This window comes from Xiphophorus hellerii, chromosome 18 (assembly GCF_003331165.1).
Source record: "Xiphophorus hellerii strain 12219 chromosome 18, Xiphophorus_hellerii-4.1, whole genome shotgun sequence".
Classification (NCBI taxonomy): domain Eukaryota; kingdom Metazoa; phylum Chordata; class Actinopteri; order Cyprinodontiformes; family Poeciliidae; genus Xiphophorus; species Xiphophorus hellerii.
The window spans coordinates 377,277-520,579 of NC_045689.1; the positions used below are offsets into that span (position 1 = coordinate 377,277).

General features: G+C 46.0%; 3 protein-coding genes and 1 long non-coding RNA gene across 10 annotated transcripts; 1 reads left to right on the forward strand and 3 right to left on the reverse strand.

Moving 5' to 3' along the window:
• Positions 1-14,920: 14,920 nt before the first annotated feature.
• Positions 14,921-98,087, forward strand: LOC116737390 (leucine-rich repeat and fibronectin type III domain-containing protein 1-like protein). 4 transcript variants are annotated; one of them, XM_032590505.1, is made up of 12 exons: positions 14,950-15,971; positions 55,308-55,447; positions 73,734-73,980; positions 76,509-76,709; positions 77,341-77,507; positions 78,390-78,630; positions 79,632-79,844; positions 79,927-80,237; positions 85,130-85,313; positions 86,364-86,583; positions 86,651-86,872; positions 97,469-98,087. In XM_032590505.1, exons 1-11 carry the CDS (start codon positions 15,963-15,965, stop codon positions 86,755-86,757), a joined length of 2,040 nt encoding a protein of 679 aa, XP_032446396.1. In that variant the 5' UTR covers positions 14,950-15,962; the 3' UTR covers positions 86,758-86,872; positions 97,469-98,087. The 4 variants fall into 4 exon arrangements, with proteins under 4 accessions (XP_032446397.1, XP_032446398.1, XP_032446399.1 ...); XM_032590506.1 differs by lacking the exons at positions 85,130-85,313; positions 86,364-86,583; positions 86,651-86,872; positions 97,469-98,087 and adding exons at positions 83,789-84,010; positions 84,098-84,546 and having other exon boundaries at positions 14,921-15,971; XM_032590507.1 differs by lacking the exons at positions 85,130-85,313; positions 86,364-86,583; positions 86,651-86,872; positions 97,469-98,087 and adding exons at positions 83,789-84,010; positions 84,101-84,546 and having other exon boundaries at positions 14,921-15,971.
• Positions 47,729-48,322, reverse strand: LOC116737407 (uncharacterized). The gene is made up of 2 exons (XR_004342801.1): positions 48,190-48,322; positions 47,729-48,086 (listed from the first exon to the last, which is right to left on the reverse strand). It is a non-coding gene; the product is annotated as an uncharacterized LOC116737407 (long non-coding RNA).
• An 849-nt stretch (positions 98,088-98,936) lies between the features above and the next one.
• On the reverse strand, positions 98,937-103,408 carry LOC116737393 (zinc finger protein OZF-like). Of its 2 annotated transcripts, none has more exons than XM_032590513.1 (2): positions 100,488-101,628; positions 98,937-100,373 (listed from the first exon to the last, which is right to left on the reverse strand). In XM_032590513.1, exons 1-2 carry the CDS (start codon positions 100,510-100,512, stop codon positions 99,049-99,051), a joined length of 1,350 nt encoding a protein of 449 aa, XP_032446404.1. In that variant the 5' UTR covers positions 100,513-101,628; the 3' UTR covers positions 98,937-99,048. The 2 variants fall into 2 exon arrangements, with proteins under 2 accessions (XP_032446404.1, XP_032446403.1); XM_032590512.1 differs by lacking the exon at positions 100,488-101,628 and adding an exon at positions 103,204-103,408 and having other exon boundaries at positions 98,938-100,373.
• A 1,084-nt stretch (positions 103,409-104,492) lies between these two features.
• On the reverse strand, positions 104,493-119,453 carry LOC116737391 (gastrula zinc finger protein XlCGF57.1-like). Of its 3 annotated transcripts, XM_032590511.1 has the most exons (3): positions 119,125-119,453; positions 118,008-118,528; positions 104,666-108,380 (listed from the first exon to the last, which is right to left on the reverse strand). In XM_032590511.1, the coding sequence occupies exons 1-3, from the start codon at positions 119,225-119,227 to the stop codon at positions 107,469-107,471; spliced, it is 1,536 nt and encodes a 511-aa protein (XP_032446402.1). In that variant the 5' UTR covers positions 119,228-119,453; the 3' UTR covers positions 104,666-107,468. The 3 variants fall into 3 exon arrangements, with proteins under 3 accessions (XP_032446401.1, XP_032446400.1, XP_032446402.1); XM_032590510.1 differs by lacking the exons at positions 118,008-118,528; positions 119,125-119,453 and adding an exon at positions 111,236-111,646 and having other exon boundaries at positions 104,493-108,901; XM_032590509.1 differs by lacking the exons at positions 118,008-118,528; positions 119,125-119,453 and adding an exon at positions 111,236-111,646 and having other exon boundaries at positions 104,493-108,913.
• Positions 119,454-143,303: the final 23,850 nt, after the last annotated feature.

The window sequence follows — 143,303 nt, forward strand, 5'->3', positions numbered from 1 at the left end:
TGAGGCTTTCTTTATTAAATCAAATAATTCAATAAACACTGAAAGGAAAAGGATGGAGATGAGCTTCCTTTTAACACAAACCCATTCATCATTACAAGAGCACCGCCTAAAAAGTGAGCAGCATCCATCAGCTTATCGCCAAGCGTCTAATGAGCATCAGGACACTTCATCAGCTTCAACACAATCTGCCCTCTCATTCATCTCAGAGCTGAAGGCCTGTCTGTTAAAGTCAAAGCAAATGCACAAGAAAGCCTCTGACAGCGGGGTTGTGTTAGTTACCCACATAACTCAGCAGAAAGTCACCAAGCAAATTAAACACAGTGTGTGATAAATATACACACTAATTAGAAGTGAAGCTTGTTAAAATATTCTCTAGAAAAAAACGACAAACTCCATGACCCTACACCTGAAGTCGTTTCATTTTCAAGGTTGCTTCTTTTTAATCACTACCTAGCTCTGTTTGACCACTGGGTGTCACTCTGGAGCAGATCAACGTCAATGAAGAACAAATCAGGAAAGAAGAGAAACACGTGAAGTGACTGGCTGGATTTTCTATCAGAGTAAAGCTGTTTACTCTCTCCAAGAGTTTCTTAGAAGACTTCAGGAGAAAAATGTCGACGGAGGGGAAGACACCAGAGGGGAAGACACCAGAGGGGAAGACGGCGGAGGGGAAGATGGCGGAGGGGACGACGGCGGAGGGGACGACGGCGGAGGGGACGACGGCGAAGGGGAAGACGACGGAGGGGAGACTTGGACTTCTTATAATGTCTTCTTATTTACAGAACAAGCTCCACCTCTGTAGAGAGGATATCTTGGGTTTGTTCCTGAACATTTGCCCTTTGACCCGACCTCAAATAGCTAGAAAACCATGTGAGCACATGAAGCACCTCCAAAAATCTGTCATCATCCTGTCAGGAACAGTGATGCATTTATTTTTATTTATGTCATCAGAGAACCAAGGTTTGATGTCTTCCAGCTTGAACCAGTTGGGATGGACAGCGTGGTGATGGATCTGCTTGGTTCTGATGTAAGGCAACATTTCGGTCCAATAGCTCACCGTCTCGTTTGTTTTACTTCAAGAGTGTCAACAAAGGAACCATCGATTGGGTGTTGTCGGTATCAGTGTAGAGTCTTGGTTAAGATGTAACTACAGGTGTTATGTGTTTATGGCTTAGCTGTTAATAATTGGGCTGAAACTTTCTATCTGGTTTGTTTCTGGTAAAAACGCCTCTGACTGGTTCTGGTCAGGTTCGCATTGCCTTTCTGTCTCAGGCAGATTAAGCCGTGAGTCATTCCGTCCAATAAAGTCGTTTCTGCTCAAGCTCCGCCTACATCTCATCCCTCTCTCCGTCTCCTCTTCAGCCTGTGTCTACTCTGTGATTTATTCATCTTTCTCTCTAAGTCATCCATTATCCCCTCTAAGAGTCTCTGATGCTACAGATGAAGAAGCAACCTTGTTGCCAAGTTGCCTCCTAAATGTCACTCGGCATCTTTAACTCTTGGCTGCCCATTACACATGTGACCCTCCTCACAGGACCCGTTCCTAACATCTATGGTGACTTTGGGACTTTCAGTTTGTCTGCTGCAGAAGTTCATCATGCTGCTGCAGCTAAAGGTAAAAACTAGCGACTCTGGACGAAGAAAACTGTTTTATAACTGGGCTACTATTTAAGAAGTCAGTTTTGTAACACCACCAATATTTAAATGGGTTTAGGTATTGGTGTGTTGAGAAGTAGTTCTTATAAAAGCTGTGTTATTACAAATGTATCCGATCTTACTGAAAAAAAGGTCCATGAGGGCCAACGATCAGCTGACTGTAGAAACATCATCTCAGTTTTCAAATGACCTGTTTTTCTCCGTGACCTGGAAGCTTAGCAGCTTTTATTTAGCGCATCGTTCTGGAAAAATGGAGTTGATTTTTTTCCAGTTTGAGTTTTCCCTGTTCCTTGGTCTTTTATTTGATTGGTCAGATTCTGACTGTTTCATTTCCCTTCATCCTCTGTGAAATAAACTCTGCAGCAATCAAACTGGTGCAAGAATAAAAGGGCCAAAGGTCAACCAGCTCTGAGCTCTGCTACCTTCGCTTTAATTGGAGCTTTCAGGAATCAGACTGCTGATTTCCCCACAGACGGTGGAAGCAAAAACACAAATTAACTGTTTTCATAGAAGCGAATCAGGGTTCTGTTAGGTCAAAGGTCAGGGTTGGGGTTCAGAGTGTGTTCCAGTAGAAGCTGTGATGGCTCCTACACTCATCATATGACCTGAAGATGTTAAGCAGGATCTTAGCATCATCTTCAGCCACATCTTATACTTTTTAAATTTCGTTGTTCTTGTGACAATGACAATAAAGATTTATCTTATCTTATCTTGCTCTGAACTCCCAACAACCAAAATGTCCAGGAAGTTCCAGGAACGTTTTCTAGAAAAGGAGTTTCTCTAGTCCAACGTCACAATCAGTGGGCACTGCCCCGTTACCTAGCAACTGCAGCTGGAGCATGATTGGTCAGCTGGTTGAATGAGCTGTCCAATGGCTGCTGGAGAAAACCAGTCTAGCTACCTACTCGCCGTCCAGAAGCCGCTGCTGCGTCCAGGTCAGGTTTCAGGTCAGAGGTCACCGCTGTGCTTCTGTTTGAGGCAGAAAGCATAGAGGTCAGGTTGGGGGCGTGGCCACAAGCAACTTATTTGCATAAAAGTGAGGAAGCCCTCAAACGGCTCAGAGAGGAGGATGTGATGAATATAGATTCATATCAGGGAAGATTTATAAACCATGGATGGACCAATCAGAGGCCTGAGCTGCCGATTCTGATTGAAAGCTAAAAACATTAAACAAAGTGCTGAAGTTTCCTGAGAAATGAAGGGATTAGCAGCTAATCTGAACGGATTACAGCATTAATCTCCAAACTTTAATCAGAAAATACATCACAGAATATTCTGCTTGTCACGTTTATAACCCAAAGAAATGGGCTTTTAATATTTAATTCATTTTTATCATTTACCAAAAGATTAGCTGAACTAACAGATTGAGTTTTGTTCCCGACGCAAATTTACGTCTGAAATATTCCATCATTTTATTCTGCGACCTGCTGAGCGGCTCGGAGCGGCACCAACAAGTTGCTGCTGCAACTGAAGTTGCTCTGATTTCCTGAGGGGATGCAACCTGCAGCTCTGACACTGCAGCGCAGAGGATCAACGTCCGACCTCCACCTGACCTCCATCTGACCTCCATCTGACTGCATGTTTCCTCTGAGAAACCAGCAGGAAGGGGGCAGAAACAGGTGGGGGAGGGGCAGGGAGTAATCCTTGATGCTCCAGACTGAGTACTGCTTTCCTGACCCAGAACTTCTCAGGATCAAATATTTCCTCTTGAACTTTAATCAGCTTCACTTCCTGCTCTCAGTGAAGCAACTTCCTCTCTGACCTTTGACCTGTGCTGTGTTTTCTGGATTCTCTCTCGTCCTCTGAACTGTAGATCCTGGATCAGCTCAACTGCTCTGAACCAAGTGGATCCAGTTTGATCTGATCAGACTGGTCAAAGCAGCAACGGATGGCCTGATGATGGGGCCCGTTTGGGCCCCATCACTGTGGCGATCAGGGTCAGAGTTCACTGACTGACTTACACGCACCGTTTTTGAAACAAAGTGAAGTTTCTCGGATTTAGTCCTTTAATCTGGAATATTGCAAGAATGATCAGCCTCCCTTCCAGCAGTGATAATCTATAATCTAATCCATGAATCAATTCCTTCAGGCTGAACTCACCATCAAGAAAAATAAAGTTAAAATCCTTCAGCTGAGCCAAACGCTGCAGCAGAGTTCTGATCAGATTTCTCCCAGATAATCCAGGTTATAATCTCAGATTCTCAGCTGTAAATCTCAGAATGATCAGCTCCTTCACTGGAGCAGACCGCTCTCAGGAGCCACCTGGACTTGTTTTGCTACAGATTGAACCAATCAGCGTTGCCATGGTGACAGGAGGAGGCGTGAAACGGGCTCTGATGAGACGAACCAAATTAGGATTATTTCCTCCTCAGTTTGGGAGCCAAAGCTGCTTCCTGGTGGAGCCTGAAGGATTCATCCTGTTACGGTTTCATCAGGAAAAGATGAGCGGATCGTTTTTATGCTGAAGTTTCTAGTAGAAATCAACAGGAAATATAGTAAATTCTTACAAATACGCTAAAGATATATATTTTTTTGTCAAACTTCTTATCTCAGTTTTTTTTCTTCTGGCTTTGATATAACTGATGAAAAATGTTTAAAAAGTTTTTCTGCCTCATTCTGATGTTTACAAAAGAGAAATAAGTGGAGAAACTAAAGAGTTTTTTGTGTTTCATTCTGGTTTCAAAGATCTACGATGCTGAAAGTGTAAGGAGCATTTCCGCTCTTACAAAAGATGTTCGACACTCGTGTCTGTCCTTCAGCTTTGTTACGGCCCTGGGCCTGAAGCGCTGGGCTGCAGCTGTTGCTTTTGTCTGTCTTTAGGCTCCTCCCCTTTGCAGGTGTTTTTGACCCGTTGACTTGGAGCCCAGAGTACTTGAACCTGGCCGTCTCCACCTTCTGGGTCGCCTTCGCCGTCCGCTCTGCCGCTTGTGGTGCTCTGTTGCCACCTCAGCTCCCCTCCTTCTGCACATTTGAGTTGGTCTTTGTTTTTGCACTTCAACACTTCCATATCTACTCATCCACCACATCCAAGCATTTGCATTACACCACTGATACTGACATCCACAATCCATTGTTGTTTTTGTTAATAAATATTCCTTTTTATGCACTTTAACCCCGCCATGGTCTCCCATTTGGTTATGACTTTGAGCCAAGGTTGCCAAGGTAACAAGGTTGACATGAAGGACATGTCCAACCTGGGACAGACATGCAGGCGTCTCAGCTCAGTGCTGTCATCAGCATGTTGGACGCATCGGTCTGAAGAACCACGTCAGTCTGGACAGGATCCAGAACAATAGAAACTGATGCACAAAGTCTTTTTCCTGTAGAGTGGAGGTCCAGTAAAGAATCTGACAGTGAGCAGAACCTTATTATCTCACATTGAAATAAACTTTAATATTTGGTCAGGGTAAAATATGAGGATATCATTGCTCTGTGAATACGGAGCCATAGTTTCAACTCTGACCTCATCGGCTGCAGAAATCATTTATTTCTATTATCAATAGGATGAAAAAATCTGGAACCAAAATCAGATCAAACAGGAAGACAGGAAGTGTCTCCGTCTTCTGTTGTGTCCAAAATCAGAGACATCATCACTAAGACGTGGTGCTGATCAGAGGGACGAGGACAGAACAGCATTCAGACTGCAGCAGCTGCTGCAGCAGAGCTGAGACGGGACTGGTGGCAACGGCAACCTGATCCAGAGACCTGAAGGAAAACCTGCAGATGGATCAGAAGGAGGGCGATCCAAGCTGAAGGACCGGGTGGAGCTTTAGGTGGAGCTTCGGGCGGAGCTTTGGGTGGAGCTTCGGGCGGAGCTTCGGGTGGAGCTTCGGGTGGAGCTTCGGGTGGAGCTTCGGGCGGAGCTTTGGGTGGAGCTTCGGGCGGAGCTTCGGGCGGAGCTTCGGGTGGAGCTTCAGGTGGAGCTTCGGGTGGAGCTTCGGGTGGAGCTTCGGGTGGAGCTTTAGGTGGAGCTTCGGGTGGAGCTTCTGGTGGAGCTTCGGGTGGAGCTTTAGGTGGAGCTTCGGGTGGAGCTTCAGGTGGAGCTTCGGGTGGAGCTTCGGGTGGAGCTTTGGGTGGAGCTTTAGGTGGAGCTTCGGGTGGAGCTTCTGGTGGAGCTTCGGGTGGAGCTTCAGGTGGAGCTTCGGGTGGAGATTCCAGGGTCTTCCTTGCTTTCTAAAACGTTCACAGATAAAACTGCAGCCGTTTCCAGCTTCAGCAGTCAGTGTGCATTAAGGTGTTAGCCATTAGCGGCTAGATATTAACTGTTAGCTTTTAGCCATTAGCTTTTAACTCTTTTGCCATTAGCTGTTAGCCATTAGTTAGTTGCTAATGGCTGTTAGCAACTAACAGTTAACAGCCATTAGCTGTTAGTTGCTAGTTGTTAGCTGCTAGCCGTTACTTGTTAGTTGCTAACTGTCTTTCTGAAATGTGAAGAACAGCTCCAGCGTTTCTGGTCTAATCGTTTTCTGTCCATTTCTGGTAATATCACTTTGTTGCTTGACTCTGCTTCGTTGCTCTAACCAGTTGCTCAACTCTGAGCAGCATTCACTAGTCAGAAGACTTTGAGTAGACCATCAGGAGGGACAGTTTAGCTGCTTTTCCTGGTTTTCAGACTGTAAATGTTTAATATTTAACATTTAATATTGTTTTAATATTAAAAGCCTGATGAAAGATGTTCCACATCACATGACCCAAATTCCTGTCCAGGTTCTGGACATCAGACGGACCGCCATGTTCCCCAGCAGGACCCAACAGGTCAAAGGTCAGAGAGAACCAATGGATGAACAGCAGAGAGAGATGTGAGTGAAGGGTGTGTAGAGCAGGGGGCCCCAAGTGGGTCCCTGAGGGCCGGCATCCTGCATGGTTTAGTCTCTCCCTGGTTTAACTCACCTGGATCCAGTGATGATCATTACGGACAAAGAAGAACTTGGACCTGCTGAAAGGTTGTTACTAAAACCAGGGACAGAATAAAACGTGCAGGATGCTGGGAATCAGGGGCCACTTTGGGCTCCACTGGTGTAGAGTGATCAGAGTGTGTGTGCTGCGGCTGCAGCGTGTGTGTTTCAGTCGAGTCCTCATGATGATCAAGGCAGAGGAAGAAAAAACCAATCACAGCTGGCGAGGAGAGAGAAACCGCTCTGCCCTGGAGAAAGTCACTCTGCAAAACACACACACACAGAGACACACACAGACAATGCTCATCCTGAAGAACCTTCACATGCGGGTCAGTCTCTTCCTCTCGGTTCTGGTCGCCTGCTGCCAGTGAAAAGCTGAATCTGTCGTCTGATTGGCTGCTGCCTGGTTTCCTGTCTGTCCACTGCAGTTTGCAGAAATCCAGCGGTTCTGTTTATCACTCCATAAAGAGCTGCAGCCTCCGGTGGGATTGATGCGCTGCTGCAGCTCTATTTACTGAACCAAGAGCTTGTTGGTGTGTGTAGGGGTGGGCGTGTGTGTGTGTGTGTGGGGGGGGGGGTGGCTGCTTCACACTTTGCTCTGCTTCGTCTTCATCTGCTGAAGTCATCGGCTCTGATGTCAGATGAACTGCTTCCTTCAGGGAAACAGGAAGAGACCAGCAGAGCGACCAAATGTTTCAAATAACTGCTGGATGGATCCCAGAGAAGCTGAAAACAAAAACCTGGAAACATATTTTGTTACCTAAAAATCAAAGTTTGTGTTGAGGGAATTTAAACGTCCTGATGAAGCACGAAGTTGAAGTCATTAAACCCAGGAGGATTTTACAGAAACTGAGTTCAGATGCTGCAGCTCAGATGGAACATGGGTCAGAACAGAACCGCAGTTCTGCTCTCACTGGACCAAACCGTCCACTCAGCAACAGAACCTGCACATCAGAATGTCCTGATCTGAACTACGGTGTTCCACAAGGCTCAATATTAAGCCCTTCTCTTTTTAAACCTCATATTCTGCTGTTGGATGATGATCTGGTGACGCACAGCTGGACAGAACCAGAACCAGGCCTGGGCTACATTTGGACCAGTCTTCAGGTTTGCCTGCAGCTGAAATCTGAAGCCTCATTTCATTTTGTTGGAATGAAGCAGAGAAGCTGAACATGCAGAGGAACCGAACCGAACCGAACCGAACTGGACTTCATGGATTCTCTGTTCAAACACACATGAACCTGAGCGCCTGGTTTCACTGCAGCTCCTCCACCAGCTCGGTGTGTCGCTCTGCTGCTTCGTCTCAGTGATAAGGAGACATTTTCCTCCTGAAGACAGAGATACTATCAGTGGGTGGTGGACCAGATTAGCCCGGCGCCGAGGTAACATGGCGGCCATGATGGCCGTAGCTAAGAGGGGAACTAATAGGTGATCCTCCTGCCGCCAGTACAGGTTTAACTGAACACACATTCACCCACACACCCACCCACACACACACACACACACACACCTTGTCTTCAGGAGCAGTTCCTCTCAGCAGGAAGGTCACTGAGCCGTTAGCGGTTAGCCGGTTCATCACGGTTCGTATCAGTGGCGCAAAAAGTGGGTTTGCACTGTATGCAACGCATCGGGGCGCAAAAACGATGTGGGGAATTTTTTTCTAGTCAGCATTTTATGACTTAACAACTGTTTGTGTATGAAATGATCAATAACAGAGGAACAGCACCGATTAGCCGCCCTTCCCCTCCCCTCCCATACAGGCAGCTTGGGCAGCTTCCAGAACGCCCTGAGGCGCGATTTGTTTTGTTTTTTTTCTTTTAAATTTGTAGTAATGCCTCGACAACAGGGAGCTAAAGATGGGCGGCAGGAAAAATTCCGGGGCACAAAACAGAAAACGGAAGAGAGGAAGGAGAAAGATGTTGGCGAGACGAAGAAAAGCTTTTCAAAGTGGCTGAAAGACAGAAGGTAAGAAATGTCAGAGCATCAACTAGAGAGTTGTAAATATTCAGGTTAGCTTAAGCTAGGCTACAATGACAGGCTGTTGTTGTTGTTCAATGCGGGACGCGATTTATTCCGTATTGCTATAATGTCTGATAGACGCACCTATCACACACATCTCAACAATAAGTGTAATAATAATGACCAAAACAAAACACAGGAAATATTAAGGTCAGCTAAATTGTCGTTGCGGGACCTAAATAGGACCCCCCCACGAACTGACGCTGTTGTCACGGTTACCTAGAGACGGTTGCTACGCAGTGAGCTGCTATCAACCCGCGTCTTTTCAAAATGTCCACCGATAAAACACCGAACTTAAAGTCAAACACAGAAGAAACAGGCTAAACAACCACAGTGACGTTTAATAGGAGCATTAAAAATGTGTATCGATATTCAGTGGGTTGTTTGATATCAGACAGAATGGATCAGGAGAGGAACCGCAGACCCGTCAGAACCTAAAGAACCAGACATCAGTCTCTTCATCCCTCAATCATTTCCTGAGACCGAAAACAATATAGATGGCAATTTAAAGAACAAATCACACAAATAGATTAATAGTAAATAAATAAATATTGTGAAGAGAAACAGTTTATTTTTTCAACATTAAAAACGTTTGTTAGGATTGTGTAGGAAAAATGTTGATATCTTTTATAATTCAGTGTTTTGTGGTCAATATTATTTCACCATTTTATTAATGTGGGTTGCCAGTTTGGTAACCCACCTTCCAATAACATGTTTGCATAAATCTCATGTAGTTGTGTTTCTGGTTCATATCTGTTGGTGGATTATTGTAAACTGGAGACGAGCTCAGCTTTTATTCCCCAGGAGTTAAAAGGTTGCTAACATCTGGAAGCAGCTGGATGTGTGTGGGTGTGTGTGTGTGTGGGGGTGCGTGGGTGTGTGTGTGTGTGTGTGTGGGTGTGGGTGGGTGTGTGTGTGTGTGGGTGTGAAGCAGAGACAGAGAAACGTCCCACAGAGTGCCACTCTCAGATAAACGACCCCTGGCGCTCCTCACAGCAGATGTAACATGACCTCACTTCCTGTCAGGCTTCTGTAGTTTATTGGGATTTTAAATCTGTGCATCGCGACTCGGTTCTTTGCTCCTGTGGTTCTGTTCTGTGGTTCTTCTCACATTAAGCGGTTTGGGTTGAGGTGAATCCAGCAGGTTCTGGTCTGAAGGTCCAGGTTGACCTTATGATCCTTAATTCCTAATTTAGGAATTCACCTCTCTGCTGAAAATGAAAAATCTCTGATTCAGTTGAAAATATAAACCGACAGCAGTTTTATTTAGTAGCGTCTGCTTCAGCTCCCACCTAAAACTCTGGACTCCATGCAGAGATCAGAACATGATCTCTGCTGGGTTCCTTCAGACTGGAGAATATGTTTTATATTTATAGTTGAAGACGTTTGGTTTAATGTTGCCTTAGCATTCTGCTGTTGTTGGCTCTGAGGTGTCGGCCATGTTGAAGGTTCAGCTGCCGAGTCTGGACTGGATCCTTCATCCCAGCTGCCAGAACCGGCCGTTTGTTTCCAATCTGCCTCTTGTTTCTGGGTGATGTGAGCCGGCAGCTTCAGCAGAGCGTGATCTGCGATTCATTCGTTTTCCTCAGTGCTCTTTGAATTTCAGAGCAAGTGATGAAATCATGACTCAATGCGGTCCCAGCAGCTTTGCTAACTACGTCTATGAAGAGAAAATCAAGTTTGCTGACTCTGCTGGGCAGAACCGCTTTCAAAGACAGAATCTTCTGGAGCTTAGATCTGACTTTTCCTCTGTTGGAAAACAACAAAGGGTTAGGGTTGCCATTGGCAAATCTGCAACAGACATTTAATCCCTTTATTGTTTGATGTTAATTAAAGAACCAGAAATATCAATTATTGGCCTTTTTACAAGCAGTAATCAACCGTGTGTGTCCAACTGAGATTTGTCAGATAATAAAAATCCTCCATGAAGTCGTCACAGCAGCAGCAACAAACTCCAAGGTTCCTCTATTGCTGGTTCCTTTGTTGCTGGTTCTTCTGTTGCCGGTTCTTCTGTTGCCCTAACCTTTAAGGTTGCAGCTGGGTTTTTCATGAATTGCTGAGGTCAGCATGTTGTCATCAGCTGAGTTGCTTCCAGAAACTTTCATGAGTCTGAAACAAGTTGAGTTTTCCTCTCTGGCTTCAGGACCGGCTGGGCCCCCTGAGTTACAGTCTGGGGCCGGCTGGGCCCCCTGAGTTGCTCTAGATGTTGCCCTATCCACTCGCTGCTTCCTGCTGTTCAGATTTAATTTATTTCCACTAAAGACTGAAGAACAAAATCTGATTTTACTCCCATGAAATGTTTAAGGCCCCAAACTTTCTGAGGGGTTTGGGGCCACAGTGTGTCAGTGTCTGATTTTTCATTGATGAACATGAAGACAAGTTGATTTAGTCAGAAACTCGGTTCTGAAATCGATCGGGTCCCTCAGTGATGAAGACGAGTCTTCAGCTTGTAGAGGAACGAGATATTCACAGGCAGTGATGATGGATGGATGGAAGATGGATGATGGATGGATGGAAGATGGATGATGGATGGATGGATGATGGATGATGGTTGGATGGATGATGGTTGGATGATGGATGGATGATGGATGAATGATGGTTGGATGATGGATGGATGATGGTTGGATGATGGATGGATGATGGATGGATGATGGTTGGATGATGGATGGATGATGGATGAATGATGGTTGGATGATGGATGGATGATGGTTGGATGTTGGTTGGATGGATGATGGTTGGATGATGGATGGATGATGGTTGGATGATGGTTGGATGGATGATGGTTGGATGATGGATGAATGATGGTTGGATGATGGTTGGATGGATGATGGATGGATGACGGTTGGATGATGGTTGGATGGATGATGGTTGGATGATGGTTGGATGGATGATGGTTGAGATGATGGATGGATGATGGATGAATGATGGTTGGATGATGGATGGATGATGGTTGGATGATGGATGGATGATGGATGGATGATGGTTGGATGATGGATGGATGATGGATGAATGATGGTTGGATGATGGATGGATGATGGTTGGATGTTGGTTGGATGGATGATGGTTGGATGATGGATGGATGATGGTTGGATGATGGTTGGATGGATGATGGTTGGATGATGGATGAATGATGGTTGGATGATGGTTGGATGGATGATGGTTGGATGATGGTTGGATGGATGATGGTTGGATGATGGATGGACGATGGATGGATGATGGTTGGATGATGGTTGGATGGATGATGGATGGATGATGGTTGGATGATGGTTGGATGGATGATGGATGGATGATGGTTGGATGATGGTTGGATGATGGTTGGGTGCTGCTCAGACCAGAGCAGTAGAAGCAGAAAGTGTCTCAGATTTCTTGATCATGTTTGTTTCCTGATCCAAAGAGAGAACAGAGGGGAGATATTGTAGTTTATTGTAGGTTATTGTAGGTTATTGCAGGTTATTGTAGGTTATTGCAGGGTTATTGTAGTTTATTGTAGGTTATTGCAGGTTATTGTAGGTTATTGCAGGGTTATTGTAGGTTATTGTAGGTTATTCAATCAATCAATCAACTTTTATTTGTATAGCACATTTCAGCAGCAAGGCATTTCAAAGTGCTTTACATCATTACAAACACAGAAACACAATGCAACATAGAATCAATAATCAAAACACAGCATTAAGTCAAGTTCCATCAATAAATTTGTAATTGATTACATTTCAAATACAATCCTAAACAGGTGGGTTTTTAGTGGAGATTTAAAGGAAGTCAGTGTTTCAGCTGTTTTACAGTTTTCTGGAAGTTTGTTCCAAATTTGTGGTGCATAGATGCTGAAAGCTGCTTCTCCTCGTTTGGTTCTGGTTCTGGGGATGCAGAGCAGAACCAGAACCGGAACCTGAGAGGTCTGGAAGGTTGATACAACAACAGCAGATCTTTAATGTATTGTGGTGCTAAGCCGTTCAGTGATTTATAAACTAACAACAGTATTTTAAAGTCTATTCTTTGAGCTACAGGGAGCCAGTGGAGGGACTTTAAAACTGGTGTTATGTGCTCTATCTTCCTGGTTTTAGTCAGAATGCCAGCAGCGAGGTTATTGTAGGTTATTGCAGGGTTATTGTAGGTTATTGTAGGTTATTGCAGGGTTATTGTAGGTTATTGTAGTTTATTGTAGGTTATTGTAGGTTATTGTAGGGTTAGGGGTGTTAGGGGTGAAGGTAGGGTTTCCTCCTGTGGCCTGGATGGAATATTTTATTTTAGAGCCTTTAATTGTCTCTGCTGAGTCTGATCCAGGTAGAAATGACAAAATGAGTTGAATTGTTGTGGATCAGATCAGGAAAACCGTCAGGATGCCATGAAGATTTGTAGAGAAGCTGCAGGCCGGATCCACTGAGGGTCAGCGCCTGCTGACCCGGGGTGACTCCACCCCCTTTCTGTTTCTTCTACATTGTTTCTAGAGATGGGAGGAGCTTCAGGAGGTTTTCCTGGCAGAGAGGCCACATCTAACAGAACCTCAGATTTCCATTTTTAGAGTTTCTCAGACTGAATCGCTGAAGGCAGAGAACGATGCTCTGGTTCCAGAGCGCCTCTCTGCTGCTGCCAGGAGAGATGGGGGCGCGGTCCTCTGATGGGTCCATAGTTGGACAGAAGGTCAGTTAAACCCCAGCAGAGAAGAAATTCTTTATCCAGTCAGTGAAGTCCAGTGCTGCTGACCCAGTGTCAGCCAGAAGCTTTTATCCTGCAGGCTGATTCCAGGAGCTGCAGTCCAGACCCAAACCTTCTGACCCGGTTCTGTTCATGACAGCAGGGCTTCACTGCTGCTGGCTCCAGTCCAGAACCATCAGAACCGCCTCAGAGGAAGCTTTAGGTTCTGCTTCGCTGAAGCAACTGAAGGGAGTTGAAGCGGCGCCGAAAGAGACCAGGGATCCTTCACGTTCTGACCGGGTTCTGACTGGACTGAAAAGCTGAGAGCGTTTTGATCATCGCCGCTCGGCGCTCTGCATACATATTGGTTCTTCTTCTCCATAATTCATGAGCTGCTTAAATGACGTCCAGATTCACCCGGCTCTAAAATGAAGCAGCTCTTAAACTTTGAAGCTCAAAGCGAATCGGATCCTGGTGGTTCTGTTGGCCTGGCATGGCCGCTGTGTTCATGTTGCTGCTTTCTGCAGGGCGTTTATTCTATCGGTTATCATTAATCATGATAGATTTCTAATCATAATAATAATTTTCACTTGTTGTTGTAACTGAAAATGATTTTTTAAATTCCCCCAAACTGTTTAGACTATTTTCCCAACTGATTGTTCAATGTGTGAATCAATGAATATGATGAATAAGTGATTAATGGTGTCACTGTGAGCAGCTAGTGATGCTAACTTCCTGTGCCTGTCGTCCTAAAGACGCAGATCAGAGAGATTCTGAGGAGCCGTGTTTGGCTGGGGGGCCTTGGGGGCCCGGTGCCCCCACAGCCCCTCTGTGGTGAAGAGCAGCCACTGGTCCCAGCTCCCTCCCAGTTGAACACCTTGTAAGGTCGGCTGTGTAAACAGGAAGTGACGTTAAGCCCCGCCTTCATCAGAACCAGGTGGTTCTGCTGCGACCCGGACTGGCCCGGCTGTGAGCGGTTCTGGTCGGTCTCTGAAGCTGCTCTTTATTTTTCTCACTTTCTCCTTTGTGGCTGGTTGTTCTGCGTCTCTTGCTTTAACTAGGTCAGTGCTGCTGCTGTTTGGGTTTCACTGTTGCTGTTTTCTCTGCTATTTGGGTCGTGCTGGATGTGTTCTGGTTCCTCCTGGTTCTGATCAGTCACCAGTAATCTTGAATCCACTGGTTCTGTCCTTCTATGTTGGGCCTTCCTGTGATCGGTCAGAAAGAAACCCTTCATGGTTTTTAATTAGCTTTTTTATTAAAAATCCCTCCTGACTGTGATTTGCTGACTGCGCTTTGACCCGGTTCTGACCCGACCTGCTGCTGCCAGGAGTTCTGGAGGCTACTCTGGGTTTTACTGTAAACTGACCTTTAGCTCAATAAATCAGGATAATTCTGGAAGAAAAGCTGTCAAACACTTGAGGCTCCTTTCAGCAGGACCAGCACCCTGATGGTAGAATGGCCTAGTCAAAGTCCAGACCTATGTCCAGCTGAGAATGGGTGGAGAACTGATGTTCATGGAGGCAGTCTGAGCTTTTAGCAAAGAAGGATGTGAAACATGTTCATTCTGTAGATGTTGACTGCAGAAGCCCGCCACACTTTTCAGATGTTCTGTTGGAATCGGAGCTGCGCTGTGGCTGACTGCAGTAACCCGCCGCACTTTTCAGATGTTCTGTTGGAATCGGAGCTGCGCTGTGGCTGACTGCAGTAACCCGCCGCACTTTTCAGATGTTCTGTTGGAATCGGAGCTGCGCTGTGGCTGACTGCAGATCAGTCCTCATCTCCCGCGGAGGAGCTGGTCCCTCCTCCCGGACAGATGGAGCTGAATGGGTGTGTCCTTCCCTCCGCCGCCCGCAGCCGCCTCCATCCGGCGGGAACAGCGCAGGATTCCAGGCTCAGATTCTAACTTTGGATGTCCGTGGAAAAGCCCGCGTGGGAGGAAGGCTGGATATTACTGCGTGGATGGTGGAGTGATGGGAGTGTGACGCCGCGGAGCTCGGAGCCGGATCATCCCGGGCTGTGACGGCGCGGCGGCTCCGCCGAGCCGGGGCTGCGTCTCTGGCTGCGGGGGAAAGTTGCTGCAGCTTCGCTGCATCAGCTGCAGCCACTGCAGCGCGGAGCGGAGCGGATTAACGGGACTGGATCCGAAAAGCTGCGGAGCGGGGAGCCGGACACCGCCCGAACCGGAGGAGCCGCTTCCCGTCCCTGTGGAGCAGCGCGCACCGAGCCAGGACCGAAGTCCTGCGGAGCTCCAGAACCTGGTTCTGGTTCTGGGTTTGTCTTCACAGCGGGCCGGTGGGTCTGCAGGGAGACCCGGGCAGCGGAGAGCGGCTCGGCTCAAGGACACTCCCCGGGATTCAGCTGCTGGAGCCCGGCTCCACCGCCGTGGATCTGTCCTCGGGGACTCGGCGTTTCCACGCGTGGAGGAGGGCGGGGGGGGTGGCCTAACTGGGAAGAGCCGTTTGGAATTTTCCACGCATTCTTTTGTCCGTGGATCAGTGGGAATGCCTTCCTCTGACCTGAACAGCTGCACCTGATCTCCGAGGTTCCTTTCTTAGCAGTGCACGTCACACACGCACGCGCTTCTGCCTTTTCATTCCTAGAACATCAGCCGAGGAATCTGTCCTCTGTGGACGTGGACGTGGAAGTGGGGGGAGAGGGGGGAGTTGGAAAAGCTTCTGATCTGCGGGGGCGCCGGCTTGTCATTCAACTCTCATCAGTTCATCCGGGAGGAAAAGGAGGAGGAAGAGGAGCTGGACATCCATGACGGTGAGGTTGTTATTAATGCAGTGTGTGTGTGTGTGTGTGTGTGTGTGTGTGTGTGTGTGTGTGTGTGTGTGTGTGTGTGTGGGTGGGGGGGGGTTGTTTCCGGCTGTGGGGCCAACAGTTTTAATTTGGATCCCAGGAAATGTATCATTGTAATCTGATGAGGCTGAGGAGCCTTCACCGCTCAGGACTGGGCTGCTCGCTCTGCGCATGCGCAGTTTCTCTGGGTCCAAATGGTTCTGGTCAGATCCGCAGCGGTTCGGCTGACTGACATCTCTTCACTGGTTCGGTGTTCTGATTGGTTGTAGTGGAGGTGTAGTAGTCATCGGGGAATGTGTCCGCAGTGCATGTGCGCGTGCACGCAGCCGTCCGTTCGCGCGCAGCAGGAGGAGGAAGAGGAGGAGTTGATGAAGAGTTTCAGCAGGAATGAAAGCTTTCATCCCGAACCCGAACCCTTTCATTCCGTGTTAAGAATAAAAATCAAACAGATTCAGAAAAGGCAGAACAAAAGCAAACATCTTTAGAGAACCGACCGGATGTTACGTCACTGCAGGCCGCTGGACCCGCGGGCTGCACACCGACCACCTGATCCGGGTTCTGGGTTCAGACTCTGGCGGCCACAGAGGAACCAGCTCTGGTTAGTCAGGCCACAGATTTAGAACTAATTTCATGTTTTCTTCATTTGTTGCAGCTTCTAGAAAACAATTTCTAAATGAAACAGGAAGAAAGAAGGGATCAGATTCTAGATTAGGACTTTCAGTTGTTAACATAACAGACTGTGCATTTCTCTCTCCCTCCTCCTGCTCTCTCTCACACACACACACACAGAAATCCCCTCAGACACACACTGCCTCATCAGCTCTAATCTCAGAAACCCATCTGGGAGGATATTTCTCCTCGGTAATAAATGTCCTGACTCCACTGCTGGTTCTGTTCGGTACCACAGGAAGCTGGATAAAATGCAGACATGCTTCAAACATGAACAAGGTGAAGAGCTGAAGCTGCATCACAGCAAAATGAATTTAAAACATTTTCATGAACATTTCTCCTCCAACTTTCTCCTGATCTGCAGATCTTGTGTTTGTAGCTCTATGATTGTCCAGAAGCAGAAAGTTTCTGTTCACCAGGCTGATGGAGTCGGTGCTGCGCTCAACCTCCACTCTGCTTCCATGTTGAATTCAGATGTGTGTGTGTGTGTGTGGGCGTGTGTGTGGTCCGAACAGCTGGTTGGGTTCTGACTGACTGCATGTTGGTGGATCTGGTTCTGTTGGTTCTGATCGTATAGAAAGTCAGGTGGAAACTCAGCTTCCTGTCTCTAAGAAGAATTAATCTGATGTTTAATCTCCCACATGGTTCTGCTCTGGTCCATCTGTCCATGCAGGCTCCGCCCCCCGACCCCGCCTCACCTCACTAAGTATGGCTGCTGCTCTCTATCGGAGCCGATTCTTTGCTGCATTGTCCTTAGCAAACATAATGACAGACCCAAACCCGGCCTGTAATCGGAACCAAGGCCCAGATTCCGAATTATTGAATTGATTTTACAGCAAGAAGACAAAGTATGGAAGAACAAAACAAACGTACTTGCTGCTGGCGCCCCTCCTAAACCATCAGAAAGCGCTGTTGTCTGCAGAACCTGTTGCTTCCGGTTGGACCCGATCAGACCCGGTTCTGAGTGATTGGATGGAGCTGCAGTGACATGACGGCTTAAAGCGGCAGCAGAAATTTTCTGCTTCGCTGCAATGAAAGCTGCTTCAGTACTGATGGAGGCCATTCTAGAACCACATTCTAGAACCACATTCTAGAACCACATTCTAGAACCACATTCTAGAACCACATTCTAGATGGACTGAGCAAACAACCACAAGAATCCAGAATAATTAGTGGATTATTGAGAATAATTAGTGGATTATCCAGAATAATTAGTGGATTATTGAGAATAATTAGTGGATTATCCAGAATAATTAGTGGATTATCCAGAATAATTAGTGGATTATCCAGAATAATTAGTGGATTATTGAGAATAATTAGTGGATTATCCAGAATAATTAGTGGATTATCCAGAATAATTAGTGGATTATTGAGAATAATTAGTGGATTATCCAGAATAATTAGTGGATTATTGAGAATAATTAGTGGATTATCCAGAATAATTAGTGGATTATTGAGAATAATTAGTGGATTATTGAGAATAATTAGTGGATTATCCAGAATAATTAGTGGATTATCCAGAATAATTAGTGGATTATCCAGAATAATTAGTGGATTATTGAGAATAATTAGTGGATTATCCAGAATAATTAGTGGATTATCCATAATAATTAGTGGATTATTGAGAATAATTAGTGAATAATTAGTGGATTATTGAGAATAAGTAGTGGATTATCCAGAATAATTAGTGGATTATCCAGAATAATTAGTGGATTATTGAGAATAATTAGTGAATAATTAGTGGATTATTGAGAATAAGTAGTGGATTATCCAGAATAATTAGTGGATTATTGAGAATAATTAGTGGATTATTGAGAATAATTAGTGGATTATCCAGAATAATTAGTGGATTATTGAGAATAATTAGTGGATTATTGAGAATAATTAGTGGATTATTGAGAATAATTAGTGGATTATTGAGAATTATTAGTGGATTATCCAGTCTTGCTGATCAGCTGATGAACTGACCAGCAGCCTGTTTTGCCCCAGCCTGTGGCAGCTTCAGGGGCAGTAAGGGGTGGGGGGGCAGTAAGTGGGGCGACCCCCACCCTGGAGAAGCTTCTGGTTCAGTAAAACATGAAATATGTTGGTGCAGTGAGTTTCTCTTTACACAAGGGTTGTTCCCAGTGTTCCCAGTGTTCATTATGACCATCATGTCCCATCAGTGGGTTAGACTCTCAGGTTGAGTTATTATTATTACTATTATTAGGAAGAGGAGGAGACGATGAAGAGCATCAGAAACTCGTCTGCTGGACGATCCCAGGAGACGATGGAGAAACTTCACTATGGAGAGATGGAGAGGTTGTTTAGTGGGCTGATCACACACACACACACACCCACACACACACACATATATCCTACTCCTCAAAGTCTGAATGTCATGTTTGCTATAATGAACTGTGTCTCTCTGTGTGTGTCTCTCTCTCGGGGTGTGTGTGTGTGTGTGTGTGTGTGTGTGTGGGTGTGTGTGTGTGTGTGTTAGTCCGGGTCATTAGACGGTGCGATCAAATCTAATCTGCTGTCCACTGACAGCAACAATTCCTCTGGAGTTACAGAATGGAAATGTTTAGGAAAACTCTTCCTCTTCCTGTTGGTCTCCATGGTGACGAGTCGATGTATCAGACCGGCTTCATGGTGGTTTTATTGGACTCTGTGCTGTCCAGCCTGAGGGACAGCCGGTGGTCATAATGTTGTGCCTGATCAGTGTCTGGTTGCTGGTTGCATTGAGTTTCCATCCAGCCGTTTATTTCTGGTTCTGGACGATTTAAACTTGGTTGGGCTAAATGTTTCCCACAATGCTTCAGGACAGACAGCGCTCTGATGGTGCTGCGTTCAAATGCAGCTCCGATATTCTGGTGATTATCAGTCCAGGATGGCTGGTTCTGGTTGTGGTTCTAAGGTGAAGTTGCCTCCCAGGTGATTGAGGCTCTGATGTCTCTGGAGACAGAATGAAATCACCTGCAGGACGGTCAGTTTGTCCATTAAAACCTTTTTTTACCTGCAGAGTTTCTGGTGACTCATTTTAACATTTGAATGATGAATAATCAGGATGTTATGATCCAGCTCTCTGACCCCGACTCTTTTTCATTTTAAAACCTTTGGTTGCTGCACTAAAACCTCTCACATTGATCAATAATCTATTTTTACTTTGGAAGTTATTTTGTGCTGCTCAGTGTCGCAGGTCTCTGTGTGTCTGTTGCTGTCGGTCCAGTGGAAACCAGCTTTGTTGTTTGTGCTGCAGAGGGTTCCTGTGTGAACGGCTCAGTGCAGCGTTCTCTGGATGTGGCCTAGTTAAATCCTGATTCAGTCAGAGCTGATGTCGGTTTGCTGCTGAATGAATCCGATCATCCAGAGTTTATGATGCTGCATTTAAACTTGTAACGACTTTCCTCTCAGCCTATCGCCACGGTGACGGTGATAGGCACCTGGACAGAGTCTGCAGTGCAGGGAGACGGATCACAAGAGGTCACAGCTGCTCTCAGGGTCAAGGGGTCACAGGGTCACATCGGTCGGTGTTTCAGCGGCTCTTCAGAGGATCCGTTGTGCTCTGGTCTGATGAACCAGAACTGGAACCAGAGGGAGCTGTAGAGGCATGAAACACGGTGGTGGCAGCATCATGCTGCTTTGCTGCAGCAGCTTCATGGAGTCCATCGCTGCTGGAAACGGTTCTGACCTTCATCAGCTCAGGCTGTAGACCAGAACAGAAACCATGGCAACCGCTCCGTCAGCACCATCTACAGGAAGAACGTCCTGACGGTCGGCCTTCATCGCCAAGCGCTGCTTTCTCGCTCCTCCATGAGAGGTGATGATGATGAAGATGATGATGATGATGAAGCCTGGCAGCCACCAGGCTGATTGTTGTTTATCTATTCAAGATTTTCTTTTGTCTTTGCATTTTGTCAGACTTTATTTTTGGTGCTCAGGTATTGATCTTAAAAAACAAAATGATCAAAAGATATTTTCACATTTCCTGAAAACTTTAAACATTTTCTAACTCAGAAACACGGCGAGTCGCCGCGCGCCACAAACACGACTTCTGGGGAAACCTGGGATTCCTGCTGCAGCATCAGGCAGGCTGTAGCATCAACAGCATCAGGGGAGCCACTGCAGCCAGCTGACCTTTGACCTCTGCTGAAACCAGCACCATGGTGGCTGGAAGGAGACAGGAAGAGCGATGGACGCTGAAGTGAAGCCTGACCTGAGGACATGGAGGACAGCAGAAAATCAGTTTGGAATAAAAAGATGAAGCAAAAATCAGGAGCAGAGAGCAGACAGAACGGGCCGATCTGGATCAGAGGCAGGACCGATCTTGGCCCGGTTCTGCTGACAGATGGACCAAACAGATGCTGCAGAATCAGGTTCTAGACCCGGACTCATCTTCACACATCCTTCGTCATTAGCCTTGGAACCGAGAGAGTCCTGGACGGTTAAACATCGACAGATGGTGTGGGCGTGGCTTCAACGGGGGCGTGGCATCGACAGTGGGCGTGGCCTTGGTACTGGTCAGTTTATTTACGGTTCAGTGACTGTGTGAATTCTTTTGTCATGACTGGTTTTGATAACTTTGATAAAAACTTTCTATATTTTTACGCCAGTTATTTTGGGATGAATGTCTGAACTATTTCAGTCACAAGACAAGGAGCCATTTAACGCTGCTGAACTCTGAACTCTTGACCTGTTCTGGACTCTTTGCTCCGGACTCTTTCTGTTTTCTGTGTTTGTGTAGGAAATGGAGCACAAACTGAGGGAGCCGTCAGCTGCTGACGCTGCCTCCAAACGCCTTCGGAGCAGTTTAGTGCCGTCCTTTTAGCTAAGATTGAACGCTCATGTAAGCTTTCATCACGCTGCACGATTCTCTGCTGAGTCTCCATCTGCTGAGTTCTGTCCATCACAGAACCAAACATTTCCTCCAAATCTGACAGATGATGGTCCTGGAGACGCTCAGCTGGTGAATCCTGGCTGGAAGGAGGAAGGAGCAGAACGAAGGTTGGCTTCTGGTTCTGGCTCCTTCTGGAGGATTCTTCCAAGAGGAATCTGTGACTCGATGTTTACCCATCCTGATTGGTCCATCAGTGATCCATCCAATCCATCCAGCGGTTCTGGATCGGTCTTGATGGAGGATCCACCTTCATGATCCATGAAAAGTTGATAAAAATGGAGAAGCAGAACTTCAGGCCAAAGCTTAAAAAGGGAAATAAGACATTAGTACCGGAGGTCAGTCTGCAGACACAGAACATGCTACATTCACTGATGATGACGATGATGATGCAGTGATGTTTGTGGGGAGAGGAAGAGCAGGGGGCCTTGGAGGCTGCATGAGTGGAAGATTAGAAACGCTCCGTTAATCTCCTCAGATGAATTCCGGCAAGTTTTCCTCCTGTCCGTTTCCACTGTGTTCCAGTTTAATGACTGGAGAATTTTTCATCACAGAAAATGTTCCATGATGGTTTAAGCATCACAGAGCGTTTAAAGCGACGGCTGCAGGGAGGCCAGCGGCCGACGTGGAGATGTTCTGTTCCTGCCTACTTCACTCCGCTGGACAGGAGCACCTTCCCACCTTCCCGCCTTCCTACCTTCCTGCCTTCCCTCCTTCCCACCTTCCCGCCTTCCTACCTTCCCTCCTTCCCACCTTCCTATCTTCCTGCCTTCCCTCCTTCCCACCTTCCCGCCTTCCCTCCTTCCCTCCTTCCCACCTTCCCGCCTTCCTACCTTCCCTCCTTCCCGCCTTCCTACCTTCCCTCCTTCCCACCTTCCTGCCTTCCCGCCTCTGCAACAACACAGATGTTTTAGAAGCGCTGAAGAGGCTTCATGCTTCCAGCCTTTACTTCAGAAAGCTGGAGCCTGGAGCGGAGGCTGGCAGCTGCTGGACGACCTGTTGACCTTTACTTTCAGTAAATTCACATTTTGTCTTAGGAAAAAGTTTTAGAAATCTGTTTAGATTTCTTATCATATTCCCTCATGAATTTCCTTCCAGCTGTCTCATATCTTCTGTCGTTCAGATGGTGGTCTGAAATATTAATGCCTGGATGGAAATAAAAACCTTTATTCTTAATTTCTCTGAAAATAATGAGAAGCGATCGTCACCTGAGCCTCAGAGTGAATTTCAGCGCTAATTACTTTAGTTTAGTTGTTTTTCTCTAACCTCTAGTTTTAAACGAACCAATTCTTCTCTCTTGAATCTGATTGGATGAATTTCTGAATGTTTAAGGGAGCGTTAGTCAAAGCGTCACGTCCGATTGGCCGACTGTTGCTGCAGCCAATCAAAAGGCTCAAAATGTAAATCAGGATTTCTCTGCTCTTCTACCTTATGAAGACATTCAGTTTATTTACATAGCGCCAATTTACAACTAATGTCTCAAAACACTTTGCAAAAAATCATTTCCATTTTTTGCTCTGGTAATTATTCAAAGTAGATAAAAAGTTTCTACTTGAGGAAAACCAGCAGCAAAACTCCAGATGTTCTAAAGGTGTTCAGATGTTTTAGAGAATCCAGTGAAAACTTTCAGACGTTTGTTCCTGCAGTCGGCTCGGCTAGCAAACTCTTCTGTCTGTGACATCACAACGTTTCCACGGCCTCATGGACATTTTCTGTGAAAAGCTTTTCAATCTGCTGCTGATCAAAGGTTCCCTTAAAATGAGGCGGAGATGTTGCCGAGTCAGCAGAAGCCGGTTGCCTGAGTGAGAGCTGAGAGGTTTTTAGCTGCAGCAACAGGTTGCTCAGTGCTGGGAAGGTGTGAGATCGATAGCAGACGATCAGCCATCAGTCAGCCGGGTCTCAGTAAAACATCGGCGGCGGCCCGGCTGTTAGCGCCGCGCTGGCGTCCCCAACACACCATCAGCTGTTTACAGCCTGGAGGATCGATGGCAGCTTCAGAGGCCCGAGGCGTCAGCCTGCGCAATGAGGAGGGCGGGGCTAAAGACTCAGGAGGGCGGGGCTAATGGCGCCTCCTGACTATCTGGTTCTGGCTGCTGTTCCTCCACATCAGAGGAATCCAAACTGCATTAAACTCAGAATTTTTTGAAAAGCCTATTTAGGAATAAATGATCCGTTCAGTGAGCTGCTGTAGTTGTTGTTCAGTATTTTCTCTGGAAATGTCCCTCTGATCTAGATTACGTTTCATTAGTTTAATAGTCAAACATCGGAGAAATTAAATAGAAGATCACTTCCTTCATCTGAATATCCTACCTGTTTAAAATGAAAAGCTATTGCAGATGTATGCACTAATCCTTTTATTAGAATATTCTACATTTTTAAAAATATTTTAATTCCAAAGGTGTTTGTAAGAACAAAACTGGGGAGACAAGTTTTTATTGGAATTAAATTAAACAGACAACAGATCATTGCGACTCTTTTCTGCTCATTAATCCGTTGTGTGCCAGTCTTTGTGTCACTGAACTGCACAGGTCACTGAAACGATATATGATTAATATTACACGGCTATTACAGCTTCAGTCCCACATAGAATCGCTACCAACATCTATTTAGTGAGGTTAATAAAAAAAATGATTGTAATTAAACTGACATTTTAAAATATAGGGACAAAATAGCCACAAAACAACGTATTTTGTCCTGATTAGCAATGACTTGTTTACAGTAACAACTTTGCAGACAGCAAACTAAATTAATTTACAAGCTGCTGTCATGTAAACTAAAACCAGGAAGTAATACAGCAGCTTAATGAAAGCCCGGTATAAAATAAATGAAATAAAACTTACCGTAATCTTCAATGAACTGAAACACATGAAACAAAACTTCCACAGGTAGGACGTATTTATAAGAAATCTGCTGAGTCAGCAGTATGTGACGTAGCATCGATGTGAGCTTCACCACAAGGTAGGACAGATTGATGGGTAGCACAGATGAACAGAACACCGGCCGGGACATTATTGGTGTTGCGCAGCGCTCTCACTTCCGCCTGTGACCAATGCTGGGTCAAGTTCAGTCTGGGGAGATTTCATTGATAGAGGTTTTGTTCTTCGGGGACCAATATGCCTCCTTAAAATGCCGGGAACAACACAGCCTGTTCCTGCAGAGCCGCTGCCTGCTGTCGGCTCAGGTGAGCGGTAGGTGGGTCTGTACAGGTGGGGCGGATAGACGGAGCACAGCGGGCGGCTGTAGCTGATGCCAAGTGTAGCTTTACAGAGAAAACGTAAAATAAAGGTACCTTCATCCCGGTGAGGACACATGGAGGCGGATGTCTCTGTGGCGGAGGAATCAAATCCTGATGCTAACATGAAAAACAAAAACTATAAATATCTGGGCAAAGTGAGAGTTCATCTACTAAACTGACTGAAGATGAAAACATAAGATAAAGATGGGAGACACTTTCTGCTTTATTAAGTTTAATATAATTTCAGATCTTTGTTACTTTTGTCCAGGTGAACTTAAAAAGTGAACTATTATTGTTACACGTTAATTTTCTAAACTGCAGAAAATTGTTAGGAATGAGCAAATAGAACAAATTGAGCGGATGTTGATATTGTTATGGAGGGGATGAATGGAGAAGAGCTGGCCGGTTCCGCGCTCTAACGCCGATGCAGACGAACTTTGACCAGAGTCAGCGAGCATCAAGAACACAGAACCGCTGCATGTAGACTTCCCTCCACCAGGTGGCTCACAGTAACCAGCTTCCACTCAGATGCAAGTACACCTCGCTGCAGCAAACAGAATGGGGCGGGGTCGGACAACTGTCAGTCTCATACCTTATATGGAAATGGTGGGGACGGACCACTGTCCGTCTCATACCTTATATGGAAATGGGACTATTTCATTCCGGAAATGAAGGGGGCGCTAGTGACACTATTTCCTGTACCGATCGTGTTATAATAATTATACTAATAATAACGTATTTTATTTGACAACGCCTTTTAAAACACCCAAGAACACTTTCAACATTAAAAATACAAATTAAATAGTAAAAAAATGGCTACAAAACGTGATATGTCACGTGGTATGTCTGTCACGTGGTAAGTCACTTTTTTATTTCCAAATCTTTATTAAATCTTTATTTAAAATTATATTAGTAACAAACAATCTAGAATAAGCAATAAGGAAACATTATGGAGATGTATTTATGTATCCTTACACCCAATCTATCTCAAACAAAAGTAATAAAACATAAATCAAATCAATATTTTGGAGACAAATGTACATTACATTAAGAGCACATTTATCCATCCATTAATTATCATGAATTATCCCTATAGTGGGTCATGAGGGCTGCTGACCCTGGACAGATCGCCTGTCCATCGCAGATTAAGAAAACAGATATAAACAAATGAAGTTCAAATAATATATTTTGATGTTGTGAATGGTACTCTTAAAATAAATAAGTTACAATCTAAAATATAATAGCCTCTGGCTTATTAAATAAGAACTAGATGGTAAAGAGGTTTGGTCTGTAAAACATTTAGTCAACAATTTTGGCCAACTTAGTACGTCCATTCACAGAGCACTTTTGTTGTTTATTTGCCAAATATTTTTCTTATTATTCACATTGTGAATATAATTTACAAACAAACCAAAGGACTTCTGAACTTCTAACAAGTGCCATTCAGAAAACTAGAATATTTTTGGTAGCAGGTGACCTGGCTCAACTGTTATCATTGTTTACCATAATGTCTCATTGGAAACTTTTGCTATAAGGACTCCAGTTCAACCAGTAAACTGATTGGTGTCCCACTATTCCATTTAGAAATTCCATATCAATTCTACCAATTGCAATCGATTCATAAAATAAAGCCCTTAAATATCCAATTGTTGCAAAACCCAAAGAGATTAATTAAAACTTTAAATGTAGCTTCAATCTGGAAAGACTCACACAGAGAGAAAGTTTATTTGACAAGAAATAATCTTTGGGGCTCGGACCCCGGCAGTAGACACTGCACTGGTAGCTGCCAGAGAGAATGATCTTTGTTCTATATGAAAACCTTTTTGAATAAAGTCACTGGTTACATAAATTAAACCAGTGTGTAAATTCTAACTATAACTGTCTTCATCTCAGCTGCTCAGCCAATCACCTGATCATGTGTCTCCATCCCAGCCTAACGGCGCCGGGCTCATCTCCTCCACCCTTCATAAAGTCCGGCTTGATGTGTGCAACTGCTCCTCATCTGAGCTTCCATCACCTCCACCCCGACTACACCTTCGCTCTGCTCGTTTAATCTTGTTTGTAACCGAACAATATGTTTCTGTATGTGCTTGCTTTATTACAAAAAAAACCCAAGTTGATTCTGACTGTTAAAACATAAACAACTTGGCTGTATGTCAGGTTTGTAAAAAAATTTGTATTGATTCCAGTCATTGTTCAAAATGTATAGGAAACATTGTATTTACACATATAAAATATGACAAGTTATTAGCTTTGCTTGCATTTAAAATTTTTAAAACAAGGTTATCCTATTGTTAAATAACGCTGTTACAATATATTTACAACTACTTTATTGGTTCTACTCTCTCCAACAAATTACAGCCACAAAGTAACTTTGTGTGGAAACGGCACCATTTCTGTGAAAACTAAATAATGTAAATCAACTGAGCTACAACAAAAGGAACATTCAAAAATGTAAATAATATTGAAAGAACACATTATTAAAAAGGATGACTGCACAAGTCAAAAGGCAAATATTATTTAGCAGAAATGATTTAAAATGGCATGTCACAAAAAAAACTAACAATGTGTGACAACTGAAATGTGTGAAAGACTGTGGAAAGCAACTAATATTCTCCTTGCATTCAGTATTGACAGTCAGTGCAGTGTCCAGGTCGGCCATCACAGTAGTAACCAGGGTACTCTCCTCGTCTTCCATTGCCGGTGAAGCCCACAGTCTTTATATTACCGGTGGCAGGAAAAACACGTTACAACTGCAAAAGGAATCCGGTTTTCTGCCTTGAATGTTTTTGAAAATTTGCCCCAGTTGATCTCACCTGTTAATGAAAAATCGATTTCATGTAGTTGAAATCTAATTTCACATGTTTTAGGTGAAAAAAGTCAAAGGTCCTTACCATCCAGCCAAGCAAAGTGAGTCTTCTTCCTGAAAACTGGCTCAGACACAACGGCTTCAAAGCACCTGCAGGTCAATGCCAAGGTGAGGTAAGCTGAGTCTCCCTGAGCTAGCGCCACCTCCTGGAGAACAGCTTCAAGAACATTCAGAGGCATCTGAAAATAACAAAAAACCAAACAAAATAAAAAATCACATTGCACATTATGATCAGTAAAACAGTAGTTAATAATAGCCATTTCACCAAATACTTTGTTACTCTTACTTGTGTAGTTTATTGCAGTTACTTACTAAAACTATATTGAAGTTGTGCTACTCGTCATTAGAGTATCACATCTGGGTACTACACCCAACTATAATGGCTGCTGTTAGTTTATAAAATATATTAGACTTTCCAGAAATTTAACATTGGTGTACAAAACATATTTAAAAAAGATCAACCTTTAAAAATAAAAGAGAAACACTAGAAAACTGGTAAGTATGTAAAAAATATTTTATATTTTTCAAGTGTAGTTTTACATACCGTTATGTTGAACCATAGCAGTTTGTGCTAAATGGTTCTGTAGCTTGTATTAGCAAAGGGAACAGAAATATTTATGTTCATGTTGCAAATAGATACGTGGATCTGTATAATGAAAATAAAAAATAAAGTTTGAGCATAAAATACATTTCTCAATTATACATGTTATCTACTTTTCTATTTTTATCTAATGGTGCCCTGCGGGATAATAATTAGCTATGCTACATGCTAAAACTAGCCTTCCCCTGTATGAATTACGAATTTCACTAGTTTACAGCTCTTAATTATATTTTCAACCTAATCTAGAAAAGCGTATTGATTTACTATGTGAAAAAATTTAAGAAGGTAAAAATACCTTTTGTTGACTTTGTGAGTTTTGCATTGTTGATCGTGAGCCGAACACCAGAGGAAGAACCTCTCAAACTTCTTTCTTTCTTCTTCTGTTCCTCTTAACTCCGCGTCTTAAGGTATTTATACTAGTGATTATGAAAATAGCGCCCCCTTCATTTCCGGAATGCAATAGTCCCATTTCCAAATAAGGTATGGGACTGACGGAAAGGTCCGTCCCCGCCCCTTTCTGTTTGCTGCAGCGAGGTCCTTCTCCTCAGATGGGCCTAGCTAGCATGGGACACCATGGAGGCATAAGATAAGATTTATTGTCATTGTCATCAACAGATTACAACGAGATTGAGATTTGCTCGACTCGAGTTAAGATGCAGGTTATGTGTATTTAAGCACATGAATACAAGTACTACATTAATACAACTGTTATGGCAGTTTTTACCCATATTTTATTTATCAATTTTTTTATGAGATTACTTGATTAATTGACAGAATAATTGATATATTAATCATTTACAGCAGCTCTGCTTTTATCAGATAGAAAATGTTCCATAGATCAGAACACAGGTTGGTTTAAATAAAAACCTTCTCAGTAGATAAATGACATGAAACATTTTGTCGTGAAAAGTGTAATTTCTCAAAAATATTTGTGATCCACACTGCGTGTGTGTGTGTATAAAAACTCAATAATCAGAAGCAACAGGCAGCTGCATGAAGAACTAACCTGCATTAATCCGATGTAATCCCGGCTGGTCGGGAATCTGAGTCAGGCTGAAACACAATGGAGCAGCAAGAGCGACAATCCGGCTGCGACGTTTAATAATTCAATTTTCAGCAGCAGAGATTAGTGGCATTACATTACAGCAACACCAAACCTGCAGCTCTGCCTCCTGGTCTCTGCTCCCTCACATCCTTTTCTCCTTGACCTTTGCTCTGCTGCAGGAGCACGGCGCTCCTCCAGCACAACCAGTGAGGCGTGTTGTTGTTAGTCCTGCCAGACGGAGCCAGATGGCTGACACAGATCGATAGTTTTGAGCAGAGCAGTTCCATGTTGAGCTCTTTTGCTCCAGAGGAGCCGCCGGATGTGGGACGCGTTTCTGAAGCCAACGCCTCCACCAGGACCGAACGGGAAGTGAGCATCCAGGATGAAATCTGATGAAACACAACAATGTTTCTGGTTTTCTCCCATCAATCAGGTCCCAGTTTAAATTATATATATGTAATTAAGTTGAATTAATTATGTGGATTTGAATGTGCCAAGATTTGCTTTAAGTGGAACCTTTGTTTTTTGCGCCTTTCTGATACGCACAGCTACATCAGCTAACTTTAGCAACTAGCGACTTCTCGGCTAATTTCTAAACAATTTGATGCTGGAAAAGACTGTTGTGCTAAAAGCAGTTAGCCTGTCAGTGAAGCCATGCTAGCCTAAAACAGCATCTTGATGCTATTCATGTAGCAGCTAACGCTAACGTCAACACCACAGTAAGAAGCTCCATGAATGATGGAGGTTTTCTGCTTCCAGATGTTTCCAGTCCTTCAGCATCTGATGTCGTCATCATCATCATCATCATCATCATCCGTGAGAAAATATTTCACAGAAATGTTGAAAACGTCATTTTTATTCTGAAGCTTTTCAGTTAAATGTGGATTGGGTGAAGTCAGAACATTTCCTCTGTCAGCTTGTTCCAGGATACATGACGACTATTTTACTGAACATTTGTCTATAGATCTATATTTAATAGAGCTGCAAAATATTTAGCAGCAACATGTTTCATTCATGAAGAACTGAGCTGAAACGTCTGACTGTCTTCAGCTTCATTAGATCACTGACGGGAATCTGCATGTAATCTGATCCTGGATCATCTGGACCCAGAGTGGGGGACACAGAGGGACATGCTGTTCTTCACTGCAGCTGCAGACTGTCTCTTAGAGGACTTTTGTCCGTCTGGTTGAAAACCTGCAGCAGCTGGAAAACAGAAAAGTTTCCACAGCAACTCAGACTGCTGGACATTGGAGTTTAATGGCAGTAATTTAGTGAACCTCTGGGCGTGTGTGTGTGTGTGTGTGTGTGTCGGGATGTGTGTGTGTGTCTGTGGTGCTGAGCAGCATCTGTATGCGACCTTGAATAATTCAGCTCTGGAAGTGAAGAAATGATTCATGCTGAATATTTTCATGGTGAAGCCCTGAATGGCATCGTGTTGCCAGGAAACGCCGCCATGACAGAAATGATCCTTAAAGCTCAAAGGTCATCCTGACAGGGTCAAAGGTGAGCCCAGCTCTCCAGCTGACTACATGTCAGTCTACTGAAGACCAGCAGATTGCAGCAATCCCCTCTGCGGGCAACCAGCAGGTTGCAGCAATGGACGATTGACCAGAGGAGAGAAAAATCCATCATCCCTCCAATCCAGGAGTCGACCTTTGACCCCTGACCTGAACCAGAGTTTTGCAGAACACTGACTGTTGACAAACAGAACCAACTGTCCTCTTGTCCCTCTGAAGCAACTTGAAGTTGGAAAGAGACTCTGAGATGTTTAATGAGGAAGACTTCTCTGCCTCTTCATCTCTTTATCCTCACACTCCTTCACCTTCTCTCGCCCTCCAGGTGAACTCTCTCTCTTGCCCCCCCTGTAATGCAGTAAATGGAGGTGGGTTCTGGTTCTGGTTCTGGTTTTCCTGCAGAAGGGAATCGTCCTGAAACTCCAACCTTTCCTCCACTTCCTGTGATTTCTGACCGTCAGGATTCATGCAGATCATTAACCTGCAGTTATGGATGATAGGAGACATAAAGGACTCACCCAGCTTTTATTTTGGTAGTCCACTTCCAGTTTTCAGCAGGTGAATTTGCATGTTAGCTAATACTTAGCTCTGAACTAAATATTTAGCTAATATGCTAATTCACTTGCAGATAACCTGCAAGTGGCTTAATTTTGCTGCTAATGAAACATTTAGCTGCTAATGAAACATTTAGCTGATAATGTAACATTTAGCTGCTAATGAAACATTTAGCTGCTAACTGTGACATTTCTAAATGAATAGCTTGATGACTTTAACCCTCCAGTATCTCCAGTAGTCATCCTCACTGATGATGATGCTGGTTCTGCTGCCGGGTTAGGCTTCCTGGTTCTGTTGGTGTTCATGGACTCCTCAGAGTCCTCCAGCAGCCGGAAGAGGTCTAGGCGTCTGTTTAACCTGTGACCCGCTGACCTTAGCGACCTCTGAGAGGCCGAGATGGTCGTTGGTCTGAGCTTCATGCTTTCACTTCGATACTCGGGGAGAGATGAGCAAAACCTTTCTCAGGGTTCATCCAGCGCAGTGACAAAAGTTGAATATTTTTCAGCTTCCTTTGTCGTTGAGTTGTCTTTGTTTCCTACATGCAGCGTTTCGTCGGCCACTCGGTTGGAGCGGCAGGCGACTGTGGCCTCATCAGGAGGAAGAGATCTGTGCGTTTCCGTGTGTTGGTCTGGAACGAACCGACCAGGCTCCTCAAAGCCTCACTTCATCATGTTGATGCTTGGCAAGGCTGGAGGAAACAGGAAGTAGAGTTTGCAAACACGTCCCAGTCAGAGTCTGGTGAGGCGGAGGAGACAGTATATCAGGACTTATTCTGTGAAAGTCTTTAGCTCATCCACTCTTTCTGGAAAGTCAAAACCTCCTCATGTGAGCAGAATATATTTTTGGCAAACTGAGAAAGTTACTTTGAATTCTGCCGATTTCATCGACCGTTTCTAATGCGATACTTCAAACTGCAAACACATCTACGGTACTGAGTGAAACTAGAACCGGATCAATAAGGGTGTGATCAGGAGTATCGTCTGCTAACTAAAGGTTGATTTTATTAACGGATCATCATGGCCGTTAAAAGATTTTCCTCATCCAGCAGAATAAACCCGGCGGTTCTGAGCGGTCGGTGAGATTCTGGGTAGCCATGTTAGCCTGCAAACCTCGGCCCAGAGCCGGTTCTGAGGGGACGGCGGAGTCCAACAGCCGACCGTCTGATCGTAACGCAGCCAGCGAGACAGAACCCTCGATGGAGACGACCTCTGACCTTTTCCTCCCAGGAGGCTGAAGCCGAGGGCAGCCATGTGTAGCAGGTATTTTAATTAGCCACATGCTCATTGTTAGCTCTGGTAATTAGCCACATGGAGCCGGAGGCAGGCTGGGAACATTCGCCTTCATTAGAAAAATGTCTTCATTTATGATGTTTACAAACATTAGGAGGAAATATTTTCCTGCAGAGAAACTGTGAAAATGGGGAGTAGAATGAAAACACGAGCTTTTTGGGCGGTATAGAACCACGTGACGTAGAACTGGGTGGTGTAGAACCTGGTGGTGTAGAACCATGTGATGTAGAACTGGACATGGTTCCTGTGTTTGCAGTCGGTGCTCTGTGCCGTATTTCTTAAGACCGACTCCATCTTGTTTGTAGAAACGGTGAGGCTCCCGCAGCAACATGGCTGACCTATCAGAGCTTTCTAACCCAGTTATTGATCATAAACAGTCACTTTATATGCAGCTGTCAGCACCGGGCCTCTAAGAGACAGTCTGTCATTCATGACTGTGTTTACAAGATGATTAGTGAATTTTCTGAATTTCTGACTTTTGTTTGGTGAAGCATCATCTGCAGTGGTTATGGGTAGATTCCCAATATTGATCTGATCAGTGGATAACGCTGTGACATCGATTTCCTTGAACCAAACCTTTGGCTTGCTTTTAGCTTTCTACCTCACGTCAGGAAGTGGTGGTGTGGGGTTAGGCCTCGTGGTTCTGGTTTCCAGCAGAGTTTACTGGTTTCCAGTGGGAGACATGATGGGATGTGTAACGGTTGATCAGTGGTTGGTTGGGTGGCTGAAGAATCCTCCAGCTGCTTGTTGTTTCTCCTTGGTGTTGTGTTGAAGAGCGGCCATCAGGGGTCCCGGCTGTTCGGCGTCTCATCGGATTTATTTTTCATCTTAATTCCAGGTTGTTCCAGGGAGGGGAATTGCCTGGAAGCTCTTCTGTTAGACTCTCTGTTGTTTGAGTCACTGGTTGGGTTTTTCATTTCCAGATCCTGTGTTAACCTGGATTTTCTCCTCCAATCGGTGAATCTTCATTTTTACCACTTCAAATCTCTGCAGAAGCTTGTTAAGGTTCTCTGTGTTGAACAGAGACATCCTCGTTCAGTTTGGAAGTAGAAAAATAGAGAAAGACAGAAAAAATCCCACCGTCCTTAACTCTGAAGTGATCCAGAGTTAGGGTTAGGACGAGCCGTTCCTGCCGCAGGTTCTGGTTCTCAGTGGTTCAGGTTCTGGTTCTGGTCCACCTGAGTCTGCTCTGGGTCTGCTGGCATCTGGAGCAGAGGTCCACTGGGCTTCCTGCAGGAACTCTTCTGTCTGGACCCGATTCACAGGAAGTGGAAGAGATGCAGATGAAGCAGCTCCGATTGGTTCTCAGGTAGAAAATCTGAACCAATCAGAGCGCAGCAAGGAGGTTCCAGGAAACACTTCACTGATGCACCAGGTATTCTCTGTACCACTGCAGCAGTTCTGGTTCTGGTTCTGGTCTGAGCGGTTTTTTAGAAAACCTTGGAGAGCGACACCAGGAACCCAGCAGCAAGTCAGGGAGAAGGTTCTGGTTCAGTTCAAGCGTTCGGACTGGAACTTGTGGTCGTTCTTTAAGAGTTCTGGCAGCATTCAGATGGGTGTCAGGACTTCTGCTCCCCTTCTGACCAGCAGCAGTTCTCTGGAGTCGACCAAAGCGTTCTGCATCAGAACCTGGAGGTCACCCTGGGATCACTCAGTCTCAGTTTTCTCCACAGAATCAGTTTGTGCTTCACTACCAGAGTGTTTGAGATGTTTCTGCTTTAATACGCCTGATTCAGATGACTGGACTTCAGCTAACGCCTGTTCATCAGCCATCGGTGGAAATGAGCTGGACTGAAGCGTGCGGGGCAGCGAGGTCCAGGGTTGGGAAACACCACAAGAAACACTGGAAATGGTGGAAACCAGGGCTGGAAATGAAACATTTTCTCCACCAGCCACAGTGGCTGACAAAGAAAATATTTCACCTGTTTTGATTCCAGACCCCACCAGTACAAGCAAATCATATCAAATATATGATTTATTCTTAACTCCATGAAAACCGATTTACTGACAATAAGTTTACCATACAGATGTACTTAGACAGACTAATTTAACATAAAGCTTGGACACCTTAACAGTAGTGCAGTAACTACTAACAGTAAACTTTAAGCCCTAACATTCTTGCAGTCATTTCCTAAGTTGAACATTTTGGCAACAACTCCCCCTGATAGTATTTATTAAATGTATCTAGTCATTTTTTAAACATTTTTAAATGGTATCAATAGCTGTTTTCTAACTGTTTTATTTGTTTTCCCTTACTTATTACGTTTTCTATTGAAATTCACAATTATTCTTATTACTGTTCATTATTAATGCCACGGCCGTCATCATTCCTGTGTTATCCCAGGTTTTTTTGACTTCCTGCTAGCTTAGTGTTAGCTTCCCAGACTCTCTCTCTCACACACACACACACACATCCCTACACACCTGCATGAAACACTCCCTCTTCAAGAACATTTCCACTCCTTCTTACTGGGCAGCAGCAGCTAATCTGAACTCTTCCTCAATCTGTTCCTGGTCACGTCTTTCTCATCGTCATCCTCAGACGATAATAAATCCCCAGAATAGTTCATTCTCCCTCCTTCTCTGCTCCTGAATCTCTCCAACGGTCAAAGTTAGTGTAGTAATTAACATATCGGATAGTTTGACACATTTTTCTGAATGGGTTTACGCGCTTTTTAGCTTTTGTTGTAGTTTTTCTGACCTGCCCGTCTCGTATCCGCTCATTTTCTCGGACTCCGGCTAGCAGCTAACCGTTAGCTGAAATGGCATTATTTATAACCTCAGAGGGGAGGGGCAGGCCAAGGAGGACTGAGGGGTTTCATTGGATAAGCCCAATGTCCGTCAATAAAATCAACCAATGGGCTGTCGAGTCAATAAAAGTAATATTTAATGTAATTTTTTTGTTAAATTATGACAGCGTAGGGCCACCAGATAAAGACATTATGTTCATCAGTCTGTAGTCCAGACGGTCAGTCCTCCCCTGGACAGAAGTTCAAACTGGAAGGTGCGTTGCTCCAATTTACACGCCACTTCATACTTTTACCTGCAGTTGGCCAGTGGGGGGGGTGATAATTTCCACCCGTGGTGGAAACGATGGAAACTCTAGGAACAGTGGAAACAATGGAAACAATAGTTTGTATTATTTCCATTTCAGCTTCATGTTGCAGAGCACAGGAAGACAACACGAGATATTTACCATGGGGGAAATCACTGGAAACACTGGAAATGGTGGAAACGAGTCTTTGTGTTTGTGGTTGAAGCTGAGATCTGGTCTCCACTCAGTTTATCACACAAAGCAACGTACATGTGCTTCACGTTGCGGCGTGCAGGAAGAGATATTTACCATTGTTGGAAACGCTGATAATGATAGAAACCCTGAAGGAAATGCAGGGCTCTGCTGAATGATTCATGGTGAAAAGAAGGAACATTCAGCACAGAAAACAAAGACACATGGATTCATGCATGAGTGCTTCCAAAACACACTTAGCCCTGACCACACACACACAGGCCAACACACCACTACCATGATGTGACACTCGGTGGGCTCGGGTGAGCCGGCCGGACGTCCGCTGTGGGACATGGTGCAGTGCGTTGTCAGTGTCCTGACTGGGACATGAGGACGGTGGACTCCCGGTGTCTGAGAGGATGAGTGGGACAGTGTTTGATGCAGAGGCAGTCGGGTTGGCAGCGTGGGCTGGAGGTTCGCTTGGCTCTCTGCAGGGGTAAAAATACATCTGCATCTCTGGAAAATGGAGCAAACATGAGCTGGACTCTGTTTCCATCTTTACCTGCAGAGCTGTAATCAGCAGTGTTGAGGTTCCAGTTTCAGGACCGCTTCGCTAACCAAAGGTCCAAACCTCTGTCTGTCTCCGGACCTGTCTACTCCCTGGATCAGCCTCATCATTCATGAAAGACAGTCCCTTATGCTGGGCTGTGTAAGAGTTTCATGCTCTTATTTTGAAGTTTAAAAGAGACCTCCAATCAAACACTGTTTGCTATGAATCTTAAAATAAATAAAACCTGGAAAGTTAGCCTCCAGTTTTATGAAATATTCAGCTGGGGTTGAGGAGGAAAACCGATTCAGACATGGAGAATAGAAACGTTTGTTCCTGAGGGACGGGTTAGTTCAAGTAACGACGCTTCATAAGGACCAATAACAGTGCAGGAGAACTCTGATAACGCAGCCATGTGACCAAACACTAACATAGCTAGCATTTTATTAGCAAGGTTATGAACTGTCCAAAGGCGTTTTGCAGAATGTGGAGCTGATATGAACTGTTCCAGTGAAAACAGGTTATAGTTATTATTGTACAGTGTGTGTGAAGATGACCCCACAGTGAAGTGTTCTAGTTTGATGACGTGAACAGAAACACCAGGAGTCGTTTCATCTTCAGCTTCCTTCAAGAACAAGGCCTGGCCTGCTGCTCCACTGAGGTCAGAGGTCAGATTGCTCCTGTCGGCTCAGTGGCCATTTTGTTTCCTTCCACTTTTCTCCTGTCGGTTTATTTACTTGTTTGGACAGCAGAGATGTTGTTCTAATCAGTTTATCCTTGACCATTCCCAGCGTGGGTGTGTGTGTGTGTGTGTGTGTGTGGGGGGGGGGGGGGGGGGGTGTGTGTGTGTGTGTTTAGCTACATTATTCAGGACAGTTTCTGCCATGTTTACAGAGTTTCCCCCAGTAAACCTGCTCAGCCCGGCGGTCGGGGCGCCGAGGCGTCCGCCATGTTTTTGTATTAAAAGATGTTAAGTTGACAGGAAATGTAAAATATTATTGAGTAATTATGTTCCTGAGAGACATTTAAACCCACAACTATAGACCCCTAAAAACAACAAGTCAAAAAATACAATTAGAATAAATAACTATTTGCACTTCTGTTAAATTCAAATTAAGTTATCAGTTAGCGAATCTAAAAACACGATGTGATGCTGGTCACATTTAGAGCCGGCCCCAGGCATAAACAAACTAAGAGAATATCAATGCAGTTAAATTTGATTTAATGGTTTCAGCTTAATAAGAGTTTAAATTGTCTAACATTTAAATTCAAGATTTTAAGGAGCTGGTGAGTTTACTTTGTAAAAGTGCAAAGAACAACCTTCAATTAAATTGTTTTGTTACCATAGCAACAATCTGATGCTCTCAGTTTAATCTTTGAGTTTTAGCTGTTCATAAATAAATCTTAGTAAACTGCTATTACTTTTGACTCCTCGGTCAGTTAAACTAGGCCCCTCTCCCAGATTTCACTAAATCCATAGTGAAATGCTGCTAGTGGTGCTGATGTTCTGAGCAGCAAGAGTTATGACTCTGTTTTCATTTTTACCAGAAAAAATGAAAGAATTTGATTTAGGGGCCCCCAAGTCAGATTCTGCTCCAGGCCTCGTACAGCCTTGGACCGGCCCTGCATGATGAGCTAGACCCGCTGCACGGCCCATCTCTGCTGCTGGATGCAGACGGACAAACGGGAGATTAATTTATGCGACATTAGTAGCTCCTCCATTTTGTGTTTATTGAGTTTTTAATAAGCGCCACAGAAACTGTTCTGGCTGCCTGAGCTTTATGGTACGAGTTGTTCTGATCTCCGTGCAGCAGCTTCCTGACTTCCTTGACATTTCCTGTCAACTCAACATCTTTTAATACAAAAACACGGCGGACGCCTCAGCGCCCCGACCGCCGGGCTCAGCAGGTTTACTGGGGGAAACTCTGCACATGTGAACATGGAGCGCAGCTCCATGTGAACATTTACGGTTCACATGGAGCTGCGCGAGCAGATCAAACGTGGTGGATTAAAATTTGACTCGTACCTTGATGAATTTTACAAAGAAACATGGATCCTCACAGAGGTTGATACAAATGTCCATAAAGGTGGTCCAATATGAGCGATCTATGCCAAGGTCAACTTCAGAGACCAAGCCACGACAGCGTGCGTGAAACGGCCAACGCTCAGAGGCGCCAGCAGCACATAAAGCCTGGCGGCCCGCCAGGCCTATAATACACTGGGGGAAACCCTGTGTTTACCAGGGGTCAGAGGTCAGACTTAGAGGTATGGTAAGAATTAGGTTCTGATTAAGGTTTGGGTTTGGAACAGACTGGTTATAGTTTGGGCCAGGGAAAATGTCAGGGTTAGTAAATGGATTTATTAGATGAATGAAAGTAAATACAAAGTCCCAATATGTGTGGAAATACAGACCTTGTGTGTGTAGGTGTAGGGCATTAAAGTCTTTTAGCCCAATGCTAATACATTCTTGCATCAGCACTTCTCCTGTTTGCTTCTTTGCTCAAAGTTGAAACTAAACTCCAGTCATCAGCATTAAAACTTCCTGCTCTGCATGCCATTAGCCCATTTAGCAACTTTTGGGAAATCAGATGGAACCGCCTCAATACAGGGGCATTAACCTTCCCCTCCTCCGGCCCGGAGTCCTAGTCGGTCTTTGGGGGTCAGGGTCTAACTCTCTGCTGGTCTGTGAAGCGGTGTAGTTAAAGTATTGGTCCATGTCTGGCTCAGACGGTCAGTGGTGATGCCAGGCTGGAATGTAAAGGATGTGGGACCCAAAGCTGCAGCACAGAAACGTTTCCACCATCCGGGGTCCGATCAGGTTTCATGAAAGGCCTCAAAACCTGTGGAGGTCCCGTGAGTCAGCAGTCTGGTTCTGATCTCCTCAGCCTATAGATGTTCAACCAGAACTCCATCTCTCCTCCAGATGCTGACCCAGCAGAACCTCTCTGATGGTATCGCATCAGATCTGCTGCAGGTCCTAAAATCCTCTGGACTGAACCGACCAGAACCCTGGGCTTGGTGTTCTGCTGCAGAGGCACGGCCTGAACCAAGCTCCTCTCCTCACTGTCGACCGGGCTGGATCTGAAGGGTCCGGTCGACGCAGGATGAGGGGCTGACGGTGTCCGTGTTTCCATGACAACAGCTCTCTGTGACGAGACGATGAAGACGCTGTGAGGACAGAGCCGGTCCTGGCCGAGGACGCCTCGTTTCAGCATTGAGGAGCTTGCTTTGCCTCTGTCACAGCAGACATGGGACCGGTCCTGGTGGGTCGGGGGTTCTGTGGATCAGAGGGGGTCCTTCCCAGAGTGGGTTGTGTTGCCCCTGAGGTTTAGCTGAGGCGTCGCTAAGCTCTGGTCCAGTGTGAGACGTTAGCGATGCTTTCTGGAGGTCAGAGTGTCTGGTCGGCTTTCACAGCTCAAGGAGTCGGTCTTCAGCCTGAGAGGGCTTCTGATGTCTCTGCTGTCTGATGAGATCTGCTCTGGAGGAAGTTGAGCAGAGAGAAAGACACACAGCAGGAGGCGAACTGAGCCAAATAAAGCAGCTGTGGGGGGGCAGCAGGATGCAGGGAGCAGCTCTGCAGCAGATCTATTTTTGCTCATCATTTGCATGGCTCGTTCTCCCAGCCGGCTTCCACTGTCTCTTCTAATCACACTCCATCTCTCACGCCTCCTCCTCAGCGTGTTTATTAGTCATCTATCAGATAACGGCGTGTCGGTGCAGGAAACTCATCTGTGTCATTTGTTCTGCTGTTCTGCCCGTGTTCACTCACATCCATTTGTCAGACTCCTCTTCTCCTTCCTGCGTCTCCTTGAGGGAGGAGTCTGCGGTTTGGCAAGAGGCTGCAGGTGGAACGAGCGCCGGTGTTGGGATGACTCAGACGGTTCAGAGATCTTCACCCAGCATCAACTCTCTCCTCCTCTGCTGCTTCTTCCGGAGACTCAGGAGAGACGCGCCGTTCGGATCATCAGAGTGAAGCTTTTGTTTTCATCTGCTTGGTTTGATTCGGACCGCCAGAGATTTCCCTTCCTCTGTTCAGAAAACATAACAGCGTCTTCTCAACTGGACATTCATCTTAAAGGGCCGGCATCATGTTTTCCACAGAGCCGTTTTACAGCTCAATCCCTTCAGCTGTTATGAAAATACCATTTATATCCAACATGACTTATCACATCCATATGTGATGCCTTGAAATCGGCCTCTGTCTCTTTAAGAGCCTTCACAACACTGCTCCTCCATGGTGCCGTTTCCGGCTGTGGCTAAGAGCTGAGCAGGTGTGCGGCTCCACCAGGTGTTTGCTGACAGACTTTAGTGTTTCCTGGTCTGCCTCCGTCTCCCTGCTTCGGGTTTAAAATGGCAGAAAACATTTTGATCTGATCTGTTAGAAATGAGAATCAGTGAACCGGCCTCCTGCGCTCTGGCTTCAGGGGTCAGGAAGGGTTGACCTCTGGGCTAGATGACGGCCAGGTGAGTCCAATCTGTGAGCCTGAAGCTATTCTGGCAGACCTGAGCTTTGACTAGGCCGATCTACAGGCTGAAAGTCAACAGCAGACTAACCAGACCCAGAAAACAGAGCTCCTGGCTCCACTTCAGGGGTTCCGGTGGGTCCAGATGGTCTGAGCTTTCATCTGAGGTCCAGATTTTCTCCATGTGGCGGTTCAGACGAGTTTGGAGCAAATGAAAACAGTTTATGTGAGAATGAAACCAGGACGATCAGGTTCTGCTCTCTGTCTCTAGAGGAAACTTCATTTGTCTCTGAACTTCCTAAATGTTCTGCCTCCATCAGAGAGTTGAAGAGCTTCCAGAACCAGAACCGCTGAGTGGAGCGAATCCCCGGGGATGATGGGAGGTTTTGATGTTCAGACTGCAGCAGGAACCTGGCTGCTCCTCACATCTGGGACTAAAAAACCGCAGCGCCAAACATTCAGCTTTAAGTTTCAAAACATGGGAATAAAATCGGCTTCATGATGGACAGCTGGTTGAGCTTCCTTTAATATTTCATGAACCTAATATTACATATATATATATATATATATATATATATATATATATATATATATATATATATATATATATATATATATATATATACTGTATATATATGTACAGTACAGACCAAATGTTTGGACACACAGTTGTTTAATCTGTAAAAAAATCAATCTCCTTCACCTCCTCCCAATGCTGTCTGAAGAAATGCATCAAATCACCATCAAATCAACCAATCAGAGCCAGGGGGAGGGTCTTAGCGCTGTCGATCAATACCGTGTGCACGCTGCTAAATGCTAAATAATGCTAAATGTGTTGCTAATGGTGGAGAAACAACTTACTGTCCCAGGAAAACTGCTTGGCAGCCTGAGCATTCATGGCGGGCTCCGTCACGGTGAACCAGCCGCACCGACTGCAGCTCTAACCAGCGGACCGGGTGAGGCGCTGCTGCAGGGGCCGTCGCAGGTTTGAGTCCCGACCCTTTGCTGCACGTCTGCCCCCTCTCACAACCTGCTGTCCTGTCAGCTCTGTCAAATAAAGGTCACCAAAAACAACCCTGAAAATCCAACATGATTAAAGAGTCTAGACCAGAAGTCAGCAGGAAAACCTAGAAATGTCACGAGTAGAAAGGAGTTAGAGGCTGAATTTGGTTTAAAAGCTGAAGTTCAGCTCAGAGACTGAAATGCTCGCAACATGGCAGTAGGGGGCGATAGAGTCGTGCAGTCTGGTGGAAAATGACAGCAGCTGTAACTCAGTCTATCCAGGGCTGGAGGTCTTTAACGTTCCCAGCTCTTCATCTGGCAGAGCGAAGCTGACAGAACCTGCAGCTCCTCTCTGGTTCCAGTTACCTCAGGATCCTCCTCAAGTCTTTCTTTGGCCACAGACTCGGCTGCTCTGTCACTCTCGCCTCGTCTGTTTCACTGATTCCAGTTTCTCTGGGTCTAACTGAAGCTGCCACTGCCTTTCCGTTCAGTTCTCTGATTGGTCGACACGTTTTACCAGGATGAAGTAAAGAACTGCGAGCCTCATTCAGTGCCAGATCGCTGCCATGTTGGTGTTTTCTGGGATTGCAGCTCCATCATAGTCCAGTGCTTCATCATCTCATAACTCAGAGCTAGAAACACCGACAGGATCTCTGCACCTTTAGACTCCCAAATGTCTCATTAGTGACATCACGGAGGGCCACAGTCTGCCGTCCAATCGCCTTTCACCAACCAGCTGCCATCGATGGTCATGAGGCTGTTGAGGCTTTATGGTGATGTCATAATAACTCCTGTGTTGCAGCAGCAAACAGTTTCTGACTCCAACACTCGCATCAGTCTGTGCCGTCAATCCAAACCGTCTCCGGGTTGATGTTTAATGGAACCAGAGTAAAACAGCAGAAATCCATCTGGACCAGCACCAGACTCGTCTCAGTTTCCATCCAGGAAACCGCTGATTCTACTGGCCACACAGCCTGGTGTGGACTCCATCAATCAACATTTCAAAGAGTTCATCCCAGGAAGAATGGAAGAGAGTCAGCTGCAGCTCCTGAGGCCTTTCAGGGAGTCTTTGTCCACAGCGTTGGACGGAGAGACGTCTTCTGTTTGCTGCTTCAGACTCCGACTCTTCTGTCTTCAGGTCAGAATAAATGAGCAAACAGAGAACAACCCTGATCCAGTGTTCTGTTTGTCTGTGCTGTCTGTGTTTGTCTGTGTAAATCCGTGCTACCTTGTGGTGAATGAAGCGCACATCGATGCTACGTCACAAACTGCTGACTCAGCAGATTTCTTATAAATCCGTCCTACCTGTGGAAGTTTTGTTTCATGTGTTTTATTTCATCACAGATTACGGTAAGCTTTATTTCATTTATTTTATTCCTGGCTTTCATTAAGCTGCTGAATTACTTCATGTTTTTACTTTACATGACAGCAGCTTATAAATATATTAATAAATGGCTTCAGTTTCTCTGCAAAGTCGTCACTGTAAACAAGTCATTGTTTGGCGGTTAATCGGGACAAAATATGTTGTTTTTTGGGCTATTTTGTCCCTATACTTTAAAATATTTTAGTTTAATTACTCTCTTTTATTACTAAACTTTGCTAAATAGATGTGGGATTTTAGCTGTGTAATATTAGTGTATATGAATCATATCCTATCATTTCAGTGACCTGCTCAATTCAGTGACACATTGTGGCTGCATTTAATAAAGTCTGTCATACAGCAGATTAATGCACAAAAAAGAGTCACACTGATCTGTATTTGTCTTTAATTCCAATAAAACCAGTTTCCTCTGTCTGATACGGTTTTATTCTTACTAACCTCTGCATTTAAAATATTTTAACAGGTAGGATATTCTAGTAAAGGATTAGTGCAAACATCTACAGCTTTTCATTTTAAACAGGTAGATATTCAGATGAAGGAAGTCATCTTCTTGTGGTTTCGTCATGGATAGAAATTGTTCTGATGCTAAGCTAACCATAACTGCTAAGCTTCCACTTCAGTCACTCAGATATTGTTATCCAATATATTTAACATTAACAACCTGCTATAGTTTCTGATTGTAAACATGACGGTAGCAGCTTTGGATGGGTAGCACCGACAGATAGACTCAGCCATCCATCCGTGCTACGGTAGGAAAATCGGTCAAGGTAGCACAGATAGTCAGAACACCAGTTGGTTTTCAGGCGTTTTGGATCTCTAGTTGCTGGTTTTGCTGCAGATTGTTCTCTGTTGATCTGTTGAGTAAATCATGTTGATGTAATGAAACATAATTATCTGTTGCTGTGATGTCATTTCTGCTTCCAGGAAACAAACGGCGTCAGAGCAGCAAATAAAATGCTTAATCAACAGGCGGTAAACGGCCAACCTGCCGCCGCAGAGAAAACATGAAACCAGTCATTGAACTCTGAATATAATTCAATTAAACTGCTTCAAATAATAATATAATGAACCTTGTATGAAGATGAACGCTGACTCAACCCGAACCGCCATCAGAAACAACTCGGGCCCGCTGGAGCGGATCAGAACTATTTGGACGGACCACCAGAACCTTCCGTTGCCGTCTCGTTGCGGCGTTGTGCAGCAGGATGGTGGAGGTTCCCTTCCTCAGCTCTGATTGGCTCTGGGCTCGTGCCTTTGATCTTAACGGCCTCCTTAACTGCCATGGCAACAGCAGGGATGTTCTTCCTCTGCAGAAACCAGGTTAAGGTTGATGACATCACCTGATGATGAAATATGAATAAATTGTGACTCCAAGCTTCAGCTCAGAGACATTGATCCTCCCTGGGTCAGAACCCGCTCAGGTCCAGTCCTGCTTCTAAACACAAACATCCATTAAGTTTGATCTTTTCATTGGAAAGAAATCTCCTTCATTGAACTTAGCATTGAGCTAGCAGCCTGCCTGAAAGAGCAGAGCATTAATTCCAATCTGAACATAATTTCATCAGATCTTCCTGTGAGTCTGCAGCCCATGGGAAGTGGACCCGGTTCCTCCTCAACTGGGCTTGGTTCTAAACCGGTTCAGCAGGTCCAATTAGATTCATGCTAACAGTTCAGTATTTGCAGATAGAATTGGAGCTCAGACTCAAACTTTTTATCATCGTTTATCTGAATTCAACTCTGAAGATATCCATGAAGGTCATTATGTAGATGAATTAGCATACGTCCCGTTGCCTAGCGACATGTTTTTATTCACAGATATCACAGCTGAGTTTCCAGAACTGCTGCTCTCTTCCTCGTATTTTCTAAAAGTTGTAGAAAACCAGTTCAGTGAAATAATCAGTTGGTGAAATGATTCTAAAGCAGAAGTAAACATCTGGAAACGGTCTAGTTAAAGGCTACCAGTTAAAGACATCCAGATCCACAGATGAGTTCTGGGCTTTAAAATAATAATAATAATAATAATAAAGTCATGAATTCATATCTTGAACAGCAGGACGCTACACATGGAATAAACATGAACAACTTCCTCCAAAACGCCATGTTGTGAGTGGCATTTAGATTTACTAAGGCTAAGCTAACAGCAGGTTAGACCAGCATTTACCCAACATGGTTCTGATAGTTCTTGTAGGAGCCATATATACATTTTTGGAGCTTAATACAAAATGTTATTTTGTGTTTATGTGAGTTAAAGTATTTACTCTGTTATTTGAAAAAGATAAACGTCTGTAATTGTATTGTGTTTGAGCTTATGACATGGTGCCTATTGATTGGTTAGTGACTAATTAGTTTATGAAAGACGAAAGTACTTGCTCTTTGTAGAAGTCTGGCACCTTGAGAGTAACACAGTCTTTTGACCGTCACTTTCTATTTGTTTTGAATCTGTTTGTTATTTTTATTTTCTTTTAAGTTCAGTAAAGACTTAAAGATGACCGTCGGATTCAAGATCTCTTTTTTTTAATGGAAGAAACGTGTCGCGTATGAAAGAGCTTTAAGGGGCTAGACTAGTGAGAGCTTGCCGCACTTACAGTTCTGATGGTTTTAATGGTTCTGACGGATCATTGTAGTTACCCCTGCTGGTTCTGTGAGGTTCTGTTCCTCCATCTTGGACCTGCAGACTCCTCTCCTGCTTCCAGCTGCTAACATTTGCTAAATGTCACATTTAATTGTTGCTTTCTCTTCCTGATATTTTCTCAGCTGAACTTGTTCTCAGACTCTGCGGCTGTTTGCTGCCATTAGTCCTAATGAATCATTTCAGCGTTCAGCGCCGTGATTCCTGCTCTCTGATTGGCTGCCGTCAGGATGACCGGTAGCTGTGCAGGAGGAAGACCTGCTGCTGGTCTCCTGCTCTGCAGCAACCTGTTGCTCTGGATCAAGTTATTGCTGTGTGTGGCAGGTCGGATTGGTGAAAGTTCTCTCGTGATAATTTTTTTAAATTTTCCACCTTCCTAATGGACCCAAACCAGTTTGATGAGCTAGCTGGGCGCCTCGCCTGGTTTCTTCTGCATCGGGAAAGAGAGTGGACGTCACGCTGCGCTGACTCTCAATCTTACCAGTTGATGTGAACACCCACCTGTTTACTGTACAACGGCGAGTTATAAAACCTGATGGTTACCCGACGTGCAGTGGACGTCCTGCCCTCTGCGGCCTGACGTATTCTGGACTTAAAAGTCAACCGGACCAGTCGTGTTTTTATCACTTGTGGGAACTTCACATTGACTTCCATTAATTTCTACAGCCTAACCTTAACCTTTACCCTTACCTAACCATCACAGACCAAACCTTAACCTTAACCTTTACCCTTACCTAACCATCACAGACCAAACCTTAACCTTAACCTTTACCCTTACCTAACCATCACAGACCAAACCTTAACCTTAACCTTTACCCTCACCTAACCATCACAGACCTAACCACTAACCCACAAACAACAATTTCCCTCATTGGCTCCAAGAAAATGTCCCCACAAGCAGCAATGGTCCCCATAACTCCACATTGTGGACAGAAATAGGTTCCCATAAAGATATAAAAACCTGGTACACACACCCCCCCCCCCACACACACACATGGCTCAGCAGGGTCCAGTCCTGCCTCTCCAGCTGTATCCACTGGTGCCGGTTCTGATCCGGTTGTCTGTTTCTGTCGTTTACTTCAATAAATGGAGGAAAAACTAAAAAACACTTTTCACTTAAAGGGAACTTTAAAAATGTCAGGAATGTATTAGCAGAAATATCATATGAGTCACTTTGGTTTTGAGTGGAGCTGATGCTCTCATGAATCAACAAGGAGGTCAGAGGTCAAAACTTCATCACAACAAGTAGGAGACTTCAGACACATTTCTCTCATTTCCAGTTTCCTCAGTCAGACTTTAGAGGGGTTTTCATGAGTCTGCTGCTCCTCTTCCTCTCTGGCACCATCTGGACATCTGTACGGCACACCAAGGTCCAGGTCATCTCCAGGTACCCGGACTCTACTGTGGTCCAAATGGTTTCAGCTCAGATGATGTGAAGTTCACCACAAACTGCTTAGAAGACGACCAGCAGCTCCTTTGAGGTTCCCAGGACTGGAGCAACTGGTTTCTGTGGAAGGAAAGGTCGTGACCTGGATCAGAGGCCAGGTTTCCCTGGTGAAACACTCTGACCCTTCAGCTGCTGAAACCCTTACTGGAGGGGAAACAGATAACTGCCATTTTCACCAACTTCACCACCCTGTAACGCGTTCATTCATCCAGCCACCGGGGGGCGCTGTTATAAAATGCTGGCTATGCAGGACTGGAGTGGAGCGGTTTACCTTAATGTCCCAAAACTCGATGAAAAGTTTTGAGTTACCAAATTGAGCAGTGAGTTGTTTGGATCCTTTTTTGGATGTTTGTTCATTTTACTGCTAGGATCTGTTTTGGGGTGTTTTTTTTGTTGGTTTTTTTTGGCGCCGGCACAGCTGGCTGCTTGCAGACGTAGCTCCCGTTGTGTGTGTTAATCTGTGTATATTTGCTGTAACCGATTAAGGTTCCGTGCTTAAAGAACCCATAGATCATCAGTTAAGCTTTCCACAATGGCTGGATGTGGTTCTGTCGCTGTTCTCTGCGTTCTTCTGCTACTTTTTCTACTCTTGGTTGCGGAGAACCTCGCCGAACGGAGTAGCGGCATTGTTTACGCGCGTGAACAGCTGATTGCGCTGTGTAAGCCTCTGCTGCTGCCCGGAGACAGGCCTGTGGTCCCAGAGGAGCTACGGAGGAGACGCCGGGGCTGCAGGTCTGGAGTTAAACGGAGGGAGAAGAGGAGACGGCACAAACCAGCGGTACCGGCGATTATTGTGGGGAACGTGAGGTCTTTGGGGAATAAGACGGACGAACTCACGGCGCTGGTGAGGACCCAGAAGGAGTACAGGGAGTGCAGTATCTTCTGCTTCACGGAAACCTGGCTACACTCGCTTATTCCGGACTACAGCGTGGAGGTCCCTGGATTTTCCTTGGTGTGGGGGGACAGGGACTTTTCCAAGAGTCGGAAGAAGAAGGGCGGCGGGATTGCACTTTATGTGAGTGAGAGGTGGTGTAATCCTGGTCATGTTAACGTGAAGGAACAAATTTGTAGCCCGGACATTGAACTTCTGGCTGTGGGAATGCGGCCGTATTATTTACCGAGGGAGTTTACGTCCGCCATTTTGATCGCTGTTTACATTCCCCCATCAGCTGATGCAGCGGTGGCCTGTGACGTCATCAGCTCTACCGCAGCCAAACTCCAGACTCAACACCTGGACGCCTTCATGGTCATCACAGGTGACTTTAACCATGCCTCATTGGACAAAACTCTACACAACTTCCAGCAGTATGTTGACTGTCCCACCAGGGAAAACAAAATGCTGGATCTCCTGTATGCTAATGCCAAAGATGCATACAGCGCCACAGCCCTGCCCCCCCTTGGCAGGTCGGACCACATCTTGGTAAGGATGACTCCCAAGTATGTCCCCTTAGTGAGTAGGCAGCCTGTGCGCATCAGGACGGTGAGGAGGTGGACACAGGAGGCAGCTGAGGCACTGCAGGACTGCTTTGGGTCGACAGACTGGGATGTGCTCTGTGGGCCTCATGGGGAGGACATCGACAACATGTCTGACTGCATCACGGAATACATCAGATTCTGTGAGGACACTCTCATGCCAGCCCGGACCATGCGCTGCTTCTCCAACAACAAACCCTGGATTACCAGTGACCTGAAGGCACTTCTAAACAAAAAGAAGATGGCTTTCAGGTCTGGACATAAGGAGGAGCAGAGGAGAGTCCAGCGTGAACTCAGAGAGACACTGAGGACATGCAAGGACAACTACAGGAGGAAGCTTGAGTCCAAACTCGAGCAGAACAGTGTGAGAGATGTGTGGAAAGGAATGAAGCAAATCGCTGGGATGAAGGGGAAGGACACACAGACATCTGGGAGCCTGGATAGAGCAAACCAGTTCAGCCAGTTTTTCAACAGGTTTAGCTCACCTCCTGCTACTCCCCTACCACCACCATCCCCCCCCCACATCCACACTGCCCCAAGTTGTTCAAGCCACCTACCGGCATTCTCCTGCACACCACCTCTCCTTCAGCCCCCCCCCCCCCCCATCTCCACTGCAGACAACAACACCTGCAGGACCTGATGGCATTACACCACGGATCCTGAAGACCTGCTCCGGCCAGCTGTCCCCTGTACTGGCACACATGTACAACCTGAGCTTGAGGCTGGAGAGAGTCCCGCTGCGGTGGAAGACATCACATGTGGTTCCTGTTCCCAAGAAGCCAAGGCCAGCCGACCCAGAGGACTACAGACCAGTTGCTCTCACATCTCATGTGATAAAGGTCATGGAGAGACTGGTCCTGGCCCAGCTGAGGCCTCGGGTGAGGACGTTTCTAGACCCCCTGCAGTTTGCCTACCAGCCCCACTTAGGAGTGGACGATGCCGTCATCTTCCTGCTGCAACGAGCACTGTCGCACCTGGATGGTGGAGGAGACACTGTGAGAATCACATTCTTTGATTTCTCCAGTGCCTTCAACACCATCCAGCCTCTGCTGCTGGGTGAGAAGCTGCGGAGGATGGGTGTCAACGACTCAGTGATCTCCTGGGTTACTGACTACTTGACAGGCAGGCCACAGTTTGTCCGTCTGGGCAGTGTCCTGTCTGATGTGGTGGTCAGTGATGTAGGAGCTCCACAGGGAACTGTGCTTTCTCCCTTTCTCTTCACCCTGTACACCACTGATTTCCAGTACAACTCTGAGTCATGTCACCTACAGAAGTTTTCTGATGACTCAGCGGTTGTCGGGTTTATAGGGGATGGAGGGGAGGGGGAGTACAGGACACTGGTGGACAGCTTTGTGGAGTGGTCTGAGCAGAATCACCTGAGGCTCAACATTAGTAAGACCAGAGAGATGGTGATTGACTTCAGAAGGAAGAAGATACCTTCACGGCCACTGAAGATCAAAGGGGAAGTGGTGGAGGAGGTGGAGGATTACAAATACCTGGGAGTTGTAATCGGCAACAGACTGGACTGGGCATCTAACACTGACGCTGTGTGCAGGAAGGGGATGAGCAGACTCTATTTTTTAAGGAAGCTGAGATCCTTCAATGTGTGCAGCAAGATGTTGGAGACCTTTTATCACAGTGTTGTTGCCGGCGCCATCTTCTTTGCTGCTGTGTGTTGGGGAAGCAGCATCAGAGCCAGCGACTCTAATAGACTGGACAAAATCATCAGGAAAGCTGGCTCTGTACTGGGACTAAGGCTGGAGTCCCTGGAAACTGTGGTGGAGAGGAGGACACTGAAGAAGGTTCTGTCTATTATGGACAATAAACAGCACCCTCTCCACCACATAGTGGACAGACAGCGGAGCACCTTCTCACATAGGCTGCTCCAGCTCCGCTGTCGTAGGGACAGATACAGGAAATCCTTCCTGCCACAGGCCATCTCACTGTACAATAAAAGCTAAATCATTGTTCTGCACTAATCAGTCCGATTTTGCACAACTGCACTGTGGCACACTTGCTGTACATATATTTAAATATACATATCTGCATTTTTTTGAATCTTTGCAAGGACTGCTCTTAAGTTGCTTTTTATATTAACAGCATTTATATTTTTACAATTTATAGCATTTTATATTTTATTTTGTATTTTATCTACAACTACTACTCAGTGGTAGTTGTTATTGTGTCTTGTCTCTATGCTGTAACTGCGAAGTAATTTCCCTGCTGGGATGAATAAAGTACTTCTATTCTATTCTATTCTATTCTATTCTATTGTTCATTTTACTGCTAGGATCTGTTTTTGGGTGGCGGTTTGTCTGCATGACCAGCTGCGTGGTTCAGAACGCCACAGCAGACTTTGGTTACTTTGGATACGTTGGTGTTTAAAACGGTTTGTTCTCATGGAAGAGGACTGCTGGGTGTCTGTAGTTAATGTTGCAAGGGTCCTTAACAGATCGGCTGGCCTGCCACTGACCCGTCTATGAAGTTTCATGATGTTTCTGAGATGTTCTTAAATGAATCTGGTGGCTGTTGGTGAAATGCTAATGAAGGCCCGGTTCATTTTCTGTTTATTCTAAGAGATTGAATGTATTTTTAATGAATGACTAGATATCTGATACACAACATGGATTAATAGAAAACTGAATTAATGTCATCCTAGACTTTATGTGTGGAAATTTGAAACGTTACTAATATTGATTGGATTTGTTAATCATGGAATTGAGCTTTTTGCTGACCTTATAGGTCAGGTTATTTTTTGGACCAGAGCCTCTGCTAGAAGTGGCGAGCTGGTAGACGTATTTGATTTATCTCCGGACAAATCAAATCAAATTTAGATAAATATGTTTTTGCCAAAGACTCGAGGGCAGAAAACCTGGGGACTGGTGTTACTGGTATATTTTAGTCCATATTTAATCGTTCTAGTTGAAAAGCTCTGCAGGAGATTAATGAGAGCTTGTGGTCGACATACAAGGAAACTCTGGAGTTTTTACTCTGTGGTTCTGTTCCAAGAGACCCTCATCCTGACCTCTGACCTCTGAGCCCTCATTGCCTGCCATCCCGTGTCCTGCTGTAGTAACATGATGATGATGATGGATTGGACCTGGCTGTGCAGATGAGCAGGGCAGGGCTCCGTTAACGCACCGCTCCTTTCATGTAATGAGTTTTATTGGCGCGGCTGCTTGGCTGCCATTAGTGGCGCTAATAGACAAACAACTGTCTGGTTTCATATTTAACGAGGCGATGAGTGAAAGCTGGAGGAGCTGAGAGTTGCAGTCAGCATCCCGTCCTCTCCTCTGGGAACTCCTCTGCTGCAGCTGACATTAGCAGGAAATGTCAGTCTGCTGCATATTTCAGGCACACAGAGCTCAGCGAGCCTCAAATCCACATAAATGCAGAGGAAGCCTTTATTTCTCCTCAGTAATGGATCTTAATGCTGAAGCAGAAGCTTCTTGACCGTTTCAGTTCAGACCTCAGGACTTTGCTGCGTCTCCGTTTCCCAGAGCAGAAGTTTGACTTCAGCAGCCTGCCAGAGTTTCTGCTTCACCTTCAGCCACAGACGACATTCAGTCGTTAAAATCAGATAAAGTGATACGAAAACCACCAAAACATCACCTTGGGAAGTCGTTTGATGTTCAATCTTCTGTAATAAGAGAAACATGACATGTTGATGCTGCTGCTGTGGAACAGGATAGAGATTAAATCTGTTATTGATTGTTAGCGGCTGCAGCGCTGCATGCATGCGGACGACGCTGCTGCAGCTGAGCAGGTTGATGCAGACGAGTTTCTGCAGCAGCTCTGGACTTCCTGAAACTTCCCAGAATCCTCCTGGTTTCCTCATTAGACAGGCCTTAATAAACTCCAAGTCTGTTCTAGTTTTGAAATATCAGAAGTTTGTGAGCATCAGGCAGGTCAAGGTTTTGATGAAACACAGCAAACATCTGGTCAACTTCCATCAGTCAATATATTGATCAATGTTCCAGTTACCAATAATCAGATCAGCTCCATCCAACCAGCTGGATTTTAGTCTGGATGTAAAGGAACTCAGTGTTTCAGCAGCTTTGCAGTTTCCTGTAAGTTTGTTCCAGATTTGTAGAAGCATAGACGCTGAATGCTGCTTCTCCATGTCTGGTTCTGGTACTGGTTCTGGATGCAGAGCAGAACCAGAACCAGAGAGAGGCGGCTTACTTTCTTATCTGCCATCCTGAGAAACGCTGGGATTCTGTTTCTGCCATTTACTGGACCTGGTTGTGGTTCTGGTTCTGGTGCGGACAGGGCCGTGTTTATAATCTGAAACCTTTAAATAAAAGAGCAAAACCAGAAGATGTGCGAATATTTCACCCGGTTTGTCAAAGCAAACAGAAAGAAATCAGTGATACTGGAGACGATGTCCACCAGAGAGGACGGGTTCGTCTGGAATCGGGTCGACCCGACCTCCTAACCGGCTCATCTGCAGGACTTTAAATTCTCCAGTTAGAAAAGCAGGAGTTTTTCAATCAGCTTCTCTGTGGCGATTTGGTTCCATTTCCTGCTTCCATCAGTGAGAACAACTCGTTTAATCTCTAACTGCAAATTACTTTTTAAAAATCATTAAAACTCCTCAAGCAAACGGCTTTAAATGGCCAATAAATGTCAGAGGAGGATTTAGGTTTGAGTCTGACTGGCTTCAGAAACGATTTGGTTATTCAGCCTCATAAAGAAAGACATGGGGGTTCATGTTTTCACAATCTTATTCATTCATTCATAAATGTCACAATTTCAGCTAAATATTTAGTTAGTAGCTGCTACTCTCCTAACTAAATATTTAGCTCTGAGATAGCTCAGTATTTTGGCTAGCTCTGAGCTAAAATGTTTATCTTGCACAATAAATATTTAGCCAGCAACCTAAATATTGAGAAACTGGCATTTCTAGGTTTTCTGTTAGCATGGTTAGCCTGCAGGTTTTCTGCTAGCATGGTTAGCCTGCAGGTTTTCTGTTAGCATGGTTAGCCTGCAGGTTTTCTGCTAGCATGGTGAGCCTGCAGGTTTTCTTTTAGCATGGTTAGCCTGCAGGTTTTCTGCTAGCATGGTTAGCCTGCAGGTTTTCTGTTAGCATGGTTAGCCTGCAGGTTTTCTGCTAGCATGGTGAGCCTGCAGGTTTTCTTTTAGCATGGTTAGCCTGCAGGTTTTCTGCTAGCATGGTTAGCCTGCAGGTTTTCTGTTAGCATGGTTAGCCTGCAGGTTTTCTGCTAGCATGGTGAGCCTGCAGGTTTTCTGCTAGCATGGTGAGCCTGCAGGTTTTCTGCTAGCATGGTTAGCCTGCAGGTTTTCTGCTAGCATGGTGAGCCTGCAGGTTTTCTGTTAGCATGGTTAGCCTGCAGGTTTTCTGCTAGCACGGTTAGCCTGCAGGTTTTCTGTTAGCACAGTTAGCAGTTTTAGTTCTGTGCTTGCAGCTCCTGGTTGTGCCTGTGAGTGGATCAGACTGTGACAGGATTTATTTAAATAATCTCCTCAGTTTTTCATTAGCCTGACGCTCCGAGCTGTGAACCTGTGGAGACGGTCAGTGGATTACATGATTAGTCAGCAGATTAACACGGATCACTGCATGTAGGCATCAGATCCGTCACGGATCAGCGCTAAACCTCCTAATGTGCACCACCTCCCTTTTCCAGCTGATCCAGCTGGAGACCAGGACCGTCTCCATGGAGACCAGGACCGTCTCTATGGGGAGATGCTGAGCCGTTTGCTTCGCTCTGCACTGTTTGATCTGTTTCTGATCCAGATTTTATTGTGAAAGAACCTGAAGCCCAGTCCGGTTTCCTGCCTGCAGCATCTAAGCCTGTCGGATCAGAACCTCAGAACTGAGCTGGTTCCCCATCAGCTGAGTTGAGTTCTGGAGACAGACGAGGTTCCTGCTGTCCAATATTTTCAGGTTCTTCATGATTTATTGAAGCTGCAGGCTTTGTTTCCTGCTCTTTGTTTGGTCTATTTAAAACCTGCTAGCTGTGCTAAACGGATAAAACCACATTTACATCTACAGGAAGATGGAAGACGGACAAAATCCTCCTGAAAGCCCCGACACAAAACGCTGTTTCTGTTGGACTCGTGTCCAACAGAAACACTGAAGTAAGAAGAATAAAACGCAGAATCTCTGCTGGAACGTTCTGGATCTGTAGATCTGTAGATCTGTAGAACCAGATCAGGAACCGAGTCCAGTAACTGAATAGAACAGAGCAGGACTGGTTCTGCTCCAGTGGCTCTGGGCTGAAAAGGTTGTCATAGAGATGTCTAGAAGCCGACCAGAACCGACTACATCAGCAGACGGAGCTAGCGCTCCGGCTGACCACACGTTCAACGCCGCATCGCAACGGCGGGAGTCGGCGTTTAGGGAGGAGCTTCCTTTGTGGTCCCAACCCTCCCAGTGAAAACTTCACCAGTTTGCTTCAGTTGATGCTTGTAGAGTCGCAGGAGGAGCAGCGGCTGCATGTTGACACGTCTCTCTGTCCTCCAGGTGTCCAGGTCCGCTCGTCTTCCTGTTGGAGCCCTGCAGCAGGAAGGTGACAGGAATCTCAAACCACTTTAGACAGACTTCCTGCCGACTTCCTGCCGACTTCCTGCTGACTTCCTGCTTCCCACCAAGCCTCAGGTAAGTTGGGTCCAATCAAAATTCAGTTTCTAAAACAGAGCAGAGATGAGTCTGATGATGATGTGAATGGAACCAGAACCCAGAGGTTCTGCCGGGTCTGGTTGGCTACCAGAACCAGCAGAGACACCAAGATGACTCTGCCGGGTCCGGTCAGGTCGGGTACCAGAACCCAGGTTGGCCTCCTGCTCGGTTGAAGTGGGTTTTATCAGAATAATAATCTGCACGAAGCAGGAAACGGTTTGCATCAGCGGCTCCGGGCCTTCCTGTCACTTCCCTTTAAGATCTGATTAGTGTGGCAGGCCTGGATTTCCTGCTCATTATTAATCACAAGCTTTTATATTTTCTGAGTGGGAGTGATGCTTGCTGCTTCTAGAGGTGAAGATTGAACAGAAACTGTGGAGTTTGGACCCAGTTTGACCAGCCGAGACCGAGACGACCCGATCTGGGTTGTGGAGAAGTTTTAGTCTGAAATGAAATCAGTCTGGAGAGGTCAAAGGTCGTGGAGCCTGAATAACCATCAGACAGCAGGCTGGTAAACTGAGGGAGGGAGGGGCAATAAGGGGAGGCAACGGGGGGGAGGGAGGGGCAATAACGGGAGGGAGGGGGCTGAGTTTGGATCAACAACTGGAGCGGCTTCAGGCGAATTCCCCTCTGAATCTTTTCCCAACAAACATCTTTAATAAAACATAACGAGGCGTCAAAAAGACACATTTCTGCTCCACGACCACCAGGCTGATACTTCCTGCTTCCTTCCTTCTACTTTCTGTGAGGAAACGATGATGAGCACTTGGACACATGCACACCTTCTTCCTGCTGGGCAACAGAACCGCAGCAGAACCGCTACCTGGATCGGAGATCTGCAGACTCAGCAGAATATCTCCAGTCTGCATGCTGACACGTGACCTCAGACTGACCTCTGACAGAGGAAGACTCCTCAGTCCAACCCGACCGGTTCTGACCCGGCTCATTGACCCTTCAGCCTGTTGGAGCAACACCTGAACATTTGCCTCTGGGCTTTGTTTCATCACTTCCTGTTTAGCGTCCTCTCAGGGTCGGTTCTGGTTGTTTCCATAGAACTTTGCATCAAAAGTTCATTAAAAATGCATCACTCAGGCCAACCTTCAGCACTTCTCCATGATGCTATTGATTTCCTCAGGAGCTGCTTGGACTAAGCGCATGGCTCATTAAATATTCATGACAGCTATCACTTTGGCAGCTGTCTGAAGGCCTGGGTCCGGATCACAGCTGATGGTTACAACATTAATACGCAGAAAGGCATTTGGAGTTATTTTGCTCAAAACGAGACGCTTGGAGTGAAAAATGATAGAAAAATGGTTTTAGAAATCTGGGAAGGAAGAATCAGGAGTCATTAAAGAAGGGATGCGCTTTGTGTAGTGACATCTAGTGGCGCCGTTCTGTACTGCAATTTGGACCAAATTTTATATGGTCCAAATTTATTATTCAATAAAATAATTCAAAGAAGCAATCAAATTAATTTTTTTCAGTAATTGTTGCTCAATAACTGAAAATTAGCATAATGCTCAATAGCATGCTAGCTACAGGCCAGCTGCAGCCTGTAGCTAGCATGCTACAGGCAGCAACATGTTACAGGCTGCAACATGCTACAGGCAGCTACATGCTACAGGCAGCTAGCATGCTACAGGCAGCTAGCATGCTACAGGCAGCTAGCATGCTACAGGCAGCAACATGCTACAGGCAGCTAGCATGCTACAGGCAGCAACATGCTACAGGCTGCAGCTAGCATGCTACAGGCAGCAACATGCTACAGGCAGCAACATCCTACAGGCTGCAGCTAGCATGCTACAGGCCGCAACATGCTACAGGCTGCAGCTAGCATGCTACAGGCAGCAACATGCTAAAAGCAGCAACATGCTACAGGCAGCAACATGCTACAGGTTGCTGCTGCTGTGTCAATAGTCAACATCCCTGGAAATCAAGGCTGCAGATAACTTCAGGTTTCTGTCTTATTATTTTTACCTTCTTAGCATTTTGACTCATGATGAAAGAAATTCCTGCCTGCTGCTCATGGAATAAATCCAGTTTGTTGATGCTGATTTCGGTTTGCTGTGAAGTTAAACATCTTCAGAGTTTTCAGAGAAACACGCCGCATCCCTCCATAATGAATCTTTAGAAGTGTGATAATGAAAAAAATTTATTTTAACATGTTGCACCATTTCTGACCTTCACATTCCCTGAAGTAATTACTGTAGCGCTGTTTCTGAAGAGCACACACACACACACACACACACACACACACACACACACACACACCTGGTCCACAGCGTGTTCAGCCGCTGACGGAGAACATTCATTTTTCCTTGGACTGTAAGGAAATGAGTCCATGTCACATTACCCAGCTGTCACCTGAATCACTGGACTTTATTCATCATGTTGGAGGCAGAAATGAAAGAAACACATTCAGAGGTTAATGACCTTGTTTAGCACGTTGTTGAGCACAAAGTGTCTCCATCTGAACCTTTAAGCTTTAAACCGGAGATGGATGAACACTGCACTGTGGCTAAACTCATCTTCAAATGAAAAAACATGAGAAACTGCAGAATGACGCCTTCACGCTGCTGATGTCCTGTCACCAACAGTCCCAGCAGTCCTCCCAGTGCGGGGGGGTGGGGGGAGGGCAGTCCTGGTGTCCTGTAACTCTTAGACGTCTCTCTGGTCCAACACACTTGAATCCAACAGCTGAATCTTCTCCTCAGTGCAGTCAGGTTCTCCAGAGTCCTGCTAACGACCTCATTATTTGAACCCGGATATGTTGAAGTGGAGACACATCTAAAAGTTGCAGGAGGCCGGCCCTCCGGGCCTGGAGTTGGCCCTCCAGGCCCGGAGTTGCCCACCCCTGTCCCAGTGGCATGAATACCAGCACCAGTACCAGCCCAGCACAGTCCATTAGCCTGCAATACTCCCATCCAACAGGTGGCGCCAATCACTCAACAGCTGAGGAAAATGAAGATCTGCTGCTACCAGGAACCAAAGACAAACTTGCAGAAGTCTCCTTCTCCTCTCGTGCAGAAACCAGCACATTACTGCCCCCTGCTGGGGGTTTCTGCTCCCAACAGCAGAGATCAGGTTAGCCTTAGCCCTGAGATGGCTAGCGCATATTACATGCCATTATATTAATGCATATAATGGAATATTTGGTGTTTGAAAAATAAAATAGGCAATTTTAGAGGAGATCTGAGGTATTTGCAGATTATGCTTGATGCTGGGCAGCTGTGGCGAATGTCGCCGTTCAACCATTGTGACCTTGGCGGTGACGGCGGCAGGAGCTGGTGATAGAACCGACCAGTCCACGTGTCCAGAAAAAGTCCAGCCAGGTAATTAGAGGGTCAGCACATTTAGTTTGAGATCATCTGAGAAACAAGCTGCTTATTGAGTCACTTAGTTATCTTTGACTAGGACACGTCCTTTAAATCCCATTTCAAGCTGGTTTCCAGTACTTGATTCAGCAGAGAAACCAGTCAGTCCATGCATTTGTTCCCTGTTGGTTGAATTTGCAGGTTGACGCCTCCATGTACTCTGGACTGTTTTCTGCCCGATGCCGGGTCCAGGTAACTGGAGCCGACTCTCCTGTCAATCCTGGCTTGTTCCAGCCCAGAGGCAGAGCAGCGTCATGCAACCTGCCTCTGGCTTTCTGCAGGGTTTATCATCTCATGAAGACGTTTCTCTGTCTTCATGGCGTCATCTCTCTCTAATCTCCCTGCAGAGACGTGGACTGTGGTTACTATGGCGATGGCTGAGTTAATTATACACCATTTAACCATCGTTTACTGGCCGACCTGTGATGACTAATTAGTTCAGGGAGGAAATAGTTAAGTGAGAGACGGAGTTCATCCGTGACATCATCACTGTCCTCAGGTCTGTCCCCTTTAGTGTCCAGTCAGCAGACAGGCCTTATGGAGATGGACCAGTTTCCTCTGAAATAAAAACTGGTTCTGGTTAGGCGTGACCTCTGACCTCTGTGGTTGTTTGCGTCCGTCCGCCTGTCAGCAGCAGCTGCTGCTCCTGCAGAAATCGAACCGTTGGATCGATGCGACGCTGAGAAACAAATGGAAGCAGCTAATCTTGTTTAATATCAAAAACTTGTTTTCTGATTTCACTGATGAGCAGCGGAACCAGAACGCCTTCGATTTTCCTTCCCACTGAATTACATGTTGATTTGGAATAAATAAACTGATTACAATTTAATATTTGATGCCAAATAAATGAAATGATGTTTGCAGATGACTGGAAAGAGGATTGTGGGTAAATTGAGATGCGATCCAACATGGAGGGCGACTGGCAGTCGGGCGACTCCAGGACCCGTTTCCTAGGAGACCGAGCTGCAGGTTCTGGTTTCATTCAGCTGCAGACAGACAGACCACTAAGGACTGGTTCTGCTTCTGGTTCTGGTTCCGGTTCTGGTCACTGGTTTCACTGAGTAATGAACCGATATACACTGCTCAAAAAAATAAAGGGAACACTTAAACAGGTGTTTAACACTTAAAGTGTTCCCTTTATTTTTTTGAGCAGTATATTTTATGAGTGTGAACACACTACTGAGTTCTGGTTGCTTTTCACCGCGCTTCTTATTCTGCATACTTTGTGCTATTTTCACCATTCAACATTTATGCTATTCAGCTTCTTCTCCTAATGCCGGTTATATCTCTTGGTATTCATAACCTTTATACTTTTTATGATATTCAGCTTTTTATGAATTTTTCTGGCCCATTGAAATGAATGGAAAACCAAAAAAAATGCCGCTAAAACTTGCCTGTCTTGCAAACGTCACTACTTCCACATACTTTCAGCTAGAAACACCGTTCCACTTTTAAAATGTAGTGATATCCTTGGTCTACTTCTGTTTATTTCAGCTTCTTCATATCTTTTACCATTTTCATAAAATTCCTCTTCAGGTTCAGAGTCGCATTTTGCTCAGAATGCAGTTTTATAATGATTTTCAATGGTGGAATTCTTGGAGTGTGCGTGTGTGCGTGTGTGTGGGCGTGTGTGGGCGTGTGTGTGTGTGTGTGTGTGCGCGTGAGGTATCTGCAGGATGCAGAGGTCGGAGGTCAGGAGGTTTTGGTGGAGCGGCCTCCCAGTCTGGGTGATTCAACCTTCCTGGGAAAATATTAGTTTCTATTATTTGTAGATGAAGCGTTTTGCTCGGATCGGAGCGACTCGCCCTCGTCTCTAAGCTTCCTTTGCTTCACGGTGATTCAGCCGGTTTTCCGTCTTTGGTTTGGATCAGAACCTGAACCTATCTGGGACGGTTTGGAAAGTTACACAGTAGAAATAAACAATTTTGGGTTAGTTAGCCTGTCGCATTTCAGCAGGTTATTAATTCATTTATAACCGTCACAGTTTCAATCTAATTATTTAAGTCATAAGATAAACATTTAGCTTTGAATGAAATATTTATTTAGGAGGCTAAATGTTTAAGTTGCTAGCTAAGTATTTAGCTGGCTAGCCTGCTAGCTAAATCCTTAAATATTTATTTGTCAAGCTAAATATATAGTTGGTAGAATAAATATTTGCTTTGGAACGTAATGTTTCAATACTTAGCTTGAAAATGTAATACCTAGTTTGTAAATGAAATGTTTAGTTGGTTCAGATCATTTAGTTGATATTGAAATATTTAGTTTGAAACTGACATGTATAAATAAATGAATAACCTGGACGGAATCTGGCAGGCTAAATAATCCGGATTATTGCGTTAATGTTTCCCAGCTAGCAGGTGTTGATGGAGAGGAGAAGGCAGGTGTGAGGAAGGTTTGGTCACATGACGCGTCGGTCGGATCGGAGGTGACGGCAGCAGGCTCAAACTGTCACAGGCCGTTAGCGGCGGCGCAGTCTGCAGCTCAGCGGCTCGACGCGTCTCCACCGCCGCAGCTCAGCTGGAAATGATCAGCTGTGTGAAAATAATCTCACAGATTATTCTGCAGCCTGTCAGCAGGAAGCGGGGCTCTGTGAGACCGTCTGAGCAGTCAGTATCTGAGCAGCACTCAGGGACTCCAGTTGGAGAATCAGGAGAATATTTCCAAACTAACCGTTAACGGGCTCTTTGCACCTGCTGCGCTGACGTCACAACCGCATGCGCAAATGCGGCTCTCTTTTTTCCGCTTTGAGTTACCATGACAGCTAGAAAAGACTAAGTTATATTTCAGACGCAAATAAATCAATACTATGAACATTGCTGTCTTCCTAATATAATGGGCTTTTAAGTTTTCATGGATTTCCAAACGGTCCTGAATTAAGAAGACTGTGGCTTGTAAATATTAGTCGCTACCAGTTAAAGCTAACGCCGCACAGCAAAGTTTACAGCCTTCACTTCACTCTGGATCAACTTCTTCAGCATAAAGCAGAAGGTAAAGGAGCCTCCTGTGTTATTTCCATGGAATCACTTCTGTATTCAGCCTGAAAGAGTTTATGGGAACCAGAGAGCAGACCAGAGCCAGACAGCCGAGCTACTGACCCGCCTGTACACACCGCTGTAAACACCGTCCTGCTTCACAAGAAACATGCAAAACTAATAAAGCGAAGTAACACGGAGACCTTAAGGAACACGGCCATATTTTTCTAAAAGCAACAACTGAACCTGAACCGTCAGCTGAACTAGAACTGACACCAGAGCTGCTCTACTGTTAAGCTATGGGCTTGTTGTTCCTCAGGCTTCAGAAGCAAAAAGCCTGAACCGTAAAATCCCCGTTACTTGGTCTCTGACACTAACGACAATAAACCACGTAATATACTTGAACACAAGGTAAAAACATTGTCCGTTAATGAATGATGAAAAATGTTTAGATACTTAAATAGCAAATTTTTACAAGGAAAATGTCAGAGAATATTTCCTACTAGCATAAGCTAAAGCTAATGTTAGCCACAAAGTCTAAAGTAAAACTCACCTTCGTATCTGTGAATGTATAATGAGGCGAACATCTTAAAACCTTTCTCCAGCTTATTGTCGGGGCTTCGGATCGATGTTCATCATTAACTGTTACCTTGGACAAGCCCTGCAAACACCCAGTGGAAAGAGCCTTTTTCAATAGATGGAAAAGATTGAGCCGCTTTTCCCGAACGAGGAAGCTGAGGTGCAAAGAGCCCATAGAGCAGATTATGAAATCGTCTGAAACATCTGGATTAAAACTGAGCGTCAGGGAACCCGACATTTTGTTCTTCTCTAGGAACAGAATCTGAACCTGGAGCAGTGCTTAACAGTTTCTACACATTTTCAACCATTTTTATGTTTTTACTACTAACATCTTCTGAAGCAGTAAAACCTAAAACGTGCAGTTTGACATGTTGGTGAAGCCGCAGCAGCTCTGGAGTCACTTCTGCCTCTGCCCTCACAAAAACAATCATTCAAGTCAACGAGCTGCGGAGTGAGACGCTGGTTCTGCTCCGGCTGTTGGACCGCCGCTACTGCTGGTGATGTTTCACAGACGGAGCCGCTGGACCTCCAGACAGTGAACTCTCACACCGAGCAGCTGCTGAGAGCTGCAGCAGGAAACTTAAACACAAAAGATTTTACATACGTATTAAAACCTTCGCTGTCCTAACATAAGACAATCTCTGAAAAAAATATTGAACTTCTCTGCCTCCTCCTGTGTTCCCAGAATTACTGAGCTAGGTTAGAAACAACCAATCAGAGTATTAGTCAGCTAGCCAATCATAACCAGCATTAACCAGTTAGCCATGCTACCAGGAAGTTAGCCTCAGAGTGTGGCTAACTTTCAGTAACTCAGGATTGTTTATTTTAATCAACCTGCATTTGACTTTAATGAATGTTTCCTTTTTCTTCTTGATATTATTTGATATCTGTGTTGTGAGATTTATTTTACTCATGTATAATTTGTGGCTGAGTGTCAGGATCTGTGTTTTTCTGTGTTTATTTAGAGTTTTCTGTGTCCTTGAGTCTCTTCGTTGTCCTGTCCTCCCCTTGATTGTTCCCAGGTGTGTCTCGTTCTGTGATTACCCGCTGTGTATTTAACTCCACCTGTGTTCCTTGTTCCTCGTCAGGTCCTCGTCAATGTTTTGTCAATGCGTCTCTGTGCGAGCTGCCTGTTGTTTTGGACTGTGTTTTCGACATTAAATATCTGTATTCATCATACCTGGGTCCGCTGCGTCTGCCTCACCATCCCTCACCTCACCACTTCATGACACTGAGAGCCTTAAATTATTATTAATTATTATTTTACTGATTGCAGGTTTGTCAGTCCTTTTTACTGAATAGCTGCTGTTTTGTGCCTGCAAGTATTTTGCATGTTTTTTACTTAATTAGGTGAATTTATTACCAGATCATTTTTCCATTTTGCCAGATCACATAGTAGCATTTATACCTGAAGCGAAAAACGAACAGCCAATCAGGAGATCAGCTGTGATCAGAGCGTCTCTAGTTATTATTCATCCCTTTGCATCAGTCCTGTTGGGTTCTAGTATTCGTGCTTTTAGTTTCATCCCATGTTGGGTCGTGTTTAAACTCCAGCCGTGTCTTTATTTGTGGGATTCTCCTCCATTTCAGCTCCGTCGGTTTCCTGGGCTGTTGAAGGGTAAATCTTCATGGTGCCATGCTAGTCGCCGTTAGCATTCTGGCCTTCGCCAACAGGATGCTGACATCATAGAAAAGCAGAGATCAGCAGAAATACAGAGCAGATGCAGCAGAGCGAAATGGACCAGAACCAGGAGAGGCTCAGAAGCTGACAGGTCAAAGGTCGCTGTCAGACTGACTGCAGCTCTTCTGGAGAAGAACTCCAGGGTTATGGAGGCAGAGCGTGATGCGTCAACAGGGAGGAAGAGCTCACAGTGGAGCTGCTGTTTCCGGGTTAAACTACCAGAACCGAAGCCGGGTTCTGCTCCAATGAGGATCAGTCTAGAGCTGGAACCACTGCTGACCAGTCGTAGCTCTGTCTGCCCTACTGAAAAGCCTTTGACTAGGCCATCAGGTCATGGTGAGGCAGCAGGAAGGCGTCTCTCTGAGTGACTAATTGGTTTAATTCCTCGTATGTCGATTGCTTTGGTCTCGCTGCATCGATCGGAAGATTCGGAGCCTCAGAAACCCGTCTGCTGGGATTCTGTTCCTGGCACCAAACATGATGAAATATCCTCCTTTCAGACGCAACGTTACATGTTTGAGTCCCGGGGCCATATGCAGCAAAGGTCACGAGGTCACTGAGTTATTCTGATCAAATGTAATGGAGGATGCAGCATCTGAGGCGGTAGGAGGAGCTGGGTGGGCAGAACCGCTCGTGGACCGACCCCTGATTGGCCGGTTTGTATCAAACAGAGCTCCTGATTGGCCCGTTGTGTGGTTGCTACCACAGCATGCGTCTCCATTGGCTGAGAGGAACTCAGGATGTTTATGTTCAGTCGGCCATGTTCTGTATGTGGCCCTGCTGTTAGCCCATATGCTAACAGCCTCGCACAAATCTGACCTGAACCAGTGAACGCTCTATAAATAAAACCTACTAAACATTAAAACTATATTTATTATATATAAATTTCACTGGCAGGAAACTGAAAAAGCAGCAAAATAAAACGATGATGTGAACAAATCGGTTCTGAAACGGATTTAAAAAGAAAACATTCTGATAATGAGACGCTCTGTGTCTGTCCGTCTCTCCGAACACCCAGGACGTGTGTGTGTGTGTGTGTGTGTGTGTGTGGGGGTGTGTGTGTGTGTGTGTGAGAGAGAGAGGCGGCCATCTGTTAATGACTGCATGGAGAAGACCGCAGTCCATCCCCTGCTGTCTCTCTCTGGTTGTCGTCCATTTTCTGGTCCGACCTGCTGGAGGAGGAGGAGGAGGATGATGATGATGATGATGATGATGATGATGATGATCAGCTGCTGGTACCAGGAGGTTATGATCAGACCCTCTGGACCTGCAGTCTGAACTGGGTGTGTGGTGACAGTTTTACCTTCCTGATTCTAAACACTTCCTGTTCTCCAGCCTTGAAGGAGCCAATGAACAGACAGGAAAGGCCGAGTCAGAGCTCTGGTGACTTCCTGTTCCTGGCCTCCATTTTGAGACGCACGATGAACAGGAAGTGCTGAACAAATGGAGGAGACGCTGAGCAGCTGCAGCTGAACAGAAAGCAGCTTCTGGCTCTTCCTTTATCTCTCCTCTCTCTGTTACGTCCTTTCTGTTTCTGAAATCAATGCCTCTTCCTCCTCATCTTCCTCATCTTCCTGTTCCTCATCTTCCTCCAGTGAAAGCAGCGTTCTTCGTCCTTGGTTCAGCTCCTCCTCCTCCTCCTCCATCTCTCCTCTGATCTTCCTTTGCTCTGAATCTCTTTGGGTTTTGCTTTTATCTGCTCCAGCTCCTCTGGCCGTGTTTTTGTATAAATGTGTTTATCTAAAGTATACATTGCTGCAGCTGCTGCAGCAGCTGCTTCAATCAGTCGTGTTTCCAGTTTCTATGCATGGAGGTAAAATGGAAGAACAGATTTGTGTTACTTTGACTCCATAGACTTGTCTTCCTGCACAGCAGCAAACGGCGCGCTGCATCTGACCCCGCCCCTCACCCAGGGGATTGTGGGAATTCGATTCAGACTTTGTCTCCATCTGGGAGGCAGGCGGAGCTGCAGCAGCAGGCGGAGCTGCAGATTTAAAAAGCGGACAGTGAACTCAAACTAGTTGAAGAGAAATATCAACGTTTCTGTCTGACATCATTCTGTATAAGCCACGCCCACAACGTCCTGACCAATCACAGCCCGCCTCCCAGAGCTCAGCGCCGGAGGGCGGCGTAGCTTGGCTCCGCCCACCAGCTGTGTTCCATTTTGTGAACCTTGACCCCGGTGAAGTTCAGGTCAGCTTCTGGGAATTCAATAAAAACCAGCCGGTCGAGTCTCTTTTTCATTTGTTGTTTTCAGAGCATGCGCGTTCCAGTACATCTCCATGGCAACAGCAGATCGGTTTATTTTCATATCGGTTCTGAATCATAGTAAATGGGAATCACACCCTAGGTTGTTGTTTATAACCAACAACTAGCTTTAACTTTATAGAACTAGGTAGAAGCGAACAGAACCTTATTACTATTATTATTCCAGGATTATTATTGTGAGGGATGTTTCTCCTCTGGTCATGCAAATGTCACATTTTCATGATAATGTGTTTGTTTGTCCTCACTGTTCATTACCACACGCTCTGATCGGATCGGCTCTGGACTCAAGAAGCATCTTCAGACTGGAAAGAGGAGCTAACAGGCTGACCTAACGAAAGATGGAGGGCAGTGGTTGGAGCAAACCCAGATCCTGGACTGTTGCTGGGGCTAACCGTTAGCTTACCAGCTGTCGATCTCCAACCAATCAGATCCGCCATCTGAAAGGTGTGTCCAGGCCACACCTGCTGGACATTTCACTTCCAGGATGTCAGTCCTCCATCATGGCCGACGGCTCCACTTCCCGCCCTCTTCCTGTCCACTTCCTGTCCTCTTCCTCTCCACTTCCTGTCTGATCACAGTTTCTAGCCTCGTCTTTCCAAACAGATGTTCCTCTGTGATTAATGGCTGCCTTTCCTCTGCCTGACTAGATTTATAGCCGGGTCCTTTTTCTTCTCTGAGGACACGAAGAGGACATCTTTATGGTGTCCTCATCCCTAAGACGTCTTCTTTTTTTTGATGGAGACTGACTGGTTAGCCTCTTTTTTTCAGCTTTTCACAGTTTGACCTGAAAGGTTTTGGAGGTTCTGATGAGGACGTCGTCTTCATCAGAACCTGCTGGACCCGGGATCAGAGTGTTTCCCTTCGACTCGGTCTTCTCTGGGTGAAGCTGATGACTTTTCAGTCTCCATCGCTTCCTTTTCACTATCTGAGACGGAGCTTTTAAAATGAGAGATGAAAGATTGAATAAGTGGGAAACAATTCAGCTGAAGAGGCAGAAAGAGGTTTGGAGTGAAGGACCTGCAGCCGGTTCTGCAGCTCCAGCTGGTACCAGGCTGGTCTCCAGAAAGGCTGCCAGAGTCCAGCTGCAGGCGGAGGCCGGGTGGAGGAGGTCTGGCCCTGGCCGGGCATGTTGGGCTCAGCGCAGCAGGCTGCAACACAAACTTCCATGGAAAACCAACAGATTCATTGTTTTGCTGCTGAACTTTGACCTTTCGTGAGGGTTAGAACCCTCTCAACTTGTCTTCATCTGTCCCCTCCTGCTCTTCTTCCATCTTCTGACTTCTGGTTCTTCATTCTCTCTGGTGTTTCTCTGACCTTTGACCCGATCGTTTCCCTGAAGGTCGGGTCCAGCCGGCGGCTCCTGATTGGTTCCCACCGAGGCAGAGGGACACGGCGCCGCCTGCTTTCAGTCATCTGTCTAAAGCAGAGGTCAGAGGGGAAGATAATGCTCTCTGCCTTTCATTGTGTTGTGACCCTTGACCTTTCCTGCAGGTGGCAGGTGAACTGCCCACCGGCCTCAGACTGAATGAATGAATGAATGAATGAATGAATGAATGAATGAATGAACGAACAGCTCTAGAGTCCTCTAGACAAACCGGCTCTACTGCAGGACATTTTCTGCTTATTTGCATCATTTGCTGTATTTCTGATTCTGTGTGCTGATTGGTTAATTTCTATATTTCGCTCAGAAAACAAAAAGCTTCTTTCACTGACAGCTGCTAATCTGTGAATGCAGGGTAGATTAAATCCAGGCAGATTAATCTGCATGCAGCTCATAAACTTGTTTTTGGTCGTTTCTGTTCTTGCATTCATTTTCTCTCAGCTTCAGATAAAAATGGTGAACTCTGACCCCGGGTTCGCCCCGCACCTGGACCTTTGCTTGTTTGTTTGTTTGGCTCGTTAGAAGCAGCAGCTGGAGTCTTAACGAGCTGACTGGGGAACGCTGCGGACCAGAAACAGGCTGGGAGCGAGCGGAGTCCTGGTCTGAGTCTGACTGAGGCAAAAAGCTCAGCAGAACCTTAGGACTGCCTCCTTCTTCCCTTCCTGGTTTCCCCTGGCTCCGCCCTCTGTGTGCGTTCCCACTGGCTCCGCCCTCTGTGTGCGTTCCCCCTGGCTCCGCCCTCTGTGTGCGTTCCCCCTGGCTCCGCCCTCTGTGTGCGTTCCCACTGGCTCCGCCCTTTATGTGCGTTCCTCCTGGCTCCGCCTCTGCATTTTCCATAATGCTAACGGATGCTAGCATGCTAGATGAGCTAGCCTAGCCTTGTTTAGCGGTTGCTCCGACTCTCAGCCCCATCAGCTCATCGTCGCAGACCAAGTTCACTTCCTGCTCTCAGTGAAGTGAACTTGGTGACCAATCGCTTCCTCTCTGACCTCTGACCTCTGCTGTTGTATTTTCTGGATTCCTCTGAGCTGTACATCATGGATCTTCTCAGCTGCTTTCTGAACCAAATGGATGCAGTTTGCTCTGATCCGACTGGCCAGAAAACGTCTGAGACGATTCTCAATAAGTTCCCTCCCAGCCCAGCACTGACATCATCAGCATGTTCCAGATTCACAGCAGCTAATGCTAACCTCATGCTAGCCAACCAGTAAGACCTACTTCACCAGGTCTTACTTTCATACTTCCCCCTGTTTGTCCCAGTAGCAGTGGCCATCCTAGGGGATCTGTGTAGTGAACAGAACCCGACCTGATGGTGGTTAGCAGGGTTCTGATGGTTCTCTCCAGGCCTGATTCTTCTTCTCCTTCAGCGTTAGCGTCGTTGTTAGCGTTGTGAGCGCCCTCTGGCTGAACGAGGATTCAGACGTTTTGCTGCAGAATGCTGCTTGTGTTTCTGCTTGTAAACTGCTGCATCACAAACAGCTGCGTTTATGATTAGCTCCAGGCTAACTGCAGCTAAAGTGAGACGTGATGCTTTGATGAGAGAGAAATTATGGGATGGCGTTAGAAACAGAACTAATAAAATCATTTATCCACCAATCAACCTGATCAGCTTTTCTAAACAGAAACCAGCAGAAAACATGAAATTTGCTTCAGTTTATATTAAGGTTTAGTTTTAGCCGCTAACGTTTTCACTCTGATCATTAACTACAACGATTCTAACGCGTTAAATCTTTAACGCAGTTTAAAGCTTTAAAGCTTTGAAACCACCAAACAGCAGAGATGAGTTATGACTCATCATGACCTCGTGACCTCATGACCTCGTGACCCTGCTGAGGTTGAACTGAGTCAGGCATTCGGATCAGCAGCCTGCTGAGGTGTAGCATCCGCCAGAGAAGCCATGTTGGATTAGCTCTACTTCCTGTTCTGACAGGAAATGGATCATTGTTTGATTTTCTGGTTCTGGTTCTGGTTCTGCTGCGCTGCTGGTTCTTGTTGACCTGCTGACCCTCCTGTCCTCAGCGTGTTTGTGGAAGCGTTTGGAGCGATGTCCCCGTTTGCCAACTGTCCGTTTCCTGTCCAGTCCTGAACTGCAACGTTTGAACAACACAATAACCTCGTTATGCACACAAAGCTTTATTATTGATCATCAAGCAAAATGAGACGCATCACAGCCAAACATTTAAAGGCATAAAAACACAATACACAGAAATATTCTCCATAGATGATGGCGAAACATTTTGGAGGAAAATTAGACGATTTGAGCTGCAGGTTTCTGATTCGAAGGCTGCGTGTCACAGTCTCCAGTCTGAAATGTTTTGTTCTTTTTGGTGTTTCTGGCTCATCAAAATGAGTTAATTAATAAAAGATGCTGCCTGTTTCCACATTAGCATGAAGTAAACAGGCTCTCTGCTGAGATCTGATTGGAGGTTCAAATGTCACATTCATTTAGTTTGTTGCTTCTGCTTTAAAGAATTATGTAAAGTTATTCCAGACTGTAAAATGTTTGGCTCTCAGCAGCAGCTGATTGAACATGCAGATCAGCTAACATGACGATTATTAATATTCATTATTATACCTTAATAATAACCAGCTTGGCTGAATAATCAGAGAGTGCAGACGAGTTCACCGTCACTGCTCGGCTAACGCATCAGAACCGGTTCAGTTCTGACCCATTGGGTCAGCCAAACATTTCTAAACTTTGGTTAGAAAGAAGCTACAGAGTAGCTGATGTTAGTCGCTTCATCAGATCTTCATCAGATCTTCATCAGAGGCCTCATGCATAAAGCGGCGTGCGCACAAAAAATGTGCGGCGCCATATTTTACGCACAAGTCGGCATGTATAAAAGTGTCAACGTTACCGGTACCGGTACCTGCTTTAAGTTCTGCTCAGAGCTCCAGGATGATCAGTCTGGATGAATCTAAACGCTCAGAAACCAGCAGATCAATCTGATCTCTGATCAATGGCTCCATGTTCTCCATCAGAGCCAAAGCTCCTCAGGTAGCGGCTCACCTTGATGCAGCTACTGATATACCTGGGATTGTCTCCACACCTGATCACCTTCAATAATCAAAGCGGTCCCGCTGCAGCCGCCCGCTATGTGAATGCTCCTTCTGGACATGAAGCATCTAGTATTTACAATAATCGTCCACATTCCCACTCAGAGACTCTCTGACTGTCTGTCTGTCTTTAAATCCGGCTGAACGTTCTGCTGCTCTAACAGCCATTTACAGGATCTCTTCATTTTTTACTTTTTTAATTTGGATTTTTTTTTTTCTTTAAAATGTATTTTTATTTTTGTGAGGTGACATTATGTATCCTCAAAGCACCTTTTAAATAAAATATATAATAATTATTATTATTATAAATATTAATACTGCTACAAACAAAGACGTTGCCATGGTTACTGCTTCACGCAGCGGCAGACTTCCGGGTATTTATACTAATTTACATTAAGATGTATTTATGGAGGCGACAGGCGGAGCAGCAGCTGCTCTGTTTCCGCAAATCAGGATTTATAAAGGAAAGATGCGCAGCCGCGGCTTTATGCATCCGATTTGTTTTGTGCGCCGCACTTTTCTATGTTCTTCCGCACGCCAAGTTTTAGTGTGAAAACTGCAAACTGTTTTAACATGAGGCCCCTGGTCATTTATAGTTCAGCTCATCAGATCCCCATCAGATCCTCACCAGATCCTCATCAGATCCTCACCAGATCCTCATCAGATCCTCACCAGATCCTCTTCAGGTCCCCATCAGATCCCCATCAGATCCTCACCAGATCCTCTTCAGGTCCCCATCAGATCCTCATCAGATCCTCTTCAGGTCCTCACCAGATCCTCATCAGATCCTCACCAGATCCTCTTCAGGTCCCCATCAGATCCCCATCAGATCCTCACCAGATCCTCTTCAGGTCCCCATCAGATCCTCACCAGATCCTCTTCAGGTCCCCATCAGATCCCCATCAGATCCCCATCAGATCCTCATCAGATCCTCACCAGATCCTCTTCAGGTCCCCATCAGATCCTCATCAGATCCTCACCAGATCCTCTTCAGGTCCCCATCAGATCCTCATCAGATCCTCTTCAGGTCCTCTGTGTTTCCTGATGCTTGAATCTCCTTCAGCCTTTGAATCGAGCAGGTTGTCCCTCGTGTTTCTGTAATTGTCCTCAGTTTTTGTTCCCTGGCTGATGATCCTGTTTGTTGGTAGATGAGCGGTGATGATGTCATCGGGGGTCTGAGGCGACGCGGCGTCTCAGTGGGAGGAAATCACCTGAAGTTTTTCTGCCTGGGATTCTTTTACTGGAGGGACGGGAGTGAAGGTGTGATGATGAACACATGAGGAACATGAACTCCCCATGAACGTCGCAGCAGGGTGCTATGGATTCTACACAGTGAGACATCTGTAATCAATACGCCCATCTCTGATGGAGCTGCAGCAGGGATCCTAGGATCTCCATGACCTCTGACCTTATTCACATGTTCATGAACACATAAATGATGTTATTTTTATTTATGCTGATTGTTACATATTTGATGTTTCCAGCAGAAACCAGATCAAAGGTCAAAGTTCAGCCTGCCTTTATCCATAAGAGCTTCAGTTGTTTGTCCACCTGAGCAGCTGCAGCTCCTCCATCTTCAGTAAATTATCTCTTTCTGTTTTATTATGACTTTATTTGCTGATGAAGATCTGCTTGTTAAAATAATCACCACTTTCTGATGTTGTAACCACGGCAACAGTCCGGTGAGAGGAAAGCTCGTCCCGTCGGACAGCGACAGAGCGCCGCCATCTTCCTCCTGGAAATCTAAAATGGATTGGGTCGGAACCGGACCTTCCCGCACATTTCCTTCATCTGAATACACACTTCCTGTTCCGTACCCTGGTTCCACACACACTTCCTGTTCCGTACCCTGGTTCCACACACACTTCCTGTTCCGTACCCTGGTTCCACACACACCTCCTGTTCCGTTTCCTGGTTCCACACACACTTCCTGTTCCGTATCCTGGTTCCACACACACTTCCTGTTCCGTATCCCAGCAGCGTTTGATTGTTTCACAGCTGTAAATAAAAATCTTCCTGCTGTTCTTTGCCATCGACCGTTTCTAGTTGCTGCTGAACAACTTTTCAGAGTTACAGTGATTTTGGTTGCATAGGTTGTTCCTGTGTGTGTGTGTGTGTGTGTGGGTGTGTGTGTGTGTGTCCTTTCTCTCCCTGTATGAATTTATTCTGGTTCCTGCTGAGCTGCACTCAGAATCAACTGGAGGGAAATCAGTGGCAGCGTTTTCCTTTGCTGTGTTTACAGGGAAAATTCAACATTTATAGGCCTGAAAAATCGATGAATTTATGAATCTTGACATCAGGCGCTCTCGCCTCGCAGCGCAGGAAGTTTCATCCTGCAGGTCCGGTTTCCTGCAGACAACAGCAGCAGCTGAACCAGACGACTCGTCTGGAAAACCCGGAGTAATGAGGAGGAGAAAAGTTTCTGATTAAAACGTCAGGGGGCGTCCAGCTGAGCGTCCGCCACCACCGTGCTTCACCATGTTGATGTTTTGTGTTCTTGGTCTTCATGATGCTGGACGTTCTCTAAAGACGCCCAGGACCAGAACATCTGCAGCTGGATCCAGGTTGAGTGAAGTGAAGGAACGTGAAAAGGTTCCTGTGGTATCAGATCAGACCCACCTGTCTTTGTGCTGCAGGGAGGAGTCACTGCGTCGCTATGGCAACCCTGACCTATCATTCCTGGTGGTTAGCAGGATTTCCCCCATTAGCAGCGCTAGCTGAGAGAGCAGTTCAGTATCTGCAGAAGATTCTGCTGCAGCCCGGTTCCAGTCCGGCTCCGGTCCCGGCCCCAGCCTGGCTCAAGCTGTGGCCTGGTTCAGGCCCGGTTCCACCAGATTTCAATGCTTTATGGAGTCTGATGAGCTGCTGAACCAGGGACATTTTCCAGAACCTTTGGTCAGCTTGCTGATGAAGCAGGGTCGGTTCTGATTTCTGTCCGTCTTTGTGTCCACAGGCGGACAGACACCATGGACGTCCTCTGGCTCGTCCTCCTGTCCTGCCTCCCGTCCTGCCTCTGCGACATGCTCTGTCCGAAGCGCTGCACCTGCCAGAACCTGCTGCCGTCCTACACGGTGCTGTGCGCCAAGACGGGCCTGCTCTTCGTCCCGCCAAACATCGACCGGCAGACGGCCGAGCTCCGGCTGATGGACAACTTCATCACCACGCTGAGACACCGAGACTTCGCCAACATGACCAGCCTGGTGAGTTCTGGAGGCAGAGTTACACGGTGAGCGGGGCGGTCAGTCAGTTTGGAACATGATGATCAAAATGGAATAAATCGATAAATGTGACGGAACAAAGAAATGATCTGGAGTCGTTGATACTCAGACAGATGAGATTCCAGAGTTAACCCAGTGCAGCTCTTTACCATCATTAGTTTGTCGTGTTTTATAATAATAAAACATGTTTATTATTATTAACTGGTGCAAAAAACAGATTGAAAATCGATTTATTCACTGCATGTTTGTCTGTTAAGGTTGAGATGGAGCTGAACATGAAAGCAGCTCTTTAAACCATTCAGACCAGCAACACAGAGACACAATCAAAACTGTCAGATGATTTATTACCCGCGATAATAACTCAAAAATAGTCCATAGTAGGATGTATTTTTATTTCTTTCTTACTTAGGGGAAGTTTCTCTTTATATCACAGGTTTGTGGTGTCTTTCTATCCTAAAGAAAAATATATAAAGATATAAAACTTCAGATATTTCACAAGCAGATATTAATATTCATAGAAAAATCTCTCATAACCTTTTATGAAAGCAGTAAGTACGGCAGCCTGTAAGGCTTACAGGATTCAATTATGACACATAACTGATCAGTAGATTACTGCGAAGGAACGCAAAATACATTTTTTACCCATGTCCCTTGGAAGCCTCCGTAGATGTGGGCCAAGTTTCCTGTGGAAAAACTATTTGGTGGATTTGTTTTCAGCCGAGATCCATGAAGAACCAATCTGACCTCTGAGCCAATGAAACGTGGCACAAAACTCGCTTAAAAAGAAACACAAGAAAGTTATCCAGCGGATTTTACATCTTTTTTATAGATTTTTATTCCCAATTACGAAATAATAGCTAATTAAACATCGCCACATAGCTGCAAATTTCAATTGCTCATAATTCGGAACCATCAAGAATTTCACAATTTCCTTCGTATCTCCAACTACAAGCAGGCGCTGGAAAATTGTGACATTTGCTACGCAATTGCAAAAATGGCCAAACTTTGCAAACTTGGCTTCCATATTGAATATGGTCATGGTTGGATGAAATATGGGAGCGTTATTAACAAAAACGTGACAAAATCTTCACCTGACCTCCAAACTTTCAAAAAATTCTAAAAAAATCACACGTTCATCCAAATGAGCTCAAATTTTCAGGACAGTCAGTCAACATATATCAACTTTAATGCTGTAATCCACACATTGGATTATTTAATGCTGTAATCCACACATTGGATTATTTAATGCTGTAATCCACACATTGGATTATTTAATGCTGTAATCCACACATTGGATTATTTAATGCTGTAATCCACACATTGGATTATTTAATGCTGTAATCCACACATTGGATTATTTAATGCTGTAATCCACACATTGGATTATTTAATGCTGTAGTCCACACATTGGATTATTTAATGCTGTAATCCACACATTGGATTATTTAATGCTGTAATCCACACATTGGATTATTTAATGCTGTAATCCACACATTGGGTTATTTAATGCTGTAATCCACACATTGGGTTATTTAATGCTGTAATCCACACATTGGATTATTTAATGCTGTAATCCACACGTGTTTTGTTGTGGTTGACCAGCACACATTCACAATGAAGGTTTTTTATAATTTATCCCAAAGTAATGCAGTCCTCAGCTCTCAGAACTGAGACGAATCCCTTCTTTCTGTTTGGCTGTGTGACTAAAGTGCTGGACTCTGAGTCAGAAGGCTGCCGGTTCGATTCCGGGTTGAGTCACGTTTTAAAGCCCATGGCGGTGCCTGGCCAGGAACCCATTATTATTCTTCTTGTCACTATGGTTACTATGATTTGTGAAGTTTGAGCTTTTTTGCTGCTCTGAACTTGTTTTTCTTTCTGCAATCAGGATTTTTGGAATCTGGAAACTCCAGTTAATCAGTCACTAAATTAGGATTATTTCAGTAATTAATCTGATAAATCGCTTCGGTCTCATCTGAACCGAGTTCTACTCAGTCAGAACCTGAACAGGATCTTTGGGTTTAGCTCTGCTGCTGGGAAGCGTTCACCCCCCACTACCTGTTGCTAATAAATGAAGGGTCTGAGGACCGGCGCTAACTGGATCCGTTACAGAACCACTTTCTGACTCCAGCTGTGGTTTGATTCTGGTTCTGAATCTGCTTTGGAAAAAATCCCTGGATGAGCAGCCAGGGGTTCTTTCTATGGGAAGGGAGGCAGAGACCCGCCTGACAGGTGGACTCAAACTGGGAACTCTGGTTCTGACTGAGTCCATCATCTGGACTGCTGATCTGTCCTGTAAGGAACCACGAAGTTTCATTAACTCAACAATTTCAAATGCAACAGAAAGGAAGTGAAAATGTTGCATCATCTCTACCTGAAGGTCTCAGGTTTACAAAGGAAACTAATCAGGCCTTTCACCAATATTTCATTTTTTACAACATTTTAGCAGAACCGGCTCCGGTCCAGACGGGTTCTTGTTTCCTCTGGTTGTGATCCTGTGTTTGTTGGTGCAGATCCACCTGACCCTGAGCCGGAACACCATCAGCCAGATCAGACCTTACACCTTCGCCGACCTGCAGGACCTCCACGCCCTCCACCTGGACGCCAACCGCCTCACGGTCCTGGACGACTCGCACTTCCAGGGGCTGGTGAACCTGAGGCACCTGATCCTGGCCAACAACCAGCTGCACAGCATCTCAGAGGGGGCCTTCCAGGTAGGAGCGCCTCAGCAGAGGGCGTCCAGGTAGGAGAGCCTCAGCAGGGGGCGTCCGGATAGCAGAGCCTCAGCAGGGGGCGTCCGGGTAGGAGCGCCTCAGCAGGGGGCGTCCGGGTAGGAGAGCCTCAGCAGGGGGCGTCCAGCTCTGGCAGCGTTCTCTCTGCTGGTGTTTAGTGAGGTGAACAGAAGAGCCTTCATCCGGTCCAACCTCATCTTCACTGAGTTGTCTGAGTGTTGGGAGCGTGGAGCTTGGCTTTGTCAGAGGAAAATAAAATAATGTGAGGATGAATTTTGAAAGCGCTGCCGGCGCCGTGCCAACGCTCTGGATGCGGCTCAGCAGTCAGAACCTTTCCATTCTGCCAACAAGTGTTATGAATCATCCGACCTCACAGTCGGACGGCCTCTGCCAACAATCCTCTGCTGAAAACTTATTGAAAGTCATTAAAAGCGGCTCAGAGTAGCTGTGGTGCTGCGGGTCAAGTGGTTCCTGGCTCCATCAGAACCAGCCGGCCCAGCTGGATGTCTCTGTAATGACCCGAGCAGCACCGAGTGCCGCTGCTGCAAGGCAGCGTCGGAACCGGCAGCGGGACGAGCTTCAGTACGTCCCTGTCCTGTCCTGTCCCCTGCAGGACTTCCTGGAGACGCTGGAGGACCTGGACCTGAGCTACAACAACCTGGTGGACATCCCCTGGGACACGGTGTCCCTGCTGGTGAGCGTCAACACGCTGAGCCTGGACCACAACCTGATCGAGAGCGTCCCCGAGGGAATCTTCTCCAACCTGCACAAACTGGCCAGGTACGGCTCTGTGCTCAGGGCGGCAGCAGCCAGTTCCTCTGGTTGGATCTTCTCCAGTAACTCCAGATTAGCTGGTTCTGGTTCTAAAGGCGTCAGAAGTTCTGGTTCTGCTGCATCACCGATAATCAAATTTATCTAAACTTCTGGGCCCAGAGGAGAGAAATGATCTGATTGTTTTGATTTCTTTTTTTTTATTATTATTTCTTTTTATTTTTTTCCTGATTGGTGGAAACAAAGTCACCATGGCATCTGGTCACTTCCTGTCGGTCGCCACGGCGTCTGGTCACTTCCTGTTTGACCAGTGTCTCCCAGCAATGGAAACGATGCAGACTGCATTAGCATTCCTGCGCCGCCACGGCAGCGCTGCGTCCTGATTGGCTGAAGGCGGCAGGTGTGAGTGGGTGTTGGATCCAGTTGGATGGAGGACTGGGCCGAGCCGTTTGCTGTGCTCCTCTCTCTATCTCTGCTGATCCTTGGCCTCACTCTTCCTCCCTCCTCCTCATCCCTCTTCCTCCCTCCTGATCGATCGATTAGCCATCTGCTCCCACCTCTTCCTTTGGCGCTAAACGCCAGAAAGCCGTAAATATGATTTGGGATTAGTGAGTCAGCCTCCTCTGGCCTTCCCCTCTCCTCATCTGTCTGGACCTGCCGCTTTTATTTTCTAATAATTACGTCCTCTGGGCTCATATTTACAGCAGCAGAAACTGACTTCACAGACATTTGTCCTTCCTCAGAAAAGACGAGAAGAACAGCCGCTTTGTTTTCATGGCTGCTTTTTTAAATTGCCACCGAGGGTGCAGTCATGTTGCTCTGACTTCAGATGTTACTGGGATGAAATATTCCCTGGAGGTCAGTGGGGGTCTGTGTCTCTGTGTCCACCAGGCTGGACATGACGTCCAACAAGCTGAAGAAAATCCCCCCGGACCCGCTCTTCCTGCGGATCCCGGTCTACGCCAAGATGAAGGGCTCTCCGCTCACGGCGCTGGTGCTGAGCTTCGGGGGAAACCCGCTCCACTGCAACTGTGAGCTGGTGTGGCTGCGGCGGCTGACCCGCGAGGACGACCTGGAGACCTGCGCGTCCCCCAGAGACCTGGCCGGGAAATACTTCTGGACCATCAGAGAGGTTCGCTCGCTAACACACTTCCTGCTAACGCTAGCTGCGCCATCATCAGGCAGGAGTAACATCAGCGCTGAGCAGGATCCCCAGTTTATCCGTCCAGGCCGCTGGACTTACTGTTCACCAAACTCAGGTTGCTCAAGTTGCTCAGGTTGCCCCAAATCCAACGAAACACTCAGCTGATAGCAACTGGAAGTGGACTACCAAAATAAAAGCTGGATGAACCATTCCAAACATCAGGACGTTTCCTCACAGATCAGAACAATTCAGTCTGACCAGCTGGACTTTATAGCTCCAAAACCCAGCTTTTATTTTGATAGTCCACTTCCGCTCAGCAGCTAGTCAGTTAGCATATTCAACATTTATCTCCAAACAAGCTGAATATTCATTTTGTAAACTAAACGTTCAGCTAAACATTTCTAACCAACAACATGGTGGGAAAATGTCTGAAACACGAACCGCCATGTTTCCTCCACAACCCAGATTACTGCAGATTAAAGCTTAAAATCCCGGCTAAAGGGAATCCACTAGTGGGAGAGTGGTTCTGATCTGGTTCTAATCCGGTTCTGATCTGGTTCTGACTCAGTTCTGATCCAGTTTTGATCCGGTTCTGATCCAGTTCTGACTCGGTTCTGACCCGTCCACCCAGCTCCCAGCGATTCTCTATGAGCGTCTGATTCAGATGACAGTGTCGATAAACTGGGATTATCTGGGATTAAGAGGAAGCTGCGCTGCCGGCGTCTTCCTGCAGGAGGCGCTGCAGCGACAGGATTGGCCGCTGCTGTCGGGTCATGTGACCTGTTGCTCTTCTTCTCTCAGAGTCAGACTGGTCTTGCTGTTTCTGATTCGGTTCTGGATTAGAAACCGCACCTGTAGGTTTTAGTGAGGCTGCTGCAGGAAGCCTAAGAGCTCCTGACCTCTGACCCCTGCCGGGCTCCACGGTTTGGACCGGATCCACTCGGTCCGAGCCTCGGCGGCCATGTTGTGAGCCTCTCTCTGTGCTGCAGGAGGAGTTTGTCTGTGAGCCGCCCATGATAACGCGCCACACCTCCAAGATGTTTGTGATGGAGGGTCAGGAGGTCAGCCTGCGCTGTAAGTCCATCGGGGATCCGGAGCCGTCCACGCACTGGGTCAGCCCGGACGGGAAGCTGATCGGGAACACGTCCAGAACCGTCTGCTACGAGAACGGGTCGCTGGACATCCTGAAGGCGTCCGTCAAGGTGGGCGGGGCTTCGCCGATTCTGATTCTTCCTGAATTTCTCTTCCACTCTTCATGAGTTTCTCTTGTTTCCTGTTCCTAAGGATTCTGGGAAATTTACGTGCATCGCGTCCAACGCAGCCGGCGAGGCCACCGCTCCCGTCGAACTGGTCGTCAACGCCTCGCCACACTTTGGGCCCAAACTGGAGCCGGACCCGGGGCCCTCAGACATCCCCACATCCATCAAATCCAACGTGAGCGGGGGCCAGCCCAGGGCCGACCCGCAGCGGGTCAGCGTGTCGGACCTGACCTCCAGCTCCGCCGTCATCCGCTGGCCACCACAGAACCACATCCCAGGGGTCCGCATGTACCAGATCCAGTACAACAGCTCCACCGACGACATTCTGATCTACAGGTGAGGAGTTTCAGGCGATTCAGGCGCAGAGCGGACGGTTCCTCCGCCGCCGTCTGGACTTATCAGAATCAGAGAAACAGGAACGCTGAGGCTTTCTGGAGCAGATTCTGAGTTTTGCTGTGTGGATGTACCGGACAGATTAATAATCCATGATCATCCTAAAAGCTTCAGAGTAAAACCATTTATAAGAAGCGTCGTCACACTGTGTGAGTTAGCTATTCCATTCCACAGCTCTGGAGCGTGTTTAATGAAAACACTTCTAGCTGTCCTTTGGATCTTATGTTAGCAATTAACACAGCTAGCATTGCTAATGGTCAGTGGTGGACACCGCTAACTACAAAGGTTGTACTAACCTTAATGATAGGTTTATTTTAATTCCTAACTTGCAAAGATTCAACCAGACACAATTTTCTTTTCTGCAGAAAAGGAGAATTGAAAACAGACGCGAAGAATCGCTGTCAAACACTGTCTGGGATCAACTCTGCCAAATCTTTCTTCTGCATTTGGTTTTATTAGAAAATACAAGGAAGAGGTTGGGCTTTTTCACATAGTCACACAAAGAATTTGACCAATGACCTTTTTCTACAGGGTGTTCTGGAACCTTCTGTGGACATGCCCTTACAAGGGCATGTGGCTGACCACAACTAATCAGTTACATATGGAGCTGATACCACAGGAATGTGCAAACGTCTCTAGCCTCCAGGCAAACATCCTAAAAATGGTTAATAGTGTTTCACAGAAGAAAAGGAGTCAAGTAAACTACACACAAAATAATAATATGAAAACATAACCTTTCAAATAAACTCACAAGTAAATGAACTTAGATAATTATTCTAACACTTAATGTGCTAATCATAAGCATTAGCTAACAGTTTAGTTTAACAGTAAAATGCCATACCACCTTCCTCTTAGCTGCTGAGCTTCCACTGAAAACACTTTCTCTTCTAGAAGCTTCTTACATTTCCTGCTTTGTCAGACGGACACATTGAATCTTTTTCACTGAGTCACATCTTCCACACTGAAGAGAGTTGCTTCTTGTCCTACAGTCTCACAGCAGAAGCAGGTAGTCCAGCTAATGTTTCTACAAACCGGCTCTGACTTCAGACGCCTGGGTTCATTAACCGGATGGAGAAAACCACTGGGCTGGAGGTCAGCTGCTGCAGCTGCTGCTGCTGCTGCTGCTGCTGCTGCTGCTGCTGCTGCTGCTCCAGCCAGTTTCTGCTGCAGCTTCTGCTGCAGCTACAAAGGAAAAGCAGCTATAAAGGAAAGGAAATCAAGTTTCCAGAGCGCAGAGAGAGAGCATTAAGATGGTTGTGAAGCAGTAGGTCGCTGCTTTCATGAAGCAAAGTGCTGTTGCTGCAGCAGCTGTTAAATTTAACGTTAAAGATTAATCCGAGTGGTTATCTTACACAATATTCCTATCTCTGTAGGAATGAGCTGGTTTAATAAAATGGCTCATAATCCAGATGTGGCTTTGAATAAAAGAGCAGCTGGACCCGTTTGGACTCTTCTGTCACCAAGTGTTCGTCCCAGCAGAGGCTGGCATTGCTAATGCTTGGCGCCCTGGGCAAACCGCCTTTCCGGTCCCAGTGGCCCCGCCAGTCCCAGTGTCTCGTGGGTAAACTCCATCGTCCCTCATGTTGGGACGTTTCCTGTTTTAGCTCCTGATGCGACAGCAGGCAGTGTTTATGGCCCGGGTTCCTCCAGAACCCAACATCCCGTCTACAGAACTCCATCAGGACGTTTCCAGTATCAGTCTGGGTTCTGGTTCTGACTGGGACGGGCTGGATCAGGTGGATTCTTTGGCAGAGGTCAGCCATTAACCCGACACACCTGCCGTTTCAATCCAACTTTAGATCCGCTCTGGGTCAGAACCGATCCTGTTGGGATTAGTGGAGAGGAAATTTCTGGGTGAAGCAGATTTCTGCTTCATCAGGACCGGATGCCTTCCTGCCCACATCGTTTTACCGCCTTCAGCTGACCATCCGGGAGTCTCAGAGATATGTGACTGCCCCCTGGTGGCCAAACCAATAAATATCAGCTGAAATCACTCGCTGCAGCCCAGTTGATTCAAAGTCATGTTTGGACTCACTGAAGTTTGAAAGTGTGATATGAAGATCCACATGCTGGGAGACTGAAGGAAGCTTTTCCACAAAATGTTCCACCAGAAACCAGCAGAGGCTGTCCTGGAGCTGCCTGAACAGAAATCATGGTTCTAACGTCTCCCACAGCTGCTTGGACAGAAGCTGCTCCATCTTTCATATTCCACTTCTTTATTTATTTATCATCTTCTGATGTAGAGGGCAGTATTGTAATGAAATAAATTTATTTTTACAGTTGGAAATACTTAAAGGAAAAACACAATTCATTAAATTTTGCACATTATAATTTTTTCAACCTCTTTTAGGAATAAATATTCCACAAGGAGAAAAAAAAGCTATAATATAATTCAATCTAGACTGGAAGCTAACAGGAAGCTAATGTAGCGCTGATCTGAAGGCACTTTTAATGCTCCTGCATTCAAATAGCAGAAAATAGTCGTGAAAAACAGGCTTTTCTCCTCACAGTGCTCCACAGCGCCTGTTTAACCAGGAACATCACTATTTTCAGCACATGGATGTAGCATTTTCATTAGCGATGTTTCATGTAGCATAAGAGCAGCTAAATAACTGCTAACACAGTTCCATCTCTTTTTAACAAAGTTTAAGTGCTCCAAAGCACATTATTTTACAAGAACAGTAATAAAACTATCACTTATTATACTTAAAATACACTTATTGAACACAGAAAACAAAACTTCATACCTTCTCCGACGGAATCCGAACAGAAAGAGCGCGAAGGAAAAGCCTCCACAGACTATAACAGTAAAATCCGTTAATTTGTCTTTTAAACCCGAACTGACGCTCAAAACTACAATCCATGAACTCAATATGTTTAACAGTAAATATAATAATTCACATTTTCATTCGCAACACATTAAATTTGAATAAAAATAATAATTTTGAAACAGGAAGTTGCCCGCTGTTTTGCAATGGATCTGTCTTTTCAAAATAAAAGCCGCCAGTGCTCATATAATTTCCTACCGGAATAGCTTCTCATTTTAGCTTCTCAAGAATATAGTGTAATAACATCACACTGCTACACTAACAGGAAGTAAACTGGAAACTAACAGGAAATAAACTGGAAGCTAACAGGAAGTTAATGGGAAATAAACTGGAAGCTAACAGGAAGTGTGATACTGCAGGAGGAAATAACATTTCAGCTGCCTCCTGCAGAATCTCTTGGCGGATGCTCTGGTTGCTAAAGTTAGACTCTGGAGGAAGAGGAAGAGGAGATGTTTCTGCCTTCCTGCTCCTCTTCTTCCTCTGGGCCAAGAAAAACCTGCCCAGTTTCCTCCTTCACCATTTCCCGATTCTCCAGACCAGACAGAGTTGCCCTGTGAGGAATGAGCATCAGGAGAAGCTCTGCCTCCGTCAGCAGCAGGAAATGAAGAAATAGATTCTTCCTCCTTTAATATTCTCTGCTGCTCCTCTTCCTCCTCTGTCCCACAGAACTGGATGCTTGTGCTTTCATGAAAGGCTTTCTGTTAGCGGGTGCATCTGAATGTGAGTGTGTGAGTGTGGGGGGGGGGGGGGGGGGGGGTCTGACTGTGTGTGTGAGAGAGAGAGAGACTAAAGCAGGGGGGGAAGGCGGCTGATGAAAGCTGTGAGGAAGACTCAGATGATGCAGAGATGAGAGGAAGAGGAGATGACAGCTGATCATATTCTGCTGAGGTGATGAAGGCATCAGCTTTCCTCTCCTACTGTTCTCCACTTAATGTCACCTTCCTCCTCTTCATCCTTCCTGTCTATCTGTCCCAGCAGTCAGAAGACAAAACGTCCAAGTCGTCCTCTCCCCCAGAGCTGGAAACACCGACCATCTGGAAGATCGGAGACCCGGAAAAAAACTGTCTCTGTTGGACGGGTTTATCCCAGAACAGTAGCAGAAGAAGAGTTTATCTCAGTAGAAGAAGAGTTTACCTCAGTAGCAGCAGAAGAAGAAGAGTTTACCTCAGAAGAAGAAGAGCGGTGAAGATGGCGTGACTGATCCAGCTTTACTGTGGCTCATCGATGGTTTCTGGTCGCTCAGCTTAGCGATCCGATTCTTCTCCAGACGCTGCTTCAGAATATTCTGATCTGATCTGCCAGCAGGAAGTGATGGACAAGATTGTCATTTTCAGCCAATCACGTCACATCCATAATTTATTTGGATTTATGAAATCAACAAGAAGTAGAGAGTTATTGCTGTTAGCTTTCATTAGCAACAAGCAGGTAAGGTGATGGATGGATCGATTGATTGATGTGCTGCTGTTTTTCCTTCTGCTTTTGGATGCAGCTGCAGGGTTTTTGTTCCCGTCTTCCATTCGGACAGTTGCTATGGCAATGGTGTATAGTTTTTACAGCTGGCAGCAGCTGATTAGTATCTGAAATAAACCCCAACGTCTCTCCGCTCTGAGCGATTCGCTGCGTTTCTAATCTGAGCGGATTAGCAGAATTCACTTTGCTTCTGCAGCAGAACCAGGAAGAGCGGCTGTCACAGAAAAACTCCCATGATGCCTCAGATTTAGAGCGCCGCCTGGTGGAGCCTCGGCTCTATATCATCCGCATGAAAGATTCAGCGATGTGGCGGCCATCGTGGCTCCCAACATGGCCGCCGTTTTACTCACAGAGTATTCTGCTGGCCCGGATCTCTGGAGCGGTTCTGACCCGGTCCTACAGTAGGGCCGTTATATAATGTTATTGGTTCTGTTGCAGTTTGAATGGAAATGTGTTGAGTTGATACAGCTGTAGCCGTGGTTAGCATTAGCATTCCTCTGGACCCAGAGCCAATCATCTGTCTCCGTCTGTCTGCAGGATGATCCCGGCCAATCACAAGTACTTCCTGCTGAGCGACCTGGCGGCGGCGCGGGACTACGAGCTTTGCGTCCTGGCGGTCTACGACGACGGCGTCACCACGCTGACCGGAACCAAGATGGTGGGCTGCGTCTCCTTCACCACCGACTCAGAGTATGGCCGCTGCCACTCCATCCGGGACCAGGTCAGTGCTCCGCCTACCGGGACACCTACTGGACCCAGTTCACCAAACTGAACGGTACCACAGATCCCAGTTTACTGATCTGGTCACCAGGTCCAAATCCATCAGTCCCCCTTCATTCTGAAAGCCCAGAGGTTCTGGTTCTGGTCCTAGAGGTTCTGGTTCTGGTTAATGGACGTCCACCTAGACAGACCAAAATTAACACATCGATTCAGTGAAGCATGGTGGTGGCAGCATCATGCTGTGGGGCAGCAGGAGAGCTCAGACTGGGGTCAAGGTTCATCTTTCACCATGACAACCGTCCTAACACCCAGCCACAGATATTAGAATGGCCTAGTCAAAGTTCAGAGCTAAATTTCTGTGGCAGAACCTGAAAACTGATGTTCCCAGTGGTGCTGAAAATAAATGCGCTCCACACAAATCAGTCAATCATTATTAATCATTGCTCATTGAACATAATCAGGTTGCATCATCATCAATTCACGTTTATTTTCTGACTTTGTTTCATTCAACCAATAAAATAAACTGGACAGAAGTTTAATACATGAGCCTGCACCTGTCCTACTTCCTGTTCCTCCTGTCCACTTCCTGTCCTACTTCCTGTCCCTCCTGTCTACTTCCTGTCCTACTTCCTGTCCCTCCTGTCTACTTCCTGTCCTATTTCCTGTCCCTCCTGTCTACTTCCTGTCCTACTTCCAGTTCCTCCTGTCTACTTCCTGTCTTACTTTTGGTCTCTCCTGTCTTACTTCCTGTCCCTCCTGTCCTACTTCCTATCTCTCCTTTCTTTCTTCCTGTCCCTTCTGTCTTACTTCCTGTCCTACTTCCTGTCCTTCCTGTCTTACTTCCTATCCTACTTCCTGTCCCTCATGTCTTGGACGTGTCCCTGTCCATCTCTGTTGAATTAAAGTGTTTGTCCTCTCTGTACGGCATCCTGTTAGTGCATTTAATCAGTAACCTCCTGCTCCTGTAGACAGCTTCTTGTTGTCGTGGAAACCAGGTCACAGCAGCAGCTTTCCTCCACCCTAGCGTCTAACTTCCTGTCTGTCCCTCCAGTTCCTGGGCGGCACCATGATCATCATCATCGGCGGGATCATCGTGGCGTCTGTGCTCGTCTTCATCTTCATCCTGCTGATGAAGTACAAGCTCCATAGCAACCACTACAAGCAGAAAGCCGCGGCGCGTCACGCCAACGTCTGCTCCCAGACCAACGGAGGCGGAGGGGGCGGAGCCAGCGGCGTCTTGGCGCTGCCTCCGTCCGCCGCAGGGGGTGCAGGTAACCGACCCGCCGAGCGGCCGGTCCGGTTCTGACGGCGTTCTGACGGCGTTCTGATGTCTTCCAGGCGCTAATAAAAGCTGCGCGCCGGCAGCAGAGGGAGGAGCTTCTCTCAGAGGGACGACCGTGGTGGACCTGAACCCAAGTCTTGACGAGGACGCCGCGTCCCAATAACAGGAAGCCGGACGCTCAGCGCCGACTCCCCTTCCTGTTTGTTTCACTGCGTTTCTTTTTCTGCTCCGTCCTGGAGTCAAACTGGACTTCCTGTGAGGAGCAGCGGCACTCGGCGGTGAGTCCCACTCCCACTCAGGACACCCCACACCAAGCTAAACCTTTAATTTGAAGGGTTCCGTTCTGTTCAGTCGCTTTACTCAGCTGATGGCATCCAATCATGGACAGTGGAGAGGAACAACTTCCTCTTTAACAGGAAGTGACCTCACCAGAACCTGACTCAGTGTGGTGGGGGAGGGACATCCCATAATAAAACTTTCATGCTGCTTAATATTGTGATAATTAAAAGCAGTGCTAGCGGCTAATATGGGAGCTAATGTGAAGTGTTGTTGCTAACTTTAAGAAACATTTAGCACTCTTAGCGTCCCATAAAGGAATTTTTCAGAATAAATTGTGAAGCGCTAATTTTCTTGACTGTTTTATAAACTTTCAGTTGAATAAAATTTGATGTCTATGTTGAAGTTTTGAGAAAATGGAACAAATACAGCAACAAACTGATGGGAATTTATCCTGGAGGGGAAGCTAAGGGCGCTAAACGTTCTCAAAGTTTGTAAAAATGCTAAAGCATTAAACAGTTAGCTGTGCTAATAGCTTCTTAGCCGGTTAGCAGCAGTGTGTCCAACACAAGGTGATCTGAGGTCACATGATCTGGTCTGTAACACACAGAAATACATTTCTGTTTTCTCCCAGCAGAGTTTCTATGTGTTTCTAGACGATTCTATGTGACAGATCTGTGTTAATTACATTGTTTGATTTTATCGCCTCCTGCCACCAGATTGTGTTTTATTTTTTACTGTTCAGAAACAGTTCATGCTGGACCTTCATGGAAGAAGAGGAAGTAATTGTTTAGAGCAGGGGGGCCAAACTCCAGTCCTGGAGGCCCGCAGTCCTGCAACTTTTAGATGTGCCTCTGCTGCATCACCTGAACAGAATAATTAGGTCATTAAGGTTCTGGAGAACTGATCTACACAAGGAGGAGGTCATTAAGCCATTTCATTCCAGTGTTTTGTATCTGTGGCTCATCTAAAACCTGCAGGACAGCAGCTGGAGGCCTGGAGTTTGACTCCTGTGGTTTAGAAAATGTGACTGCAGGTTTGCATCCAGCAGGAGAAAACACAGGAAGGAGGTCAGTAGAGAAAATGTTTTAAACAACCTGAAAACATGACGAAGCTTCAGATTGAGAGAGAAATTCTTCAACAGATTTCCCGTCCCTTCCTTCACTATTTGATAGAAATGTTAAATCTGCCGCTCCAGCTTGTCTCTGTCAGTTTCATCTGATGTCCAGAAACAGACCGGAACCCTGATCCAGCCAGAATAACACCAGACGCCTCCTTGTGGTTGGTTGGTGTCACAGCAGCTCTACTTTTTTTTTTTTCTAAGATGGCGGCGCTCGTAGACGCAGCGGCTTTGTGCTCTCCGACTCAAAGTTTGTCTTTTCCACTTTGCTCGGTTAGAAACACCTACAACCAACAAAATTTACTGGCCATTGGTCAAGCAATCGGGGGAAGTCTGTCACAGGAGCTTTTCCGTGTCCACAACAACATTCCGGTCGATATTGCTCGGACACCGGGCTCTCCCTGGATTACAACCCCAGTATCTACGACAGGACGACGGCGCAGAGATTGTAAACAAAAGAGGGGGTGTCGCAGCGGCGTGTTAGCGAGGCTCAGGAAACAGCCACACAAACCACCGCTACCAAGCATCTTTCTCTCCAACGTGAGGCTCTCGCTAACAAACTGGACGAATGTAAGCTGTGGATTGCAACTGACAACCTCATCCGGGAATGCTGCATTCTGTTGATCACGGAGACGTGGTTAAATCCAGCCATACCGGAGCCGGAGATCGAGCTAGCAGGCTACACAGCACATCGACAGGACCGATCAGCAGCTCCGGTAAGAAAAGAGGAGGTGGACGATGCGTTTCTGTAAATAACAGCTGGTGTACGAACTCCACAGTAGTTGTTAGCCACTGTTCTCCAGGCGTGGAGTTCTTCACAATTACATGCAGACCCCGATACCGCCATTCTACTCACTGCGGTTTACATAGCACCGGATGCTAACGCTAGCTCGACCGTGGGGCTCCTGCATGATACTATCAATAACAACCAGAACCAGAACCCCGAGGCTGTTCACATCGTCTCTGGGGACTTTAATCATGCTGATCTGAAATCAGTCCTCCCCAAATTCCATCAACACGTAAAGTGCACAACCAGGGGTGATAAAACTCTGGACAAGCTGGACACAAACATCAGACAAGCATACAGGGCTAAACCCTTAGCACACCTTGGCCAGTCTGATCACGTGTCCCTGCTACTGATCCCTTCTTACACCCCCCTGCGGAAACGTGTCCCCAGTACAACCCGGACTGTCACCATCTGGCCTGAGGATGCCTCTCACCAACTACAGGACTGCTTCCAGAGAACTGACTGGGAGGTTTTTGCACATCAGGACCTGGAGAACTACACCTCAGCAGTCTTGGACTACATCAGGTTCTGCACGGACAATGTCACCAGGAACAGACTCATGAGGATCTATCCGAATAGGAAACCCTGGATGACTAAGGAGGTCCGGGGCCTCTTGAAAGCCAGGAACGCTGCTTTCAGGTCTGGGGACAAGGCACTCTACAGTTCTGCAAGAGCCAACCTGAGAAGAGGCATCTGCCAAGCTAAGGCATCATACAGAGGGAGAATAGAGAAGCAGCTCAGGAGCAACAACATCAGGCAGGTGTGGCAGGGTGTCCAGCACATTACAAACTACAGATCCAGCAACCAGCCATGCACGGAGGGAACCACTTCCCTGGCAGAGGAGATGAATATCTTCTTTGCCCGCTTTGAGGCGACACCTACCACAGCTCCATTACAGCTGCCTGTCCACAGCAGCTCTGCTCTCACAGTAGAGGAGTGTGAGGTGAGGCAGGTGATGAGGAAGGTGAACCCAAGGAAGGCTGCGGGACCTGACGGTGTGTCGGGACGGGTGCTTAAAGACTGTGCAGACCAACTGGCTGGAATCTTCACAAAGATTTTTAACCAGTCCCTGTCTCAAGCCACTGTCCCTCCCTGCCTAAAGTCCTCTACCATTGTCCCCCTGCCGAAAAGAACCAACATCAACACCCTGAACGACTACCGTCCAGTGGCACTCACACCGATCATCATGAAGTGCTTCGAGAGACTGGTGCGGAGTCACATCCTCGCTGGCCTGCCTGCTGAGCTGGACCCTCTCCAATTTGCCTACAGAGCAAAGAGGTCCACAGAGGACGCTGTATCCACTGCACTTCATGCTGCCCTGACCCACTTAGAGAAGCAGGGGAGCTACGTCAGAATGCTCTTTGTGGACTTCAGCTCAGCATTTAATACTATACTTCCCCAACGTCTGGTGTCCAAGCTAGCAAACCTTGGGCTCCCATCAGCCACCTGCAGTTGGATCCTGGACTTCCTAACAGGTCGCTCCCAGAGGGTCAGACTGGGCCCCCACACCTCCACTGCTCTGAGCCTGAACACCGGATCGCCACAGGGTTGCGTGCTCAGCCCACTTCTCTACACCCTCTACACTCATGACTGTGTCTCCAACCACCTCAGCAACAAGATCATAAAGTTTGCAGATGACACGACTGTTGTTGGTCTCATCTCAGACGGGAAGGGGGAGCTGGAGTACAGGGATGAGGTGAAGCGGCTGTCAGAGTGGTGCAAAGTCAATAACCTGCTCCTCAACACCTCCAAAACAAAGGAGCTGGTGATCGACTTCAGGAAGAACAAAACGGACATCCAGCCTCTCACCATCAGTGGGACCTGTGTGGAGAGGGTCCCAGTGTTCAGGTTTCTGGGCATGGAGTTGGAGGACAAGCTAACCTGGAGCACCAACACCAAGGAGCTGTTGAAGAAGGCACAGCAGAGACTGTACTTTCTGAGAATACTCAAGAAGAACCGTCTCCCCTCAGACCTGCTGCAGGCTTTCTATCACTGCTCCATAGAGAGTGTGCTCACGTACGGTCTGTGTGTCTGGTACGGCAGCAGCACATCCGCGGACAAGAAGGCGCTCCAGAGGGTTGTTAGGGCAGCAGAGAGAACCACAGGCTGCCCCCTCCCCACTATGGAACAGATTTACACTTCCAGGCTCCACAAGAAAGTTTTGGACATTTTAAATGACTCTTCACACCCTGGCCATGGTCTCTTCCAGCTGCTGCCATCAGGCAAGAGATACAGAGCAATAAAAACCAGGACAAATCGCCTAAAAAACAGTTTTTACCCGATGGCAATCATGGCACTAAATTCAAAGGCATAAGAACTTCTGCTCTTGACACCACTTTGTTAAAAATGTAAATTCTGTTGCGACACCTCCAGGCGCTGCAACCATCTTCTGATGTCTATTTATTTCTCATTTTGTACTATTTATTTCTTTATCTTTTTTATGTATGTATATGTATATTGTATATTATGTATATACACATAACCTGCATTTTAACTCGAGTCGAGCAAATCTCAACCTGTAATCTGTTGATGACAATGACAAATAAATCTTATCTTATCTTACTTGAAATGATCAACTTTCAGTTTCAAAGCAAGTAAGAAACATCAACAGCACGAAAAAGACGCCAGAACTAAACCCGGAGGATCTGAGCGTTGCCCTCTGACCTCAGAGAGGTTTATGGGTCGTTGCAGATGTTTCCACCAACAGGTTTTCACCCTGCTGGTGGAAACATCTGCTTTTCATAATTCAATAAAATAATGAGCTGCTCCTCATTATTTCGGCTGGTCAGAGCTTCAGGTTCTACATGTTGAGCAGCAAACTGGATGTTTGTGTCAGAATGAAGGAATTCATGCACAGAGGTCACAGAGGTCAGAGCAGCCGGCGGTTCCTGCGGTCTGATGGATCGTCAGGCCGGTTTGGGCCCGGCCGGATTCCTCACGCGGAGCCACAGTGACACCCGGTGGCCGGTCGCTGCGCTGCGGATTTTATTTTTATCCCGATGTATCCGGGGAGAAGAGAAGCGAAGCCGTCTCTCGGCGTCGCTGAGCTCAGGATGCTCTCAGGTGTGAGGAGAGAACAAGACTGGGATTTCTGAGCAGGAGGAGAAACTTTTTCAGAAATCTAAATAAAAAGATGAAACATTGAGACGCTTCCTCTGGAGCAGAATCCTCAGAGTCACAATTCAGTTTAATGAGGAACGTCTCAGTGGGAGAGAAGCAGATCCTCAATGTCAGCAGCTGAAACTCTTCCACAGAGAGAGGACGAGACCCAGAACCGGATCAGAACCAGATCAGTGTGGGTCCAGTCCAACACCAGACGGTTGGTTCTGGTTGTAACTTGCTGTTTTCCTGTTGGCGCATCAGATCGGATCGGCTCTTCAGACAGAACCGGTTCTGATCCTGACGGTGATGCTGAGATTCAGCGTATGGTGCCACCATGTGGGGGCAGTATAAACACTCTGCAACGTTACTGCAGGGCGGAGATGGAGGCAGTGCATCATGGGAGTTGGAGCGTAGAGCTCAGCTGGATGTTTGTAATCACCAAAGTATTCTAGGATTGGTTCTAATAATAATAATAATATCTATAGTGATGTCATGTTGCAGTGTGCAGACTCTCTGTCTGCACCTATGAAGTCTGACTCAGCCTGCGTGGAGAGGCTCCAGTGGGCAGGCAGTTCGACCGCTTCTGAGCGGCTCAGGTCCAGAACAGTTCTTCATACTGAATCAGTTCAGCTCAGATGAAGCATTCAGGTGAACATCAGGCGCAAGGCCGACTTGCAGACAGTTAGCTAGCGCTAGCTCTGGTATTCGTTTGTCGTCTGCTGCTTCAGTTCTGTACAAGGCTCACGTGAATCACGCAGCGCCCCCTGCTGGAGCCGTGGCACAGAGAAACGGCGCGTCTTGTTTGCTTTACATCTGACTCCTGCATAAAGAGAATGGTCTAATCCAAGGCCGGTGCCTCTCACATCTATCCCTTCCTCCAGCAGCTGCCTGAGAAAAGCCACAACTAAAATGAAAGCTATTCAATCTCCTCTGGGGATGAACATGAGGAAAGAAGACAGACGGACGGACGGACGCAGCCAGAGTTCAGGAGGAAGAGGAGGAGGAAGAGGAGGAAGACTGATGGGCTGCAGAGAGAAGCAACCAGACAAACGTCCAGATGAGTCAGAGAGACGGAGGGATGAAACACCAGCTGGAGGAGGAAGAGGAAACAGTTAGACTTAGACTTAGACTGACTTTATTGTCATTTTGCATGCACAGGGTGTATACAGAACCAAATTTTGTTGCATACGGCTCAGAACAATGTTTGAGGTTCCAATGTTGTGAGGTTACTCCAGAATAAAATAAAATACAGTATAAAATATGAATATAAATATGAATATAAAATATAAAGTGCAGGACTGACAGTAAAATAGAAGTTATTTAGCTCTGTACATGTGCAAGGTATGAAGTGGAGACCAGTTTTTGAGTGCAGTCCAGTTAAGAGTTCAACAGTCTGATGGCAAGTGGGAAGAAGCTGTTTTGGAACCTGGTGGACCTGCACCGGACGCTGCAGAACCTCTTTCCAGAGGGCAGCAGGGAGAACAGTCCATGGTGGGGGTGTGAGGGGTCACTGACGATGTTTCGGCCTCGGGACACGCAGCGCTGGGATGAAATGTCCTGAATGGAGGGAAGGGGGGCCCCGATGATCCTCTCTGCTGTCCGCACCACTCTCCTCACGTTCTTCCAGTCGGAGGCGCTGCAGCCTCCACACCACACAGAGAGGCAGCTGGTCAGAATGCTCTCTATGGTGCTTCTGTAGAACGTCTTGAGGATGGGCGGGGGCAGGTGTGCTCTTCTCATCCTCCGCAGGAAATACAAACGTTTCTGTGCCCTCTTGGCCAGAGACGTGGTGTTCACAGTCCAGGTGAGGTCGTTTGTGATGTGCACCCCCAGGAATTTGGTGCTGCTGACCACCTCCACAGCCGAGCTGTTGATGAGCAGTGGAGCGTGGCTGGGCCGGTTCTTCCTGAAGTCGACGATCATCTCCTTCGTCTTGTCAACGTTCAGGATCAGGCTGTTGTCTCTGCACCAGTCCACCAGCTGCTCCACCTCCTCTCTGTAGTCCAGGTCGTTGTCGTCTCTGATGAGGCCCACCACCGTTGTGTCGTCCGCGAACTTCACGATGTGATTGGTGGTGAACCTGGGGGCGCAGTCGTGTGTCATCAGAGTGAACAGCAGAGGGCTCAGGACGCAGCCCTGAGGGGAGCCTGTGCTGAGGGTGATGACATCGGAGGTGTGTTGTCCGATCCGGACTGACTGAGGTCTGTCGGTGAGGAAGTCTAGCAGCCAGTTGCGCAGGGGGGTGCTGAAGCCCAGGTGACCCAGTTTTCCTGCCAGATGCTGTGGGATGATTGTGTTGAACGCTGAGCTGAAGTCCAGGAACAACATCCGCACATGAGTGTTCTTCTCCTCCAGGTGAGCCAGGCTCAGGTGTAGGGCGGAGGAGATGGCGTCCTCAGTGGAGCGGTTTCGGCGGTAGGCAAACTGGAACGGGTCGAATGTGGAGGGGAGTCTGGAGACGATGTGTTCTTTTACCAGCCTTTCAAAGCACTTCATCATGATGGGAGTCAGTGCCACAGGCCGGTAATCGTTGAAAGAGGTGACTTGAGGTTTCTTTGGCACCGGAATGATGGAGGCAGTTTTGAGACAGGCTGGCACTGTGGCTTGGTCCAGTGAGGTGTTAAAAATGTCTGTTAGGACACCAGCCAGCTGACCTGCGCATTCCCTGAACACCCGCCCAGGTACGTTGTCGGGGCCTGGGGCCTTCCGTGGGTTGACTCTTTTCAGAGTCTTCAACACATCGGCTGTGTCCAGGCAGAGTGCCTCCTCTTCCTGGTGGGGAACAGTTTTCTTTGCCGGAGTACTGTTTGGTGCCTCGAACCTCCCAAAGAAGTTATTGAGTCCATTGAGAAAGTCAGCATCAACTTCGCCCACTGGGGGGGAGGATGGATTGTAATCTGTGATCGCCTTTATGCCTTGCCACATACTCCTGATGTTGCTGGTGTCGTGGAAGAACTCCTGTATTTTCTGACTGTGGGTTCGCTTTGCTAACCTGATAGCACGGTTCAAGTTGGCTCTCGCTGTCCTCAGTGCCTCCTTGTCGCCAGACTTGAAGGCTGAGTTCCGTGCTTTTAGCATTTCCCGTACCTCCTTAGTCATCCAGGGTTGTTGGTTGGCCCGGGTGATAATGTTCTTAGTGATGCTGACGTCCTCTGTGCACTTGTTGATGTAGGCTGACACAGTCATGGCGTACTCATCGATGTTGATCTGGTCGTTGTAAGTGGCTGCTGCCTTGAACATCTCCCAGTCGGAGCACCCAAAACAGTCCTGGAGTGCCTCCATGGCCCCCTCAGTCCACACCCTCACCTGCTTCACTGTAGGTTTTGTTCTGATCAGCAGGGGCTTGTATGCAGGAATTAGCATAACAGATAGGTGGTCTGAAGAGCCAAGGTGGGGGCGGGGGGCTGCTCTGAATGCTTCTTTGATGTTGGTGTAGGCCAAGTCTAGAGTATTTCCTCCCCTGGTTGGAAAATCCACATACTGGTTGAAGTGAGGGAGAACAGTCTTCATGTTGGCCTGGTTAAAATCCCCAGCAATGATGAAAACGCCCTCTGTGTGTGAGGATTGTAACTCACTGATGGTCCGGTAGAGAACACTCATAGCCTCTTTAGTGTTAGCACTGGGGGGCACATACACAGCAGTGATGCTAACAACAGTAAACTCCCTGGGCAGGTAGAATGGTCTGCAGTTAACAGTCAGAAGCTCGATGTCCGGGGAGCAGTAACTGGCGACAGTCATGGCATTTTTACACCAGTTGTTGATGTAGATACACAGCCCCCCTCCTCGGGTTTTACCGCTGAGAGCGCTGCTCCTGTTGATTCATCCACTTCCTGTGTTCTAGACCTCTGTGTTCAGACAAACAGGTGACCTCTGACCCCATCCGCCTCATGACCTCGGCAGGACTTGTTGGTAAATGAAAGTTGCACTCAGTCAGATTTCCCATCAGAAATCGTGAGGTCTTGTTCTCTGGTGCTCCCTGCTGGTGAGTGGCGGGAACTGCAGCTTCCATGTTCTCCAGCTGATGTTGAAGTCGTGCTTTTATTTTGAAGTCAGGAAGGACAAAACAGTTTTTCCTCAAAAGAGCCTCAAGGCTTTCAGTCCAGTGATTCATGAAATAAATAAATTCACTAAATTTATTCAGTTAAAGTTGAAATGTTGGAATTAAAAACTTCACATTTTCAATTAAACTCAACGGTACAGTTTACAGTGCAGATCTGATGACTGAAGGTAATGAGCTCTGACCTGAATTGGTCAAGGTTTTCTGAACGTCAGGACATGATCAATCAATCAATCAATCAGGTCTCTTCATGGAACTCTACTTTTATACTTTCTTCTGTTTTTCAGATTTTTTCACACTCAGAGTATCAGAGAGTAGGAAGAGGTGAAAACACACACACACCTGGACAGGTGAGCTGTTGTTTCTGAGTTTGAACACAGCCTGCTGCTGCCACCACCAGGTGTGCAGCAGCAGAACCAGGCGGTTCTGGAGGTTCTGGTTTCTGGTTCTGGTGAATTTCAGATCTTTTCTCTGATTGTGAAACTGAACGTTTTGATTCTTAATAAATCTGTGGTGCTGGGCGGTGCGCCCCCTGCTGGCGGCGTTCAGTCCACAGCTCAGCAGCTCCGTTCAGCAGGAAATCGAAACTTATTTTAGGAAGCCAGTGTTGCCATGGCAACATGGTGGCATGAAAAAGTTTTTCAGGCCTCAGACGCAGGTCTTCCTCTGGGACGGTCCAGCAGCAGAGGATGGGCTCAGGCCGTGTGAACGGGCTTCACAGCCCATCAGACACGTCACTGCTTCATTTTGCATGTCGGCTTTCAAAATAAAAGCACGATGAGCCGTGGCTTGGTCGCCCATTAGAGGAGAGTTTTTGTCTTCAGCAGTGGCTGAAATAAAAGGAACATTGAGCAAAATATTTGATGCTCATCAAACTGTAATGTTGTTGATGATGATTTTATATCTTAATGTTTTCTGATGAAAAGCCCTTTGAGCTGCATTGTGACTGAAATCTGCAATAAACTGAAATAACTGAAAGGAACCTTGAAGAGGAAAATCTGACGTGGAAATACTTAGAGATGATCGCTCATATTAAGATTCTTAAATAAAAATAATGAACTTGTCCACCTGCTAAATTCTCACCTGCACTGTAATTAGTTTGATCAGCGAACATCTAAACCGAAAGAAAGAGTGAAAGAAACAACACAGGAAGCAAATGCAAACACAGAGAAATCCAGCTGCTCTCCCAGGACACGGAAACGTGGCCGCCGGGTCAGTCTGGGTCAGTCAGGGTCAGTCAGTGATGAGGCCTTTTCAGCAGCAGGTGGCGCTAGTGAGTCATGAACCTTCAGGCGAAGCAAACGGCTGGAGGCTTTCTTTGGTCATCGCTAGAGACTGGGGTCAAAGGTCGCCGTCTGGCAGGATCACCACCCTGAACATGCAGCCAGACATTATGGGATGGTTTAGATTCATGGGTTTGAACGGCCTAGTCAAAGTCCAGTCTGCAGACAGGCAGGTTCTGAACATTTAGGGGTGTGAATACTTTTTCCATCCTGTTGCTATGGAGACTAACCCCTGCCCCTCTCCTCCAGGTGTTCTGGCTATGATGAAGGGAACTGGGACCGCCTCTGGTCCAGATCCGGTCCGGGTCTCAGCCTGCTGATGTTCTGGACCCGGTGAGGTTCTGGCAGAACTCCGGGTCGGTCCAACCAGGAAGTTGTGGTGCCGCTGCTCCTCTCCTCATTATACGGTCACATGATAAGGATTACTGTGGGAGCAGCGCCTCCTGCTGGACACCTTGGCCTGAGAAACAAGCGATGGGAGGACGACCTCTGACCTCCAGACGTTTCTTCATCCCTCCTCCCTCTCTCTGTTTTAGGGACAAACGGTTTGCGTCCGTGATGGACGCTGCTCTGTGTGGGACATAAAAACTGAGCAGCGCCTGAAACGCCGGCGGACTGAACCGACGGCGAATGTATGAAGTGGTTTTAGAAGATGGCCGCAGATGTTGCGTTGTCTCCTCCCTCCCCTGTTGCTGTCTGACAGTGTCTGTGTTTGTATGTGACATCCACCTAACAGTCTTCAGAATTTACTTTAACCATAACGAAACAAAAGGAGAAAAACAACTGCAACGTGAAATGGGAATTTTATGCTTTCATAGACACAAATATGTGGATTTATAATGAAATAAAAAGTATTTTTCTTGGAAAATGTGACTTCTGGTTTTCTTTTTGGTTGTGATGTTCACATGAAAAAAAGAACTATCAACACATTTGTAGTTATTGTGCTGGTGGGAGCAGCCGGGTGGAACCATGGTGAACACATCGATGTGCATTACTGCACAGGACAGCGTGTTAGCCGCTAACGCTAGCCACAGCTACCGCATGTGCCACTACTGCGCAGAGTTATCTCCAACACAGGGTGAGCAGGAAACTGTCGCAAAGATGTTCGAATCGCCTGCGACAAAATGTCTTGCAGCTGAGGAAACTGGTGATGTTTTGATAACTTTGTTTCCTTCCCAGAAACAAATCTATGATCTCTAGTTTGGGTTCTGTTACTTCTTTAAGTTGCTAAAGATTACTAAATGAAGAAAGTGCTGAAAAAGAGGTGAAGAACTCAAAACCACTTCACCTCACACGCAAACTCGTTGCCATGGCAACCAGTTGACAACAGTTCTGCTAGCCAAAGTAGCAAACGTTACGTTCATGTGTATCAGAAACATCAGTGCCAAAAACATGCAGAACATTCAGTCTGCTAGTTGCTAATTGGATGACATGAACAAAGCAAAGGCTGATTAGCGCCACCATCTTTCCCACTCAGACCAGTTCAGATGCAAATGAACTAGAAACATGTTCATTCGGCTGAATGTTCTTCAAACGTTTCAGTTTTTAGGACTCGTATTTAATTCAGAATGTTTTTATTTATCCTTTGTTTCATTCATAACTCCGCCACATCTGAACACGCCTCTCATAAAACTAACTCTTTATTGGTTTATTCTCAGTAATGTCTGAAATTTGCTCAAAGTTGTATTAGCTGTCAACTAAAACATAAATCAAAGCACTCATTTTAAGACATTTTATTAACAGAAACAATAAATATTAAGAACAATACGTCGTCTAAAACAAACTATCAAAGCCCCCTGTAGTCATAATCAGTCTTTCTGCTCTGCTGCTCAGAGTAAGACGCCCCTCCCTTCAACATGGACTCTTGTGTGTTTGTCCAGATTTCCTTTCTGGATGAATCTTTGTCCACAAAAATCGCAGGAAAACGGTTTCTCTCCCGTGTGGAGCCTCATGTGTATTTTTAAGTTGGACTTGTAGCCAAACCTTTGTCCGCACACTTCGCAGGCGAACGGCTTCATCCCTGTGTGCGTCCTCATGTGGATCTTCAGGGACTCCTTGTGGCTGAACCTTTGTCCACAAACATCACAACCAAACGGTTTCTCTCCTGAATGCAGCCTCATGTGGATTTTGTGCGATTCCTTGTGGCTGAACCGTTGTCCGCACAGATCACATCCGAAGGGTTTCTCCCCAGTGTGGCTCCTCCTGTGCTTGTTCAGGTTGGCCTGTTGGCTGTATCTCTGCCCACACACGTCGCACTCAAAGGGTTTCTCCCCTGAGTGGCTCACTGTGTGCCGGTTTAGATGCGCCTTCTGGCTGAATCTTTTCCCACAGACGTCACAACAGAACGGTTTGTCTCCAGTGTGAATTCTGGTGTGCTGGTTCAGATGGGCCTGCTGGTTGAACCTCTGACCGCAGACGTCGCAGCAGAAGGGTTTCTCTCCTGTGTGGATCCTCATGTGGATCTTCAGATCGGTTCTCCTGGTGAAACTTTTCCCACAGTCACAACTAAAATATTTCAGCGCAGTTTGATCTTTACTTGGTGAATTGATGCCTTTCTGCTTCCGCTTCTCGTTGCAGTTCAGAGAGCGAATGATGGAATGACCCGTCATGTGTCTCTGGAGGGAGCGCTTGCTGGCGAACTGGTTGCTGCACTCGGAGCAGCTCAGGGTCTTGTTTCCCGGAGGAGTCCAGTCGTCTTCGGCTCCGGACTCGGAACCCGATAGGGGCTTCAGGTCAGCTTCGCCACGCTTCGATCTATCGTACTCCTCACTTTCCTCGGTCTCTGAAGAGTTGAGCGCCTCTGTGTGAATGTTGTGGTCAAGCCTTCTGCTGGACCCTGCCACCTCACCGTCCTCTTCATCACTTTCTGCCTTCGTCTGATCAACTGAGCTGCTTGGAAGATCTTCATCTTCTGCTTGATGACGATGTGAGAACAAAGGTTTCTCTTCATCGTCGTCTTCGTCATTCTCACCCTTCACAATGACTATATTTAAAGGGAAAGCGTCTTCAGTGGGAGGGAGCTCCTCCTCCTCCAGGCTGCTCCACAGCTCTTCCTGTTCCTGCTTAATGCAGACGGCTTCTGGATCCGGTTGGTCCGCATCAGAACTCTGGTCTTCAGGAGGATCTTCCTCCACCAGCAGCATCAGCTGAACATCTGCAGAGAAGATGGCAGAACTCGGATTAGTTCACACGAAGCCATGTCCGAGCCGTGAAGGAGTCTGCAGTCCGAGAAAACAGGCTGAAGGTTCTGTGATCAACCCAAATCAACCTGCAGATCTTTCTACGGCCTCCATCCTTCAACGACCCGAGCGTCCAGGTTGGCTAACAGGATCAACGTATTTATTACGCAGAGAGATCAGAGAAGTGTCCCTGAAGATAAAAAGAAAATATTCAAACAGGATTTTACATAAACAACAAGAAACGATTTGGACCCTTTTACTCCAGCTGAGAAAGAAAACCTTAAATGATTATCAGAACGTGGGAGACAGATATTTTGACACAGCCAATGTGATCCAGCTGCTCATGGATCTTTGGAACATCCCATGGTTCTGGTCTGCTAGTCCAAACCCCCTGCTGGAGAAACAGATACTGCAGAGGAAGCTCCGTTCAGCCACCTGGAGGGAAATGCACTGACCGGTTCTGATCCACTTCCACCTGGAACAGTGAAAAAGCTCATTGCATGTATAAAATCTTTCTATGCTGCGATCAACAACCGATGATCATCCACCGTAACGCTGCCTGAACCCTAACCTGAAAAGATTTGCATGTACAGTATAATGTAGATTTTGTCATATTTCAATCGTTTCATCTTGAGATGTTTCTAAGTGTTTACCCATCCTGTCTGCTTCAGATCCATAACTTGGTTTACTAGATTCTTAATCATTAAAGCAATCTTGCCTTGGTGGACAGAGATTTAAACACAATGTTCCAGTAAAAGTTTCATGTTAAATGTGATTCAGTTGAAAATTTTGTGCACCTTAAAAACATTAGCGGCCCCAGTGCAACCAGTAAGAGGCCTGAGTTGAGTCAGCTGCAGCCTAGCAAGCTAACTGCTACCGTTAGCTCTTCTTCTTTACTTTAAACGGTCAGAAATGTTTGATTAAAACTCTTTGCGAGAACTTAAAGGAGAAACAGAAAAACACAAACTAGGGATCATGTAGCCGATCTCTAACCACAGCATGTTTAACAACTGAATGGTTGCCATGGAGATTAAAGAATCTCTCAAACATGAAAGAATCAGGATAACACTCCATGTTTGTTTTTGAAGAGGGAATAACAGAACAGCTCAAAAAAGTGGATTTTACATAATGCCCCTTTAAAATACTGGGATGTGTTTTAATTACGGTAAAACTTTACTCTTAAAAAATACAAACATATTATACCATCCATCCATCCATCCATCCATCCATCCATCCATCCATCTTCTTCCGCTTATCCGGGGTCGGGTCGCGGGGGTAGCAGCTTCAGAAGGGAGGCCCAGACTTCCCTCTCCCCGGCCACTTCTTCCAGCTCCTCCAGGGAATCCCGAGGCGTTCCCAGGCCAGCCGAGAGACATAGTCACTCCAGCGTGTCCTTGGTCTTCCCCGGGGCCTCCTCCCGGTGGGACGTGCACGGAACACCTCACCAGGGAGGCGTCCAGGAGGCATCCTGACCAGATGCCCGAGCCACCTCAACTGGCTCCTCTCGATGTGAAGGAGCAGCGGCTCTACTCTGAGTCCCTCCCGGATGACTGAGCTTCTCTCTCTAAGGGAGAGCCCAGCCACCCTACGGAGAAAACCCATTTCGGCCGCTTGTATCCGCGATCTCGTTCTTTCCGTCACGACCCAAAGCTCATGACCATAGATGAGGGTGGGAACGTAGATCGACCGGTAAATCGAGAGCTTCGCTTTATGGCTCAGCTCTCTCTTCACCACGACGGACCGGTACAGCGCCACTTGATGGCAGACACTGCTCCAATCCTCCTGTTGATCTCCCGCTCCCTTCTTCCCTCATTCGTGAACAAGATCCCGAGATACTTGAACTCCTCCACTTGGGGCAGGACACCCCCCCTGACCCGGCGAAGGCTCTCTACCCTTTTCCGGCTCAAGGCCTCGGATTTGGAGGCACTGATCCCCATCCCGGCCGCTTCACACTCGGCTGCGAACCGCTCCAGCGAGAGCTGCAGATCACGGCCTGATGAAGCCAGTAGGACCACATCGTCTGCAAAAAGCAGAGATGAGATCCTAAGGCCACCAAATCGGATCCCCTCAACACCTTGGCTGGTCTAGAAATTCTGTCCATGAAAGTGATGAACAGAATCGGTGACAAAGGGCAGCCCTGGCGGAGTCCAACTCTCACCGGAAACGAGCCCCACTTACTGCCGGCAATGCGGACCAGACTCTGACACCGGTCATACAGGGACCTGACAGCCCGTATCAAAGGGCCCGGTACCCCATACTCCCGGAGAACTCCCCACAGGGCTCCCCGAGGGACGCGGTCGAACGCCTTCTCCAAGTCCACAAAACACATGTAGACCGGTTGGGCGAACTCCCAGAACCGTCCAGGACCCTGCTGAGGGGTTATAAACATATTACACAATATTTATAAATTCCAAGATTCAAAACTGATGAGCAAATCTAAAATATAAGACAGAAATATGAAATTTAAACAGATTTTAAGTTTTAATTTGGAAACCAATTTACTAGAGAGTTTTGCAGTTATTATTATTGTGTTTAAATAATGCGGCCAAAATGTCTTGTAGGATTACCGTGAACAACGGCGCCCCCGAGTGGTCAGGCTGATGTGTTCACGTAAACAGAAATGCCACTCACAACATGGCGGCTACGTTGACCTGCTGTTCGGACGCTCGTGCGGCTCCAACCTGCTGTCCGCAGCTAGCAGCTGCTGAACAGCAGCAATGAGACCTCCGAGCTTTCCAGACACGGTCCCTGACTAGACCAGTCCACCCAGTTCACTGCTGATAATGGGAAAGAAAAGGCACCAACCGGGATGTTCGGGGCTGAAAGCAGCATCCAGTATTTCGTGTCTCTGCTCCTCTGCTGCATCCAGTCGCTGTTTGACCTGCTGTCTCCACATCTCTGCTAGCTTTTCTCTCTCCAAACTTTCCTTTAACAGTTACTGAGCAGTTCCAGCTGAGCCTCAAACCGTTTCTCTTCTTTCCAGAGTTCACCAACTGCTGCTGTTTCTGTCTTACAGCTTTATTAACTCTCCCGCTGCTGCTCCGTGGACAGAAACCCGAGAAAACACGGAGGACGGCGCTCCAACTAGCTCTGCTAACTGAACAGTCACGAGTCTGCGCACTGGGGTTCATGCTAGCCTCGGGGAAACGAAACACCCGGAAGTCCCGCCCACACAGGACATCAACTAGACGTCAACATGTCCGCCATATTGGGAGGGAAATGCGTCCGATGTATAATTTAGTAAAGATTAGGAGCGGCTTAAGCAGTTTTTAAAGCTCTACAGTTCACTCTTCACAAATAGCTTTAAGTTTAAATATCAGAAAAAAGAGACAGATAATTAATAACAACGTTTCTGTATTTCAGTAACAAACATTTATATTCACTCAGATTAGTGTCCCTTTAAACAACCTGGTTAAGGTTTGGCTCTTTAAGCTTCTGATATGTGGAGAATTTTCTAACCACAAGGTTAAAGGTCAAGTACAGATGGGTCTTCCAGATGGACAATGGCCCTCAGCAGACCACCATGTTAGTCAGAAAGTCACTGAATGAGAACCACTGAATGAGAAGTCCATGTTCTGAAGCAGCCGTCACAAAAACTCTTAGTTTCACAGTTTTGCCCTTTCGACCTCTGAACACTTTGATGCGTTCAGAGACTCTGGGCTCTCAGCTGTTGAGGGATGATTGCTTCCTGGAGGAGTGGACTGTGTTGAGGTTTTAAATTTTACCCAATTGCCAATGTTTGCCCGCAACGTTTGTAAAGCGCCAGTTCGATGCTAAGAAACGTACCAGATATGACCCGCACTGCAAACAGCCGTCCTCCTCTGCAATGAGAGAAGAGCCAAACGAGGCGACTGTCCATGTTGGTTCAATATTTGGAGTGTGACCAACACGGACTGAGCGGCTTCCTTCACTTCCTCCTCTGCCATTTCTAAAACTACAGGCAGACCACAGTTATAAACAGAGCAGAAAATCCGCGTCATGGTTCATAGTGTAAAATTAAAGCAGAACTAATTTCATCAAGAGGGTTCTTTCTAAGGATCAGGTAAAATATGTTACAGCAATTGGTTTAATTTAAAAATAAAATATTCAACCTCTTAATATGGAATTTGTTGATTTTTAGCAACAATGATTTATTCAAAAACCATAATACTAAGAAATAATAATAGTTATTCTGACAAATAACAGATCAGTAACCAAATATCCCTCAAAAATAATATAAGGTTAGATTTAAATCACTCAGTTTATGTCAGCACAAAACAGAAATAAATAAATGTCCACAAATTTCAGTTCATTTTAATCAGAATAATGTCCACAATAGAGTCCCATAGCCTCATACAACAAAGTCCTGCAATATTCCCTGTTTCAATCCAAAATGAAAAATTCAAGATGACAAAATCCCCCAAAAATGATGAGAAAAAATATTGGTGGCACCAAAAACCTGCAGAAAGAACAAATTCCAGATGTCGTTCTTCCCCCTCGGTGCCGATCCAGTTTCCAGACACACCGTCTGTGGCGCAGGGCGAACCCTGACTGCCGTTTATGTCTTTTCTTTCTCTTCTTCTTGTTTCAAACGTTCATAAAGGCAAATCTCCTGCCGTGCGCGTCTCCCTCGCCGGTTGCGCCGCTTTTTATGCTAATCTCAGCCCAGCATGATGCTGCCCAAAAACCCGTTTTAAACAGTGGAAACTTAGAATCATTCAACAGCCAAGTAACGGAAACTGTTCTACAAAAACTCTGATATATTTACTTTATTTAGTCAAAGGAAAACAAACACAGTGGTTTTGTTACAACTGCTTAGCTTCTACCTCCCAGGTCTGAGTCCAGAGGAGAAAGTCCAGACTGCTCTGGAGGTGACCGACCCAGAGGACATTCACCCCTTCACCCCTTCACACGCCAAGCTTCCTGACTGTGGAGACGAGGCTGCTGTGCACCGGGAATTGAACCAACAAACTCCCACCATCATCCCAGCTGCGAGTCTTCTAACAGCTTTGAGGTGGTTAAATAAGAAGCTTCCAGAAATGTTTCATTTAAAGCTGCATGTCAAGTTTTAACCTCTGTGTATAAAATGCTTCGTGCTGCTTTTCTGTATTTCTATTGTAGAATCTGATTGATTTGCCCACTGCTGTCTTTTCTGGTGTAAAGGTTTAATTTTGTAATTCTCATTTTAGGGAAGATGTTTTTTTTGAAGAAAGCTGTTTGAATCAGTTACTTTAATTACACATTTCATAAGTTCCTTCTTTTATTTTATTCAAACCAACATGAGTGCTTCTTCTGAGGACGTTTTCAGTCGATGCGTTCGGCTCATTTGCTACACTTGGCCACATCAGGTGGAGCATAAAAGCTGCAACGCTCCACCTGTGGAAGTAAATCTGCTGATCCTCACCTGGACTCTGACCCAGTCTCTCTCTAACCTGACCAGGTGACCTACACTCTTCTGCAGATTACACAAAGGCTTCATGTAGGCAGAGCGGGGAAAGGAAACAGTCAAATGGATGTTCAGCCTCTGTTAGCGTGACCATGCTAACTGATGCTAATCAGGATGTTGAGAATTTGTTTTGGGTTTAAGCAGGATTTGCTTAAGACTTATTATTTGGGATATTATAATTTAATATAAGTAACTATTTTAGTTGCAGTTGTTTCATAAATCTAGTTAGCATTTGATAGTTAGCATCTGGTTCAAAACTGACTATTGTGGACCTTTAACAGAATGGACTCTATATCCCATGATGCTTTAGAACTAGTAGAAGAAGAACTTGAGGTTAGAGGAAGAAGTGAACTGAGGACCGTTGGTTTCCGAGAAAAGAGTTATGTTAGCTGAATGCCTAAACTCTGTACGATTCGGTCATCCTTTTTTCACTAAAGTTCACCTGAATAATCCAGCCGATTCCTTTTCCTCTTTGAATTATTCAGATGAACTTTAGTGAAAAAAAAGGATGTTTGGTTCTGATGCAGAACAGAACAGAACCAGAACCAGAACCAGCAGGTTGATCCAGCAGCAGATCTTTAATCTTTCAGTGATTTATAAACTAGCAGCAGATTAAAGTCTCAGTGAAGGAATGTAGAACTAGATGATGTAGAACTGGGTGATGCTAGCATCTAATGAATGAAGGAAATAATTTAACAACATATTCATATATTTAACTTGTATATTTTACCACTAAACAACAGATATATGCAATAAATGAATATTTCTGAGGAATTGTATTAAGTGGAGACACTCATTAAAACTGGTTTTTATTTAGAGCTTTAAATTTTCATAAAGGTGTAGCAGAGATTATATCAGTGACTCTGAACCAAACTAAACATTTACATTTTAGTTTACTGAGAAAAACATGTTAAGCATCAGCACCACTTACAGCTTGGACACATTAAAACGTTTTACACCATATTTCACGTTACGTTTCGCTGTAACTTTGCTGCTCTTAAACAATTTGCCCCCAATAATCAAATGGATTTCCTCCCTCGATCAGAAATAAAACAGGTTCAAGTTCTGTAATATTTTATGAGTCTAAATTGTCTAAATTTAATAATGTGAGAAATAAAAATTTCTGTCTATTCAGTCAGTGTTTCACACAAAAAATGTTAAAATATATATGACGTTCCTTTTTTAATTCAGTATTTTATGAAAATGTAGCCCTTGATGGAAGGAAAGACAGCCCAGCCTCTTCAAGGCAAAACTCAGGATTTTAAGAAAATCACCACTCATCAATGAACTGATAGTCTATCAATGAGATCAATCAACTTTAGTTCAACTCAATCAATAACCTGCATCACAAAATACTTCTGTTGGTTTAATAAAGGGTGAACATTCCTGCATTGTCTTAATATTTATAATTCTTCCTTTGTGGATCTACATGTGATTTTTTACAGCCTGAACTGCCATGAGACTCGATAAATCCTGTTCGTCCACTGCATGGCTTTTTCCATATCTGTCCATTATTGTCTATACAAAGAACATAAAGTGTGCGGACACAAAGGCAGTTTAGAGAGACGGGTAGCCATGTTTTTAGACCGTGGGAGTACCCAGAGAGAGCCCGTTCTTGAAGGGCAGAACAAGCATTTCTTGTTCCCTAAGCAGTTTCTCCTCCAGTGTGGATCCTCATGTGATTTTTTAAGGTGGGTTTTGCAGTAAATCTTCGACCACATACATCACAACCAAATGGTTTATCTCGTCTGTGGATTGTCATGTGACCATTTAAAGCAGACTTCTGAAAAAATCTTCGTCCACAAACGTCACATCCATAAGGTCTTTCTCCTGTGTGACTTTTCACGTGTCTGTTTAGATTTGACTTGAATCGAAATCTTTGCTCACAAACATCACAACTAAACGGTTTGTCTCCTGTGTGGATTCTCATGTGGCAGTTTAAATGAGAATTTTCACTGAATCTTTTCCCACAGACATCACAACCAAACGGTTTATCTCCTGTGTGGATTGCCATGTGACGGTTTAAAGCAGACTTTCCGATAAATCTTTGCCCACAAACATCACAAATAAATGGTTTGTCTCCTGTGTGAACTTTCATGTGACTTTTTAAAGTTGATTTTAACCTGAACTTCTGTTCACAAACATCACAAATAAATGCTTTTTCTCCAGCATGAATTCTGATGTGATTGTTTAAAGTTGACTTATTACGAAATTTTCGTCCACAAAAGTCACAGCTAAACGGTTTGTCTCCTGTATGGACTCTGATGTGTCTGTTTAAACTTGATTTAACTCTAAATTTTTGTTCACAAACCTCACAACTAAATGGTTTTTCTCCTGTGTGAATTTTCATGTGTCGATTTAATTTAGACTTAACTCTGAATCTTTGTTCACAAACATCACACCCATAGGGTTTCTCTCCTGTGTGGCATTTCATGTGTTTGTTGAGATAATCCTTCTTGTTGAAACATTTACCGCAGTCAGGACAACCATACAGCTTCAGACCTGCCTGGACCTCACTGGCTGAGCTTGAAGACGTTGGTGCTGAATGATCGGCCATGTGACTCTGAAGAGAGCGCTTGTTGTTAAACTGCTGGCCACATTCAGAGCAGCTCAGGGATCTGTTGACCCCTGAATCAGGAGTCCTGCTGTCCTTCCACTCATCATCACTGTCTTCAGTTTCAGACCCTGAGTCAGGCTGCTCCACATCATCATCCTCTCCATCATCAGTGACCTCAGGCTCTGAAGAGTCGGCGGCGTCTCTGGGAGTGTTCACATCTTCTGCATCTTCCTCTCCTTCAGTTGTTGCCTTCATCTGCTGAGCTGAGCTGCTGCTTGGCAGTTCATCTTCTGTTTGATGAAGATGAGAGGTCAGAGGTTCCTCTTCATCATCTTCGCTCTTTATGAGAACAGCAATGACTGGAGACCTGGAGGCATCAGCCTCCTCCTTCACGCTGAGCGGCTCCCCCTGCTGGCTGCTCCAGGGTTCCTCTTCTTCCTCCTTCATGTGGACGGGTTCTGGGTGGTTCTGGTCCAGATCAGGACTCGGTTCTTCTTTAACCAGCAGAACCTGCTGAACATCTGCAGGCAGCTCTGAAACAGATTACAGATTATGAACAATTGTAGCTCCTTAATAATTCTGTTATATTTCAAACCCAGAAATGTGTAACTAAATGAATCACATGTATTGATACTCTTTCCCAACAACCTGTGAAGGCAGCAGCTCCTCCTGGTCTCTTAGTCCTTCCTTTTGAAAGTCATTTGATCATTTTCAGCTCCTGCATTTTCTCTCACAGCTGGAAAACTTCAAATTACCTCCAAATCATCCTGAAGTTGTGCTGCTGACGGTAAAAACATCCAGCTGTAGCTCTGTTACTGACATCTTGACTTTTTTCTCTTACAGTTTTAAATTGCTCAGTTTCTTGTACAGGGTTCCCACTGGTACTTAGAAAAACATTCCAAGACTTTTCCATGACTCTCCATGACTTCAGTGTAACTTTCCATGACCCACAAACAGCAAGTTCACAAAGAAAAGTGTGACTGCAGACCGAACGTCACCGAGCTGAACGGGAGCGAACATGAACAGGTGATTCAGACGGGGAGGAAAAATAAATGATGAAAATGTAGAAATGAAGCTCAACAGATAGGCGAGAATCGAAAAGTGTCAAGATATTAACTGAAGAATCATATGATGATGATGTCATAAAAACATACAGCAGTAAATACAAGATTGTACATATGCAGAACTAACAGACAGGAACACACACCACAACACTACTAGTCTTCAACTGGAGGCTTATTTGATGATTAAACAAATATATATTGTTAATAAAATAGAATAATATCCACTGCTGTGTGCACAGAGCATTACCAAAACAAAAACAATTCTCACTGAGGACCAGCTCTTTGCTATCGTTCACAGTAAAGAATCGTTCAGAGGAATCGGATCATTCTTAGGAGGGCGTGGGCCCCCGGCCCTGAGCCAATGTGTGGCCCTGTGCAGTAATCAGCCACTGTTTCCTGTTGCTCTGCCAAGACAAACCAGGTCAGCTCTCTATTTGCACAGTTTACAGTCACCCCAAGTTAATGACTTTTTTCACTATATTTCGCACACACACACACACACACACACACACACACACACACAAATCAGCTAGTCAGGTTTTTTAAAGATCGGTGATCGGCCAATAAATTGCAATCGGTGCACTGCTGCTTTCTTTTTAAAATTGTGATCTGACTGTATGTAACAGAGTTTAGGTTGTAGAATCCCACTTGCTTTATGTATCGGTGCAATGGAGAAATAGCGCCCCCTCTCTGTGTGGCTGCAGGGTTTCCACCAGTAAACCTGCTGAGCTGTTAGAGGTGCTGATGGTTTTAGCAGCAAGAGGGGCCCCTAGGTCAGATTCTGCCCCAGGCCTCATGCAGCCTGGGACCGGCCCTGCAGGATGAGTTCAATCTGCTGCACTGAGCAGAGATGAGCAACAAACTGAGATTTAATTCAATGCTGCTAATGAGGCTTTAGCAGCTCTAACATTTCTGTCTGTTGAGTTTTAATAAGAGCCACAGAAACTGTTTTGGTTGGTTCAGTTTCTCAGATCTCCGCCCTCATTAACTCTGACTAAGTGGACAAAACATTTGGTATGGGTTGGTGCTTCATGTAACCAGAAAAATTATATAAAAATAATAATAAAATAATATAAAACCAGCGTGAAGCTCCTCACCGGCTGAACCTGCATGATGAGGTTAGCGCTGGTTCGTTAACCGCTAACGCTGCGACCAACCGGGACACAGACATGAACTTTACAGCGCAGACAGCGCCACACGCTGGGCAGCGAGATGAGATGGAAACGACGCTCCTCTGAAAGCGACTACAGTTTATTCCTGCGGTTCACATAGAGCTGCGCAACCAGAGCGCAATCCACACTGAGGTAACTTTATCCAGCAGCTGCTGCAGCGCGAGGAAAGGCGCTGAGGCTCCAGCGATGTGATTGGTCCGACTTTAAATGCATAAGCTATAAACCTATCTTCTATAAACGTATCTTTTAGGAATAATTCTGGTCCACCAGTGAAACGCTCAGAGCAAGAGACGCTTGCAATGTGGCTTAAAAAAAAAAAAAAAATCCTAAAAACATAAACAAGAAAGGCTTAGCCTGGCGGTGGGGCCAGTAAAGCATGGCGGGCCACCAGGCCTAATATACTGGGGGAAACCCTGAGTCAGCATCTCTATTTCTGCTAAACAGGATTTTCCTCTGGAGGAGCCTTACCGTAATACACGGTCTATAGGAGAAGCTAAATTCCAGCGCCACATAAAAACCTGAAGCCCCAGAAGCTGAGCTACCAACATGTTCTCCTGGAGAACCCAGCAGCTCCCGGCCTGCAGCTCCCATCCCTGATGAAGAAGGTAAATCTCCAAACCTGATGTGTGCAGCCGATGTTCGGGGCTGAAAGCAGCATCCAGTATTTCGTGTCTCTGCTCCTCTGCTGCATCCAGTCGCTGTTTGACCTGCTGTCTCCACATCTCTGCTAGCTTTTCTCTCTCCAAACTTTCCTTTAACAGTTACTGAGCAGTTCCAGCTGAGCCTCAAACCGTTTCTCTTCTTTCCAGAGTTCACCAACTGCTGCTGTTTCTGTCTTACAGCTTTATTAACTCTCCCGCTGCTGCTCCGTGGACAGAAACCCGAGAAAACACGGAGGACGGCGCTCCAACTGCCGCCATTGTACCGGAGAGAAGCACGAGTCTGCGCACTGGGGTCAAAGGCTGGACCCGCCAATCACGGAGTAGAACACCAGGAAGTCCCGCCCACACAGGGCATCAGCGAGACGCTAACATGTCCGCCATATTGGGACTGAATATGCAAACGTAAATAATGTTAGTAAACACCAAAACTGCTTTTAATGTTCCCCATAGATTTAACATCAAGTTATAGTTTAGTTTTTATTTTTATAAACAAAAACATTTGGAAAGCTTGTAGGTCATTATCTAATTTAGCAGAAAATTGTTTTGATCTTTAAAAAAGATTAAAATCTGATCTCTAAATTAGACTTTGCTCATAAACTTTTGACATGTAAAGAATCTGATCACACAACTCAACATGGATTTGTTGTCTTATTTTATATATTTCTAGTAAAATAGTCAAAAGCATAATAGTCAAAATAAAATGGAAATAGATTTTTTTGTCGGATTAGTTTAAATGACATAGTTAACATTATCCTCATGTCGTTATGACCTCTTCACACAAGATAGATTTGAGGTTACATGTTAGTTTAGTTGTGATGAAAGAAAGAAATAAAATTATGTAAAAGAAATTCTCCTCCATGGGCTGCCACCTTATCGTGGTGGAGGGGTTTGAGTGTCCCAATGATCCTAGGAGCTATGCTGTCTGGGGCTTCATGCCCCTGGTAGGGTCACCCAAGGCAGACAGGTCCTAGGTGAGGGACCAGACAAAGAGCAGCCCAAAGACCCCAATGATGAAGGAAAACTTTGGACTTGGTGTTCCCTCGCCCGGACGCGGGTCACCGGGGCCCCACTCTGGAGCCAGGCCTGGAGGGGGGGCACGATGGCGAGCGTCTGGTGGCCGGGCTTTTACCCATGGAGCCCGGCCGGGCTCAGCCCGAAGAGGAAACATGGGCCCCCCCTCCCATGGGCCCACCACCCGTGGGAGGGGCCAAAGGGGTCGGGTGCAGTGTGGGATGGGTGGCAGCAGAGGGAGGGGACCCTGGCGGTCCAATCCTCGGTTGCAGAAACTGGCTCTTGGGACGTGGAATGTCACCTCTCTGGTGGGGAAGGAGCCGGAGCTAGTGCGTGAGGTCGAGAGGTTCCGGCTAGAAATAGTCGGTCTCACCTCGACGCACGGCTCTGGTTCTGGAACCAGTCTCCTTGAGAGGGGCTGGACATACTTCAACTCTGGAGTTGCCCAAGGTGAGAGGCGTCGGGCAGGAGTGGGCATACTTGTTGCTCCCCATCTCGGCGCCTGTACGTTGGGGTTTACCCCGGTGAACGAGAGGGTAGCATCCCTCCGCCTACGGGTGGGGGGACGGGTTCTGACTGTCGTTTGTGCTTACGGGCCGAACGACAGTTCAGATTACCCACCCTTTTTGGAGTCCTTAGAGGGGGTACTGGAGAGTGCTCCTCCTGGGGACTCCCTTGTTCTGCTGGGGGACTTCAACGCTCACGTGGGCAATGACAGTGAGACCTGGAGGGGCGTGGTTGGGAGGAACGGCCCGCCCGACCTGAACTCGAGCGGTGTTCTGTTGCTGGACTTCTGTGCTCGCCATGGATTGTCCATAACGAACACCATGTTCAAGCATAAGGGTGTCCATATGTGCACTTGGCACCAGGACACCCTAGGCCGCAGTTCGATGATCGACTTTGTCATCGTTTCATCGGATCTGCGGCCGTATGTCTTGGACACTCGGGTGAAGAGAGGTGCGGAGCTGTCCACTGACCACTACCTGGTGGTGAGTTGGCTCCAGTGGTGGGGGCGAAAGCCGGTCAGACCTGGCAGGCCCAAACGTGTTGTGAGGGTCTGCTGGGAACGTCTGGCGGAATCCCCTGTGAGACGGAGCTTTAACTCCCATCTCCGGCAAAACTTCGAACACGTCCCGGGGGAGGTGGGGGACATGGAGTCTGAGTGGACCGTGTTCCGTGCCTCCATTGTCGAGGCGGCCGATCGGAGCTGTGGCCGCAAGGTTGTCGGTGCCTGTCGCGGCGGCAACCCTCGAACCCGCTGGTGGACACCTTCGGTGAGGGATGCCGTCAGGCTGAAGAAGGAGTCCTATCGGGCCTTTTTGGCCTGTGGGACTCCGGAAGCAGCTGATGGGTACCGGCGGGCGAAGCGGCATGCGGCTCGGGCGGTTGCTGAGGCAAAAACCCGGGCGTGGGAGGAGTTTGGAGAGGCCATGGAGAAAGACTTCCGTACGGCTTCGAGGCGATTCTGGTCCACCATCCGGCGTCTCAGGGGGGGGAAGCGGTGCAGCACCAACACTGTTTATAGTGGGGATGGTGTGCTGCTGACCTCTACTCGGGACGTTGTGGGCCGGTGGGCAGAGTACTTCGAAGACCTCCTCAATCCCACCAACATGCCTTCCATTGAAGAAGCTGAGCCTGGGGACTCTGGGTTGGGCTCTCCAATCTCTGGGGACGAGGTCGCCGAGGTGGTTAAAAAGCTCCTCGGTGGCAGGGCCCCGGGGGTGGATGAGATCCGCCCGGAGTTTCTTAAGGCTCTGGATGTTGTAGGGTTGTGTTGGTTGACGCGACTCTGCAATGTCGCATGGACATCGGGGGCAGTTCCCCTGGATTGGCAGACTGGGGTGGTGGTCCCCCTGTTCAAAAAGGGGGACCGGAGGGTGTGCTCCAATTATAGAGGGGTCACACTCTTAAGCCTCCCTGGCAAGGTCTATTCAGGGGTCCTGGAGAGGAGGGTCCGTCGGATAGTCGAACCTCGGATTCAGGAAGAGCAGTGTGGTTTTCGTCCTGGTCGTGGAACGCTGGACCAGCTCTACACCCTCGGCAGGGTCCTGGAGGGTGCATGGGAGTTCGCCCAACCAGTCTACATGTGTTTTGTGGACCTGGAGAAGGCGTTCGACCGTGTCCCTCGGGGAGCCCTGTGGGGGGTTCTCCGGGAGTATGGGGTACCGGGCCCTTTGATACGGGCTGTCAGGTCCCTGTATGACCGGTGTCAGAGTCTGGTCCGCATTGCCGGCAGTAAGTCGGGCTCGTTTCCGGTGAGAGTTGGACTCCGCCAGGGCTGCCCTTTGTCACCGATTCTGTTCATCACTTTCATGGACAGAATTTCTAGGCGCAGGCAAGGTGTTGAGGGGATCCGATTTGGTGGCCTTAGGATCTCATCTCTGCTTTTCGCAGACGATGTGGTCCTTCTGGCTTCATCAGGTCGTGATCTGCAGCTCTCGCTGGAGCGGTTCGCAGCCGAGTGTGAAGCGGCCGGGATGGAGATCAGTGCCTCCAAATCCGAGGCCATGGTCTTGAGCCGGAAAAGGGTAGAGTGCCTTCTCCGGGTCAGGGGGGTGTCCTGCCCCAAGTGGAGGAGTTCAAGTATCTCAGGATCTTGTTCACGAATGAGGGAAGAAGGAAGCGGGAGATCGACAGGCGGATTGGCGCAGCTTCTGCCGTGAAGCGGGCGCTGTACCGGTCCGTCGTGGTGAAGAGAGAGCTGAGCCAAAAAGCGAAGCTCTCGATTTACCGGTCGATCTACGTTCCCACCCTCATCTATGGTCATGAGCTTTGGGTCATGACCGAAAGAACGAGATCGCGGATACAAGCGGCCGAAATGGGTTTTCTCCGTAGGGTGGCTGGGCTCTCCCTTAGAGATAGGGTGAGAAGCTCAGTCATCCGGGAGGGACTCAGAGTAGAGCCGCTGCTCCTTCACATCGAGAGGAGCCAGTTGAGGTGGCTCGGGCATCTGGTCAGGATGCCTCCTAGACGCCTCCCTGGTGAGGTGTTCCGGGCACGTCCCACCGGGAGGAGGCCCCGGGGAAGACCCAGGACACGCTGGAGGGACTATGTCTCTCGGCTGGCCTGGGAACGCCTCGGGATTCCCCCGGAGGAGCTAGAAGAAGTGGCTGGGGAGAGGGAAGTCTGGGCCTCCCTTCTGAAGCTGCTACCCCCGCGACCCGACCTCGGATAAGCGGAAGAAGATGGATGGATGGATGGATGGTAAAAGAAATTTGAATTAACATTAACAAACTCTACTTGTTAAAGTCTAGCAAAGTTAAGATGATTTGCATATGTGTATGTTAACATGATTTCAAAATATACCTTTGATTTTTAAAAATACACAAAAATATGTTTAATCAGAATCCCACAACACCGAGGAGCTCTAATCGATGCAAAAACAGACTACAGTGTTAAAAACATTTCCATAGCTACCAAAGTTAGCAAAGACCAACAAGCATCAAACTCAGAACCTTTTAATCTCTAACAGAACCAGCTGAGCTGCGTTAACATGCCTGAACAGGTGTGATGTCATCACCCAGTAGAGCAGTTTCTACAAAATGTTTAGCGACCTAAAAGCCTGTTTTCATCCACTGATACATCTGAATATGTTGTCATATTGACCTCTGTTCTCTCAGCTCTGAGTCTTGTTGATGCATTTGGTTCCAAGGGACGGTCAGTATGAGACCGGGGAGTTCTGCTGGAGCAAAACATCTGCATCTCAACAGATGTTTCCATCCAAACTCCATGAAAATTTCTAACAAACTTTTAAAATGTCCCATAAAGAAGAAAAAAGAAAATGCTATTAATGCATGTTCCTCCTGGTTTGGGCGGAGTCAACCAGGTGACAGAGCGTGATGTCATCAGATGAAGTTTTGCCTCTGGTAAGACTCAGACCCACCTGAGGATGGGAACGTTCGCTTTATCAGATCGTATTTGTTAAATGTTTCTCCATCTTTAGCACGCCAACTCGGTTTTGGAAAAGTTAAAAAACCGCCTCAAGTGAGCGTAAAAACATTTTTGCGAATTTGAAGAAGTTATTTGGAATTTTGCTGTTTCCGTCGACCTTTTTCTAGTGACTGATTGGTTTCTCTTCTTCTTCAACTTCTGTTTAACAGCAGTTGGACAACAGATTAGTGGAGCATTAGTGCCACCATCTGGTAAGAAGTGTGGACCAAATGTCATAAAAAAGAAAAAAAGTTCAGTGTCTTAAAACTAGAATCTGTCCTGGCAGCCTTATGTCTTGAGTTTTTCTGAAATAGATGTAGCTTTGATTGTTTGTATCTGGTTGAGACACAAATCAGAATAAGACTAAAACTAAATCCTCCCCCAGTGACGGAAAGAAAAACGAACTGATCACTGAATCCAGACTGGAGTCAGAAAAGTCTGTCATGATGATGAAATTAAAATTGTCAACATATAAAGTCTGCGGTTGGCATAAGTCTACCCACATTACAGACAATATAACTATAGACTTTATTTACAAAGGGACAATGTGCAGCTCAAACATGAGCATTTCACCATTTGATGCACTGTAACATATTAGAGAATTGGCTAATTTGCTTCTGCAGTCCATTGACAGATTATAAAATAAATATAAAAAATGAAAGAACAAAACAGCCACTTTAAAAAAAACATCTCTTCTTTCTGTCCTCCATCTTCCTGCTTCACACACTCAGGTTCAATAAAGATCCTACACCCAACATTTAGTGATGTTAGCAGCTCTCTGAAAGCAAGAGACGCTTTGTGAATCATTTTTATCTCATTGAGGTGAAATTCTGGGGGAAAAAACCTAGAATTTCAGAGATTCTAAGAATGTTCCTAAAATGATGTTCTGACAGCTACTTTGTCTGTCAGGATTCTTTTTGAATGTGAGGCCTGGTGCATAAACCTGCTCTCCCAAAACACACATTCTTCAAACACAGGGCCTGGAACTCCCTGTTGTTAAGCTAACTCACACATGAGAATCTATGGCAATAAAATCATAACCATATGTTTCTCTTGGGTGTGAATTCTCATGTGGATGTTTAAACTCGCCTCTTGGTTAAAAGTTTTTCCACAAACATTACAAAAAATATGAATTTTCATGTGTTTTTTTAAAGTTGACTTATCGTTAAAGCTTTTCCCACATATGTCACAGCCAAAGGGTTTCTCTCCCGTGTGGATCCTGAAGTGTTTCCTTAAACTGGAGTTGTCTTTAAATCCTTTCCCACAGACATCACAAACAAAGTGTTTCTGCCCTGTGTGCTTTCCCGTGTGCAGATTCAAGGTGGACTTTCGGCTAAATTTTTGCCCACAAACATCACAACCGAATGGTCTCTCCCCTGTGTGGGTTTTTGTGTGCATATTTAAAGCTGACTTGGCACTGAATTTATGTCCACAAACATCACAGGAATAAGGTTTTTCTCCTGTGTGAATCCGGATGTGTTTGTTTAGAGACGACTTGATGCTGAATTTGTGTCCACAGACATCACAACCAAACGGTTTCTCTCCCGTGTGGACCCTTATGTGACTGTTTAAAGTTGATTTAATGCTGAAACTTTGGCCACACAGATCACAGCTAAACGGTTTCTCTCCAGTGTGAACTCTCATGTGTTTGCTTAGATGACTTTTCTTGTCAAAACTTTTTCCACATTCATCACAGACAAAATATTTCAGAACCTTACGGGCGTTCTTTGGTGGCTCCACAGGTTCCTCCTCTCTAAATAATTTCCTTCCTGCTGAATGATCGGCCATGTGACTCTGAAGAGAGCGCTTGTTGTTAAACTGCTGGCCACATTCAGAGCAGCTCAGGGATCTGTTGACCCCTGAATCAGGAGTCCTGCTGTCCTTCCACTCATCATCACTGTCTTCGGTTTCAGACCCTGAGTCAGGCTGCTCCACATCATCATCCTCTCCATCATCAGTGACCTCAGGCTCTGAAGAGTCGGCGGCGTCTCTGGGAGTGTTCACATCTTCTGCATCTTCCTCTCCTTCAGTTGTTGCCTTCATCTGCTGAGCTGAGCTGCTGCTTGGCAGTTCATCTTCTGTTTGATGAAGATGAGAGGTCAGAGGTTCCTCTTCATCATCTTCGCTCTTTATGAGAACAGCAATGACTGGAGACCTGGAGGCATCAGCCTCCTCCTTCACGCTGAGCGGCTCCCCCTGCTGGCTGCTCCAGGGTTCCTCTTCTTCCTCCTTCATGTGGACGGGTTCTGGGTGGTTCTGGTCCAGATCAGGACTCGGTTCTTCTTTAACCAGCAGAACCTGCTGAACATCTGCAGGGAACACAGAAACACTTTATGTACATAATGAACAACTGTCTCGCCTCTAAAACTTAGATCATCTGCAGCACGTTTCTGAACATCAACAGCTTGCCATAGAGTCACATCAGATCCTCTCTGAGCTTCTTTGAGGAGGTAAAGAGACATAGGTCACCTCCTATGGCAAGCAGTGTTAACATTTAATAACAGAAGAAGAAATTCTCAACCAATTTTGAATAAATTAATTCTTACAAGCTACAAAGAAGTTTTCTATCTAAACGCTATTCCACCCAGAAAAACGTTCTAGATAATCGAATATCGATAACTTTAACTTTGAATCACAAAAAATTATTTCATTTGTCCAGGATTAATATCAAAATTAGATACAAGTGTATTCTAGATTAAGCAGCCTCCTTCCTCCTCATGATGCTGAATTTGTGTCCACTGACATCACATCCAAACGGTTTCTCTTCCGTGTGGACCCTTATGTGACATCACGACCTTTTACCGTAATGCACCTTGAACAGGCGAGGATACATTTTATCAGTGAGCTAACCAGCAGCTCCCGGCCTGCAGCTCCCATCCCTGATGAAGAAGGTAAATCTCCAAACCTGATGTGTGCAGCCGATGTTCGGGGCTGAAAGCAGCATCCAGTATTTCGTGTCTCTGCTCCTCTGCTGCATCCAGTCGCTGTTTGACCTGCTGTCTCCACATCTCTGCTAGCTTTTCTCTCTCCAAACTTTCCTTTAACAGTTACTGAGCAGTTCCAGCTGAGCCTCAAACCGTTTCTCTTCTTTCCAGAGTTCACCAACTGCTGCTGTTTCTGTCTTACAGCTTTATTAACTCTCCCGCTGCTGCTCCGTGGACAGAAACCCGAGAAAACACGGAGGACGGCGCTCCAACTGCCGCCATTGTACCGGAGAGAAGCACGAGTCTGCGCACTGGGGTCAGAGGCTGGACCCGCCAATCACGGAGTAGAACACCAGGAAGTCCCGCCCACACAGGGCATCAGCGAAACGCTAACATGTCCGCCATATTGGGAGGGTCATGAAAACAACTGTAGTAAGTAGAGAATCAGTCATTTTATCCGATTTAAAGAGAAGGACCTCGCTGCAGCAAACAGAAAGGGGCGGGGACGGACCTTTCCGTCAGTCCCATACCTTATTTGGAAATGGGACTATTGCATTCCGGAAATGAAGGGGGCGCTATTTTCATAATCACTAGTATAAATACCTTAAGACGCGGAGTTAAGAGGAACAGAAGAAGAAAGAAAGAAGTTTGAGGTTCTTCCTCTGGTGTTCTGCACACGATCAACAATGCAAAACTCACAAAGTCAACAAAAGGTATTTTTACCTTCTTAAATTTTTTCACATAGTAAATCAATACGCTTTTCTAGATTAGGTTGAAAATATAATTAAGAGCTGTAAACTAGTGAAATTCGTAATTCATACAGGGGAAGGCTAATTTTAGCATGTAGCATAGCTAATTATTATCCCGCTGGGCACCATTAGATAAAAATAGAAAAGTAGATAACATGTATAATTGAGAAATGTATTTTATGCTCCAAGTTTATTTTTTATTTTCATTATACAGATCCACGTATCTATTTGCAACATGAACGATAAATACTGCTGTTCCCTTTGCTAATACAAGCTACAGAACCATTTAGCACAAACTGCTATGGTTCAACATAACGGTATGTATAACTACACTTGAAAAATATAAAACATGTTTTACATACTTACCAGTTTTCTAGTGTTTCTCTTTTATTTTTAAAGGTTGATCTTTTTTAAATATGTTTTGTACACCAATGTTAAATTTCTGGAAAGTCTAATATATTTTATAAACTAACAGCAGCCATTATAGTTGGGTGTAGTACCCAGATGTGATACTCTAATGACGAGTAGCACAACTTCAATATAGTTTTAGTAAGTAACTGCAATAAACTACACAAGTAAGAGTAACAAAGTATTTGGTGAAATGGCTATTATTAACTACTGTTTTACTGATCATAATGTGCAATGTGATTTTTTATTTTGTTTGGTTTTTTGTTTTTTTCAGATGCCTCTGAATGTTCTTGAAGCTGTTCTCCAGGAGGTGGCGCTAGCACAGGGAGACTCAGCTTACCTCACCTTGGCATTGACCTGCAGGTGCTTTGAAGCCGTTGAGTCTGAGCCAGTTTTCAGGAAGAAGACTCACTTTGCTTGGCTGGATGGTAAGGAAGGACCTTTGACTTTTTTCACCTAAAACATGTGAAATTAGATTTCAACTACATGAAATCGATTTTTCATTAACAGGTGAGATCAACTGGGGAACATTTTCAAAAACATTCACGGCAGAAAACCGGATTCCTTTTGCGGTTGTAACGTGTTCTTCCTGCCACCGGTAATATAAAGACTGTGGGCTTCACCGGCGATGGAAGACGAGGAGAGTACCCTGGTTACTGCTGTGATGGCCGACCTGGACACTGCACTGACTGTCAATACTGAATGCAAGGAGAATATTAGTTGCTTTCCTCAGTCTTTCACACATTTCAGTTGTCACACATTGTTAGTTTTTTTTGTGACATGCCATTTTAAATCATTTCTGCTAAATAATATTTGCCTTTTGACTTGTGCAGTCATCCTTTTTTAATAATGTGTTCTTTCAATATTATTTACGTTTTTGAATGTTCTTTTTGTTGTAGCTCAGTTGATTTACATTATTTAGTTTTCATAGAAATGGTGCCGTTTCCACACAAAGTTACATTGTGGCTGTAATTTGTTGGAGAGAGTAGAACCAATAAAGTAGTTGTAAATATATTGGAACAGCGTTATTTAACAATAGGATAACCTTGTTTTAAACATTTTAAATGCAAGCAAAGCTAATAACTTGCAATATTTTATATGTGTAAATACAATGTTTCCTATACATTTTGAACAATGACTGGAATCAATACAAATTTTCTTTACAAACCTGACATACAGCTAAGTTTATGTTTTAACAGAATCAACTGTTGGTTTTTTTTGTAATAAAGTAAGCACATACAGAAACATATTGTTCGGTTACAAAGTCATAATACAAACATAAGATTAAAGGTATCCTGAGCCGGACTTTATGAAGAGAGATGAGCCCGGCGCCGTTAGGCTGGGATGGAGACACATGATCAGGTGATTGGCTGAGCAGCTGAGATGAAGACAGTTATAGTTAGAATTTACACACTGGTTTAATTTATGTAACCAGTGACTTTATTCAAAAAGGTTTTCATATAGAACAAAGATCATTCTCTCTGGCAGTTACCAGCGCAGTGTCTACTGCCGGGGTCCGAGGGCCAAAGATTATTTCTTGTCAAATAAACTTTCTAAAACTTTCTCTCTGTGTGAGTCTTTCCAGGTTGAAGCTACATTTAAAGTTTTAATTAATCTCTTTGGGTTTTGCAACAATTGGATATTTAAGGGCTTTATTTTATGAATCGATTGCAATTGATAGAATTGATATGGAATTTCTAAATGGAATAGTGGGACACCAATCAGTTTACTGGTTGAACTGGAGTCCTTATAGCAAAAGTTTCCAATGAGACATTATGGTAAACAATGATAACAGTTGAGCCAGGTCACCTGCAACCAAAAATATTCTAGTTTTCTGAATGGCACTTGTTAGAAGTTCAGAAGTCCTTTGGTTTGTTTGTAAATTATATTCACAATGTGAATAATAAGAAAAATATTTGGCAAATAAACAACAAAAGTGCTCTGTGAATGGACGTACTAAGTTGGCCAAAATTGTTGACTAAATGTTTTACAGACCAAACCTCTTTACCATCTAGTTCTTATTTAATAAGCCAGAGGCTATGATAGGTTTATTTTGTCATAACCTGCAAAGAATCAGCCAGAGACAGAGATTAGGTTTCTTTTAATTTCTTTTCTGCAGAATAGGAGAATTGAGAACAGACGCGACGAATCGCTGTCAAACACTGTCTGGACTCAATTCTGCCAGTTCTTTCTTTGCATTTCTCTTTATTGTATAGAAAAAGGAGGTTGGGCTTCTTCACACAGTCACACAGAGAATTGACCAACCGTCTTTACATTCTGGAACCTCCTATGGACATGCCCTTACAAGGGCATGTGGCTGACCACAACTAATCAGTTACAGATGGAACTAATAACACATGAATGTTTAACGTTTTTAGCTTCCAAGCAAACATCCTAAACAAAGTTAATAATATACTACAAAAGAAAGAAAAGTTAAGTAAATATAAAAAGAAGAATAATATGAGAGTAATAATATAAAAAGAATAATATGAAAAGAATAATATGAAAACATAACTTGTAAAATAAACTCATGAGTAAATGAACAGGAGGATAATTTTTCTAACAGGCTATTATATTTTAGATTGTAACTTATTTATTTTAAGAGTACCATTCACAACATCAAAATATATTATTTGAACTTCATTTGTTTATATCTGTTTTCTTAATCTGCGATGGACAGGCGATCTGTCCAGGGTCAGCAGCCCTCATGACCCACTATAGGGATAATTCATGATAATTAATGGATGGATAAATGTGCTCTTAATGTAATGTACATTTGTCTCCAAAATATTGATTTGATTTATGTTTTATTACTTTTGTTTGAGATAGATTGGGTGTAAGGATACATAAATACATCTCCATAATGTTTCCTTATTGTTGCTTATTCTAGATTGTTTGTTACTAATATAATTTTAAATAAAGATTTAATAAAGATTTGGAAATAAAAAAGTGACTTACCACGTGACAGACATACCACGTGACATATCACGTTTTGTAGCCATTTCTTTACTATTTAATTTGTATTTTTAATGTTGAAAGTGTTCTTGGGTGTTTTAAAAGGCGTTGTCAAATAAAATACGTTATTATTAGTATAATTATTATAACACGGTCGGTACAGGAAATAGTGTCACTAGCGCCCCCTTCATTTCCGGAATGAAATAGTCCCATTTCCATATAAGGTATGAGACTGACAGTGGTCCGTCCCCCCTATTTCCATATAAGGTATGAGTTGTCCGTCCCCGCCCCATTCTGTTTGCTGCAGCGAGGTGTACTTGGATTTAAAAGCCGTTTATAGTTTCTGTTTCATTATCAAATAGAGGATGACAGTTAGAGAATTATTCTGTCCTCTGAAAGAATATTTTTCTGATCAGTCAGTTGACAGATTAGGAAATTAAAAGACGATATTAAAAAGATTAAAAAGATTTAATCTTTCCCTGACTATATATATATATATTTTTTCCCTTCTCACCCACCGCGGGTGGTTCTTATCCTCTGAGCTCGGGTCCTCTACCAGAGGCCTGGGAGCTTGAGGGTTCTGCGCAGTATCTTGGCTGTGCCAAGGACTGCACATTTCTGGACTGAGATGTCTGATGTTGTTCCTGGGATCTGTTGTAGCCATTGGTCCAGTTTGGGGGTGACTGCCCCGAGGGCCCCGATGACCACAGGCACCACTGTGGTCTTCACCTTCCAGGCCCTCTCCAGTTCCTCCCTGAGGCCCTGGTATTTCTCTAGTTTCTCGTGCTCCTTTTTCCTGATGTTGCAGTCGCTTGGTATTGCTACATCTACCACAACGGCTTTCCTCTGTTGTTTATCCACTACGACAATGTCTGGTTGGTTCGCCATTACCATTTTGTCTGTCTGGATCTGGAAGTCCCACAGGATCTTAGCTCTGGCATTCTCCGCCACCTTTGGGGGTGTTTCCCACTTTGATCTCGGGGTTTCCAGTCCATATTCTGCACAGATGTTTCTGTACACTATGCCTGTAACTTGGTTATGTCGTTCCATGTACGCTTTCCCTGCCAGTATCTTGCACCCTGCTGTTATGTGCTGGACTGTCTCAGGGGCCTCCTTGCACAACCTACACCTTGGGTCTTGTCTGGTGTGGTAGATCTGGGCCTCTATTGCTCTGGTGTTTAGGGCCTGTTCCTGGGCGGCCAGGATGAGGGCCTCTGTGCTGTCCTTGAGTCCAGCTTTTTCCAGCCATTGGTAGGATTTACTGATATCAGCCACTTGGGTTATTTGCTGGTGGTACATCCCATGTAGGGGCTTGTCCTGCCATGATGGTATCTCTGGCACCTCAACCTCCGTTCCCTGTTGTCTGAGATAACTTGCACCATTGAAACCGACGTTTGGCATTGGCACGAGTGACCAAAGGTTTGGCTACAGCAGCCCGGCCGTGTATATTGACCCTGTGGAGCTCCCGACGGACAGTTTTGGTGGAAACAGGAGAGTTGAGGTGCACATTTAATTCTGCCGTGATTTGGGCAGCCGTGGTTTTATGTTTTTTGGATACAATCCGGGTTAGCACCCGAACATCCCTTTCAGACAGCTTCCTCTTGCGTCCACAGTTAATCCTGTTGGATGTGGTTCGTCCTTCTTGGTGGTATGCTGACATTACCCTGGATACCGTGGCTCTTGATACATCACAAAGACTTGCTGTCTTGGTCACAGATGCGCCAGCAAGACGTGCACCAACAATTTGTCCTCTTTTGAACTCTGGTATGTCACCCATAATGTTGTGTGCATTGCAATATTTTGAGCAAAACTGGGCTCTTACCCTGCTAATTGGACCTTCACACTCTGCTCTTATTGGTTCAATGTGCAATTAATGAAGATTGGCCACCAGGCTGGTCCAATTTAGCCATGAAACCTCCCACACTAAAATGAGAGGTGTTTCAGTTTCATTGTCCAACCCCTGTATATATATATATATATATATATATATATATATATATATATATATATATATATATATATATATATATTGTAGGTTATCCTGCAATAGTCAGCCCCGCCCTCTCCTCACAACTTCACAGGGCTGCCTACTGACCAGTTCTCCGTCTAACAGGTCCGGAAAATCTCTGAGACCTGGGTATTACCCTAAAAGTACTCTATAAGAGATAATCTATTTAAACTGGTGGCGAAAGTGATTCGTCTAGCTCTAACTACCTCCAATCCAGAAGTTATGACCCTTTACAGTTAAGAAACAATCAGCTGAGTAGCCCTCGCAGCTGCATAATTCCAATAACCACACTGTTAGACCTTTTATTGTAATTTTACAGTAACTTACTGGCAACACTGTTGCCAGCAAGTTACTGTATTTACCATTCTACAGTACCCTTACTGGCAACAGTGTTGCCAGTAAGTTACTGTAATTACCATTCTACAGTACTCTTACTGGCAACAGTGTTGCCAGTAAGTTACTGTAATTACCATTCTACAGTACCTTTACTGTTATGATATTTCACAGTTAATTTTTTACTGTGAGTGTGCTTTACAGTTATAACTGCATTACTGTAAATGTAGTTTATAGTATAATACAGTAATTGTATTTTATAGTAAAGCTGGTCTACTGTAAACTTGTTTCACAACATAATGTCAGAGTTTTACTGCAAATTAAAGTTTACATTTCTTTAAGATAAGAATATTTTACCATAAACCGAAAAATTTCATAAAAGAAATTTTAGTCCAAGTACTGTGAATAACAGGCATTTATTTTCAGCAGATTTGTAGAAATAAAATCCATTTACATATTCGCAATGTCATAAAAAACAATGTCACAATACAATATAATGTGCTGTAAAACAACAAAACCATAGAACACATTTCCTACATCAGAAGAACTTTTATTCCATTCGTCAAACAAAAGCAGTGGGATCCATCTTGTGGAAGCTGAACTGTAAAGAATAAGACAGACAATGTGGGAGGTCATGAGATGGTCAGGAAGTTATCTACATTTTCAAATCGACAGGAAGTTGACAAATTAAGCTGAAGTGACAATGTTCACATGCATAAAATCTTTGTCATAAAGCAGCATTAAGTTGATAATTTGTTTTAAAGAAAAAATCAATTGGACTGAAGTGATAATAGAAGCTGCATAAAGAATGAGCAGGACTGGCTTCACTTCAGGTTTTTGGATTGTTTATGGCAAAAGCAGTCAGTCAGTCAGTCTTCAGTAATTCAAAAGATTTTAGTCATTTTGTTGGTGCTGACGGATTACTGCAAAGGTGTGCCTAATAAACTGAAAACTGCATAGTATAAAAATACACCACACTTAAACGACTACACACTTATACATTTCTGTGATTTATTAAGGGATGCAGCGACATCCACTTTTTACCACGGACACAGAAACGATGCAGGCTACTCTAAAGGGCTATTGTGTAGGAATCACATGCCATTTATAAATAATCATTAAAATCATATTATAAAGGCTAAAGTAAAGTCAGAGCATGCAAGATAGGAGGAAAAGACAACAAAATAATAAACATTTACATTTGGTAAAATACTTACCTAGTTGGAAGTCCTCCATTCAAATTCAGCAAGTTGTTGGAAGAAGGTGGTGATCTGGGAGTTGACACTGACTACTTTCCTCTTGACAAGACTTCCCGTCTTGCAGCTTGTACCGACTTTGGCTGTGCATTTGGTACCAACATCTGGATTGATCCTCACAAAGAATCTTTTAACAGAAATAAAATATATTAATTGTACTTTTTTAATGAAGACGTACAATACAGCAATCAGCTATGGTTCTTCATCATCAGTCAAACTGTCATTAAATTTAATTCATAAATGGCTTGGTGTAGAGTACTTACCGTTGTATCATCTCCAGCGTGGTGGATGCTGACTCCTGATACTCCAGATTGAAGACATAATATGACCCAAAAAAGACAGCAAGGACGCTGGCAAAGTCATGTAGTTGCTCAGGCTCGAAAAATACCTTCTCCTCCATACTGACCATCCACCGGGTTGCAGACATCAAGCTATTTCCTAAAATAGACAAACCCTTGTCAGGCTAACGCTAGTGAGTAAAAGTACAGACTACCATAACAATTACATACATTGCTACGAAAAAATTATAGTGATAGAAAATATTCCTCTTACCAAGCATGATTACCCTTGGTGTAGTGGGTAAGGTCATTTCCTGTTCAACAGACATCTTGGTGGAAGATACCTTTAAAACATAAAAGGAAAACTCTCTTAAATATGAATTACTGGTAGTAATTTATATTTAAAGGGCCAGTTCACCCAGATTACAACAGGTTTTTGAGAACCTCATCCCGGAGACTAGACTAGATTTTACCCCTACATCCTGCTACCACTCTGAAACAGCGGATGTGAATGACAGTTTGTGGGGCTAAATGCATTTTTTAAAGCATTGCATTCCACAAGTGTTCAGTCTGACTTCTGCAATGGCGGTGACTCCTGTGCATGTGGGACCTGAATGCAGAAAATGTTCTGAAGGAAGCAGGACATTGCTCTATTCCACATGCAAACCGATAATTAGCTGTGTGTTGATGTTTCTTCACATGACTACAAAATTCTGTAAATTCTGAAGTACAAATGCTGCAGAATTTACACCTGTACATAGTTGCACCTGTTAGTACTGACTTAACTTTAAATTTGCAGGAGCATGGTTTAAACATGTGAACAGTCCTTATGTGTAACCAGGGTTGGAAATTAACTTTTTTGTCCACCTGCCACTGTGGCTGAACAAACTCAAAAAATAACAGAAACCACTTTAATGTTTTTCACCTTTGTCCTCATTTACAGACTCTTATACACTATGTTGGAGATGTAATGGTACTTTAGCAGGCTAACCAGCTGTAGCAAGCTCAAAGTTATAGATTAGGTTAGCTGCTCCTCTACATTTCCAGACTATTTTGTGGCTTCAAATATGTTTGAAGAGCTGTCTTTTTACCTGTTGTCTTGTCTTTTGAAGAGATGAAGCTATGTTAGCAGTCAGCAGGACAGAACTGCACAGCCACTTGGAGGGAAAAAGCTTAGGAGTTTAAAAAAAAGGTCATCTGAAGAAAAGGAAAAAAAAGAACAAAGTTAGAAATTCATCCTTGCTGACCTACGTAGCTAATCTGCACTTTTAACATTTGCAAGATCATGGTTTAAACAAATGAACAGTCATTAGATGTAAAAAAAAAAAGAGAAGGGGGGGGATCAATTATCAGTTAAGGTTATATTGTTCGACAAAGGATGTAGCAACAATGCTAACAGACACTCAGCACTGAGCTCATCTCAACCCAAAGCCGCCCGAGGAAGATTAAGCGGTAAAAGTCAAGCTAAAACCTTCAACGGTAAAATTAGCACCTTAGCTAATGTTAATTCCGAACCAGCTCAAAAAATAACACCATCATATTTTCCTTTCTTTCACCTCATTTACAGACACATAACTTATAAGGTTGCAATATGCCAGTTATATAAAACACCAGAGTTAGTAACGTAAAGGTAACGTTATGTTACCAGGCTAACCAGCACAAACCAGCTATAAGTTAACGTGCTATAAGCTACGTTAACTCCATCTAAAATGTACATTTCCAGACTAGGTTTTGGCTTCAATCAGTTTTCTAAGAAGTGTTTTTTTACCTGTCTTGAAGAGCTGAAGCAGTGTGAGCCCACAGCACGGAGACAGAGCTGCACTTGCACTTGGAGAGAAAAAGCTTCGGAGTTTAAAACAAACGTCATCAGAAAACAGTTGGAAGCGAAGCCACGCTTGATGACGTAGCTAGATAAACTGCATGTTAATGTTAGCTAGGATGTGAACAAAACAAAAGTACATGCTCTCTTTCTGCCTTAAAAATATGTTAACCACTAAAGGAGTAAAAATACAGAAACAGGGAACCACGATGAAGCAGCTATGATGACCGTTGGAAATCAAATATAATTCTTACTGTATATGATAAGTACAGTACCACTACTGTAATGTGTAAACAGTAAATTACTGCAAATTCAAAACATACAGTAAATTACTGTAATACTATGTACTATACCCATAATGCAATGCAAACTACAGTAACTACTTGTAAAGATGTCTTATGGTATGGTGACCAAACGTCCGTATTTCCCGGGACATGTCCGTATTTCACGTCCTGTCCCGGGCGTCCCGGGTTTTTTTTAGAAAGTGAGGAAATGTCCTGTTTTTTAAATTACCTTCATTGGACCATTATATTTACAGGCACTAGGGCACTGCGCACGGCCCTGCGTGTGACGTAATCCCTGAGCCGCGTCAGTGCGGGCAGCCCTGTTCTTAATCAGAAGATAGATAGCGTGGCTGTCAGTACGCCAACAACATACGAAAGCGCAAATGTATGTTTACCTACTATTTACAAAAGAGTTTCCCCGCTTTCAGACCCCCCCTCGCTACAACGTGTCCTGGTTTTCCCAACTGAAAATATGGTCACCCTATTTATGGTAGTTTTACTGGGCATTTTGTGGTATTTAACTGTAATAAATACAGCAAAGGCTAACAGTGTATGATGACCGTTGGGAATCAAATATAATTCTTACTGTATATTATAAGTACAGTACCACTACTGTAATGTGTAAACAGTAAATTACTGCAAATTCAAAACATACAGTAAGTTACTGTAATACTATGTACTATACCCATAATGCAATGCAAATTACAGTAACTACTTGTAAAGATGTCTTATGGTAGTTTTACTGGGCATTTTGTGGTATTTAACTGTAGAAAATACAGCAAAGGATAACAGTGCACTTCTGTTAACGGTAGCCCACTTTCTAAATCATAACTTGCACTTGGAACCGGCTAGATTATGTTTAGTGACTTAGATGTAAGTCCCAGGGTCATTATTTACTCTCACCAAAGGAAATTATGAAGCCTCCTATTTACTGGAATCATGTACGTTAGTTTTACCTTGATTAAAAGAACTGGACACAGATTAAATGACTCTATTAATTCCAATGTCCACCAACCTCATTAGAATTTTGTAGTATAAATTTATTAAGCAAGCTTAAGCAGGGATATGCGACATACAAATCAATTATCAATCGTATATAGATCAAAAACAGTGTAATAAAATTTACATGTACAATCATACTACTCTGTCTCCTTTCCCTAAGAGTTAAGTCGCAAGTTCTGAAATAGAATTTCAATGGGCAGATTCAACTCATACCCAGACGATGGTGGATCTTTTGGCAACAGGAATTTCTTGCATCCTTGGTTGAGGTCTTTGCCTTGTGTGGAAGGATCCTCCTTAGAAAGGAAACAAAGTAGAACGGGTCCGAATCCTTTTGCAAGACCCAGTTCTTCCTCCCCGTGGGACCTTTGTCCTTCCTCCAAGTCTTGTTGCAGAGTTTGGGAATGCGGGGTTGAGACGAGACCAGCGGTCGAATAAAGAACCAGAGATGGGGCGATGGAACCCAGTCCTTTCTTAGCGGTGTGAAGTCCGAGCTTCCCCGTGGTTCTGAAGTGTGGTCCGTAGCTTAATCTGCTCCTCTGTGAGTTGTTTCTCCTTCTGCGCCGCCGGACTGGGAACAGCTGGTTCCTCTTTTCAGCCCCTTTTTATGCCTCTCTCCACCATGTATGTGTATGGGGAGGTTTGGCCTACGTGACTTTCTTCACGGCCGCTGTCTCTCATGAAAAAGTCCCCCCCATTTCTCAACCTGCTTGCTGACCACAGTGGAATTTCCCGTACTTCTCCTTTCTTCCTGTGCTCCTTGGCCATCTGTTCAGAACTGCTTGCGACATTTCCTGTTCTCAGAGCTGTACTGCACATTCGTCTCTTCTATAGTCTATACTCACTTTATCTATTAAAACTCAGCAAACACATTCAACCTCTTGTTAAATTGATTTCAGATGATTATAACTTCATATTCATTGACAATACATCACATCTTTTCCTTGTTGGTAATTATTAACATAATCATTACATATTTAAATCATTACAGATCATTAATCAGAGATGCTTTGCAGAAAGTTATTGAGTGATTACTTATATTCATGTTATTCAGACTTATTCAACTTAATTAACTTTTAATCAAACTACAGGATTACTTTATTTCTTCCAAGCCATTATGCATCTTTTTCTGCGTGTGCCTGGAAAGATCTCATACCCTTATGCCAGTTTTCTTGACACCCCCTCCATGAGATCGGACGGTGCTGCGCAGAAAACACAGAGTCCAAAGTCAAAAGAGATCAAGTCCATCACCACAAGTGGCAGTGAGGATGTCCCGCTCATAGCAGGTAACCGGAGACGATGAAGGTGTCCAGGAATCCACAACCTCATACTCCGACAGATTGGATGGCGGAGAAAGCCAGTGTTCTGCACCCAAATCATTGTCAAGGGTAGTTTCACCTGAGACGGAAAGGGTGGAACGCTCCAGCGGAGGTTGCAGAGGCGAAGGCAAGTCCATGCCAAAGTCTGGCAGCGCGGACGGGTTGTTGCAGTAGCCTTCCAATTCTGCCAGCAGATTCTGGAAATCCATATCACTTGGTGATGGAGATGAAGGGGAAAGGATGTCCTCAGGCTGGCATGCTTGGGGAGATGAACTGAGGTTCTCAGTTTGGGTACCTCTCTCGTTAGTTGCACTGCCGGCTTGGCATCCGACGTCGATAAACAAATCCGGAGACCCGGGACGTGTAGGCGGAAGGTAGTCGCCCACCGCCACAATTCGGCCATCCAACAGATGCAAAGTAGGGAGGCATTGCCGAGTAATTTGGTGTTCCCATAATTTATGAATCACGGGCAGCCGTAGTCCCGTATACAACGGAGATGTGGTGAAGTCGTCGTCGTCTAGGCCAAACGCAGAGGTCCACACGATTTTGTGCACCCGTTCCAGGGATCTAGAGGTGGAATCCGCTATGTAGGGCAAATCCTCCAGCCCTGTGGCGCAGAGGATTGCCGTTACATTGCTAAAATTGGCGCTCACGCATTTGTGACACCAGCGGGAAGACGATGTAACCCAAATGAATCCATAAGATTCTGCAGTGATCCCACACCCCACACAGCAGGTTGATGCCTGAGGAGAAACAGTAACCCAGGTAACTTCATGATCAGTGGTTATTGATTAACTACATTTACTTACAACGACGAAACTGCAGAAGCGAAAGCTGAGAGAATAGGCTGGTTTAAGCCCGTGTGCCGGCTTGTTTTGCGAGCCAAGGTGAATTAATCACAGGAGCCGGAATGTCATGATCCGGAGCGGGTTCACCTCGATCATAGACATGAGCTGAATCATGGAATATTGCCGCGTAGGTCATCAGCCATACAACAATGGCTAGGTCCGAGGTCTCACGGAGCCAGTAGAGGACCACCAGGATCCCCCAAACCGTTGCCCAAAGAGCCAGAATTATCCATTTCTGCATCCAAATTCGCCTTCCCCGACCCTTGATAGACAAGGCCTGGCGCGCTAAATAGATGAGGATAGATACTGCGAATAGCCCTTCTAGAATAGCTGTGAGGATCTTAAATGGGGCGGCTCGGGTAGCTTGTGTGCCCCCAATGACCAATTCCAGTATCAGGGCTATGGTGTCGGTGATGAGCCATAGGCAGACCACAACACCCCTGCGCCAATTAATGCGGGTACGGCCCATCAGATAACAAGCGAAGAGAGATGAAGCCAACCCCCATGTGTGGAGCACTAATGGGCGGAGGATAAGTTTGGCATATCCCTGTAGCGCGACGAAGATCCTCATCGGATGTTCCTTGGGCCAAGGACCGGTGTGGCAGAAGACTACCCAGGCCAGGGTAATCCCTAAATGCTCAAGGGTACTCACTTGAATCGGTGCAAAAAGTGAGTTGGGATTTGATGAGTTGGTTGAAGAGTTGGATGAAGAGTTGGTTTCCATGATGTCCGATGATGGTTGCTCTGGATCAGGTCTTCTCAGCAGCTGCGGTGAAGGTTGAATGGCTCGCAGGCACACGGCAGCTCTCTCTTATGCAGAAGTAGGCTCCTCCTTCGGGGGGAGGGGCTGGTAGTTCCTCTTTTTACAACGACACAGTGCCTTTAGCCACGCCTCCAGGACGATTTTACCGATGATCAACGCCACAGCGACGCCCAGGAGGCCCAAGAGGTATGGCCACAGCAGACTCAAAGCACTCATCAACCATTGTTCAACAATGTTGAGGCCCTCTTCCACCACATGAGCAACTTCTTCCGCAACCTCAGAAATAGCGGCCACCAATGTTGCCCCCATAGTCTCGTACCAGTAACAATCATGTTGATCAGGGCCTTCGCCACATTGTTGCCAATTCTCTGTAGTGGTTGAGCAGGTGAGATTGGAGTACAAAAGGTTGGGTCCTACCCAGTCAAACCCTGAATCTATGTTGCCATCACACAGACTTTTACGGAAAGCATGTCCTTCTGCGATGGCTATAAGGGAGTCTGGGATGAACGGTACAGGAAGACCAAGTATACTCTTGCGCTTCTGGAGATGATATCCTAGAATTGCATCGGTGCAGGTTCCTCCGCTCACTATCGCCCTTCGCCATGTGCCATTGAACTTTCGCCAAGTAACCTCAGAAGAGTGAGTGTCATACTCGCCTGCATAGTGGTCTTTGCAGTGACTTTCCCAACCTCGGAGCTCTCCGCAGGGTCGTCTGGCCAAACCTATTACACATTCAAGGATATTTCTGGTGTTGTTTTTACAAGTCATGCGCCAAGGTCTTGGGCTGACGTAACTGGCCGGTCTCCAAAAAATCCCAGGCCAAATCATGCGTTCCTTAGAGTAGACCGTAGCGATGTACTGGTACTGTACCCAATAGTTTGTTGATTCTCTAAGGCATGGTGTTACCCAGGCTTCAACCTCATGTTGTTGGAGTCCCCACCATTCATAGTCCCACTTCCGGTAGTAATCCTCGTACCAGGCTCGTAGGGCCCATTTAGCCGTAGGAGCTTTATCAGGATCAGGGCAGTTATACCTCCAGGTAGAGTGCAAAGCGTTGCCAACCTGCCAGAGGTCGCACCGTGGTGATGAGAGGGTTTTCTTCCAGCAGGTGTCATTTAGGCTCTCAAAAATTCTGTTTGCAACACACTTGTCAATTTTTGCAAAGTCCGTTTTAGGAACGGTGAGAAGGTCATCAGGAGTCGGAAGGCGCTGCGTACGCAAGTTGGCAATGTATAGATCCGTTAATCCAGTGTGAGAACGAACTGTCCCCTCTGGGAAGTCTCCCATAAAGAACGTTTGGTCTTTGGCTATGTATGTCCACGGGAACGTGTTGTTCAGCCAGGGTTCAATTTCTGTACGGTGTGGACGTGTAGAGTGCCAAAAATCAGCCCAGTACTCTTCTATGGCTGATACTATATAATTCTGTCCTACACATTTCACAAACTTGTTCCAGAGGCAAGGATTTAACCAAAGAAAGTGGTGTTTGTAACAGTGCTGTTGCTCGTTGTCATACATAAACCGTCTAGGTCCTTGTCTGATCAGGAAAGCCGTCATGTTAGTCAAATTGGCTGATGTAGGCGAAACCGTTGCATTGACTGGAAGAGCGCCTCGGGAGGCATTTCGGAAGGTCCAGTTCCCCGGTGGTGCAGTTGGGATGGTGTCATCCACCCTGCAATTCAGGTGATAATCTCCCCAAAACTCCTCTCGGGGAAGCCAGGCTCGACAGCCTGAGGCCCTGTGTGGGGCTGGGTATACTACTTCTGTATCCCAGTACCCTTGATTTGGCAACAGTAGCAGCGACCTACAGGCCATGTTGCAATGCCATTCTGGCATACCTCGGTCCGGGTGAATCCAGTTGCATCTGACGGTCCGTCGCTCTTTATTTTGCAGAACCCGTATCCAGCAGAGCACTCCGGTGTCGAGGAAGTCATAGTTGTAGATCTCCCAGGTGCGATTCAGAAGGTCGTCCAGAGTGGAGTCGTTCAATCCGAAAGCTCGGCGTTCCACGTACTTTTTACCGTTGTCTTTGGCGAACAGTCCGGTTCGATTCTGGACAGAAGTTTCGTTGTCCCATGGTACAAAAATAGCCGTGGTGTTTGTGTTCCAACAATTGAAGTTGGCGTACTTGGAATGTCCGTAGGTGACTCTTGTATGCGTAAGATACCACGGTCCAACTCCGATGAAGTAGAAGATAGTAGCAAGAACAGCAGCAGCAAACAGCAGGGCAAGAAGCGTTAGCAGCCCTCTCAGGCATAGGGATTTTCCGGTTATCGTAGTCGTTTTCCGTAGCAGAGGTTCGTTAGAGGTTTCCGAGTCGTCGTCAGTGTCAGTAGAGCTGTCTGATTCCGATGTAACATCCAGCAACTCCGGGTCTGTAGGCCGGCGCTTCATGCCGATAGCATCCATCCTGGCCAGACTAGTGCTTCTCTGGGGTCTAATGTATCAGGCTTTGCGCAGACTTTCCTCAAAGCCTTGAGGTGGCCCTGGTTGGCAGGGTTCTTTCCAACCCGTCTGGTGGCCCTTCTCTGCTGCAGGGCTGTAAATATGGGAGAGGGGTAGGGTAAATCAGGCTCCAACCCCCTCCACACCCACTTCCAGTGGAACACCCTCCAGTAGTCCGGCCGAGGAAATGGGCCTTGGGCGGTGCCAGTCTTCAGCGCCTGGTCATACCAGGATTCGTGTTTGTACCCTATTGGGGCAGGCACTGAGATGTAGGTGTACAATGATTGTCCATGCAGAGTTAGCCTGGTGCGGTACCCCCAGGATGACGGAGTATAAATCCTCTGGTGTGGTGGATTGGGATAGACCCTGTCAATTTCCAATTTCAATGGAAGCTTGGTGTTATTAAATATATAACATTCTGGATTCGTTTCCCTCTGTATTATGGTTTTCGCCATGCTTGGTGATGTGGTCCAAATGATCATGTCATTAACTGTAATTTCACAATACAGTCCTTGCAGTGGTTCAAGATAATGGGGACCCCACCTAACCCGCAGCTCGATCCCCCGTACCCTGAAATACACTGTATTAAAAGTCCATGGTAGAGATCTTGGACACATAGGGGAGATTGATGCAAAATTAACCGTGTTTTCAGATCCTCTTCCTTGCCAAGCAGGCGGTGCGGTAGGGATAAATATATGTGGCTTCGTGGGAGGGGACGTCGTGTATTCTTCACTTTCCTCCACCTGTTTTGTGTTTTGGAAATTGGTGGGTCGGAGATATATGAGATATTTGAGAAAATAGGCCTCGGTAAGCGGATTGGAAACAGTGAAATCTTCTCTTGGCATATCGAGTAGAATGGAGGTGGTAGGGAGTCTTAAAAACGGGCCTCTGTCTGATAGTCCCGATGAGACTCCAACCCCCACTTTGAACAATCTAGTCACAAAACACTGTCTCCCCTTTCGCTTTTTGGTTTTTTGCTGACCTTTAGACTTGACGACTCGTTTTTCTCCTTCCGGTGCGTCCATCAGTTTTGGTTTGTCTTTCTCCATGGAAATGCTAAGGCGAGCTTCTGCCAGGCGTGAGTTTTGGGTTTCTTCTTGGGAGGCTCCGGCTCCGTACTGGACACGGTGGCGTAAGTCTGCTCGTCTGGTACCACTTTGATGGCTGCTCCGACTGAGTAGATCCCTTTATAGGGGACGGTGATCATGCGCACTGACAGCTGGACGTGACAGGAGGTACTAGGATCAGAGGGCGTGCCCGCCCTGTGAGCCACGCCTCCCGGGTGTTGCAAAACTCCATCCCGAAACTGGGATTCCGCTGTCACCCAGTACAGGCAAGACTTCTCTTTTGGTCTCACCGCATTGCTGCCCCATCCGTCCACCTCAGTGGTGTAGTAATACATGTCTGAGCTGCGCACCCCATCTTCCCTTGGTACATCCGGCAGATCTACTATTGGTATTGTGCAGTCGTTGATGACCTCCAAAATTAGATGTGCCCAGGTGGTCAGCTCCCAGGGGCCTGTCCACCCACCGTTAACGGCTTGCTCTCGGGCGTCATCTGGGAGTGCACTGAGCTCCTCGGCTGATGGTTGGTATGCATGAGGCCGATGTACCCGGAAGACCACAGGAGAGTGGTTGGCATTCAATGGTGGAAATGACAGGGAAGCTCTAGCAGCGTCATACGGCCAGGCGGCTTGAACAGAATCCCACAGGACATCATGCGGCCCTTCTTCCCTCCTCCACACCCATGGGTCCAGTTCTTCTGGAGTGTTCGGAGGAGCGGAAGGCCCTGGTAATATTATCGGTATGGGGCTCCCATAGTTCGATTGCACTCGCCCGTAGGTTCTGTAATACCGCAGCGAGCTGTAGAACCTTGTCACTTGCCACCCTTCAGCTTCGCCTGTCAGTGTTACCTCTCCGCTCCTTAGCTGTTCCTCACACACAGGACAGTGGTGTAGCTCATTTCCATCCCACGTGCAATAACAAGTTCTTGGTTCTTCCTTGAGCCACCCCCATTGGGTTTCCAACTTAAGCCGGGGCAGGTAACCCACTCGGCAGTTCCCACAGATTGTATTGTTCAGCACCGTGACCGGGGAGACGCGAAGGTGTTGTAGCATCTCTGCGGTAGCCCCCTGGTGCCTTGGCTTCTCACGGCCTGGTCCTTCCCAGATAATGGGGAGATGGTGGTCCGTTAAACAGACCGGACAGCCGCTTTTAGCTTTCCCCCAAACCAGCATCTCTCTCTCCTCCGACAGGACTCCATTTTTAGCCCAATCCAATTTCTTCAGGGCTCGTCCTGCCCAAATCCCTGAAGGTGTTCTTCTAATTACAACCACCCCTTTCACGGTGGCCAGTCCGAGATAGGGTGGAATGGTACATGATTCACTGGCCATTTCACCGGCTTCTGTTTCACTTTAGTCAGGAACCGGCTTGAGCTGCTCAACTCCTTGGATCCCTTTTCTTTCCAGCAATACTGTGTTCCTGTCCAGTACTTGCTTGACGATGTCAGTTGTGTCAAACTTGGGTTTCACTGCTGCATGCACAGGTTGCTCTCTTGCTTTGACCCACACGCGCTGTCCCTCTCGGAATGGCACTCTGGGCGTCAGCTTCTCCTTTTTGTCGCTGGAGCCCCGCCCCACTTCCTTCGTGGTGAACGGCCGTTGGTTGAGTTCCATCGCAGGGGCGGGTCTTTCGGCTCTGCTTCTGTCATTCAGGGCCTGCCCTATTTCCACCGCTTGGGTGCTCCAGCTGTTGGTGTTAGCATTTTTAGCTATCCAGCTTTTCACTAACCCAATGGCTCGTTCCACCACTCCGTTAGCTTGTGGGGTGTAGGGTGGCGAGTAAACTCGCATCACTCCATACTTCTGACACCACTGGTCAACCTGTGAATTACGGAAATGAGTTCCATTGTCCGTACGCAGCTCTTTCGGGATTCCCAGGGCATTGCATACTTGTTCCAGCATGCCGACAACGCTATTGCCGTTTGCTTTTCTGGCTGCTTTTGTAGTTACAAACCCCGACATAGAATCCACCAGCACTAAGAGGTACTTCTCACCTCTCCTTCCTGTTATCCCCATGGGACCTGCAACATCCATGCAGACTGAGCCCCAGGGGACCGTGCTTTTGATGGACAACCCATCCATCCGCTGCCCTCGGCGACCTGCGTTGTATTGACCACACACTTCACAGTCCCTTAGCACGCGTTGGACTTGTTTCACTGGGATCCAAAGGTCTTGCTCCTCCAGCTCCTTACGTGTAGGTCGCACGCCTGCATGTCCAAGGGCCTCATGCACGCTCCGCACGACCTCGACCACGTATTCTTCTGGGACCTCCCGTCCTCTGGGAGTACTGTCCCACTTCTCGGTACCGACAAAGACGATCTTTCTTTGTTGGACATAACAGTCCACTTCATCATTCCCACGCCAATGAGCTCCCTCATGCGTGTGTGCTCTTTGATGCTCAACATCTATTTCCAACTGCAGTTTTAGCTCAGCAATCTTTTTCCACAAGTCTTTGTGTGCCACTGGCTTGCCCTTTGCTGTCTCGAAACCATTTTCTTCCCAAATGGCCAAGTCCTCTCTAAGGGCCTGAGCACAGTAGTAACTATCGGTTACTAACCTGGCACTTTTGATTTTCCTTTTTACCAGCTCCAGCAATCCTTCCAGTACTGCCGTCACTTCTCCGGCTTGAGCACTACCGGGGGCCTTTCCTTTCTGACGGCATTTCTCTTTGCCATCCTGCTTCAGAATAAATCCCCAGTATGCCGACTGGTCGGACCCCTTTCTGGATCCATCGGTGTAGATTGTCCATTCCGGTTGTCCTGGCTTCTCAGGTGTTTCTTGTGGTTTTTTCTTACTGGTGGGTTGTGCTGGCCCAATTTCAAGCTCCGGGTCCAGCAAGATGTCCTCCCATCTTCCCCACCGAGTGTTGGTTGCTTTAGTACTTTCCACAGTCCCTTTTCTTAGGTACTTGTGAACTTGACTTTGTGTGATGACTTTAACTGGTTGTCCTTGTGCTAAATCTTTCAGCACACCCCAATAGCGAGCTAACACCGCTAGCTCTTTCTCTTCCTGCGGGTATTTCTTCTCAACAGAGGTTAGGGTGTAACTCCATAGGGTAACCAAGCCTCCATTTTCGTTACTGACTTTGATCATGGCATCGTCATTCTCGCAGCTGATTTCTGCCACCAGTCTTTCTGACAAACTTCTTGGCTCCAGTCTCACAGCTGCTTGAATGGCTCTCCTCAATTCTTCTAAGTTCTGTTGATTGGCTGCTGTCCAAACCCAGGGTCTTTTTCCCTCTTTCTCATCGTCCTCACTTTTCCTCAGGCAGTGGTACAAGGGTTTGGCATATTTTTGATAGTTGGGTACATGGTCCCTGACATAGTTGCACAGTCCCAATATTTTCTGCAAGTCATTTTCTGACTGAGGTGGTTGAATGTTCGTCAGCTTTTCTCTGTACCCATCCGAGAGTCCCAAGTCCGACGTGACTTCGAAACCCAGATAGTTCACTTGGAACTGTCCAAATTGACATTTCTTGAGGTTTAGTTTCAAACCTGCCTTAGTGAGGTTTTCAACTACTTTTTGTAGCCTTTCTAGGTGTTCTTCTTCTGTGTCATCAGCAATAAAAACATCATCAATGTACACAGTAGCACCTACGTCCCCCAGTACCTCCATCACTGCTGACTGGAACACATTTGGGGAGTTCTTGTAGCCCTGGGGTAACCTTTGCCACACATAGCTTTTGCCTTTGTGGGTGAATGCAGTTTTACCTTGCGATTGTCTGGCGAGGCGTAGGGAGAAAAACCCATTAGCTAGGTCGATGCAAGACTTGAACTTCTTGACTCGAAGAGTTTTCAGCGCTCCTTGTGGATTGATTAGACTGGCTCGGTTTGCTATTGTTCTCCGATTCAGGGCCTTGAAGTTGATAACTGGCCTCCAACCCCCTCCAGCCGATTCAGGTTTCTTCACCGCCTGGATGGGGCTGTTGGTGATCGGGTTGAGTTCCTCTCTGATGATCTCTAGGGCACTCAGTTCCTTCACGATCTTGTCCATCTCCTCGACTGCTCCTGGGTTCAACGGGTACTGCCGAACAGGTGGATGAACCCCACCTTCGATGTGATGAACAAACTTTGGGCCCAAATCCCCACAATCGTTCTTGAACCGTGCCACCTGCGCCGTAACGATGATCTCACGCAGCTTCTCTTTCCCAGCCGGGGAGAAGTCACTCTCTTCAAGTTTCTGTTCTGTCACCGTTGGTATGTCGACCAGTTTGTACCAGTCTTGCGTTTCTGATCCTGCTTGGGTCGGGCCGACTTTCACCAATCTTGCTTTCAAGCTTGTCAGCCTTCGCTCCAGTCGGCGATGTGTGCCTTTCTTTTTACTGAGTTCGTCTAAGTCTTTTACCGTGAGGAGATTGTAGGGACCTTTCACCCACACTACTCCTTTCCAGGTCCCATACGGCATTTCTTCTACTTTTCCATTAGCAAACTGAACCTTCAGGTGTCCTGCTGTTTTTAGGTCTTTGCGGGTCATAGACACCTCCGCTCCTGTGTCCACCAGGTAGGGTACTCCCTCCACTTTAGCGTAGATTTCGTCCCCCTCCCAGTAGGCATTCTCTAGAATGACCCGCGACCTGGACGCCATTACTTTGGTGACCCTCCGGCCCCGGCTTTACGGGACTCACGGAGGGCCGTCCTCTCTTCTGGGCTCAATTTCCTATACTCCTCATCTGTCAGGAACTGACCTTTTCCTGGCTGGTTTGATGAAGCCGGAGGGTTGGTCGGTTTCCCTTGTGGTCCTGGTGGTTTCTGCTGGAACGGCCGGTTCCGGAAGTTGGATGGCGGTGCTCCTTGTTGAAACGGTCTGCTCTGGAAGCTGGATGGCGGTGCTCCTTGCTGGAACGGTCTGCTCTGGAAGTTAGATGGTTGTCTGATGTTAACCCTTCCAGGTGGCTTTGCCGGTTGGCTAGCCTCCTTCTTCCTTTTGTCCTCGTAGTACTGCTGTTCCAGGTCGAATCCTTGCACTGCTACATCCATCTGAGCGACTGTTGTGCTTCTCACTGGCAACTTCACGAACACGATCTCTCCTCTGCGTCCTTTTGTCACCTCACGCAGTACCTTCACATATCTCGCGGGGGAAACGGTCTGCTTAAGTGTGTGCCACAGCGGTTCCAACCTGCTTCCCTTGTCCAGCCGTCCTCTGGCTCTCTTCACCTGGGACTCTTCATCATCCATGTCCTCCAACACCAGCCTTTCATAGTTGCTCTGCGCTGAATCTGTTCCAACCATCGGGTCCGAGGTCACGCTGGTCAGCCACAACTTTTTGGCTCCCTCGTGGTTGGTGGTAGACAGCACAGTTGGCCAAACATCTTTCAGATACTCCTCATTGTTTTCGTCTGCGTTTTTACTCCTAATCACTAACCTTAGATTCTTCAGCTCGGCGTAAGCGTCCTGTCCCGTATTAGTGGCAGGTGGCTGAGCTGACACCCCTGGTGGTCTCGCCGGAATCTGCGGTCCTGGCTCCGAAGACGTTGCCTGAGGTTCCTCTTCATCAGCCGACACTTCGTCCAGCTGCTGTTGAGTTTCCCTGGAGTACTTGTAGGCGGCTTTCTTCAGTCGTCGCAGCATCACATCATACATAATTCCAATGTATGCGTTCCTGAAGTTGGTAGTCAGGGAATAGTGTGCTGTCAGGGTGGAGCAGGATGGTGTCATCAGGATGTTGGCCCATTCTCCGATTGTCGCTTCCACCTCGAGCTGCACCCGGTCTCCCAATCTGCTGGCCCATCCTGCCGGGATCTGGTACTCAGTTTGGCCGACCTCGGGTACATACGTACGCCGTCCGTCCTTAGCCTGCACTGGACCCCAGGTCACGTCTCTTGCCAGTCTTTCAGAAGATTTCTCGATGTCAAAGGTCTCCATTTCTTTCTTCTTACCCCGGTGCTGTCCTGTTCGGAGTGTCTTGTGCTCTGTCGGTGGTTGCTTCGGGTCGGAGAAGACACTGCCGTGATCACTTTCCTCTTCTTCTTCTCCAGGATGTTCGATCTCCGGTTGCTCCTCTTCGTCCTCCGAGTCGCTGATGTCCTCATACTGTTGTTGTCGAAGAGGTTCTCTCCCAGGGGAGTTCAGCGGTCGAATCTTAGCTGGTTTCATCGGTCCTTCTTCTTTCGGGACCGTCGGCTGCTCATTCTTGACTCTTCCCACATTGGGTTTTTTCGGTTCACTGCGGCTCTCTTCAAACGAGAACTCCTTAACGTACCTTGCTGCGGAGAACCCTGGTTCAACAGATGCCTCCTTTATCTTTATCCTGGGTGGCTGCACGGCCTTGGCTTTACCTTTCTGGGTGGTGTTTGAAACCTCACTCTGGGGAATTTTTAAGGGATATTTCTTGATTTCTTGGGATGGATGGCTAATGCGGCATTGCTCCTCCATCTCAGCTGCCAATTTCACCCCTTGCTCAGTGCGGAGTCGATGCAGACGGGGGTCAACCACCACCACCACTTCTTTGAGCACAAAGAAATGACTGTTGGTTCTGGCTATATTCACCACTCCGTTCTCCGCAATTGATCTGGCGGTGTCCCTCGGCAGATCCGGTGATCTTAGTCCCTGCACACTCACTATTACTCTTCTCATGCATTCGTTGCTGGCTGCCGTCAGGCCCCGCTCGAGTCCGTGCCACATCTTCTTCCGATATTCCTCC

Excerpts from the sequence above, each read along its gene's own strand:
- LOC116737393 (XM_032590512.1), bottom strand. The coding sequence starts at position 103,294 with ATGTGGAGACAGCAGGTCAAACAGCGACTGGATGCAGCAGAGGAGCAG. Across the intron at positions 100,374-103,203 it reads TTTCAGCCCCGAACATCCCG|ATGTTCAGCTGATGCTGCTG; the intron begins GTTGGTGCCTTT and ends TCTTCTCTGCAG.
- LOC116737391 (XM_032590509.1), bottom strand. The coding sequence starts at position 111,338 with ATGTGGAGACAGCAGGTCAAACAGCGACTGGATGCAGCAGAGGAGCAG. Across the intron at positions 108,914-111,235 it reads ACATCGGCTGCACACATCAG|AGCTGCCTGCAGATGTTCAG; the intron begins GTTTGGAGATTT and ends AATCTGTTTCAG.
- LOC116737390 (XM_032590505.1), top strand. Across the intron at positions 55,448-73,733 it reads TGCTTCCCACCAAGCCTCAG|GCGGACAGACACCATGGACG; the intron begins GTAAGTTGGGTC and ends TTGTGTCCACAG. Across the intron at positions 79,845-79,926 it reads TCCTGAAGGCGTCCGTCAAG|GATTCTGGGAAATTTACGTG; the intron begins GTGGGCGGGGCT and ends CCTGTTCCTAAG.